This window comes from Gymnoscopelus braueri, assembly GCF_963280865.1.
Source record: "Gymnoscopelus braueri genome assembly, chromosome: 9".
Lineage (NCBI taxonomy): Eukaryota > Metazoa > Chordata > Actinopteri > Myctophiformes > Myctophidae > Gymnoscopelus > Gymnoscopelus braueri.
The window spans coordinates 8,779,134-8,897,860 of record NC_137610.1 but is presented as its reverse complement, the minus strand read 5'-3'; the positions used below and the strand labels follow the sequence as shown (position 1 = coordinate 8,897,860).

Here is a 118,727-nt window from a genome sequence, read left to right as displayed (position 1 = left end):
ATCTCATAAGTTCATAAGATAATGTTTCTCTACTACAACTGTAATTGTAGAATTATGAATTGGATGTTAACTAAAGAGCTAGCGTTTACCCAACTGACACGAGATAAATGAGGTCAATTTGCCATTGAAAAATAGTGATACACAGATGTTTGTAGCATATCACATACTGTATTTAGTTGATACTTTACAAATGAATACAGGTGTATTTACTCCACCTACATTTCACTCACCATAACATATAATTTGCATAATCAGACAAGTAGTTCTAATCAAATTTTGGCAAAAATGTTTGGGATGGCCTATGCTTTAACTGCGGAAATGATCATCATATTGGCAGGCCAACTTAAAGTGATAGCGTAGACAAAAAGTGACAAAATTGTCAACTAGTTTCTTATAAGCTGTGTATGGGCCAGTAGTGATCGCAAAGTCACTTGACTTCTGCAGCTTACGTATGTGTGCTTAATAAAGGGATGGTGAAGGGACAGTGGGGATTCTTTTAGCTAAAAGGAATGTACTGTTCTGAATGACCAACCAAGCAGATAGAGTTCAGCCACTGCTCACGAGAATATCCTTATCATTGGCTGTTTGCATTTATTCACATAGATTAGTTACACATTTCATGTGCTCTGCCTTGTGTAATCTACAAAAGAAAATGTAAATAATACCTTGAAAATGTTCGATATTCAATACCACCATGGGGTATAAACGCAAAGTAAGTTAAGGGAATAGCATGTTGGATAATCATAACTATAGTCTGATGTAGTCTATATCACGACTGAAAACAGTATTGTATAGTCGTAGTTGAGGTATTATGATGATATACTTTATTAATTCCCTAAAGGAGCATTCAAATTGTGAATGTTCTGAACAAATGTTATACCCAGTGCCACATATTTGGCACTGAATCCATTTGCAGAGGCTCTGCGTACTTGTCATATTTAGCAAGTGAACACCCGTAAGCTACAGTATAACACTGTGACTGTGACAGCTATTTTCAGGTGCGAGAAAGTCGAGTGAGGACACCTGAGTGCAGCAGCTCTGTGTGTGCAGGGTGTTCAAGTGTTTATGGACAAATATTTCTGTATTGTGTGAATAACGAAACAATAAGGTTGTTTCTCAGTCTCTTAAACACACCTCAAAAAAGAAAGAAAGAAAACCCTGCAAAATCCTATTTGCTTGGTAAACAGAAAGCAAACTCCATTTCCCTAAATATTTGTTTTCCGTGCCCGGGCAATCAGGCAACCGTTAAGTGTCAATGGCAAAAAGTAGAATTTTTTACACAACACAATGACTCAAAGACAACAGTACTTTAAATGGAAAAATATCTACTATACGTTCTAAATATGCATAGTTCTATCAGGACAATGCTGTACAAATAGCAGTCAATAAATAATGTGTTTATACTGAATGCCATGTATTGCTATATTGATGTTCAGGGCCTTTTGCCTCATTGTGCATCAATGTATGTTGTTATAGGAGCAGGAAGAGAGGAGAGGGATAGACAGGATCTCAGGTGAGGTTTTTCAATGACTGAATGAGTCATTATGAGTGAAAACGTGACATATTCTGCTTTGAACACATACAGTGGAGGTGGCAGTGTCTGGGTCTTGGAACTCGTGCACACTGGGAATAAAATGATCAGTCTGTATGATAATTCCTGATTGAACATGAACTTGTATATAACCATGTATATAACATGGCTAAGTTCAGTGCTGATACATTTGGTGTGTAATTACTGTGTTTTAGGGTGTATTGTGAGAGAGAGGGAGAGATCGAGAGAGGCAGTTAACACTTAAGGGAGTGAGAAGTATTACATATTAAAGACCTTCATTTGCCTTCAGGAGCTTGATGCACATCAGATGCAGATATTGTGCAGACATCAATGTGGCATTGTTTTCTTATAGTTTTCAGACTTTTTTGTGACGATGATGTAGGATAGGATGTCTTTTTCACTACTACTTTCACTACTACACTAATACAAATTTGGCCTAATAGTGGAGCAATAGGAGCGGACATGCAAAATCAGTAGGGTTCATTCTCCAGTGAGCATGAATGTGCTTAGCAAGTTTCATGGCAATCCACCCATTAGATTTTGAGCTACTGTGTGCATGGGGAACATTTGGCCTAGTGGTGGTGCTAGACCAAAATCATAAAGGCGCACGCACGCCACGGCAAAGTCCATGGGAATCCAGCCAATAGTTTTAGAGATGTCTTGTTTGGAAGTAAAGTGATGCACTGACAGACAGACAAACAACACCTTTCCTTAGAGCCCCCGACTGTTTGCGAGGCTCATAACAGTGAATTTGATGAAATAAAAGGCTTAAAATAAGGCCAGAAATTAAGGCTCACAGCATTTGGCACAACAGATGAAACATGCTCTCTGTCAAATAAAAAATAGATTTGTGGGTCTCAGGATCCACATGGGAACGGCGTGTCTCCAATGTGGATCTCAGACCTCAGTCGCCTGTGACATATGTATGAGTGACATATCTATGACATAATGAATCCAAATTAGGGCAAGGGCCTGATCTGAGTCCTATTGACATACATTATAAAATTACAAAAAGTATAACATATGTGAGATTTGAGATAGTTTGTGAGACTAGCTCAGACCGACCAGACAGCTAGCCTTCTACAGAGCCACGGCGTAAAAAAAAAAAGGTGTATTGTTTTGTGGCATTAGGAAGGACTAGGATTAGTTGCACATTACTTTGGCTTCATCAATGAAAAACTAAAATACACAAAGATTGAAAGACAGCACCTGGTCTACTAGAGGCAGCCTACTACAGTCCATACTGTATGTTGTTCATAGGAAAATAATGTCTTCTGTGATCTTGTCATTTAATTGTGATCTCAATGGGGAAAGAATTAACTTTCAGCCATGAAATTGTACTTTACACACTAACTTTCATGACAGGGACTGCACCAAGAGAAACGTGATGGCGTTGTGAGGACGGTACACTGTTATGGTGGTCTCTCACTCTTTTGCAAGCAACAGGTGCCCGATTACATTTTCTGCTGTGCTGAGTGCATTGCTAGATAGACAGACCTTAAGAACCATGTTTTTTTGCGAGCCATGTGGCTCAAAAGGTAGGTCAGGAGCTGAGCCATGTTCTTTCTGTCTAAGTCACAATAAAACAAATAAAGTAAAAATATATTAAAAACAAATCCAACTATCTCAATGAACAATATAGGAGCAGGAAGAAGCTAATGCTTATAATATCCTACCCCTTCATAACAGTTTTATATTCACACAAAATCTTATGAGGAAAATATATTAAAAAGAAAAACAAATAGAAGAACCAAAGCGTGAGGCAGCTTGGTGTGCATGTACACGCCCTGACGCTAGTATGTAATAGGGACTGTAACTCCCAATCCAACTATTGATGCTGAGTGCCAAGCAGGCATTGGGCAGTCTTTGATGTGACTCAACTAGGGATTGGACCACAACCTCCCAGTCTCAGGATGGACACTCTAACCCAGGGGTCTTCAACAGGGGGTCCAGGACATAGACATATAAAGGTAGACGCCTCCTCTGGCTCTGAGGCGTCTGTATGGCGGGCGCGCTTCCGCTTCCGGGGGGCCAGCTGCAAACTTCCCCGTGCGTCACAGAAGGGGGGCGTTGGGTAGGCCAATCAGAGGCAGGTGGGGGTGGGACAACTAGATTCTGACGAGTCCTGGAAAAGACGTGCTGTGTTTTGGCCAATAGTCAACGCGCTGTGATTGGCCAGTGCCCGTGCCCCCCGGAAATATGGCCGCCACCATACGAAACAGGTCGCTCCAACGAACTGCAGAGGCCAATCTAGGTTTCTATATCTTTGGTCCAGGAGACCAGGACCCCAGAGTTACTACAGGGGGGCCGCCAAATCTTTGTGTGATAAGATAATTGTTTTACATTAACCACTTGAACCCTACCATCTCTTTAGACAAAGATAGCCGATCTACAAGCTTGTAGGTCGGCTATTTTTGGCAAAGAGGTTTTGTGTAGAGGGGGAAAAAAGTTAAAGAACAGAATGAAAGGTCAAGTTTACTAAGTATTGAGGGTTTGAGTGTTTAAATGTTTGAAAATACACGTTAACAAAAAAACATTAATTTACACAACACTGATGACAGTGCTGTCAAACAAGTCTATGAAGCTATATGAAATCTATGAAAAAGTTTAAATCTGCAACACAATTTTATACAATATGTAATGGTGGGGGTCCCTGCTTCATCTCTCTCTCAGCTAGGGGGTCCTTGGGCTGAAAAACTTTGAAGACCCCTGCTATAACCACAAGGCCACTGAGTTGGTCCTGCATCTCTTCGGGGCAGGCTAATGATCATCCCCACCAAGTTTTATGAAAATGTGCCCATTAACCTCAAGTAGCTACTTTTTGCTAACAGACAAACAAACCAAATGAGGTGAAAACGTGCAGAAAGCGTGCACATTTTGTACCAAAAATAGCTTTAGGAAAAAAGCAGTAACACTATTATTTCTAATCACCTCATGTGAGATAGATCCTCCAAACTCTTCTCCTTCGGTTTGGGTCTGTTACAATACAGCTGTCACTGCATGCATTCATGTTGCATGATTGATAGCTGTCTATATTTTTAATAACAAGGTTGAGGATAGCAATTTTTTTTTTTTTTACATCTACTGCAACACGTTAGGAAAACCAGGAATGTAGTTATTTTAGCTTCAATCATTTCTTCATTAATGTCTGCATCATCTCACCTCATCTCACCTAATGTATCACTGCCAGGAAACACCATGGGGTCAACAAAATCAGTAAGGCTCATCCTCATGTGGAGCATGAATGTGTACATGGCAGTAGTTTTCAAAAATATATTGTTTGGGAGTGTTGGACAGACCAACTGAATGACCACCCTACTTAGAGTCCCTCTGCTAGCAGCGCCACATCCAGAGTCAAATTGGCTGCACAACGCACAGAGAAATATGTGAAAGCATTCATATGAACTAATTTAGTACGTACAGTAATGTAGCTCAGCTATACAGTACAGCTCCAACTGACTGTAATAGTTCAAAAAGTTCATGTTCATGAAAGAATATTAACAGTGTCCACATTTGTCTGTACAGATCATTTTTGCTGTTCTGGCACAACATAGTCACCTGCTTTGTGCTTGCTTGCTGAGTAAATGGATCACATGAGATAAAGTACATAGGAAATCTCAACCCATAACATAAGGGGTAGCTTAATTTCCCCCGCAATTAAAGTAAATCACTCAACACATTTGGAAGAGTGTCTCTTTCACAGTGAAAAGAAATTACCAAGGTGAATGAAAAATAAATTCTCATGAAAGTGTTTTAGATGCGCTGTAGAGGCGCAGGGTATAGCCACGGTATGAGCTAAGTTCATTTCAATTTGCAAGTTTCCGACAAGCTAATGGATGCAAGGAGTGGGTGTGTGTGTGTGTGTGTGTGTGCTTCTTTCTTTCTTTCTTTCTTTCTTTCTTTCTGCATTATCTCACCTCATCTCACCTAATGTATCACTGCCTGGCATGGGTACTACACTGCCATCAGTTGCAAAACTCTGCAGGGGGTCGTGCGGTCAGCTCAGAGTATCAGTGGATGTGGATCCTCCATCCAGGATATACTGGATCATTGTGTCAGTCAAGCAGTGGTGGAAGAAGTACTCACATAGTTTACTTAAGTAAAAGTAGCAATACCACAATATATAAATACTCTGTTATAAGTAAAAGGCCTGTGTTCAAAATGTTACTTGAGTAAAAGTACAAAAGTATTGGCATCAAAATATACTTAAAGTATCAAAAGTAAATGTACTAAAATGTTTGAAAATAGCAGCTCTACAAACTCACAACGCGTCGCATCATGTGAGCTTGTAGATCAGCTTTTTTCAAATAGCCTACAGTATAGGGCTGATCTTCAAAGTAACTAGCAACTAAAGTTTTCAAATAATTGTTGTGGAGAGAAAGTACAATATTTGCCTCTGAGATGTAGAGGAGTAGAAGTAAAAGTACTGAAAATTGAAAATACCTCAAAACTGTACTCAAGTACAGTACTTGAGTAAATGTACTTAGTTACTTTACACCACTGCAGTCAAGTCCGTAGGATTATAAATGGAAAGTTCCTTTTCACAGTAGTGCAACACCTGAATAAGATGAAGTTGAACCAATGGTTGACTGCTTTAACCATTATGTCTTCCTGTGTTTGGTTACTTATTGCACTTTTAAGTGCTTTGGAAAGCGATAACAGTGTTGCCCTTGAAAGCAATGATTATTTACTGTATCTGCAAGCGGCAGCCTCAGTCCTTATCTGGAGCAAGCTGGAATTCCATAGCATGATCATCTTAAATAAAAAACCCTGGGGCGCCGATAGCACAGTTGTTAAGGTGTGTAGGCTACCGCATAGGCTTTGATGCTTGGCAGTGAGTGCCTGGTTTGATTCCCGAGCCCAGCAGGCCTTTGCTGCATGTCCCTCCCCGACTATCTCTCCCTGTTTCCTGTCTCTCTTCATTGTACACTATTAATAAAGACAGAAATAGACCCCAAAAATATAAATAATAATAATAGATAAAGGCTGTATGCTGAATATAAAATGGCAGGCTCCTGGCTGATACTGCAGATGATATGACACGGTGGCCTAACGGTTATCTAATGAAACGCCTGAGGTAATGTGTACAGAAATAAATCTACATTGAATAATTTATCTATTTTCTGTGCCAACCTGTCCCCTCGCAGGTGTGGAGAAAAAACGGTCACGTACTTGCTCTGTGATGATGCCTTTTTATTTCCGTTCCACTTGGTTGGGAGCCGAGGAAGCGCTTCGTTGAATATTTAGTCATAGTGGGATCTCTCACCACGCTTCAAATTAGTGGATATGAAATATTCAAGGCTCCAGCTCTGGGGGAGTAGCCCAGGAGACGCAGCGGGAGCTGGGGCGAATGTTCGGGGTGATAAAGTTTCCCTTTTAGCTCATATCGTGCAGTGTTCCGCCGTACTTACCTTTCTCTAACGAGGTTGACACTGATGGATGCCCTTCACGCTTGTCAAGCATGTAATTATGGACCAGGCAGATGGAAATTAATTGCTGTTACTTATACCTTATGAGGGGAAAACACACTGTAACGTTGACTTTGAAGCCTCGTGCATTGCCCCCGGCAAAACTTTGCCCCATTTTGTCAGAACAAACAACAATGTGATGGAGGAAATGGTCCAGGTGGGGTATTTGGCTTAAACAATACATCACAAAATATTCTCATACATTGTGGGAACTTTTTATTTTTATTTTTTTGCAGGACAAAACAAATGCTAACTCAAATTGTAATACAGTTTGTCAGGGTTTTCAATCATCATCATGATCATCATCTGTCCACCATAGTCAAGATAAAAGACAAATCAGGCCTTTCACTCTAATTTACACACACACACACACACACACACACACACACACACACACACACACACACACACACACACACACACACACACACACACACACACACACACACACACACACACACACACACACACACACACATACATATATATATACATATATATCTTTTAGTTGGATGATCTTTCCAAGACATGTTCAGATTGGATGCCTAGTGTAGGTACCATCCAGATGCTTCTCAAATTCCCTCTTCGTTCCCCATGTTTCAGAACCATATAGGATGCTTTCAACGCAAGCTCTAAAGGCCAGACCGCACCAATGCAACTAGTCACAACTCCTTGCAATAAAGCAGTTTTAAGGCCAGTCCACACCAATGCAACTCCTTTCAACTGCCATTCGGGATAATGTTTGCAAGGAGCTGCAAGGAGTTGCATTGGTGTGGACTGGCCTAGGGGAAAGGAAATCTTATTGGTAGCTTTGGAAACCCCTGACTGACTGATTTTATGCGGCTTGTTGCAGGCTGTCTAGGCTTTCATAAAATCTTGGTTTAGGGTTCTAAATGCGCTCAGATTTAATTGAGAGAAAAGGGTGGTCTCAGACTGTAGGTTTTCTTCAGAGATTTGGCGGTCTTTGTATTGTTTTACACTGAATGTGTATGTGTTGAATAACTCCCAACTGTCTTATAGTTTTATTTATATGAACTTATTACTGCAGATGGCTCAAAAATTGGTGGGTGATGACTTGGATCTGGTCCTTGAGTCCCTCACACTGTATGTGATGTACAGTATGTATGTATGTATGTATGTATGTATGTATGTATGTATGTATGTATGTATGTATGTATGTATGTGAATGTGTGGTACTACCAAAATCAGTAAGGCTCATCCTCTGTGGAGCATGAATGTGTACATGGCAGTAGTTTTCAAAAATATATTGTTTGGGAGTGTTGGACAGACCAAATGAATGACCACCCTACTTAGAGTCCCTCTGCTAGCAGCGCCACATCCAGAGTCAAATTGGCTGCACAACGCACAGACAAATATGTGAAAGCATTCATATGAACTAATTTAATACGTACAGTAATGTACAGTAGCTCAGCTATACAGTACAGCTCCAACTGACTGTAATAGTTCAAAAAGTGCATTTTCATGAAAGAATATTAACAGTGTCCACATTTGTCTGTACAGATCATTTTTGCTGTTCTGGCACAACATAGTCACCTGCTTTGTGCTTGCTTGCTGAGTAAATGGATCACATGAGATAAAGTACATAGGAAATCTCAACCCATAACATAAGGGGTAGCTTAATTTCCCCCGCAATTAAAGTAAATCACTCAACACATTTGGAAGAGTGTCTCTTTCACAGTGAAAATAAATTACTGAGGCAAATGAAAAACAAATTCTCATGAAAGTGTTTTAGATGCGCTGTAGAGGCACAGGGTATAGCCACGGTATGAGCTAAGTTCATTTCAATTTGCAAGTTTCCGACAAGCTAATGGATGCAAGGAGTGTGTGTGTGTGCGTGCGCGTGTGTGTGTGTGTGTGTGTGTGTGTGTGTGTGTGTGTTTCTTTCTTTCTTTCTTTCTTTCTTTGTTGGGGGGCCCAACATGAGGGGGAGGGGGAGAGCTCAATACTTGCAGCATGACCCCAGCATGACTCAGATTGGAATTCTTATAAAGTGTAAAGAAGATCAGTTCAAGTATTGACGTTTTTCACCGCCAGCTATCATCTGCTCACATTCAGTAACCAACCTCAAGGTCCAGTACTATTCATTCGTGTTCATATTTCCAGCTTTGTTTGGCAATTAAATAGATAAGATTTCTGTGTGCTCCGTATGGTTTGGTGGAGAAAAGGTAGAGGAAATGAAAATCTTCAGCGATTTAAAAGCTTGTCGAGATTGGATGTTGTGGTAGCAAATTGAATCTTTGTGGAACAGAGGGGTAACCAACAGCCCCATCAGACTTGCCAGCCTCCTCTGCCTATTGCTTTCCTGTTTACTTCTCTTTGTCTACCTCTCTGCTGTATCATTCTTTCTCTCTCAATCGTCTTTGTCTTGTCCTCTCTCCATCACTGTGTGTCCCTCTCTTTTGTCTTGCTGTCTCTGTTTTTTTTTATCGTCTTATTTCATAAGACAGTGTCATGCAAAAGGTATTGCATCTACAAGCTCACAATCTACACGCAAAACTTATTACCCATAACTATTTCACCTGGGCCAAGAAAATAGCACGCCCAAAATATAGGGATGCCAGGTTGAAAGTGGTTAAGTCTGTCAGTGGGTTTTATAAATAGTTAAGTAACAAGAGCTTGTGACTACATTGGATCCATTGGAATACAGGTTACTTTTTATGTCTTCCGAAAAATAATGCTTTTGGACATACAAGGTTTCCGCCCGACAGAGGCTTTCTCACTCCATATTTTCTCTCTGTCACTCGCTCTCTCTCACCCCTATTTCTTTTCTTCTTTCTTCTTCGTCTTCCATTGCAAATGTGACGGGGCCACACTATCCATCATCTGTCAAATTTGAGAATATTGTCATGGCAACGACTCAAAAGTACAAATAAATAAGGACACATTTCCTGCACATTTTGTGCTTATTTTGCATACAGGGAATGTGCTTCAGAAAAAGAAAGAAATCCCATAAAGTGACAAGGGGCCCAGTCAGTCACCCATGTATGCCTTTTGAATACAACGTGGCACCGCCTCATCAATTTTTGATTGATTTATTCATCTATTCATGAATATAGCTTAGCTTGTCTCCAAAGTACACATGAATATCTAAAGTACACACAAATCCCCTGATGTATAATTGCCTCCCTTGTTGAATCAATAGTCAGCTTGCCTGTTACTCATCATCGCAGCCTCCTAATGCTTTTGGATTATCTGCAGTGTATAGGATAGCTGGAAGAAATGTATTGCTTTGTGCAGTACTTTTGCCCCTTAATGAAGTTGCTCCTGTTGGGAATAACACTTTCAAATTAGCATCAATAGTCAAGATCCTTGAGGCAAAATACATAATGACTTTAATCAGGCACACGGTATGGAGCATACTGAGGTGTTGATGGGTCGATTGAATCACTGAGTCCAAGCCGTCTCGGAGAATTGAGATCTATAGGCTGAATTGATCCAGTGCTGTAACCATACTCTCTGACTGCATCGCTTAGGGCAAAACTTAAAGTGTAGTTGAAGCTTGTCTTACATCATTCCTTAATTGTGCAACCAAAGAACAAAGTATCCACTCCAGTGTAGCAAGCCTACGTATCAGGGCTGTACGTATATATCTTGCATAAAATCAAAGCTGTCACATTGGAATTAGGTTTGAAATTATTCCACCCAGTCTTTAATAGATTTTGATTTATAATTGTGTCGTTGAGTAGTTTAATGGTGGATGGTTTGATGGATGGTGTGTCAACCACATGGGTTGCAGTGTCCCTGGTTTGAGACCTGTGGTGCATCTTCTTCCTTCTGTCTAGTCTGCCCACAGTTACCTGTGTCTCTACTATCCTATCTAAATAAAGCAAAATGAAAAACTGCCCCCCCTCCACCAATAATTGAGAAACCATGCTGCTGCATCTTCTCACCGGGTTTAAACCAAGGGGCTAGCATCTGGCTTGTAAAATTAGGCGATATATATACTGTAAGTGTGACAGTTCATACGAATGGCCTGTAGTCTCGCTGTTTCACCGCTGTTTCACCGCTGTTTCACCGCTGTTTCACCGCTGTTTCACCGCTGTTTCACCACTGTTTCACCGCTACTGGATGCAGAAGCAATTAGGCACTATTCAAGTGGATGGGTTTTTGGCCGAACTTTAGACTTGATTTTATTACTTGAATAAACATTGTCATAAATACTATACGCTTCCAGTCGCTAGTTTAAAGTCTTCTTTCAATCACCATGATATGCGTTTTGGTAAATTATGGTCCCATTTATTTTAAAATTTATGATAAAGTAGGGTATGTTTCTAGGGTTTCTGCTGGTTCTACCGAGTGAAGACCCGCCCTCGCTGCGGTTTCAGCCAATAGCATTAATGTCCGTTAGCATTTCGGACCGGATATCAACCGGATATAGAAAGATGGCGGATTCGAAATCGCTGCAAAATAGGCTTCATTTACTGTCTGTAGAAACCAATCTACAGTCTCAATACGGTCTATAGTTTGAACACAGAACTGTTTAGGCCTTCAGAAACCTCGAGGCATCTCCTTTTTTAAGACAGGAATCTGATTGAATAGTCAGACATTGAAATAAATTGATACGTTAAAGTTTAATGTTTAATGCTTTTTATTTTGTATTCTATAAAACATTTGACTAATTTTAATGTGTGAAATCCTTCACACATTCACTTCCCTGTGTAGCTTAAAGGTGCAAATGTTTCAGTCAAGTTTACTTGATCCTCAGTGCAACCAGGCCTATCTTAACGCTTTGCACAATAATGTAAGAAGAATATGATCTTGCGAGGGGTTTTGAATAGTTTGTTGGAGTCTGGTGTCAGGCATTTTTAAGCCCATTTGTGAAGCAACCACTACACGAAAAAGTAAAGGCATGGTGAGTCACTTTAGATTTGTGTGACTATACGCAGTATGCACCCAATACAAGGACTAAGGACAAGGTAACGGCATAGTGAGTCACATTTGATACGTTCTTTCTTTGCATTTACACTTCTGACTTTGAGTTCATTCACATGATTTGCAAGCTGCTGACACACACAGTTTCGTCAGGAACAGTCTTGGTTGGTCAGGTCACATCGGTTATTTTGATTGTAGCATTGATTAAATGGTGTCATGTATGTTACCCATGTAGGCCGGATTCAAAAGGCTAAACTAACATGCCCTGTCTGCCTTATGTGACATGTGTTGAACTTGACAATGAAATAACTACTTGAACTAGTGATAGGATGGTATGATGAAATCCCAAAATCGTATTTTCCACATGTTTTAAGCAGTGCATCCAACACTGTTCCCAAACAAGATATCTTGAAAACTAATGACTCGATTGCCATGGAATTTGCTGTGCACCTTCATGCTCCCAGGAGGTGATTTTGGTGACCCCATGAACTCTCCTCTAATACCACCCTCAGGCCAATATTTCCACTTGCACACAAGATATCTCAAAATGTAACGGGCAGATTTCCATGAGTGCCTTTTGCTGAGTGCGTTCATCATGCTCCCGAGAGGATGAACCCAAACCATTTGAGTTTGATTGATTGATTGATTGAATACTTTATATAGAAGTTTGCAGAAGAAAGCACATGAAAGTACAGTTCAAATACAAGGTCAAATTTAAATTGGATTAAAAAAGAAAACAAGAAAGCCAATGGCGTGTTTCAATTGGGGTCCTTTTGTACTCAATTCTCCATGACGTTTTCTTTAGTGCCACACTCTGGCCAAAATTGATTTATTTTTGTCATTTTTAGTCACACTATAGTGAGAGCTCAGGGCACTAAGAATGTCAGTGTCATTCGGTTCAAACCGCTTTGGTACATAGTCCATGAGCCAGAGCCCCAAAATTGAGCAAAAATTATCGAAAGAGTGGGCAAAACCAAACCTATATTAAATTGTTCATAGGGTCAATACGAGTAAATAAATATATGATAACCTCTCCACAGGAGCAGCTTTTTCATGGTTATCACACATTTTGTTATTTTCCCCATACGTACATGACAGGTGAAAAAATGACAAAATTTAAAAAAGAGTTATCATAATGAAACTTCCTGAGTTGATTACTTACATGAAGACAATGATTTATCGTATTACAAGTTTTCTGAAATTGTATATTTAAATATGCAAATTAGGCATTTAGTCCATGAGCCAGAGCCCCAAAATTGAGCAGATATTGAATATTCCCTCGTTAAAAACCTTTGAATCCAACATCTTAACAAAATGAAATAAGTATGTTGACTCTGGCTTTGTCCAATGTTGATTCTGGAAAGTTATGCAAATTTGTTTTCCTATGCCTAATTTGCATATTTAAATATACAATTTCAGAAAACTTGTAATACGATAAATCATTGTCTTCATGTAAGTAATCAACTCAGGAAGTTTCATTATGATAACTCTTTTTTAAATTTTGTCATTTTTTCACCTGTCATGTAGTATGGGGAAAATAACAAAATGTGTGATAACCATGAAAAAGCTGCTCCTGTGGAAAGGTTATCATATATTTATTTACTCGTATTGACCCTATGAACAATTTAATATAGGTTTGGTTTTGCCCACTCTTTCGATAATTTTTGCTCAATTTTGGGGCTCTGGCTCATGGACTAACAGTTGGGTGTAAGGAGCAGCATGGCCCCGAAGGTGAGCTAGCATAGCTCGGTCTTGCATTATACAGCAGTGTTGAAGTTTGATCATCAGTTTTAATGTAACACCTGTGCACCAGCATTTGTTTGCGAGCAAGGTTAAGTCATTGCAACACAACCAGTGGTGGAAAAAGTACTCAATTTTTTTACTTAAGTAAAAGTATCAATTCTGCAATATAGAAATACTCTGTTACAAGTAAAAGTCCGGAATTCAAAATGTGCTTGAGTAAAAGTACAAAAGTATTAGCATCAAAATGTACTTAAAGTACGAAAAGTAAAAGTACTCCTTATGCACAATGTCCCATCTCAAGTTCTCAAATGTATAAAAATCTTATGAAAATAGCAGATCTACAAACTCACAATGCGTTGCATCAACGCATTGAGCTTGTAGATCTGCTATTTTCAAATTGCCAAAATGTATATAGGGCTGAAGTGGTTAATGTATGTTTTGTAATATTAATCAAAATCTACAGTAACTAGTAACTAAAGTTTTCAAATAATTGTAGTTGTAGAGTAAAAGTACAATATTTGGATCCGAGATGTAGTGGGGTAGAAGTAAAAGTACTGAAAATCTGAATTACTCCAGTAAAGAAAAAATACCAAAAAATTGTACTTGAGTAAATGTACGTAGTTACTTTCTACCACTGAACACAACCGAGTTACTGTACACCATGTTGTGAGCCACGGCATGTCTCTGAATGATTTAAAGAGTTCCGTTGTTTAGCTGCTCATATGAGGACGCCGATAAACATGACAACACTCTGAGAGAGCACTCTGGCACACCATGAAAAGCTTCACTACAAGTGTTGGTGTTACATGGCTATTAATATATTCATTCATATATATATGAATCACAGATTCATTAGACGATATAGATATCGTCTGATGAATATTATAATATATTACATGACAACATGGTTGCACGAATGGATGTGTTTATTATTTACATGAAGACATTGAAAGGAAATTGAAAATAAGATGAGCTGACTCTTGGCCCTTCAAGAAATGGGTTAGGTGGCCTATAGTCAAAACGGACCATTTTCAAACATTAAGGATGAGCTTTTGGTCTTCAATTAGGCTACTATAGTTGCCTAGTTCCTACTATACTGCTGTTGGAAGATTAATATTAGCCTGTGTTGTCCAATTGAGACATATAAACAGATAATGTAATTACCTTTTAGGCCTATTGCCTATAATAGGCCAGTGGTTCTCAAACGTTTTCATGTCAAGGACCCCCAAATTGACATATGGCCGCGGACCCCCATCCCCCAGAAGAGACGATTTGTGTACAAAAAAAAAAAAAGTTAAAAATGTTCCAAATACTTTCAAGATTGAGCTTGTACATCTGCTATGTTTAAATAGCCACAGTAACAAATTATGCTGGGGACCCCCAGGAAGCCCCCCAAGGACCTCTGGGGGTCCCCGGACTCCACTTTGAGAACCAATGGTATTTAGGCTACCATAGCATTTAAATAGTGTGTTTTGGGAGTTACAAAACCCTTCAAGAGTATTGGGGGGAGAGATGATCCCAGAAGAGGTGGTGGGCACACAGGCGTGGAGAAAGAGACAGAGAGAGGGTGGCAGAGATGGGAAGAGAGAGAGAGAGAGAGAGAGAGAGAGAGAGAGGGGGGGGGGGGAGAGAGAGAGGGAGAGAGGGGGGAGAGAGAGAGAGAGAGAGAGAGAGAGAGAGAGAGAGAGAGTGAGAGGGGGGAGAGAGAGAGAGAGGGAGAGAGGGAGAGAGAGAGAGAGAGAGAGAGAGAGAGAAAGAGAGTGAGTGGGAGGAGGAGGATCGGACTATAGCTAGACAGGCAGATAGATAGATAGAGGAAAGGATAGAGAGGACAGGAGGATGCAAGGTGTTTTAGGCTCATTCTAATCCGATCCGACTCAGACTCCGTCATGATGATGAGCAGGTGAAATAAATGCGGCAAAAGACGACCAGAGGTCCTTCTGTTTATGCACGATTTGCACAGGTATGTAGGCGTTATTTATTTCACTGCACTTCTCTCGTTGATTCATTGTCATTCTCTCGTTGCCTGTTAATTGATTTCGATCAAACTACTTGTTCCCGAGTTTGTGTAGTTTGGTCACTCTCTCTCTCTCTCTCTCTCTCTCTCTCTCTCTCTCTCTCTCTCTCGGCGCATCATCTCTAGTGTGCTCAATGCGAGGAATGGGACGTGAGAGTGGTGAGTGAGTTAGTAAGAACTCAATTGATTTACAGCTACCTGTCAATAAGTGAGAGAAAATCCACTTTAAAACGGCTGTTTTCAATACACCTAATTTCTTCACTCATCAGCATTTTAAAACAGTCAAGATAATAGATCAATGATACGCAGGCTAGTCTTTCCCTAAAGCTGCATAAAAGTGAGCACTTATGTTGAGTGCATGTCTGACAAACCACTTGATCACTCACCATCCATCCGTGCCATTTGGTTTGTTGAAAACACCTTGGCTGCTGCTACATGCTGGCGCTGTGCAGATATTGTCTCCGCCAGGCCGAAGGCGTGGCAGAGACTTTGTTTTGCACCCTGTCCGTCCGTCTTTGTATCTGTCTGTCTGTCTGTCTGTCTGTCTGTCTGTCTGTCTGTCTGTGAACAGCTAATCTCCGGCACCGTTGGCCCGATGGCAGCTAAACTGTGTACACACACTCCCTGGATGCCAGAGCAGAACCTCTGCCCCACATTTTTCAGATCATCCTGTTATAGCGCCACCAGTAGGCCGATATTTGCACAAAAAAAAATGTATATTACTCCTACAGATTTTAGTTTATCACGCAAATCGGTACACAGTATCTCTCTATAGCCATGTGATCAAGACGGATCTGTCAGATTTTTCATATTCCATCCTGATTGGCTAAGATTGGCTTCCAAAGTTTGCAGGAGTCAGAGGAGTGGTCAGTTTTTAACAAAATACCTCAAATTATGAACGCAGCATGCGGTTTCCGTGAGATTTTGCACGCAAATTCCCACTAGGCCGAGGAAGAAATGCCACAGATTTTTTTCAAATCAGCTTCATGGTGGTAATATAACAGCTTGATTCGTGTTTTTACCTATAACTGCACTGATCTACATGAATCTTTGCACGCACACTCCCCAGAGGCCAAGGAAAAACCTATGCCCTGCATTTTTCACATCTGCCTTTTATAGCGCCACCAGGAGGCCGATTTTGGTAAAATATCTTTCTTTATATTACTCCTTCAGATTTTGTCCGAAAATCACGCAAATCGTTACACAGTATGTCTATAGTCATATGATCAAGGAAATGACATCCTTTTCACATTGGCCTATTATAGTGCCACCAGGGGACCTGACCTGGCGGAGACCCCTCCTCCGAGGAGCACTTTTTCTAGTTAGACTTTTTAAGCATTAAAGTTCAGAAAGTCACATTTTATCAGATCTGTGTCCTGGTTTAGCTGGGTGACAGCTCATCATAGCTTTCATCAGGGGGTCTAAAATCCACCGACCAACTGCTGCAGCTCAGCTAACCTGTCCTGCACTCCCGTCCCCATCCTCTTTCTCCTCTCTCTCCCTGACTGTCTTTCATTTCGCCTTTCCCTCATCTGTCTTTCTCCTCCAGAGTCCAGACAGTCCCTCTCTCTCCCCGTCTATCTTGTCTCTCTGCATCTTCCCCCCTTCCTCTCTCTTAAAGCCTGCATGCTCCGTCGTGGGACGGCGCCGAAAATCGTCAATCTACAAGCCCCTACAAGTGCCGATCTACGAGCTTGTAGATCTGCGATTTTCAGCGCTCGACACCGTCCCACGACAAAGTATTGTCCCAGGCAGCACGCACGGCACGGCGCACTTTTCATCTCCGCTGGATTGAGAGTGATTTACCATCGCTCGTCCCGTCAGCCTGGGTGTGTTTGTGTGGGGTTTGACCTATAATGGGACCTAATGGCATCATATGTTAACAGGCCACAGGGATGCTGTCAAACGGGTACAGATTTGAGATGCGCTCACCGGGCCTGTCTGCTTATAATGTCCCTGCTTGTTATTAATGTTAGCTCCTGGTGTGACCCCCCCCCCCATCACAACCATCCACCGGCTGAGAATTAATAGACCTGTTAAAATTAAAAAGTACTTTCATTGCATGCTCGATTTACAGTCAGTGATGACGATCGCTCCCTCTTTTTTTCTGTGTATAGGCCTAGTCTAGGACAACCTGAGAGAAACTGTTTTATTTTATTTTTTGGCCAGCCCCAAGGTTCATCAACATTGGCCTTGATTGAATATACAATCTTTTTTATTGCCCCCCTTTTTTATTGCCCCCCCCTGTGTGTGTGTGTGTGTGTGTGTGTGTGTGTGTGTGTGTGCGTGTGCGCACGCACATGTGTGCATGCATGCATGTGTTTGTTTGGCTGGAAGCTATATCAGTGGGAATAGAGTTACTGGTTTATCAACGCATCTGTTGCAATTTGTTCATCAAGACACTGTTACTGTTACCAGGGCCGCACCAAGGGTAGTGCGAACTGTGCGGCCGCACAGGGCCCCGCGCTTGGGGGAGCCCCACAAAAAAAAAAAAAAAAAAAAATGTAATGAACAGAATCACATTTATTAAGAGTTATAAAAAGAAATAACCGCAAATAACCACCAAAAACTCGGAAATATCCGCCCAAAACCGCCAAAAAATCGCATACCAGTGATTAAAATATACGCACAGTATAAAAGTCTATATATCAATGTGTGGCTTAAGTGATCAGAATAGTTAGAGCAGTTATATGTGTAAATAGCAGGATATAAACATGAGCCACTATAAAAATGTCAAAACATCATAGGCCGTAGCTATAAATCAAAGGTCCTCTATTCTAGATTTATGTATTAGTTCCCCCTTTTTACTCTTCTAAACTCCTACATTTATGCAGTTTTCTACAGACACATTTATTATACTTCTAGACTTTAATTCTAATTTTCCTTACACTATCCACAGGATATCACAATATTTCCCTTATGTTAATTAAGCTGGGCCTCAATGTACAACATTTGCTGGGATGTTAGAGGAGTTGGTTGGTGGTGGTTTAGTGCAGTTCAGAGGCGGTTCTAGGGGGTGGCCTCGGGTGGCACAGTACCAGCCCAGGTGCCTCCCCATTACATCACTTTGTACATTCACAATCTGCTCCAAGAGCTCTGGAATGCACCCGGGCCGCGGGATGCTCTTTCTTGGTCGTTCGGACTTGAATGCTCGAAGCTTCACCGAATCACAAATTCAAAGCACTGACTAACCGGTTTTCTAAGCGTCTTAGCATTAAGTGACAAGACAAGAGTCTTGTATTGTTGTCACAAGACTAGTGGTGGGAAAAAACGTTCATTTCAGTGAACAAGCGATTTTGTTCACGTTCATGGCAATGATTCGTTCACGTTTTCATTCAGTAGTGCTTCCGGTCCCGGCGGAGCGCATAGGCTACTATATGCATGCAATGTGTGCATCTGATCCCACTTTTCCCACATTCACGATCTAATTGCACCATCTTTTTTGTAATATAATAATGTGTAGAAGTAATAAATAACTACAATATATAATGTAAAGTTATTTTTATTATTTCCACAAGTGCATGAACGAAATCGTGAACGTAGCGTGAACGGGTTCGAGGATATTAGCGAATGGTTTTCTTTTTTTCTCTCTCTCAATTATTCATTATCACGGGGACGCAGGGGTTAACCGGTAGAGTTGGCAGTTAATTCTGTTTCTAGCCTAACATCTCATGATGACATATCTTGAAATGTCAACATCTCTCTTTTTTTTTTAAACGCCCACTCATACAGTACAAGACAGCTGTGTGTGCACTGCAGTGTGTTGCGGTGCAAGCCCCTTCATTCAGTGTGCTTGCCTTTCTCTTTTCTCTCTCTCACCCACTCTCTCTAGGCCGTGCTTAGACGAGCCCTCCATTGTCGCCTCCAGTATCATCCCGTTCTCCATACATCTGGCCAGCTCGTCGGTACTTTGTGCTCCTGCATCTTTCTTGAGTATGTCCACGTATGTTAATGTGGGACGTCTTCGTGACGGGTGCCCGTGTGTTGGTTCTCACATCACCAATTTGCTGGCTGGCAGTTCTTGATGTCTTTGGCAGTGTCCTGCTAGTCTCATTCTCCTGGCTGCTATTTTCTCGCTCACCCTTGGTATTCCCTCATACAGATTCTTGTTGGAAACATGGTCAGTCTTGCTGATGTTAAGAACTACACGCAACATTCTGATGTAGCACCCGTCTAGAGACTTCTGCAGGGTTGGTTTCAGGGTCCAGCATGCGCTGCCATATAGGAGAACAGACTCTAGATAAAAGAAGCTGAGTTTGATTTGTCGGGGGAGGTTGGAGTTCCATACACTGGCTATGCGGTTCAGGGCCCTAAATGCAAGTGCCTTCCCCACTTTCAGATCTTGCTCATTTGAGTTGACCCATGAGCCCTGGTATTTCCTTGACTTCCTTCAGAGCAGTAAATCCTGTTGTTGTTATAGGTGGATGTTCCAATAGTATGTCTAGTTGATTACCTCGGTTTTATTGGCATTTAGCCGAAGGCCAACCGTGGCACACTCTGATTCAACTCTGTTCAGGAGCTCCTGTGCTTGTTCCATGTGGTCGGAGAGGAGGCTGATGTCGTCCGCGTAGAAATCGCAGTTATTTAAGACCTCTGGGCACTTTTGCCCTCTCTCAGTGTGGCTTTCGCCCTGGCAAACTCACTGGCTGTGAAGGGACTATCATCAATGTTGAGGTTCTGGAGGAATGCTGGAGAATCTTCCTCAGCTCCATCTGCTGTTGTGCCCAGCAGCCTTCGGAAGTGGTTGAACCAGGTCGTCACCCTCTCCTCTGGGTTGTGTCCTTCAACCTGTCCCTCCTTAGTCAGAATCAGAATCAGAAAGAAAGACAAAAGTCATTGCGTTGTACATGGGATTAAGGTGTACGAGGCTATCCCCAATCCCCATAAATAAAAAAACTAAAGAAAGAAAATATGATTGTGAAGATATATTTTATGTTCCTATATATTTCAAATGCATTTCATGTAATATCCAATAATTACATATAGGATCAGAATCCCCCTCAGCAAGACAGTAAAATGGAAATGGTCAAGGAAACACATTTGTAATCGAACTGAGAACAACAACAGTTGAAGGGCTAATCAAAACAGAAATATGCAATTGAAAATATGACCATTTGTGTATGAGCAGGCTTATCAGTCCATTTAAAACAGACGGGGAGAGAAATCAAACATCTACCTGCAAGTAGCATGGTTTCTGTTTGTTTGTCAACTTCAACAGCAGATTGCCTCTCCTTGATAAAAAAAAAAAAAAAGTGTGGAAATCATGGAAGGTGGGTGGACAGCCTACTTTTAAAAGGAGAAAGCAATGGAGCGTTTGCAACATGGCCATCTGCTTGTATAACTGTAGTTTTTTATCAAGACTCTTGGCTCAGAGAGAATGGTCTCTCTCTCGCTCTCTCTCCCTCTCCCACACTCACAATTTGGCATATTGAGAGAGCAGGAACACAGCAGAACATGCTAGTTATCACCTATCCCTGCCAAGCTGTTTGAAGTATGACAATGAATACAACATGTTAAAACAGATGCTGTATAAATAAACCACAGGGATCATTTCTTTATCTAAATAAATGGTTCCATACAGAAAATAAAAAGGGCTATATTTTGACCCTAAAGAGTTTCACATGGAATCTTTCTGTTAAGTGAATTTCCTCTTAGTTTATTATTTCGAATGATGTACAAATTCCGCTGTTAATACTAGAAGTGATTATTCACTCCACCCCGAGGATGTAATGACTGCTAGCTGTAGATTGGTCCCCAACTCTGGTCCTGGAAAGCCAGACTACTTCAAATTCTCTATTCTACTAGTTAATTGCTAAATCACTTCGTGTTCAGACAGAATGAAAAACAGAAGTTGTCTGGCATGACTGTGAGGGACTTGGAAGTTATCCAAAAAGGAAATTCACAGGTTTTACCTTTACAGGATCAAATATCTCAGACTGTGAGTGATACTTGTAGCCTATATGCGATCAAAATGTAACCTATTTGAAAATAACACCTTTTAAAATATGATTTCTGTTGTTTCCTTTTCTTAAGGCTGTCACTGTTGACCGTGAATTCATGCCAGCCTTCAGAGCCAGGATAATAGAGCATTCTATAAACAAGAAAGACAACGTCAGACTGGTAAGATTGTAAGAATGCGAAATTATGTTTTATTTTAAGCGTGCTTCGTGGATCCAAAAGTTGGCTGTGAAATGTTCTGACAGCATTGCCATATACAGCTACTGATAAACAAGGGCAATCATGAATCCTTGTTTTCCCCTTGTCTATCAAAACACTTCACAAGCACCCAACAGATGATTGCGGCCAAAATGACACAAACTAACTACCATGACTGTCTTTGTTTATTATGCCATGTGAAGAGCTAGATAGTTGTATATTTGATTGCTACTTTTTGCATGAATACAGCTCGTTGTAACGACAATTCAGCTGAAATGGGAGGGGTGTGCAGATTTTAAAGCACGATAATCTAAGGAGGTCGGGGAAGGGAGCTCAAAGTCTGAGGATTTTGACATGTTTTAGAAAGGAAGGGGAAAAAAACAACATGGCTGGTTGGCCTGTGCAGATGTTGGTCGGTGGTAATACTGTATGTCTCAAAGCACCAATGTATGTCTCAAAGAATCCTTCATACAGTACAGTGCATAGTTTCATGCCTTGTTGTGAAAAATATCACAAATTTCTGACCTTTAACCCATTCAAACCGGGAACACATCTGTGTAACCACTTTAAGCATTTTATACTTTGGCTAATTCCAAAATAGCAGATATACAAGCTCATAGCGCGGCACCGAGTGCCGCGCTATGAGCTTATAGATCTGCTATTTTTGAAAAATCTTGAAAATGTGTGCAAATCTTAGAATATATATATTTTTTAAAGCAAACATTTTTAACTCAAAGCTTTGCTTCTGGGGGGTCCTGTAACATATTTTGAGATGGGGGTCCGCGGCCAAATACATAACATTTTTGGGGGTCCTTGACATGAACAAGATTGAGAACCACTGATATAGAAACATTTTTGGAATCGGCTTCAAGTCTCAATGGGTTAATTGAGAAACGATGCGATGCGAGAGTGCGGACTAGTCATCACCAACTTGGGACTCCTGGATTGCTGCCCTCCACTGCCCCCTGTCTAGCATCAGGGTCTTGAGCTCCTTACTGTAGGACCGGCGACCCTCGGACCTCGGAGCTGCAGTGGCTCCCAGAGGTCTGATGCGAAGGCCCATGTTCAGTGGATACGAGTACGACTTGGCATCGATCTGACCAACCACTGCCCCACTGCCTTGTGGGTAAGTCTGGAAAGACAAAGGCTGAGGATCACACCCTGAAAGAAAGGGCGGCGAGAGGACCGGCGACCCTTGCCTGTATTTAGCTTGGAGTGGAAACTATGAATTGCTACACCCAAAACACAAACTCTATAATTGAGAAACATTATTATTTAACATTGTGTGCTGACATAATAGCCAAGAAAACCTCAGGTTCCACAGTTAAATTAGATCATCACTGGCTTAGAGCTATGTTAAAGGCTGACTTTTAATTGATTGCGACATGTAGCATCTTTAGTATGCTATGCTTAATTTAGCTGTGACTCATCGTCGAAATTCAACATCGAGCAACAATCAGCCCCAATAATCAACTTTGTGCTGTCCTTTCCAATGCGTGGATAAGGAGATAACTCTTAGGGGTTTATCTCCCCACAAATCTTAAAAAGTATTTCTGCTATAGGCTGCTGTTGTATAACAGAATAGAGGGGAATTGATGAAATATACCAAAATAAAGCAGCTCAATGTAATATTGCACCAGTGGTTTTGCCAATGGCTTTTACATACATTTGCAGATGTTGCTGTTATCTGTGTCTGAAAAGTGTTGTATTCTCAATGTGCCTCTAACTGATAGCTACTCAAAGAGGCTTTCGTATTTATGTACTGTAGCAGCAACGGTTGTAAATTGATTATGTCAAAGATCTACAATGGCGAAAAAGCTTCCCTTACCTGTGAGTGTATTAAGTGTTTGCATTTAATAGAAAAAAAACACCAGTCTTCCCAGAACAGTAGCGCTATCAAGACAGCAGTATCACAAAGGTACTCTTTTTTTGTGTGAAATCAAGTTTCACTTAAGCTTGTGAAATGTATTATTCAGGAGAACTAAAGCTTTCTAAATGACAGCGACTTTGGACTCTTAAAACATTTATAGAAGTCAGTCTGTCTGCTGGAGGGAGACGGAGATATGGGTAACAATTAAAGATTCATCTTAACAGCTGTTAAGCCTTAACAGCCAGTGCATATCACAGTCCAACTCATGTTCTACTCAACCTGGAAAACACACATAACTGTACTTTCTTGAATAATTTTTCTCTTAACATTTTAGAGCAGTTTTGTTCATTTTATTTACCAATGATAGAACACAGACAAGATGATTAATAAAAACGGTGTAAGCAGTCATACAAATGGAGGGGCAAGAAAACAATTAGTGCTACGAAGTAACCAGGCTAGCACATTAACATCAACCTATAGCATCCATTGAAATAACATAATTACAATAGCATAATGTGGACAAGCAAACAGCTTCAGTGATGTGCAAGCTCACACCTCATACCTCATTAATAGTTCACACATTAAAATGAACAAGTGTTTGTTTATATACTTATATCAAAACACAAAGGGAACTCTGTCTAACAGTCAACCATCTCATGCAGTCATGCATGTCTTTTGCATTAGTTCTGTAAGAGCAATGTAAAGCACAACGTGCTGCTTTATTGTGAACGACTTGTAATTTCATCATATCCTTCATTGAAGCACTGGACCAAATTACAAAACAATAATCGAGCTGTGACGGAACTAAAGCATTTAAGACCTGTTTGATGACATCTGGTGGCATACCTTTTGAAATTCTTCATCTTGTAATTGATTCATCCTCACACTAATATCAATATTATGATGAGACCATCATAGTGTCATTAAATTAAGTGATAACCAGAACTTAGTGATAACCAGAAGTCTCTTACTGATCAACAGTGAGTTGAATATGTTCAACTCACTGTTGATATGTTCAGGTCACTGGTCAACACTGAACAGCATATATCGATCTAAAGTAACCAACATACATCTGGCTTGCTGTGTGTGTGTGTGTGTGTGTGTGTGTGTGTGTGTGTGTGTGTGTGGTGTGGTGTGTGGTGTGTGGTGTGTGTGTGTGTGTGTGTGTGTGTGTGCGTGCGTGCGTGCGTGCGTGCGTGCGTGCGTGCGTGCGTGCGTGCGTGCGTGCGTGCGTGCGTGCGTGCGTGCGTGCGTGCGTGCATTTCACAGCTGGGGAGCAAGGAGGAGGGATAACATTCTAGCTCACTTGGAGCACTTGCTAGTGGCTAGGGTGTCATACGGGACATGACAGGAGGGGCAGACAGACGTCCTGTGATTATGTGGGAAACGGTGTAGGCCTGGATCATATCCTGCAGTTGGGCCGTGCCATGCCCTTGTCCGCTTCATAGGTCATCACCAGTGTTTTGATCCGGGGGCAGAAAGCCAGTGAAGGGAGCGCAGGGGAGATGTAAAAAAATATAGTGGGATTGAAGACCATGGTATGCTGCGGCATTCTGGGTTTGAGAGTGCAAGCAAGCAGACCAACAAGGAGGGAATTGCAGTCGTCCAAGACTGGAGATAACCGGGGCTTTGATAAGGAGCTGGGCTGAGCTTACTTGGTGAGGAAGGGTCTAATCCTCATGGATGTTGTAATGTGCAGGAGGACTGTGTGATCGATACAATGTTTGCCGCGAAGGACCGCTGACTTTATAGGTTTGAGCAGGAGTCACGGGTTGTTGTTGTCAATGCAAATGGAAAGACCCCGCATGGGGCGAGATTTCACAGAAAAGAAGAGAAAGGTCTGTTTTGTCAATGTTGAGCTTGGGATGTATTCCCAACACCTCCCACTCTTGAGATGTCAGCCAGGCATGCAGCGATGCACTATTCAACTGTGTGTCCGAGGGAGGGAAGGAGAAAGAAAGTTAAGTGTTATCTGTGTAGCAGTGAGTAGGAGAACGTGTAGGTAGAGACAACAGCTCACCTCCAAATGAAAAAAAGAAAGTATTTTTCTAGCCAGCTTCTTTTGTTGAAGTATCGAATGTGAAAACAATGTTTTCACATTCGCTCCTCATCCACACAGGACAATAACTGCAGACAGCTTTTTGCTTCTTCTTTGTTTGCACAAAGATTTGAACACAGAAGCAAAGTAATCAAAATACAGCAATAAACAGATGAAAAAAATGTAAGAAAGAAAGCTAATAGCAGTAATTAAAGTGGAAATAAACCTCCATAGTAGATATAAAATCTCTCCTGAAAACAATACATACAAATAAATACAATAAATATTAATAATAATAAACATGAAAAACAAAAAAAAATGCCTCGTTTGAGCTCCTTCCCAGCCAATAATTTGTGCATCATGCTGAGTTGTTTCAGCTGGGGACGACCGTAATTAGCTGATGGCCCCTGTCAGAAATAATAACAGCTGCCTTTGTCTTGTTGGGTTTTTTTTTTGACTGAGAGGGGGCCCCATCATAGCCAGTCTGTCCCTGTTAATTAGTCAGTCTCACATGAAGAATTTTGTTATTCTGAAGTCCAGACACTCAGTGACACTTCTCAAAATGATTACTGGGATACTGGGCACATCAAGGGTTGGCACCACTATATCGATGATGTGATGATGCTGTGGTCTGCGACTGGGGAAGAACTGCAACATTTCTTTCACCATTGAAGTCATGGGACCCCAACTTGAGATTCTAACGACTCTATAAGCCACGTTTTCTTTACAGTGGTTTTCAAACTTTTTGTGCAGCAAGGCACTACAAAGGGCAATTACAAATCTTAAGGCACAATAAAAAAAGTCAAAAGCCCTATTTCTTACTTTTACACATTTTCAGAAATAGCTAAAATAGCCAATCTACAAGCTCACAAAGTGTCACGTTGTGAGCTTGTAGATCAGCTATTTTCACAATTTGTTTTTTATTTGTGTCTATAATGACATGCGCAAAATGGGGACACTCGGTTGAAAGTGGCTAAGATGCATTTAAGGGTATAGAATTTGTATTGGTAAATGTGTTCGGCTGTTGGCACAAAGTACTGCTGTAGTAAACACATTGGGTGCCAAAACCGTATATATACTTCTTTTCAAATACACCTGTTGAGTGCCAAAACCGTATATATACTGTTTTTGAAAAAAATATGAAAAATTAAATTAAAAAAATGTGAACATTTTAATTAATTTTTTTGTACATTTTTTTTAACATTTTTTTTTACAATGTATTTTTGACTATTTTCAACTGGCTGCAACTATGGAACGGATTACCGAATGTTTTAAAAAAAAATCCCCCGATTGTACGAGACCTCTATGTGTGTAATGAGGGGATCACCGTGAGGACGGTGATCACTGAAAATATTTTGTGACTACTTGAAAAAGGTTCAAAAATGGTTAAAAATCCAGGCACTCAACGTATAATATTTTAATAAACCTCTGGCACCCAAAAAAAGATATTTATAAAATTTTGTATAGTTTACACAACTATACAATGTGACACCTATAATAATGTGTGGTTGTCATTGTCATTTGGGAACAACTGTGCTAAGGAAACAGAACGTAATACTCTGCTCCTTGCATCCTCAAACCACCCTAGAACCATCAAGGACAATTTCCCATTTAACCCGTTTCATCCCCTGAGACACTTGTGTTCAAGTAGAAGTTATTATATTTCCAAAGCCCAAGAGATGACATCCAGGTTTGTATCCCTACTGAGTACACCAAGTAAGTAATTAGGTGACAGTAAAAGTCTTAACACATATGGAGCCTTTTTTTCGCACTAATTTAAACAATTGCAAATATTATGCAGCGATAAAGCAACGCAATTCTTTTTCAAAATTAGGTTGATTTTTCACCGCGAATAAAAGCATCAGCCAGTATCAATGAGGCATCACCAAATTAATATTTTGATGTGAAATATTCACACATGATTTTTTTGAGAGTTAATGAAGTAAGTAGCCATTTTCGAGCCATGTGGCCCATAGGTCAGGAGCCTGTCTCATGTTTCTGTAGCATGATGTACAAGTGCATCCCCCGGCCATGATGTACAGTACAAGTTACCCCATGGACATGACACTAGTTGACTAGTATGTCGCACAGACTTACCCCCAATCCAACCCTTGATACCGTTATCAAGGGTGACAATCTTTCTGGTGGTGAGTTTATTGCTTATCACATGAAAGACCATTTTTGTGATTGTACTATATCAATTCTTACCTTAGAATGATGATAAATGTGTCCAATCAGCAAGGAAAAGGGAAAACGGTTACAATGACATTGAAAAGACAGAATTAGCCAGGTGTCAAGAAAAACCAAGTATCACTGATAACAATTCCAGATCTCAGTGTATGAGGGTTCACCATATTTCACCAGTTTGAGATTGAGATTGACAAACTATTCCAAACGACAAAAAACATTTGGAATGGAAGCGACATACTGCAGGAAATGTAAAGACATAGGATGATTGTACAGTATGTACTTGTCTGGATGTGATGTGGTCAAGGGAGGTTGATAGCAGTCATGGAACAAGGTTCAGGTTAAACATCCCCCACTGGACTGAGGTGGAAAGTAGAAAATGAGGCGATTATTTTGAGACTTGAGACGAGAAGAGGGAGATGGAGATATTGAAATTGAGTAAGAGGGTTGAAGATGTATGCAAGAACCTTCTCCATGCACTCCAACATAGAACCAATCACTTGATAATAGTAAAAGAAAAAGTTAACTGCTGTACCTCTGACCTCTCCGGCATCTCCGCATTGATGAACTTTTTTTTTTAAAAGTTCATTGGTGTTTGATCTGCTTCAAAAAACTTTTGATGACTTAACCCATTTAGACAGGGAAAGAATCTGTGTCATTTTTAGATTTCTTTGGCTATTAAAAAATAGCTAGATCAGCAAAAAAAATGTAAGAATCGTGATTTTTTTTTAGCAAATCTTTGAATATATATATTTTTTAAAGCGAACATTTTTAACTCAAATCTTTTGCTTCTGGAGATTCTACAAATGTCTTCTAATTCCGAACAGTTTTTTGAAAAAACTTATGCTGCTATAATATCAGTGGTTCCCAAACTTTTCTCATGTAAAAGGACCCCCAAAATTATATGAATTTGGCGGCGGACCCCCATCTCAAAATATTTTGTTCGCTTTAAAGCAATGCAATACAATACAGATTTGCAAAAGAAAATCCCCCAAAATAGCAGATCACTAGTGCCGCGCTATGAGCTTGTATATCTGCTATTTTTGAATAGCCAAAGAAATCTTAAAATGACAGAGATGCGTTCCCGGTCTGAATGGGTTAAAGAGATCGCTAGAGAGAAAGAGAACGAAAGAAAGAAAGGCTCACAGGCATCCCTTGAGATGTAATTATCAACCATGCTGGTAAGAGACCATTGAGTGGAAGTGAAAGAGAGGGAGAGACACGCTGGAGAGAAAGACAGAAACCAAGATTAGGGAGAGAGAAAGGTACAAACATCATGGTCTGAAGAGGGTGAGAGAGAGAGATGAAGAGAAGCAATTGTAGAAACTTAAGGTGGGTGGCAAAAAAAGGAGAAAGAAATGTAGTATTCTGCACACACTCACATAGCATACACAAAGCTTGTTTCCTTTCTCTCTACCTCTCTCAAAGATAGTCTGCATGTCTGAGATTCATGACCTGGTGAATCTCTCCAGAATGTGGAATAAATGTATGTTCTAATAAGCTTTTATTCATTTGATGTATGTTATGTTTACCGCCGGTATCATTGAAGTCACAATGTGACAATACATTTAGCTAATTTTGTTTGACCATTTGAATATAAACATGTTTTGGTTATCATCTACATCAGTAGTTCTCAACCTTTTCAGGTCGTGACCCTCTTAAATAATCATCATTTGAACTGGGATACCCCCCACCCGGGAATGTAGGAGTTGATCCATTCAATTTTGACTCGGTTCCGCAGGTAAATATTGTGAAAATAGCCGATCTACAAGCTCACAACGCCTCGCAACGTGAGGCGTTGTGGGCTTGTAGATCGGCTATTTTCAAACATTTTGTCTCTTTCTTATATTATTTGACAATTTGGCCAATGTTTGACCAGTTGTTAACTTGTTGTAGTATAGTTTGTTGGTTATTTTTGATACAGTAATGGTCTTTTTTCTTTTCTTTTTTTTGTATTAACTCTTTCACTGCCAAGAGTATTTTCATAAAGTACTCCCCCAGTGCCAGCAATTTGCGTTTTTTTTCTCGTTTTTTTCTTTTGTAATTTTTCATTCAAATAAATTATCTGATTGGGTTTTTAAACCCAAAATACAGTTCTACCAGTAGAGAGCAACAAATCGACACATTGATGACCTCTCTGGCTCACTCGCCCCCTCCCAAACAGGCTCACTTCACATCCGGTCATAACCGGATGTTGACATTTTTGACAATCGTTGATCGGGCTAAATTACGATGTGATACACGACTACGATGACTGATCGTCACCCAGACCAAAGAGAGTAGACGTGGACTCGTTTTTTATACCGTGTGAAAAACCGTGACTTTCCCTATTCTGGCCAAAAATGACCGCGGGAAAAAAATGAGAACCGGAAACGGAATCTGCGTCATGAAACCGGAACCCAATGAGTCTGAAGGAGTCAGGAAGCGAAAGTGATCATGAAAAATAAACAGAATAGCGCGACCACAGTCAAAAGTAAAAACTCGGGATTTCTCGTGCTGGCAGGGAGGGTACTCGGGAAAAACTCGGGATATCTCGGGGCGTGGCACTGAGAGAGTTAAAAAGGTCTTAAAAGTCATCTGGGGGATCCCCCCAAAACCATATGGGGACCCCCCTGGGGGTCCCGACCCACAGGTTGAGAACCACTACAGTATATGACATGTTGGATATGTATCAAAGGCTTATTTCATGGTGAATTCAATGATATGGTTGGTTATTTAAGTCAATCTCCCTTGACAGAGAATTGAAATAATAAGCAAATTCTGCCAGATGGCCTCCCTGGCAAATGACAAACTCTTCCCCTTTTGGGACGCATGTTAGAAAAGTCCTTTCCAAATTTCTCACTCTCTTGAGAATTTAGCTTATTAGACACACACAGAGTCTTTCTCACACAAGCTACTACAGTAATTTGCTCCTTGACATATGCCTGATTTAAACTTGGTTGCACATTGTGTCGCGCTCTGAAAATAGCTGATCTACAAGCTCACAACGCATTGCGCCGCAACATTTTGTGATCTTCGACAGTAGATCTGCTACTTTTGGTGATCAGCATCTGTGCACAACTAAGTATTATTCATTTATTCATTTATTTTACTGTTTACTGACAGGCAGAAAAGTACATTAAAGGAATTTCCTTTGAAATTCTGCACTGCTTAAATGGGCCGCAAACTGTATATAATCTTACTAAACAATCACCTTTAAGCTGTAACTTACTTGCATATTATCCCAATACTCTTAAATAGCATCTTAAATCTGGTATTTTGATAAGTAGTCACTTATGATTAAATGCCACTGTTGCATTAGTGGAAGCGGACCTTTCGTTCAAAGCAATCTTTTCCCCCTCCCACGCTCAAGGTTAACCTTTACAGATGATACGCAATAATGATATTATGAAGATATCAAGTGTACAGTGGCTGGCTGGATGGACCGAGCGGCCGTGTCTAATGATTCTAACAACCGCTTCCACCTTTACCTCAAGTAATTATGACAAAGTCGCAGGGTGCATATGAGAGATAGAGACTGAGACAGAGAGTACACAAAGAAACAGGGAGGGAGAGAAGGAGAGAGTATGAGAGACAGTACTTCAGTCACAGTACGTCCATTTATATGATAAAGCAGGAGACAATTATCTTCTTTCCATAAAAATTGATGCCATTGTGTGAGGACACATGCACTGACACATGCCTTATACCAAAGTGCTCACTAAAAGCCTTCAGCAGTGCAGTTGTATTGCTTCATATTTCATTTTGTGAGAATTAGGAGGGAACAATTGTCTCTTCCTGGAAAGAGAAGGCATTGTGTGGGAAAGGCACAGAAATGTTATGAATTAATTGAAAATTGTTTGAATTGCCCACTCAAGGTTTTTAATACTTAATTAAGTGAGAATTAGGAGGTAATTATACATTATCTTCCGGCAAGAGGAGGCACAGGATTTCTACTATGTCACCGCAAATTGGGCCTTGGACATTTTCTTTTGTGCTAAAAGCCTTGAGATGTAGCCTAGTCATATGTTTGTTTTTTATTTAATCAAATAGGACGTATGTATGTATGATTTTTTTTGTTTTGTTTTTTAACATTGTTTTTAATGCAGTAACAACTACAGTAGCACTTTCTGGAAGGAGGCACAGAGTTTCTAACTAATCATCCTAAACTGCTTCTCGAGGCTGTTGTGTTTTTCTTCGAGCATTGATAAGTCGTGTTTGTTTTTGTTTTGAATCATTTGAATTCCAATTTCTGTTTATTTGGTCTTCAATTAATTTCACTGCCTGCCCCTCAGGCACTGTTGAGATGAGTAGTCATATAGTTGATGTATTGAATTCAGAACTTAGAACTAGAAAAATGTGCTCCTCTGAGCACAGGTCTCCGCCAGGGCAGGTAGTAGAAGTCAATCTTGGCCAATCAGGATGAAATATGTAAAATCGGACAGGTCAGTGATAACAACGCTCTTATCATTAACACAAAAAACACAAAAAAGACAGAGGAGATTGTTTTTGGTGCCCCACTAGAGATACACAGATCCCCCATTACAATTCACAGTGAACAGATCAACCAGGTATGTTCGTATACATACCTACAGTAGGAGTAGTAATTGACCACCTTCTGTCATGGAAAGACCAGATTGAATCAGTGGGTAAGAAGACAAAGCAAAGAGTCTATTTCCTTCGCCGCCTGAGATCTTTTGGTGCTAGTAGACAGATTCTTCAGAGGCTCTATACATCTACGTATAATGACAGTATGATAAGGTTGGCAAGGAATATCACTTCAAACACAAGCCATGCTTTGTATGGAGAATATAGGTTGCTGCCTTCAGGAAGGAGATACAGTGTTCCTACATACAATAAGGTCAAACTGAAGAGGTCCTTTGTCCATCAGACGACATTGAGGCTTAATCAGGAGTTGTAGGCTTGGGGTAGGCTGAGAGGTGGACATTGCTCTTGTCTTTGTATGTCTTTATGTATGTATTTTGTTTTGTTTTCTTTTGTCATGTCAAATGTGTGTACTGTTTATTGTTGCATACATGGCTGCTGGGTCGCAAGACAAATTTCAGTGTGAACTGACAATAAAGTATTATCGTATCGTATCGTATCGTATTGTATCGTATCGTATCGTATCGTATCGTATCGTATCGTATCGTATCGTATCGTATCGTATCGTATCGTATCGTATCGTATCGTATCGTATCGTATAAGTACCGATTTGCGTGATGTTTGGACAAAATATGTAGGAGTAATAGCACAAAATGTGTTTTCCAAAAATCGGCCTCCTGGTGGCGTTATAACAGGTCAATGTGAAGTTTCACGGCAATCGGACGCTGCGTTCATGATTTGAGGCATTTTGTTCAAAACGGGCCACTCCTGCAAACTTTGGAAGCCAATCTTAGCCAATCAGGATGGAATATGAAAAATCAGACAGATCCGTCTTGATCACATTACTATAGAGATAATGTGTACCGTTTTGCGTGATGTTTGGACAAAATATGTATGGAGTAATATTAAAAAAACTGTTTTGCACAAATCGGCCTCCTGGTGGCGCTTTAAGGCTAATGTCAAAAATTGGCCTCTAGGGAGAGTGTGTGCACATTTTCATGCCGATCTTTCCAACGGTGCTGGAGATTAGCTGTACACAGACGAACGGACACACAGACGGATGGACAGGGGCTAAACATAGTCCATGAAGCTTCCATGAAGCTTAGGTTTGAAGTCATATTCTAGCATTGTTGGAAGGCAAATGTGCCTTAAAGGAGAATACCGGACAAATTAAGTGTTGTCTTTGATGTCTCGTTACTCACCTACCGACGTGAAAAGTGGCGTTCTTTTTTTCCATAGATTCCCCTGTCGTCATTTTTTAAACCCCCTCCGTTGTCATAATGGGAGCGCGTGGGTTAGGGAGATTCGTCTATTATAACCGATCCAAAGTTGCTTGTTTCCAGAACCTGGCAACACAAGTTGCCAGGTTCTGGAAAGAAACAAGCATCCAGTGTTAAATCGTTCGCCATTAACGGTGGCCTCGCAGGAATTTTCAGCGCATGTTTGACTATCATGAGACTCCACAATGACTAGCAGTAGAGAAAAAAACAACTTTGGATCGGTTATAATAGACGAATCTCCCTAACCCACGCGCTCCCATTATGACAACGGAGGGGGTTTAAAAAATGACGACAGGGGAATCTATGGAAAAAAAGAACGCCACTTTTTACGTCGGTAGGTGAGTAACGAGACATCAAAGACAACACTTAATTTGTCCGGTATTCTCCTTTAAAGGGACACTGTTTAGGTTTTTGAAGCACCACTGTGCACCACTGTGCACAAAAGTGCGCACGGCTGTTGGGGGAGAGGTGGATTAGCGTGCTAGTCTAGGAGCTTGAACTAACAGGTATGCCTCATTGTACAAGTGATAATCTAAATCTACCATCGTAATGTCCAACCGGTCTTCATGACACTGCAGAGTCAGAGCACAAATTTCTCGATTAATAAAAAAAATTAATCGATAGAATAGTCAATAGTTACAGCCATAGGCAACAACAAAGGCGTGTCATGAACCCGTTCCTTTTGGTGAGACATCTATCAGACAGACACCCCAACCGCCATGCATAAGTAAAACCATGAACACAAGTGATTTTGTACAGGTAGATTCTGCCTCTCCTGCTGCTCCATGCACCCCATGTGTTAAATCAAGCTTAATCATTCATATAACTTGGGGGAAAACATGACTATGTCGATAAAACTACAACATAACTTAATTCATGATCGTAATCAGCACACAACACCATGGGCCATGGGCCAGTACAGAATCTGTGCTTGCTATTCAACATTTAATTCAATAAACTCATCTCATCAAAAATCCTCTGTCTCCATGTTTTAGACAAATGCTCCTTTACCAATTTCATACTGCGGTGCACAAACTGCAGTGTAAAATATCTGTCCACCTCGATCACTGAAGTCAAGACATAATATAATATATCAAATAACAATATTCCTCTATTACCATTGTTCTTTGCTCACGTTAGTACAGCCATTCAGTCCCATTTATTTCCGTGAGTAAATTGTGCCTTGCACATGTGGTGTGGTGTGACGGCAGATTAGAGTCATTTTGACAGCATGCTTTATTACTTGCAAATGCTTTCTGGTGTTATGAATGGGCTGTCCCTTCTGTAACAGATTGAACGCTGCTATGGGGCCCATGTTACTTTGCATGTATCAGTTGCAGTGGTGAGCAAGAGAACCACGACATTTGACAGTTGAACAAGGCTTGACCACCGCCTGTAGGCTGGCCTTGGACTTGACTTTTTTTCATTGTGGATCTATCATGAGGTAGAAAGAAAACTGCTGTCCAGTAAGCTATCTACCTGTGACCTAAGACTTTTCAGTACAGTCGAACAGAGGTGCTAATGACTATGCTTGTACTTGTTGTGTGATAGGTGATAGGCGGATGAAACTTAACTTGTCTCACATTCAGCCAGTTGTCTCAAGTTTGTGTGAGTGCAATTTCATTACAATGATTTCTGGATGGATGAGAGGCAGTGAAAAATAAAACGGTTAAATAAAGGGGAAATGTAAAAAAAACATGGCTATGAGACTAATATCGACCAAAGGAACAAAATGAGAATTGATTTGGCTAGAAGAAGGGAGATAGTTTACACTTCATGCACTGGATACTTTGGATGACTGTCTTTGGAACCTCGTGGGTAAAGCCAGCCTCTCATTACTCTTCCAGACATGTCTGTGGTTATAATAGATTATAAATGAAACCCTGGCCCACAGACTGAAACACTGGCCCACAGACTGAAACCCTGGCCCACATGACTTCAAAGTGATGTCACGATATTTACAACCATAAGGTTGAAATCGAATATTATCTTAACGTGATGAAATTATTTGGGAAAATTATTTGACTTTATGTTTAGGTACATTGAAAATAAGAAGTGTTGTTGAAGAACTCTTCAAATTCCACAAAATGACAGTACTTACATTAAATTCGAATTCAAGATCCCTATGATGGTGTATAAGTCGTCCTCCAGCACCACTTGTTTGGCACCGTTTCATCTCTATAAACAATGATTATACGTTAGGATGGAGGGTATGGTACAGCTTATTAAAACTCTGGGAAGTCTCTCAACAACAGCACACACAAACATGCAGTTTTTTACTGTCTGAGAGAGCAGCAGCAGGAGTCCTGTGTGTGTGTGTGTTTGTGCGTGTGTGCGTGTGCGTGTGCGTGTGTGTGTGTGTGTGTGTGTGTGTGTGTGTGTGTGTGTGTGTGTGTGTGTGTGTGTGTGTGTGTGGCGCCCACACGCACCTGCATTCATGTTTCTATGGAATTATTCAGTTCAGAAGCAAAACAAGATATTACACAAGTTCATGTTGACACTGTGTTTTACCTGAATAGGAGCAGGATTAATGGCACTCTAGAGAGATTCTCCATTTCATCTTTGGAGATCAAAGACATGCCAAAAAAGGGCATGTCTTTCATCCCAAAACACGTTTTGTCTCTCTAGCAGAATAAGGACAAGGTCCTTGCGCTTGGAACTGTCTCCCTCTTTGTAACAATTAATGGTGGTTAATATCTCTTTGTACTCAGTACTGATTTAGCCTACTCATCTCCAGTAAAAAAGGCTTTACATACATACAGTATACAGAGTCCCCGCAGATATCTATCAATAGTGGTTATATTATAGTAGGTGCCAATTAAAAAATATTTTCATATTTTTATAACTCACCCAAATTACCCTTTGAAATTGCCCTTTGAAACAGTATTTAGGCTATGATTTACGCAAAAAATCTCCACTGAAACAAATGCAATTCAATGTAACAGTTAGTTCCAGTGGTGTGATGGGGGCGGCCATAGCTGAGTGGTTAGTGAGCCCGCCTAGGGAACCAGAGGCCCTGGTTGCCCCAGGTTCGATTCCAGGCTATCCCAGCATATGTGCCGATGATATGAAATTTGTCCCTGAGCAAGACTCTTAACCCCAATTGCTCACAGGTTCTCATTGGAAACAAGACCGCAAGGACTTTCATGAACGACCTGTTAAAAGGAATTATCCTTATCCTTATCCTTATGGACTGGACATGGACAAGTAAAATAATACAATACAATAATTTATTATAAGAGCCAATTAAAAGACAAAAATCAGGTTGCATTAAAATAGATACTGTCTTGTCAGTCAGACTACAATATTACTTGCTTGCTACTGTGAAACTTGTCAGTGAAATCACAGGAGTGCATTAGCGAGTGCAATTGCAATACTAGTCTGACAAAACAGAAATGTATTTTTTAATGCAGTGAGATATTTGTCCTACCTGTATCATTCAAACCAATATCAGTTTAAATGATATCAGTTTCTGTTGTTGCTACCAGTATATCAGTGCGCTCACACCAATAAGCAATAAAGCAACCTGCAGTTTATTTCTATTGGTACAGTAGCTGGGCTACATGAAACCTCACAAACACTGTTAGCAAACTGCTTGGTCTAGTTCTCACCTAAAACATGTTTTACTGTACTACATACAGTATATTGCTGAAATATAGATTGCTTTCAGACGAGCTGCAAATGCTCTTCAGCATCCTACAGTACTTCCGCAAAGCTAATCCCACAAATGCTCTGGTGCAACTGGACTTGTCGGTTGAAGGACTTTCTTGTCCTGAATTTACCCTTTCAGGTAGCAGTTACTCCCAGCCTGTGTACAACCTAACAAGCTCTTATGTTTAGGTTAATTAGAGATAGTTAACCACATGAACCCTAACATCCCTATTCTGGGCAGGTCATTATTGGCAAAATAGGCGAACATTTGGCGTAAATTGCCGATCTACAAGCTCACAACGCACGTCGCGTTGGCAAAATAGCTCTGCTATTTTCGGCATAGAGAATTAGTGTAGAGGGATAAAGGAATATAGAACTCTGGAGGACTCAGGTCAACAAAGTATATAGGATTTAAGTGGTTACGGCGGGTCTGCCAATCCTAACAAAGGAGTTTTCTTCTTCTACTTCTTCTTTTAACCAGCCTCAAGTGCTGCCTCAGGGCAAAACAGTCAGGTACATGTAGGCGGAGTGAGGTTATTATTATTTTATTTTTCATTTACACTTCTCATAAATTTTTGATGGAAGCAGGCAGCGATCCCACGCAAAAGACTGTGGGATTGACGGCGGAGCAGAGCAGATGAGGAGAGCACCAACATGTTGACATAATGTCAACTTTATGCAAATGAGAAGCACTTGGGTTGCAACCACGTAGCAACCATTTCATCATTGACAAAAGACTCCACTTGTGATTGAAAGTAAGGAGACTACGCTTGTCATGGATATTATTCGCACATGATAAACGTCAGTCGAAGGTAATAGCATGAGGGTGTGTTTCATTTAGGCGTTTCTGTGTGCAAATATTAAGTTAACTGTACAGGAATTGTCCAAGCTACTGTAGTATGAAGATCCAAAATGATTACCTTCAGTGGCCGCGGGTTACCCATCTGTCAAAAAGTTCCATTCTTCCATTTTTGTGTAGAGTAGACTGCCCAGTCCTTTTCAAAATAACAACTTCATCAAAGCATCTCGGCATCTACAGTATATCAATGATAGATTCTATCATCTATCTAATGCATGACTTTAAATATTGTAAACTCAACATGAGTATGTTCCTATGCTCCTATAGATGCTCCTATTGTTAGGAAATGTTAACCACTTCAGCCCTAACCTCGCGTCACCAGACTTTCCACATCGGAGGAAAGCCTCAGGCTTTAAGCCTGGTATTCGTTCTAAAACTAGCCGTGTGATCCGATTTAGAAAGAAGGGGGGAAAAAATCGTGGTTCCGGTGGTGGGTTCCGGTTTGCGTCGCATTGTTTTTCTTCCCCCACATAATGCGAATCAATTCGTTTAGTCTCTCTAATCGCTCTACAAGTTAGAATAAAAGATGGACATGCCAAACGATTATTATACCAAAAGAAGCTAAATGATTATACCAAACTAAACAAGTTTTAAACTTGGGGAATCATTTTGGAGACACTGGTTCCGGCCACCTGATGACGTAATGATGACGTAAAGTTATTTCCGCTCCGACCGGATCAGAAACCCCCAAATCGTATTGATCCCAGGCTACTTCAGCCCTGTTATTAAATTAGTTTTTATAAAAAAAGAAAATACACCATAATAGCTGATCTACAAGGTCACAACGCATCACAATGTGTGATACGTTTTGAGCTTGTAGATCAGCTTTTCTCGCCTATGATAACTATTCCTAAAATAAGGACGGCAGGGTAAAAGTGGTTAAATGCATTTATGCATTATCATTATTGTGATGAGGACATGCTGAAATAGGACACCTTCCAACCCCACTCCCTGTTTGACTGATTGATGAGCATGCTGGGGAACATCATTTTGAACCAACAGTGATTTCTGGAGGATTTATTATCTCCCTATTACGGGGGTCTTCAACGTTTTTCAGACCCAGACACCTTAGCTGAGAGACAGATGAAGCGGGGACCCCCCACTACATGTTGTATAAAATTATGTTGCAGATTAAACTTATTCATAGATTTCATACATAGCTTCATATACTATCAGTGCTGTGTGAATGAATGTTTTTGGGCGGTGAAACCGCCCCTATATGTGAGGTTTGGATATTTGCACACCAAATCCTGCGCTGTGATTGGCCACAAATGTACCCCGCCTAACCCTGCACCGTGATTGGCCAATCACAGTCTATTCAGGACTGTGATTGGCTAGGGAAACATGACACATGTGCATAGCCCTATAAATAGGACCATAACTTAAAAAAAAACATAAATTTGTTTTTTTAAAGTTATGGTTTCTTCCATCACTTCTTCCATCACTGTGATGACCACACCGCCCACTTCACACTGGGTGTGATTTTTTGTTTATTTCAGACATTTAACCACTGAAACCCTCAATACTTAGTAAACCTGACCGTTGGCTCTGTACTTGATCTGCTCTTTTTTCCCCTCTTTGCCGAAAATAGCCGATCTACAAGCACACAACGCCTCACAGCGCGAGGCGTTGTGTGCTTGTAGATCGGCTATTTTCGGCTAATGTTCCCCTCAGAATAGGGATGCTGGGGTTGAAGTGGTTAAAAGAAAATCCAAATCACACAAAGATTTGGCGGCCCCCCCTGTAGTAACTCTGAGGGCCCCCCTAGGGGTCCCGGACCCCCCCGTTGAAGACCCCTGTCCTAATATGTTCTGCTGGTTTTCACCACCAAACACATTTGGTAGACGGCCAGAGGTGGGACAAAGTCCCTATGTTGCAAGTCCAAGTCGAGTCTCAAGTCTTTGCTCTCAAGTCCCGAGTCAAGTCCAAGTCAACACAGCCAAGTCCCAAGTCAAGTCCAAGTTCTCAGCTTTTTGTTTCGAGTCCCACACAAGTCCTTAGCATTTTGGTTCGAGTCCCACACAAGTCCTAACCTTTTGTTTCAAGTCCCAAACAAGTCCTAACCTTTTGTTTCGAGTCCCACACAAGTCCTAACCTTTTGTTTCAAGTCCCAAACAAGTCAAAATGTTAATTCAAGATATGTAAAGATTTACATAAATCATGAGCATTTTTCACAATTTGCATTTGTTTTAAAACAAGGTTTCTTCCAGGCCAACAGAACGCAGATACTGTACTTTTAATTTCCTCCTTGAGAACAGGGTTTAAAAGGGCCCTTTTTAATGAATATAATGTAATTTTGTACAATCTGTATGGTAGAGTATGTTACTACAATATAACTTATACAATCAGGGTGGTTGTATTTTGTCTCCCTGTTCTTCTATTGAGACATTTAGATAATGTCAAAGGCCATGTCTCACCTAGACACAGGATCTGACACAAATTCAGTGTATCCTCTGATCAAGCAGGCAGGCTCTATTATCACAATGGTGAAATTTCAGCAATTGCACTGGAAACCGCGTTCAAATCCGGGGTAGAAGAGGAAATGTATATAGCGCTGAAGTGGTCAATGTATGTTTTGTATTAATAACCAAAATCTACAAAGTAACTGGTACCTAAAGTTTTCAAATAATTGTAGTGGAGTAAAAGTAGGCTAATATCTGCCTCTGATATGTATGTAGTTGAGTAGAAGTAGGTAGCTGATATATTGCACTTTTACCTTAGCGCTAGGTATACTCTTGGTTGCTTGTTTTTGCAGAAAATGCACTTAGGACTTCTGGTGATTAGTAGTTTCGTTCCCTACCTATGTTGAATGCACTTACTGTAAGTCGCTTTGGATAAAAGCGTCTGCTAAATGACTGTAATGTAGAAGTAAAGTACTGAAAATTGCAAATACTTCAGTAAAGTAAAAAATAAGTCAAAATTGTACTTAAGTAAAGTACTTGAGTAAATGTACTTAGTTACTTTCCACCACTGGTTATACTGTAGTTTGCTCTTAGCACGCCGTAATGTTAATGTGAAGTATAGGTCTTGCCTTGCATACTGCTTTTCTCGTCTTGTCTTCCACCTTGTAATCTTTAAAACCGAAAGCTATAACTGCTGGAGTTGACATTTTATTCCACCTGGCGCAGCGACGGCAGGAGTGAAGCCGGTGTGTTGTTTGTTTGGTAACGTGCAACATGTGGGCCAGTGTTGCCAAGTATCGGGAGAGAAACAAGCGAACCGACTTCCAAAAACAAGCCAAAAACAAGCCAAAGTTTGTCCAAAAGTTAGGGTAAATAAGCAGCTTTGGCAACACTATACTAGGTGTCACTGACGGCCGGGATTTCTGACTAATAACATTATAGTTGATGCACACTTTTTAAACATTTTTGGCTTGCTTAAGTGACTTGAAAGTGACTTGAAAAGACTTGAATTTTCAAGTCAAGAGGGCTCAAGTCAAGTCAAGTCTCAAGTCTTTAGCGTTCAAGTCAAGTCAAGTCTCAAGTCTTTGGCATTCAAGTCCCAAGCAAGTCCAAGTCTATTTTTGATTTGGTCAAGCAAGTCTAAAGTCATCAAAATCGGGACTTCAAGTCAAGTCGAGTCTCGAGTCCAAGTCCCCACCTCTGTAGACGGCTGAAAAATGATGCTTTGTGTCGACAGGTTTACAGCTCTTACTTGCTGACTCCTGGCTCTTTAGCAAAACCTTGCACTCAATCATTCATTCATTCATTCATCCGTCAGGATTTTATTTCCAACCTAACTATAAATAAGAAAGCAAATGATCAGAGTAAGATAAAAAAAAAATACATCATTTTAGATCTTCTTTATCTGCTGGCCCACAATCAAATGATGCCTGACTGGATGGTAGAGAAACCTGGAGAAACCTGCCCTCATTTGAAACAAAAGCACAATGTTACATTTTGGGTCACATCGTACATGTTCATTTTTGTATAAGTGTTAATGTATATTGTTGTCTTGGACCCCAGGAAGTCTAGCTGACTTTCAGGCGGCAGCTAATGGGAATCCAATCCATATAAACAAATAAATAAACACGTGAACCCTCTTTTTCTGACTCTGAATGTTATTATTTTAAATGTGTGTAATGTATACTGCAGTGATTTGATTTTACTGGTGTATTTCCTTTTAAATTAATTTGTTATAATTTGCACAAATAATCCAGATTCCACACAATCTGTATATTGTTTTCAGTGGCACTCGAGCTCATACAAGCCCGTTGAGCCAGGGCTCAGGTGTGAAAGATTTCATATGAATAAAGATTTGTCATCATTCTTTTGGTTTCTTCCCAAGCAGTATTGTCTCAGACTCGGGAACGTCTTGGGCATCTCAGTGCCACAGTGGCACAGAGTTCTCGCTAAATCTTTCTGTTCCCCATGTCTCCCAAAACTGTCGACTTTGCGAGTGTGTCCTTTCAAGTGTTTCTTCTGTTGCTGCTGAACCCAATGGACGGAGATGCATGCCTAATCACTTATGCATTTTCGCATCACAGCCAATTTCATTTGGGCCGTGTGATATTGGCCCGTCCTGAGGGCTTATAGCATACATTTTACATCATTAACCCACACGCACACACTTTGTCTCACGTCTGGAATGACAAATAGCCAGTGTCTCACCTTGGGGCCATTGTTGACTTGTCACAGGAGGGCCATTCGTTATTGAAAATGTGACTCAAACTGGCTTGACAGATACCAATATCCCCGCTGGTCCTTTCCTTCTCTTGACAGAAATGTATTATTGGCAAGTCTCCAGTGATATGATATCCCTCTGCCCCGCTCTGCCCTACAGCCACCGGAATGCAATAATGGGGGAATTGATTGTCTCTGGACCGTTGTTGAGCGAGTGTTGACGATACGTGTTTGTGGAGACCCCCCCCCCCCCCCCCGCCGCCTCCTCTTCACTAAAAGCCCCAAAACGTCTCTCTGCGGACACTCTTATGCCCAATGAATGATTAATGAGACGGAGTGCATTCACAACTGGATCTACAAAACACTACACTGCTCCGTTCTGTCTTGGTTACGATCAGTCCACCCACTCCTTGTGGGTGTCTGGATGGGTCAACAAATGCTCACTGAGACATGATGTTCCAGTCTAAGTAAGACTAATGTGTAAAAGACATAATTATGTAATGCGATGGCTCCCAGGCCCTCAAGCACTACAGAAAAGTAGACCGGTGCGCACCTAAGCGTCCAAACAAGCGAGGATTACTATCACATCGTGTTATGTTACATATTTACATAAATTACGTGCAGTGGTGGAAAAAGTACTCTCATTCTTTACTTAAGTAAAAGTATCCACATTGCAATGTAGAAATACAAGTAAATGTCCGGAATTCAAAATGCACTTGAGTACAAAAGTATTGGTATCAAAATGTACTTTAAGTACCAACAGTAGAAAGTACTCATTATGCAGAAAGTCCCATTTCACAAGTTTTCAAATGGATAAAATGGATACAAATCTTTTGTAAATAGCCGATCTACAAGCTCACAATGCGACGCATTGTGAGCTTGTAGATCGGCTATTTTAAAATGGCCGAAATGTATATAGGGCTGAAGTGGGTAATGTCTGTTTTGTAAAATCTACAGTAACTAACTAACATTAAGTAACTAGTACGGTAACTAAAGTTTTCAAATAATTGTAGTGGAGTAAAAGTACCATATTTGCCTCTGAGATATAGTGGAGTAGAAGTGAAAGTACAGCAAATTGGAAATACTCAAGTATAGTAAAAATACCTCAACATTGTACTTAAGTACAGTACTTGAATACATGTACTTAATTACTTTACACCACTGATTACATGTAAAAAGGTGCATAGTCTGTGCTGTTTACACATCCCATGGCCTATTGTTGTGAAGAACACTTGCAATATTCAAGAGTCCTTACCTCTTCCTGTGAACAGGAGTCTTATCAAAGTCCTGAGGCTCTGACTCTTTACTCTGTTCTCAAGGTCTTTGTGTTGGCAGTGCAGTGCACACTGATCATTAGTCCGTGTGTGAGAGTTCAGTCAGGACAGAGAACACATAGATGATACAGACACAATTATACAGTCGGGAGATAATTGTATTTAGTTTTCGAAGAGGAATGTTCTCACGATTTCATTTGTCCTTGGTTCAGTATGTTCATTCATTTTACACCCTGTATTAACCCTTTAAGACCGGGAACGCATCTGTGTATTCTTTTTTATGCCTTTGGCTATTCAAAAAATAGCAGATCTACAAGCTCATAGCGCGGCACCGAGTGCCGCGCTATGAGCTTGTAGATCTGCTATTTTTGAAAAATCTTGAAAATGTGTGAAAATCTTTGAATATATATACTGTATATGTTTTAAAGCGAACGTTTTTAACTCCGATCTGTGCTTCTGGGGGGTCCCTGGAACAACCTATTTTGAGATGGGGGTCCCCGGCCAAATAGCCTACATATCATTTTGGGTGTCCTTGACATTGAGCACCACTGATATTGCAACAACATTTTTTTTAAATCTGTTCTACAAGCTCATAGCGCGGCACTCTGTGCCACGCTATGAGCTTGTAGATCTGCTACTTTTGATAGGCAAATAAATCTAAAGTGACACAGATGCGTTCCCGGATTGGATGTGTTATGCGGGTCACACCGAGCAGGAACATTGATGTCTGGTTTTCTCATCAGCATCTTCCAGCACCAGTACATGTACAGACACAATGTTCAGCCAGGCGTTGCTAAGCTGGTGTAAAACAGTGACAGCCTTAGGTTGTGCAGTGGGTGAACACGTTCCAATCTCTTAAGCCTGATTTATTTCAGACCTATTTGCATTCCAGACACTGAAAATAGCTGATCTACCTGTAACAAAGCCCAAAACGCGTCACAGCAGGTGATGAGTTGTGAGCTTGTAGAGTATATAAATCAGGCATTACGTTTTACACCACCGTTCTAAATCACGTCAAGTCTTAATGTCATGTTGATTGTTGGAGGATTAAAATTAACTGGCTGAAAAGTGTTTGGGAAACATCCATGCTAAGGTATCTCACAGTCACAATTCAGCTTATAGTTAAAGGAGGAGTTCACCCAAAAAATGACTTATTTTCTATCAATTGCACACCCTATGAAACCTTGAATCCATGGATTCTTTTTAGTTTTTGTCGCATTCCTAAGCTAATAATTTGATTCCCGTCTCCTACCGGCTAATGTATCCGGTAGGAGACACAAAGTAGATTATTTGTGTCTCCTACCGGAAATACACACGGTCATCAAATTATTGTCTTAGGAATGCCACAAAAACAAAAATAAATCCATGAAATCAAGGCTTCATGGGGTGTGTAATTGATAGAAAATAAGTAATTTTTTGGGTGAACTCCTCCTTTAAGTTTAGTTTAATAAAAATCAAAGTGTAGATTTCAGACCTGAATGATGTATGACCTGAAATTTTGTGTGACACACCGGACAGAGATTCCGTGAATTATAGTAGATATAGATGAATGAATGGCCCTGGGTAGGCAACCCGGCCTGGCGGAGACCTGTGCTCCGAGGAGCACACTTTTCTAATAAAGTGATCACATTTGTTTAAGGCATTGGTTCTCAAAGTGGGGTCCGGGGACCCCCAGGGGTACTTGAGGGGGTTCCAGGGGGTCCCCAGCTAAATGATGGATAGGAACCAAATGGACCCTTATGTGTCTGTAACTCTGACACAAATGTGCAAATGGTACAAATGGTACAAATGGTACAAATGGAACCAAATAGTAGAAATGGAACCAAATGGAACCAAATGGACCCTAACGGGTCCATTTGGTTCCATTTGTACACTCTCAGAGTTAAATTAACATTGAATTTTACAATGTAAATTGGGGTCCCAGGGACAGAAATGCCATTAAATGGGGGTCCGTAGTCTAATGCATGTCAAACTGGGGGTCCTTGAAATTATTATTTTGTACGTCTAGAGCCGTAAAAGTCTTCTATTATGGGGGTCCCTGGCTTATCTTTTCAAATGGGGGTCCGCGGGCTAATAAGTGTGAATTTGGGGGTCCTTGACATGGAAAAGTTTGAGAACCACTGGTTTAAGGGATGGGGTCAGGGCATTCCACATTTTGGTGGCAGAGTAGTAGAATGACACTAAAGAACAGGGAAAACTGTTGCACCCTTCTTTGTCCTTTGGTACCGGTTGGATGCAGGTGCGGTCGTCTCAAAAATATAGAGAGGAAAACTGGCAAGACGAGACTCGCTCACTGCAAAAAACATTTAAGGAAAACTCCTTAGAGAGACTTTAAGATATATTTTCTTTATATATAAATGCTCATTAAGTGCTCTGTGCTCAAAGTGAATTAAAAAGCAAACATTTCGGTCCTGGGACCTTCGTCAGTGCTAAGTGGTTGAATCACAGACAAACATTGCTTTTATAGGGATCTAGATCCGCTCAGCTCAGGTGCTGAGGATCAGTAGTAGAATGAGATTTTTTCCCATGTTTGTTCTATATTTGGGTGGTACCAGATCGTTGTCTCTCCGTCTAGTGTTGTGGCTGTCGGTGTCACTCACTTTGCAGAAGTAGTTACTGTAGTCAGGTATCATGAGGGTACTGAGGGCACTGCCCCTTTGACTATCTTAAAAAACAATCCCATTTTTAATTGCTTAACCCTGCCTTCTACCCTGAGCCATCCCAGATTTGCAAATTTGTGTTGGAAGTAGGTTGGCTTTTTAGGCCGAGAAGTAGTCGAATCAGTTTGCTTTGGGAGGTCTGAAGCTTAGTTTTGAGTGACATTGGGATGTTGGAGAAAAAAAAAAATTTGGGATGCCGGATCTTCCTAAATATCCACCATCTTTGGTAGAGCTTTCGCCCTACTCTTCCCCTCCCGCCCAACACTCCCTGCTGACGGGCGCCGCCCCAGCCCGTAGGAGTATACGTGATAATATCACCCTCCCCGCAGGCACTTTACCACCAGCACCCATAATATCATTTTTGGAATAAACTCATGTTCAGTAGTGTTTTACACACAATCAACAGGCAATGGATTTGAGAAGTAGCCTATATTGTGAGAGAAATGTACATGCTGCACCACTGGCATCTGGCAACAGAGACATCTCATTTCCTAGAAAAATGAAAATAGTTTTTCACATGCCGTGACTGTTTTGTATAGCACTCTGCACCTACTATAAGAGGAGACCTTGAACAATGAAAGGGCTCCTATTCTCTGAAAGAGCTCCCGTTGAAAAAGTAGTACAACTGGCTCCAGGTAAAGATGTCTCACGATAGAATCATTGTTAATGATAAAGAACTATGTCCTCTAAATGCCACATTAAAGGTAACCTGTACAAAATGATTACACAAACATTCAAATATCTGCGCCTGTAATATTGTATTGCAGGACGCAGCTCTATCAGTATATGCAGTTATACCACAAATCTTTATTTATTAACTTTTATAGCTATATACTTATTACGAAGAAAAAATATCCCACAATGAGAAAGAAATTCAAATGATGTCTGTGTGGGTGATATTAATAAAAAGAAATCTCACCTAAAAATAAAAAAAGATAATTAAGTAAGTAAAGACATGGTGGAATTGGATCATAGAACACCATTATAACTGACAGTTAAGGCAAGTAATAATAAATCATATTTTGTTTCATGTTTTAGATGTATTTTTCTTCATTTCAGTTAGATCAGTGTTGTAGAGAGACAGGAAACCAAGGGCAGATACGGGAGTCAGATTGAAACTCGGGGACTCACAAGGACCGCGTGCAGGTCAATGCACTAATTTGCTGAACCACCAGGCATCAAAGGGTTAGTTGAGGTTTATAAGAAGGCTGAATTAGAATCCGACCGATATATGTGTTTGGCCGATAAATCTGCCTTTATTTAACGTTTTTGACTAATTCGTTTTCGGCATGCATCCGATGTGTCCCCATTTTTAAACACTTTATACCTGCCTTCCCTGTTTTGACCATGTCATTATAGGGGCATTTTTCTAAAGTAAAAACAAAATGTTGCAAATTTTTTAATAGGGCTATAAAGGTTGTTCAATAAAATAATATGGTTATTTAAATTCGTAAAAACATCGGCAATTGGACGTCTAGGACTCTCAAACATCTGGTATTCTTCGGGCTCTATAGTCTGACTGATTTATCATGAAGCGAGTACCTTTTCTCTGCCATCTAAAAAGACACTTGTCTCAGTCGTTTGGTGGTTGGGATAATGGATGCAGGTTTTAATAGGATGCTGTTAGGATTTATTACCAATGCCAGAGCAAGTCAACGGAGCCGAAAACTGTTTCTTTGAGCGATTATATTCATATCCTTCTTTATAGCCAGACATCTTGTAAAACTGTTAGGACGTCAGATGAAAGACGTTAAGATAAAAACATTATTGATCCCAGTGGGGAAATCCAGGTGTCATAGCAGCAGTGAAACAAATACACTGGAGGGGTACAGGAAAGAGTAAGAGAGAAGAGCTCAACCAAGATAAATAAGAATATAATAAATAAATAATAACTAGACTTCTCGAAGCGTAGTTCTCCGCCAGGCTGGGTTGCCTCTAGCCCAGGTCCAGAGCGTTAGTGAGTTCTCTCTAACGGCTCTGCTCATAGACAAGGAATTCCAATGCCCTGCGAGGGCTCCAACTGTTGTAAAAACAAACAAAACCACTTCGCTGCTCACCGAACACAGTCTTTGTGTTGTTGAAAGTCTATTCTCGGAGGTGGGAAGCCTCTCAGCACCCCACCTTCTCTGTAAAATACACTTATTGGGCAGAAAATAAAATATGTCCGCGAGATGGAAATGATTTTATTTACTCCACTGCGCCCTCTACAGATCTGGTCAATATAAATTACTATTGATTGCGTTAGAGAGAACTCACTAACGCTCTGGACCAGGGCTAGGTTGCCTACCCAGGGCATGCAAACTTTGAAAGTCAGTCATTCCATCTGAATGGAATAAAGTATGACAAATCTGACTGATACACATAGAGATAATTTTTATGGATTTGCGTGAGTTTTTACAACATGTATAGGGGTAGGTCAGAGCAGGAAGTGTGTTTTGAAGAAAATGACCTATATGGGGAGTTGCGTCATGATGTAAATAATCTAGTGCAAAATGTTGTTTTGACTGTCTGTACGACCTACAGTTCAAGAGTTATAGGCCAAAATGTGAAGTGGCACGATCGGACATACACGCGGACGGACAGATAGGAGCGGGCCAGCCTGGCGGAGACAATAATAAATTGTTAATATATTCTGACACTAGACAAATGCACTGGTTCTCTGAATGAATGAGTTAAGATGTATAGTACAGTCTATCAATAAATATAAGTTTAAGTGTACAGTCTGTTAACAGTGAATATAAGAATGAACTAGAAAAAGTGCTCCTCGGAGCACAGGTCTCCGCCAGGTCAGGTACGTTATTCTGGCCTCTTGGTGGCGCTATAATAGGCCAATGTGAAAAGGGTGCCAACCGTGCCATTTATTCTTGCATTGACACTGCATTCATGATTTGAGGCATTTTGTTCCAAAAATGTGTTTTGCTAAATTAGACCTGCTGGTGGCGCTATAACAGGCCAATGTGAGAAGGGTGGCATTTCTTCCTCGGCCTAGTGGGAATGTGCGCGTGAAATTTCACGGAAATCTCAAGCTATGTGTATACTTTGAGGCTTTTTGTTCAAAACGGACCAATCCTGCAAACTTTGGAAGCCAACCTTAGGCAATGAGGATGGAATATGGGAAATCGGACAGATCCGTGTTGATCACATGACTATAGTGATACTGTGTACCGATTTGCATGACGTTTGGATAAAATTTGTAGGAGTAATATAAAAAAATGGGTTTTGCACAAATCGGCCTCCTGGTGGCGCTATAACAGGCCCATGTGAAAGATTTGGGGCAGAGGTTCTGAATTGGCATCCAGGGAGTGTGTGTGCACAGTTTCGGAGCGACCGGGCCAACGGTGCCGGAGATTAGCTGGTGACAGACGGACACACACACGGACGGACAGACGGACAAGGGGTAAAACATACTCTCTCGCCATGCCTTCGGCCTGGCGGAGACAATAATACAGTATGTACAGTGTTAACAGGCCTTCAAGAGTATATATGCATGATGAATATACATACAGTTAAACTGTGAATGTACAGTCTATCAACAATGACTATGTGAGTGAGTGAATGTACAGTAAGTATGTAAGTCATCCTCCTTAACAGGCATCTGTCAATGTTCTGTATTGTACATCCTAGTAGTCCATGGAAGTGTGCCCGAGTCGAAGCCTGAGTTAGTATTCCAAAAGAGAACTACAGACTGGTGGAATATCTGCAGCAGCCTGTTGCACACTTTGAAGGACCTGAGCTTTCTCAGGAAGAGCAGAGACTGTTTGAAACTGGGGAAATCTGTTCAACCACCCTCATCAAATCATTTAAATCCCTGCTCACAGGTGTGAATGTATGAATGTGATGTGCCAGATCCAGAATTGCATTTTATATGAGTCAGCAAGCCTTGATTTGAAATACATTCATATTTTTTGCATTTAGTGCCTCAAGCTGAGGACAAATTACATAACTTTCAAGCCTGATAAAGCAATGATTTGACCATCATAACATGATTATCAAGGAAATACTGAGTCCGTCGTGCTGGTTTGGGGTGGTTGCGCTGAATGGTTGGAGTGATTATACCCCAAGATTTTTGCCGTAAAAATTCAATGGGACAGCTGTCAAAAGTTAATGGAAATTGGGTGAGTGAGAGTGGATGCAAAAAGGGGGAAAATACATGAAGTGGGCAAATGCCTACGGGGCATGCATACTGTCTCCATCCAGGGTTCTCACCAAATTTGACACTTTTGTCTTGTATTTTCAAATCGTAGCACGTACAAGAAATGAGCAAATAGTTTTGCCTCTATATACAGTATATTTTTCCTGTTGATTCATAGTAACACAGAAGATTGTGTTCTTATTCAGATTTGGACGGAGTACATACATTCCCTCTGTTTCCCTCAATTTCAGATCTTGTAGTGTCCCTGGCATATCTTTTTCCAGAGTGTCTTACAATGAGTGTAGCTGTAAAGCAAGCTCAGATTCCTTGGCTGCCAACATCACAGTCATTAGTAAGCAGCCATAGGGCCAACGTCTCTGTGCCCAGACAATAGATACTCTTGTGTCACAGGAATGATCAAGTAGGACAGAGAGGTACTAGGTGGAGAAATAAGGTAATAAGGAGAGCCAAGGACTGTTCACTGATAGCCAGCGGTGCAGCTCAATGTGTTTCAATGCGTCCCTGCTGTGATTTCATCACTTTCACTGCCTTCAAGCTGTCGTCCAGAAAGGACTTGTACTGTAACTGTAGTGAGCGATTTACAATGATAAAGATAGGCTTTTGTCACTTGCGTAAGGACATTTTAGTTGTGGATGGACAGGACAAGGCTCTTGATGAACACATCGACTAGTGTGGGGATCAAACCTGTAACCGCTGTCCCTGAAACCATGTCATCAGATGAAAAATACATGGCAGTGTCTCAGACTTGAGGGCTGTCCTTGAGACAAGGTTTTTATCAGGCAGCAGTGAAACTCACCATTCTGACAGCAAATCCTGTCACTGCGTAGGAGGTGGCATTAACGCGGCGTGCCGACCAAGGGGCCAGCTTGAGATTTTCACATTGACTCCAATACGGAAGAGACAGTTCATATGAATGGCCTGTAGTTTCGCTGTTTTACCCCTGCTGGTGTCAGAAAGAATATTCTCTCAATGTAAGCGGATGGGTTTTTGACGAACTTTAGACTTTTTTATTTCTTACCTTAATAAACATTGTCATAAATACTATATGCTTCCAGTCGCTAGTTTAAAGTCTCCTTTCAATCATCATGATATGCGTTTTGCTAAATTATGGTCCCATTTATTTTAAAATTGACGATAAAGTAGGCTATGCTCTAGGAGGGGCGGCATGATTTGATTGACAAGCTGCACAACCAATAGCATTCATTCCCCGCCCCCGCTCTTGATTGACAAGCTACCCAACCAATAGCATTCTTTAGGGATTGCTTTCCGGTTCCTGTTCCCGAACGCTTCTTTGGCATAATATTAAAGATGGCGGATTTTTAATTCCTGAACAATCTGCTTCATTTTTGGTCTGTAGAAACCAGAGGTGTGGCTTTGTCCATCTTTTATACAGTTTATGGTGCCGACAAGTTTTAGCAGCGCAGGTGCATGAATATTCGGCAGAAGTCTCAGTGGTCCACAAACATGCATCTTTAATAGGGTCTATCCCTCTTGTCCGTCAGCAGGAAGAGGATAACTGCATGGGGCTCGGAGTGTGAGCAACAAGCCAGCCCCTCTCCAGCTTGATGAATAAGTAAACATACTGGTCAGAGGAAACCCCCTGCTGGTTAACAGCGAGCTGCCTTTCTTCTGGGATGGAGTGCTGTTTACTCTCTTTGGCTGGTGGTGGTTTCTTACGCACTCCGCTCTTCGCCCTGTCTTCTCTCTCTGATCTCTTTCCTGCTGAATCTGAATGCATGCATGTAAAAAGTATAACCACACTCATCCATGAATAGTTTCAAGTGTTTCTGTTTGTCTTATTTCTTTAATGTAAAGCACTTTCAAACTGCATGTTTTGTATAAAAGGTGCTATACAAAGAAACTTTATTATTATTATTATTTCCTTTTCAAGTCAGCATTGTTATATTCAGTTTATTCATAAGCATACGTAAACATCCATCACCTAATTTATCAGCTTTATCATCCATAGCATTTATACAGCCCTATTCACCGCACCCGCATCTGTGTGCGCACACACGCGCACACACACACACACACACACACACACACACACACACACACACACACACACACACACACACACACACACACACACACACACACACACACAGACACACACACACACACAAAACATAACAATGCCATATGGGCTCATGTTTACTTCCTGGACGTCATCAGGCAAGTGAACAATACTGTTTACCAAATGGCTCTGTTGTACAACACACCAGCTTATTAAAATGGCATCTCATTAAAGGCAGTGAACAGATGTATGTCTGAGAGATTAATTGCATTTTATGAAAGAGTTTCCCCCTCATTATCACCCCGCGAATATGAATATGAATTTTGTGCATCATGCAGTGTATTCATTTTACAGGAAGCTTAGAAATGGTCAGGAAATAAGACAAGGGCAGAGATGGGCTGCCTGTTGGTCAGGTGAAAGCTGAATCCCACACTTCAGACTGGGGTTGAAAACAGGCTAGTGGATGGCCATGGAAAGTAATTAAATGACTTGTCCCTAGTTCTGTTGTCCCTAGGATGTCTTTGTCCTTTTCAAGTGGCACCTGAATACAGTTTTCAGAATCATTCAAACAGGTAAACATATTATTGGATTAAAATTCAAGGATGTGACCTGTTACCGAGTGACTTAATTTGAGTGCAATTACGTACATTGTAGGCAGCTGACCCAGAATGAGTAGAATGTGGGCCACATAAGCATAAATTCCTGTAGAACATGGGACAGTACAACAATTCCAGTTCCCAAACCACAGTGCCAGAAGAATATAGCAAATATCCATAGGCATTCTACCTGGAAATAGTGCCCTACACGTTTGTTTACAAACATTCTGATGTTGTCATTGTTAATTAAAATATAAGGTTTGACAAAAGCGAAAACTAAAATGAACAATGCAAATCTTACTACTATAACTAAAAAGAATAAATGTGAAATCATCTTCATTTTAGTTTTCCCACTATCGTATCTTTATCCTACCTTTATCAAGGCTTTCCTCATAATATGTAAACATAAACTAAGACTAAAACTACTTAAGCACTCGTAATTAAGCTAACTAAAAACAAAACTGAAATCAAACAACAAACTGAAAAACTTGAATATCTCTGGACTCTGGTGTGTAGTTGAGATCACGGTGAAGGCAGAGTTTGAAGATGGGAGTGATCCAAGCCAGGGAAACGGAAGAAGGTGGTAAACAGATAGCTACCATTCGTTTCCATTAGTATTGCTACAACAAGTTTCCAGGGAGTGGCATTGACCAGTGCCTCATAAAAAGATGTTTTGGTGCCAGACTCCATTTCACATTAAGGAGACAGACAAAGATATTTGCAGTACATTTCACCATAATGGACCCTTTTCACAGACATTTTGACAGATAAATACAGGTTATATTGAAGGTTATAATGTTAATAGCACGTGTTTCATGTAGGTGCTACTGTGTGCCGGCATGAAATTAAGTGTACAGCTGTCCATGCTGGCACACAGTAATACATAATTAAGTGTACAGACGCTGTCCATGCTGGCACACAGTAATACATCATTGAAACACTTCAGTTGGGTTCACCTGTTGCACTGGACCTTATTGAACCAGCTCTATTAGTACACAATAGTCTACATAGTTCCACAATTACATTGCATTTCCCAAGCAATTACACTTGTCCATGGCCTATCCTGAGCCCTCTTCTTCTTAGCAGCTTGATACATTAATGAGGAACCAATGACCTATGCAGCCTCTCTAAAGACCATACAGGTTTTGGTCTGGTATGTTTAGCCCATTGACTACGACTCACACTATACTTAACAGTACTTTCTAAAGCATACCATGGTTTAAGACTACAGGAGCGGAGAGAGGAGAGCGGCCTGGCTCCACAGTAATCTATTTAGTGAAAGAAAATAAAAAAGGTGGCTGGCAGGTGCTCTTTGGTAGGGGAGAAACTAATCTCTCAAGAACAGATTCAGAGCTGCGCTACTACTCAAATGCAAAAGTGAAAAACACTGGGGGAGCTGTTTTTCCTTTTTCTTTTGACCTGGGATCCCAGATTGGGGAGAAACTAGATCTCCGCCAGGCAGGCTTGCCTCCCAGGGCTGTGCCAGTCATGGTTGTGCAGCCATCAGACCACGAGAAGAAAAGGCTGCGGGGGAAGATAGAGTTTGTACGACAGACGTTGCAACAGGTGGCGGCCCCTATGGGCAGAAGTTAAAGGGATACTTCACTTTCGGGCCGGGGACACATTTAAAAAAAATATTAAAAATAAATGAAAAAAGTTATGGAAAATTCATGGCCCCCTCACGACACGCAGTGTCCTACTAATGTGTGAGGGGGCCATGAATTTTCCATAACTTTTTTCATTTATTTTTAATATTTTTTTTAAATGTGTCCCCGGCCCGAAAGTGAAGTATCCCTTTAATTTTGTATAATTTTTTGGGGAAAATTAAAACAAAATAAATAAAATGAATGAAAAAAGTAATTGAAAAAAACATGGCCTCCTCACGCATCAGAAGGACAATATCAGTCACCAGAACCAAGGTTTTTGATTAATCTATCATATTGGTTAATATGGAGGGGGTAGTAAGTAAGGGGGCGTGTCTGATAAAATGAATATCAAATATCTTAATACTGAATCAAGCAACTTAAAAACTGTCTGGGGTGCTCACAAAACCCCAAATAGACGTTAAAATGACCCCAAACATGTTTGGAAGTGAAATATCCCTTTAACTAAGAATGTGCTGCTCAATAGTTCATCATGTGTGCAGCAGCCGCCCTTCAGGGAACTGTCAAACTGTTTGACGTTTACTATCAATGTTTAGATCAGTTGTTCAGGTTTAGATCAGTTACAAACTCCTATTATTATCTTCAATTCACCACTTTATTTGAAGAGCAACAAACTGAAATTACGAGTAGCTAATTCTTAATCAATGATGTTTATGACGCTCGATGCTTGTGCTCTGTGCTGTGGTGGGTTGGCTTTGTTTCAGTATTTCATTTAGTTAGAACTACTAAGAAGAAATCATAATCATGCTTAATACTTTTAAGTCATCATTCATGATGATGTACTTACCGATAATGCTTTAATTATTGTGTTGTTTAAGGAATGAATGAAGCACTCTGTACTCAATGCAAATTCCTGATTATTCATGGGGTATTAATGAATGAATTAATGTTTTTTTATGCATGAATTCATGCAAGAATTAATTCAGTTTAAAAAAACCTTAGCGTTAACATATTTTAATACTGTAATTCAGTAGCATTAGCCCTTCAAGTGCCATTTTTCAACTGACTCAACTCCAAAATGGGTGCATAATAGAAAAATAATACAATAACTAAACAGACCCAATTGCGATGTGTTATTCACAGACCTACCTTAATTTCCATATAAATGGTGTGACCAACGTGCGGTTTGTGTAAAGTCGAGATTTGCTCTCGGCGAAAGCAAACACAAAGCTCATGAATTCTCAGCAATCTTTTCTCTTGTCAAGGAAATGATGTTCATGAATTGTATAGGCCTTTGTTCATTTCCGCAACTGTAATATTTGCTTTGTCAGACCACTATTTCAAATCAGAGAATGTGTGTGTGTGTGTGTGTGTGTGTGTGTGTGTGTGTGTGTGTGTGTGTGTGTGTGTGTGTGTGTGTGTGTGTGTGTGAGCGTGTGTGTGTGTGTGTGTGTGTGTGTGTGTGTGTGTGTGTGTGTGTGTGTGAGCGTGCGTGAGTGAGTGAGAGTGAGAAAGAGGCAGGGGGGGGGGCTGTTAAGACGTGGATCTATATGTATGAAGTCTTTCTGTGCGTGTGCAAAACAGATTCTGAGCAAAGATCTACACAAAGATTGGCATATGAAAAGGAAACTGAGTGAGAAGGTGTGTATATCTCCATAAACTCTGTGGTGTACGCAGATTCCAATTGTGGTTTTGGTGACACATACAGTAGCTGAGGAGAGATCGTGCTGTAACTATTATAAATTATGTATTTTTGGCTGTTCTTACACTCTGTGTAAGATTCTGAATCCAATAACATTTCATGGCAACATTAACATTTGTGCTTTGTGGCTTCGGCACAAATAAACATAAATGTAATGAAAAGGGGCACATTTGCGTTAATGCAAAATGTATATAGGCGGGCAGGTGTGCATGCGGGCATGCATGCAGGTGGGTGTATGCAATCCTGCATGTGCTTGTGTATGTGCACGTGAGCATTTGTGTTTCCATCATTATTATATTTTCTCGCAGTTATCATTCCATGCTCCAGCCTCCACCCTTGTGTCTCGCTGCCGTTTCTCTCTCAGGACTTACAATAGAGCTGAAATAGAAAAACACACTACCAGGGCCTACAGTACTTGTGCAGAGGACAGTTATTTTCTTTTTTTTTCGTTTCTGAGATGGCACTCAAGCGATGCACAACACGGCAGAAATGACTTGACCTCAGCAATGTACAGTACATTGTTTATTGAGTTGCTCCGTCCTAGGGATACATAGGTTGACACTGCAAAGGCTGCTTTCATTTTAACATCAAAGGTACAAGATGGTATCCTGGGACTCACACTGGTGCCTGTCATGAGACATTTTACATAAGCTGTCAAAGTAGGCCAGAGTATACAAAAAAGGAATAATGTTTTAGCTTTAAAAGATACCATCTGTGTTTCTGTGTTGTTGTTGTTTACATTGGGCTAAACATAATCCATCATTCACGCACTGCATTATTCTTCCATGTTGTCAGACTAGCATAATACGTATTTGCTATTACATATAAGTTTCACAATAGCGAGCACACAGCAGAAGCAACAGTATCCTTCAAGAGTATTTAGACAGTGCCAGTGGTGTAAAGTAACTAAGTACATTTACTCAAGTACTGTACTTAAGTACACTTTTGAGGAATCTTTACTTTACTGGAGTATTTCCCATTTTCAGTACTTTTACTTCTACTCCACTACATCTCAGAGGCAAATATTGTACTTTTACTCCACTGCAATTATTTGAAAACTTTAGTTACTAGTTACTTTGCAGATTATTACATTATAAAACATACATTAACCACTTTAGCCCTATTTTATACCTAGGCTATTTGAAAATAGACAATCTAGAAGCTCACAACGCGTCGCATCCGTTGTGAGCTTGTTGATCTGCTATTTTCAAACATTTTCGTACTTTTACTTTTGGTACTTTAAGTACATTTTGATACCAATACTTTTGTACTTTTACATTACATCTACGTTGCAGTATTGATACTTTTACTTAAGTAAAACATTTGAGTACTTTTTCCACCACTGGACAGTGCCATGCTTGTAGCTCAGCCAGTCAATCCCAGTAGTGGGAATGCTACATTGACACAATCACAACATCAGAGGGAATGGGTCCAGCTCTGAGTACTCACTGTTGTGAGTAGTGGGAATGCTACATTGACACAATCACAACATCAGAGGGAATGGGTCCAGCTCATGACATGTGTCGCATCATGTCATGTCATTCAATGTCTTACCCTATATTTCATATTATATATCTCTGTACTGTCAAATGAAGCGAAATAGAAGCAAGTGTTTAAGCTGTATCATGGTTAAGACGGCCTCTCTTTGGACCCAGGTATACCCTGCCCCCCAAATTATATTATGTCTTCTTTATCAGCTTCTGTCTCAATAAAGTTACCAGAGATGGCTGGACTGCACACACTGAAGTTTAAAGAAAGAATGATTGACAATAACTATTGTTTGTCTGTGGTTAGAGAAATAATCTAATGATCTGTTATCAGTACTGGCTTTGCTTTATCCAATCATTATTTTCTACACCTGCAGCAAACTCTATCCATCAGTTTCTACTATGAACAAAGTCGAAACTTGTGAATGTGTTGCATTGTGTTATGATGCTGCAGCTGCATTGAGGTGCACTGTGTGAATATAGGGTTAGATAACATCCTTATCCTTTGCAGAATACATTGATTGTGCTGGCCTACTGCTGTTGGTCAAGTTATTCCAGATTAATCACTTGTCTGGAAGATTTATCACTTACTATCCGCCGTTTTTACTTCTTGTTATTATATCTCACTGTGGCTGTTTGAGCGCAGACCTTTGTAACCTCTGTGTCTGTGTGTAATGTGTAGCATACGATATTGTATGTATTATGCTACCATTGTTTTTAACCATGAAGAATTTTGCCAGAGTTAATTTTACCCCTTGGGGACAATAAACGTCTACCATACCATACCTTATTCCAAGCTATATTAAAACAGTAAGAACTATTTGAAACTATCATAGTTAGTAACTATATCTTACTAACTGTAAGTCTGTGTTCTATGTATGCTTTTCCCACAGTGAACGATGGTACCATGAGGCTGATGTGGAGGTCTGTGGATAAGATGAGGTGTTTGCGAAAACGTTCCATGTTCCCCTTCCTTGGGTTCCTCATCACCTTTTTCCTCTTTCTTAACCTATACATGGACAATGGGTATGTGCTGGTAAGTTTCTAGAAATTCCCTGGGAATAATTCTTCCTTGTGTGTCAAAATATTAGGTTTTTACTGGCTCTTCCCACTGAGACAAAATTGTAATAATTATTTTTCAAGAATTGTCACAACAAAATACAGAACAAGTCACCATCTTGAAGGCAGATAGGAAAGTACATTCAGGATAGCAACAATTGATCTAATACAATACATAAGGGATTTTCAACAGGTGGTCCGTGGACCACTGGTGGTCCGTGAAGGTATTGCATGTGGTCCCTGACCATGCATTTAGTAATGTAGGTATAATGTGTATATTGTTTATTTATTTAAGATTTTCTTCCACGGAACAGTTCACTAAATGACCACGTGACCTACAGTATGATGCACGTCGTCAATGTTTTTGTCAGTAACTGGGAAGTCGGAGGTCAAGAAATTCCACAGAAAAAGGAATTAGAATCTCAAGAAGGGGGAAAAATTAGGAATTAGGAAATAAATTATATAAAACTGCATTCCCTTCTGTTTTCTACCTTGTTGTACTTTATTGTGTTGTTTTTTTATGTTTTATTTTTTATTATTATGTTGCCTTGTAGGCTATAGTACTTTGGTTGGCTTCTATCATTTTAAATGTGCTTTATAAATAGAGTTGAAATGTGCCTATACAATCGCATGTGCCTGCTCACTCATACATAAGATGCATATCAGTATATTAATAAACATGAGTTTAATGGAAGGATGGATAAAGTGAGAGAATGGAACCTTTTTTAGAGCTCTGTCTGGACCACTAGCATATTTCTGTTAAATAATGCCTTGACTTGAAATAATTTGTTTAAACAAATTAAATCAAGCCCTTATCATTATTTAATTTCAAGCTTTTTCTCCCACACCACGCCTATTAATTCAAATATTTTCTTACATTTGATGGACTTGTGAAATATTATTTAAACATATTTTAATACATTTTACAAATGTATTTATACAGTATATGTATTAGCATTTTCCCATGGACCACCTGCAGACCTAATTATGCCATGGACCACTAGTAGTCTCGTTGACTATTGATTGAGAAACAGTGGAATGCATAGACATGGGATCCATATACAGTAGCAAGTGTTACCAAAGCAATCTTAGCCCATATCCCCACCCAACACAACAGTGGTCCCCAGGTTGATTCATAGTCAGGGTGGTGGTCCCTGGTTCAGTTGAAAACCCTTGCAATACATGAAAGAAATGTGCATTGGATTTAAATTTAAAATACATTTTCTTCTTGCTCTCCTTTTTTCATCACTTGCTTGTTTTTTATAATGAATTTGAATGAGTCTATCTCTAACTACCTTCCTGATCCAGGTCGCATCATGCATGTAAAATCCCCAGTGTATCCATTTGTACGGCCTGAATCAACACTGAGGATTTTATTGTGTGGAATATACTGTAGGTATTTACAGATTGCACAGTGTTACAAATTATGTTTGTCTTATAGGAGGCGAACAAAAGACAACTGGAGGACACGCTCATGCACTCTACCAACTCTGAAAGATATGTCCACACTTTCAAAGACCTCTCCAACTTCTCTGGGACCATAAATGTGACATATCGTTACCTTGCTGGAACCCCCTTGCCACGCAAGAGTATGTTTTCCCACTACAGTTGTAGAATTGTATTACTTGGATGAAATCTCTACATAAGTACCTATATCTACAAAAAGTTGATTAAGAAAATAAAGATTTGTCCAGAATTTAACATGAATTTGTGAACATTTTAGGCACTTAGTTGATGCTTCAGAACAATGCTCATTGGATATAACTGTGAAATAAATATTGAGTATTGCTAAATGCAAGCGTCAAAGACAGTCAGTAGATAATAGGAAATAACAGACAATTTCACAGTTAAGCTATTCTGTTTTACAGAGTATCTCACCATTGGCCTGTCATCGGTCAAAAGGAAACGTGGGAACTACCTCCTGGAGACCATCAAATCCATCTTCGACCAGTCCAGTTATGAGGAACTGAAAGAGATCGTGGTTGTGGTCCATCTGGCAGACTTTGACATGGTCTGGTGTGAGAACCTGGTGCAGGAAATCACCAGGAAGTTTGCCCACCACATCATAGCCGGACGTCTCCTGGTAATCCACGCTCCGGAAGAGTACTACCCATCTCTGGATGGGCTGAAAAGGAACTACAATGACCCAGAGGATAGGGTCCGTTTCCGTTCCAAGCAGAACGTGGACTACGCTTTCCTCCTCAACTTCTGTACAAACCTCTCTCACTTCTATGTGATGTTAGAGGATGATGTGCGCTGCTCCAGGAACTTCCTGACGGCACTGAAGAAGGTCATCACTTCCAGAGAAGGTTCCTACTGGGTGACGTTAGAGTTCTCCAAGCTTGGCTACATAGGGAAGCTGTACCACTCCAAAGACCTGCCACGTCTGGCCCATTTCCTGCTCATGTTCTACCAGGAGATGCCATGTGACTGGCTCCTCATTCACTTCAGGGGTCTGCTGGCCCAGAAGGATGTGATCCGCTTTAAGCCCTCGCTGTTCCAACACATGGGTTACTACTCCTCTTACAAAGGAGCAGAGAACAAGCTGAAGGACGACGACTTTGAGGAAGACTCCATAGACATTCCCGACAACCCTCCTGCTACTTTTTACACCAACATCAATGTATTTGAAAACTATGAAGCGATGAAAGCCTATAGCAGTGTTGTTGATGAATACTTCTGGGGGAAGCCCCCGTGCACAGGCGACTTCTTTGTCGTAGTCTTTAACAAATCAGCCAAAATCAGTACGATTAAAATCACCACAGGTACAGACGACAGGCAAAATGATATTCTTCATCACGGCGCTCTGGAAGTAGGGCAGAAGTCAGTGGAAACCAAGCAAGGAAGGCAGTGTACTTCCTACATCACATTAGGGGAGTTTCATGGTGGCAACATAGAAGTTCATGATGTGGACCACAAGATTAGTTTTGACATTGAGTGTGTGCGAATTGTTGTTACCGCCAGTCAGGAAGAATGGCTTATTGTAAGAACTATCAGTTTGTGGACTACCCAGCCCAAAAATATGTAAAATGTAATAAGACACATTGTTTTAAATAATTGGCTGTTTATATGTATTTATTACTGTGAAAGCTTTCAAGTTCATTTTGGACAACCTCTGGAGGTATCTACGTATTTGTGGAATTTGAAACAGTCCATATTTTCTTGGATTGTTCAGAAATCTTCTGTGAATTGTGATTTTTCCCTATGGATTAAAATGACTGTGATCAGTATGAAGCCTTTTTACCTCTATATCCCCTTTCCTAACAAAAATGTGTATATAAATTTGTTTTTACATAGCTGGTGTTGGTGTCAATTATTTCATTTCTTCTAATGGCTCATTGTCATACTGTAGTTAAATTAAATGTGATATGTTTTGCTTTTAGTAGTCAAAACATCATGTGGAGAACATAATGCCTGTCACTCATCTCTGGGGAACTGTAAATGGAGTGAGCAAAAAGCCCCAAACATAACATTATTATAATAGCAAATCAAATCAAGAGAATGAGAGCTGGTTCAGAATGAAGCACAGAGCATTTTTAGCACCTTCCTCTTGCCTGAAGCTGCATCTGACTGATCAAGCTTTACATTTGTGACTACTCTGCCCTCTTCTGGTGATGTCAAAGAATGAATTCATCCAACTTTATCAATATCATAGGTGCTGTACCATCACTGTCACTGAACTGACTGTCATACTTTAGCCCAGTGGTTCTCAACCTTTTCAGGACGTGACCACCAAAATAATCATATTTGAACTGGGGACCCCCCACCCTGACAAGCACTTGGAATATAGGAGTTGAGGCAATGAGGCATTACATTTTGTTTGACTCGGTTCCACAGATAAATATTATGAAAATAGCAGATCTACAAGCTCACAACGCCTTGCGTTGCGAGGCGATGTGAGCTCGTAGATCGGCTATTTTCATAATTTTTTGCCTATTCCTTATATTATTTGACAATTTGGCTTATGTTTGACCAGTTTTTATAGTATAGTATAGTTTGTTGATTACTTTTGATGCAGTCTTTTTCTTGTCTGTCTTTTTTTAGGTATTAAAAAGATCTTAAAAGTCCTTGAATTGTCACTTCACTGTCATCTGGGGACCCCCCAAAATCGTGTGGGGACCCCCCTGAGGGTGAGAACCACTGCTCCACCCAGTGGTCAAAATATTTTACTGGACTGAATGATAAAAGGCATAGAGATACATGCAAATAAGATTAAGGGGGGAAATTAGAACAATATGTGACAGCCTGTTTGACTGTTTGATTGAATGACCTATTATGATTTCCTAAGTACTTTGATTAAAACAGTACATGTTATTTATAAAAGTAAACCATGTCCAAAAGACTGGCTTTAATCAGTGGTGGAAGAAGTACTGACATAATACGTGACATAATACAAGTAAAGTCAGGTGTTAAAAAAATTTACTTGAGTAAAAGTACAAAAGTATTGGCATCAAAATATACCTAAAGTACCAAAAGTAAAAGTACTCATTATGCAGTCCCATTTCACAAGTTCGTGAATACAAATCTTTTGAAAATAGCAGATCTACAAGCTCACAACACGTCGCATAGCGACGTGTTGTGAGCTTGTAGATCAACAATTTTCAAATGGCTGAAAATGTAGGGGCTGAAGTGGTTAATGTATGTTTTGTAATAATAATAACTACATTTCCAAATAATTGTAGTGGAGTAAAAGTAGGCCTACAATACTTGCCTCTGAGATGTAGTGGAGTAGAAGTAAAAGTATTGAAAATTGGAAATACTCCAGTAAAGTAAAAAAAAAATACCTCAACATTGTACTTAAGTACTGTACTTGAGTAAATGTACTTAGTTACTTTACACCACAGGCTTGAACTATTCGTGACGTCATCAAACCGCGTCCGACTGTCAAAACAAACAACACGGTTACTGTAGCTAACAACTCTATGAGCTAACTGTAACTCTATGAGCTCTAAACTGTCTATATTACACCATAAGCCTTTATGATGACTGACTGTAGTTCAAGGTAAGACAATACTAATATAATAATAGTGTGTTGCTCTGTTACTGTGATGGTACCCTCTTTTTGGACGGTATTTTGGTTTAAAATGTTGCTTTTCGTCAATAACGAAACGGCTAGCTAACTGTAAATGTTGGGCTATAAGTTGATCATATTATATACGATGTTTTATTTGAAAATAACGTTTACTTTTGAAGAAGTTGTTCAAAATGTGTTGAAGAGTGACGACAGTAATGTTTGCTTCAATTACAACCGAAACTATTTAGTATGGCACTTTAGTTTGTCCATATAGGGAAACTATAAAGTCCCAGTGTTGATTGGAAAACTGTCTGTATTACCTCATTGGTTCTCAAAGTGGGGTCCGGGGACCCCCAGGGGTCCTTGAGGGAGTTCCAGGGGGTCCCCAGCTAAATGATGGCTAGTTAACCAAATGGACCCTTATGGGTCTGTAACTCAGAGGTCCATTTGGTTCCATTTGTACACTCTCTGAGTTAAATTAACATTGATTTTACAATATAAATTGGGGTCCCAGAGATAGAAATGCTATTAAATGGGGGTCTGTAGCCTAATGCATGTCAAACTGGGGGTCCTTGAAATCAAAATGGTTGAAAATCACTGCTAGAGCCGTAAAAATCTTCTCTTGTGGGGGTCCTTGGCACATATTTTCAAATGGGGGTCCGCAGGCTAATAAGAGTCAATTTGGGGGTCCTTGACATGAAAAAGTTTGAGAACCACTGACCTATCTGATTTAAGTAACTGTTGGTGCTATATTTGAAGTAAAACTGTAAGATACAGTCACAGCAATTGGAAACCTTGATTAAATTAGTGGTAGTAATCTAGCCTGTGTATCTCCATATCATATCTTGTAGACCAGGCCCATTGCAAGTTGCTGTACTCTGCCCCTCAGGGTTGAGGACAGAGTACAGCAACTTGCAATGGGCCTGGTCTACATTCTCTACAAGATACACCACAACATTAAGACAGTCATGTACCTGTCAAAATACTTCAAAAAACGTAAATGACACCAGAGTTAGCTCCACTGATCACGTCCAGCCCAGATTTGGCAAAAACAAGGGGTTGAATTTGTTCTCCTGCTATGCAACAAAAATGTGGAATGCCCTACCAAAAGTAGTGAAGGAGTGTAAAACCCTACTCACTTTCAAAACTGCTAAAAAAAATACCTTCAGGAGGCTGCAATTCCAAACTGGCCCGTGTCAAAGTCATAACCTAGCCCCCCCCTCTTTCTTTTAAAATGTTCATATGATGTTCTGCATAGTAGTGTATATCTGTCTGTCATTTAATGTCTCTATGAATTGAGTTCGTGAGGACCCCATTTGAAACAAACCAATGCGTTTTTTCTGGGCTTTCAGGCTCCCCAACTCTGGTGCAGTCTCTTAACACACTTGCTGTGAGAGGAATTCAACTTAGTACTTTAATTAATATTAAAAAAAATACTGACAAGTTAATGTATCCCCCATTAGACTCCCCGACACTGAATGAAGTTCAGTTACTCTCCAGTTCCGTTGTGCAAGAAGTGCTGCTGCTGCTGGGATGGGCCAGCAGATCTCAGGTCAGGCGGGCCGTCTGCCTGAGAAGCTGGTGAAACATGCCGGGCTGGTGCGTGACAGCGGTTACCTCACCTATGAAGAGTTCCTGGCCAGAGTGTCTGAACTTAATGACGTGTAAGTTAAGTTCAACTCCGTCATGTAACATATAGGGCAACTATGAAAGCAGTAGGCTATAGGGCATTGAAGGACATCGTTTAAGGGATCATTTAAGGGTATGTATATTTACAGTGAGGTAAAAAAGACCCAGCCAGTAGTAGGGCATATACGGTATCTGTTCAAAAGGACATGGCTATTTATAACCTAATGGGACATAATGTCTGTCACAGGACATGTACCTCTGTGACAGACAGTGGAGATATCACACTGAAACTGTTTCTCCACTTTGTCAAAACCAGATGTTTTGTCAATTTGTGATATTAACTGTATTGAAACTCAGGTCAAATACATTAGTTGAACATATTATATTATATAGTTAGTTACTATAACCGCATGTATAAATAAGCGTATCTAGATAGGCAGGCAGTGATCACAGCGAGAAGTTTCTCTTAGAAGTGTCTTTTTCTCAAAAGCCTATATGCAGGCAGATGTGTTGTGCAAAATACCAGAGACACAATCGAATGATCAGAAGTTATAAGTTGATGGATTCAAGGCAAGCAAAGTCAGACATTGAGTTCTCACCCTACTTTGGGAAAAGGAGGAATTCCAACCAAAAAGTGGAGGCTTTGGGTTGAGTTACACTAAGCTTTGGCAGCAGTGAGGAATGCGACTGTCAAAAGTAACTTTTTAATTTGAAGTGAGACCAAATGCATGTTTTTAAAGATGTGCATATTATGAAAGGTCTGTATGCAGGAAATGGGCTGAGGAGGCCTGTCATAAGCCTTATGGTCTCAAAGATGTCTCATCCTATTGAGTTGTGATGTGAATTTAATCATAACATTTAATTGTCCCCAAAATGTATAAAAGACCCCAAAATCAAAGGGAGCATGAAAGGCAATGAATGATGTTTAACCATGTACAGTAGGCAGAGATCTACTAAACTGCATACACTTATGGACACAACATTTTCGAAGATAGGGGCAATCTCTGCTAATGGCAAGAAGTCAATATTAGACTGTTGGAGTCCTTTAACCTCTGTGGAAACTCAGTCATACAGTATGTACATTTGCTTTAGCTTTGACAGCTTGAGCAATTGATGGACTCTGTGGTCAGGCCTGTGGAATAATAAAATGTTCTCATTTAAATATATTTCAACGGATGTCATCCATTTAAAAATGCCTCATCATGACACGATGATATTGAGTTATTTCAGAAAGGTTCATGTTATCATATCATTAACAGAGTATGGGGGAATTAGTTCACTAGTGTTATATCCTCTCCCATCTCTTACTATCGCTCTATTGCTAACCCTTACCGTGTGCTATTCAGTCTGAATTCAGGAAATAAGGCTCAAGCTCAAAACGTGTCGCGTTTTGAGCTTGCGGATCTGCTACTTTTGATGCTTTTGTGTGACGCTGTAGTACGATCAAGTAGGGCGTTAATTTACGAATAAACACAAAACGTTAGAATACGGAGATACCGTAAAAGGTTTCTGCCCGACAGCAACGATATCTAAAATGACACAGATGCTTTCCCTGATTGAAAGGTATAACAACGTATAGGCTTTCCAGCTCTAAAAGGGTTAAGTCATATCTACCCATCTCAGTCATGTGGGTTACTGGTTACAATATTTTGAAGATGATTTCTCCTCTGCTGTGTTTCCCTCAGTACGGCCAAGTTGGCTGCTGGACAGCCCAAGCACCTGCTGTTTGAGGTGCAGCCAGGCTCCGATGCCTCTGCCCTGTGGAAGGTGGCTGTAAGGGTCGTCTGCACCAAGGTGAGATGGTGGATTGGCTATAGGCCTCGCTCCTGTGGCGTGTGTGTGTGTGTGTGTGTGTGTGCGTGTGCGTGTGTGTGTGTCAGAGAGGGAGAGATCATGTGTATGTCTTTGTGTGTTGTGTGTCTGCTCTGTTTGTTTGTTTGTGTGAATGAATGAATGTATTGTTGTCTTCGTGTGTGTGTACTTTTGTCAGCAAGTGAACATAATTTATAGAATAATAATGGCTGGAGGTTTCATGGGCATAAAGAAGCCAGACAACATTCATGCCGTGCCAGACAGTACTACCCTGGTACCCTAGACTGGCGACATGTGAAAGCATAGTGAAGCACAAGTTTAAATACTACTCACTTAATATTTATTGTGAAGAGTCACAAGTGCAGAAACGCAAGGCAACATTTTCAATATATGCAAATATGCTGCAAATGCATAATGGGTCCAGTTTTAAGTTGAATACTGAAGTTGTGTGTGTGTGTGTGTGTGTGTGTGTGTGTGTGTGTGTGTGTGTGTGTGTGTGTGTGTGTGTGTGTGTGTGTGTGTGTGTGTGTGTGTGTGTGTGTGTGTGTGTGTGTGTGTGTGTGTGTGTGTGTGTGTGTCGGGGGGGGGGGCTAAGTATATGTGGGTGTGTAAGTGCATGAGAGATAAAAAAAATTATGAGAGAAAAAATTACCAAATGTGCATTTTGTACATGCTTGGATCTGTGTCTGTGAGTGAGAGACGGGGAAAGAGAACTAGAGATTGTGTTTCTTGTTGTATTGATGTGTGTGTGTGCGTGTGTGTGTCAGATCAACAAGGAGAATGGGAATGTTGAGGCATCTCGCATCATGAACCTGTACCAGTTCATTCAGCTATATCACGACATCACCAGTCAAGCTGCTGTCGTGCTGTCAGCAGAACACTTCACAGAGGGACCCTCAGGACAGCTTCCATCTGCAGACTCCTGTCAGGCCAGCATGTGGATGGGCAGGTTAGAATGTCCTATACACAATGGGCCTGTCCATTGCACTGACGTCAGGCATGTCCAGTCCATATTGGTCATATCTGTGTGCCCGCCACAGACACTGCCACAACTTGAACTTGAACTGTTAATAGGTGTTGTTTCGGCTACTGTCTAATGCGTCCAAAACTTGCCCTCATACTTGGATTTTTATTTATTTACCACACAGACACCCCTCTGTAGTGCTGGGCAGCGGAAACCCATGCTCCATTGCTCCATGGTGATTGTGTTTTGTCCCTGCAGGGTGAAGCAGTTGACTGATGAAGAGGAGTGTTGTATCTGTATGGATGGCAAGTCTGACCTCATCCTGCCCTGTGCACACAGCTTCTGTCAGAAGTGCATTGACAAGTGGTATGATTAACAAACACTTCTTATTAAATGTAATTTGTGCAAGATTCTATTATCGCAGTGGCTGAACATTGTGTGTGTGTGTGTGTGTGTGTGTGTGTGTGTGTGTGTGTGTGTGTGTGTGTGTGTGTGTGTGTGTGTGTGTGTGTGTGTGTGTGTGTGTGTGTGTGTGTGTGTGTGTGTCTCTCTCTTAGTCTTACAATCTGTAAGACATATGAATGAGGAACATCTGCTTACAAACATTTCCAGAGACACACTCACAATGTCACCTTTAGGACAATTCTTGCTAAATATCTTACAATCCAGAATACAGCCACTAAACACAGTTACGTACATGTAATGGATCATTTAAAATTAGTAAGTATGTAAGTGTTTTACTTCATTTAGAACATTTTGGGGGGCGTCTTTATGAACATCTCACTTCAGATCATAAAACAACCAAAATAAAGATTATGGCACGACTCTGACTTGGCCATTTACGCCGTTACAGCCATTCTGTTCATTTGTGTTTAGGGTCATCATGATGCAGGACCCATCTTTTACTACATTTCAGATCAGACAGTCGGCTACCATGATACACTCCTTTAGAATTGCCAGAAACAATGTGTTTGTGAGTTGTCTTTAATTAGCTTTTATGTTAACCCCGCCCCTCTTCCTCATTGGTTGCTGTTCTAAGTTGGACAAAAATTCTCTCTCCATCCTCTGCCATTGAAAAAACTAAAAATCTGTTACCTCGAATTGATATTTAATGTATTCAATTCTGATTTCAAATTTGGTCTCAGCAAAAAAAAAGGAACTTCTGGGGTGCAGCATAGTGACTGGGCATAATGTGTTTCACAAACTCAGCATAAACAACCGCTGCTACAGTATGTGGAAGGAGCTTGCTGGTTGGTCAGTCAGGGAGTCACAGGGACCAATCAGAAGGCTGCCAATAGATCAATTCTAACGTTACTGTACACAATTACACATCCCCATATATATCTCCCATGACTGAAGTGAAGTTTAGACCCCGACCCACGATTTGTACACCACTGATTTAAAGGTAGGGTAAGTGATTTTCTTTCGTTAAAATAAGTGTTAAATACATATTCTGATAGTACTCATTGCTATAGAGTGTTTGTTCAGGAACAGGAGTCTCCATGTCTCTCCAGCTCTTAACTCTCTCAGTGCCAATGAAATAAAATAAAAATTGCGAACTGTGCCAGCATTTTTTATTTATTTTTTCAAAGTAAAAAAAAAGTGCTTAGGAAGCGAGATACAGCCTTTTTCAGTTATAAGTTAAACAAAGAGTGGATGGTTCTGAATTATTATTATTTTTTTTTAAACAATGTACAAAAAAACACAACAAAATTGTTTGTTTTTTTTGTTTTTTTTTACTCGGGATTTCTCGTTCTGGCACTGAGGGTATTCAGAAAAAACTCGGGATAACTCGGGGCTTGGCACTGAGAGAGTTAATTAAACAGAAAATGCATTTTCAGGTCGGGATACCAATTTTATCCAATTAGGATAGATAACTCAGTCAAGATATAGATTAAACAAGTGAAATTAGAAGTGATGACACAAATAAATGAGCAGACAGAATTGGAACTGGATCACTATAAAAAAAAATGCAGATAAATGGGTACTCTCTCCTGATTGGCTGAAATGTTGTCAACTACCTGGACATTTATTTTCTGTTTATTAAAGAGCTGGACTGTCATAGCAATGATTACTATCAGAATATAAAGCTTTAACATTTTAATAAAACGTTTTGTTTTAAGCTTAACATATCACTTACCCTACCTTTTTAAATTGATATGACAGTACATTTCAAGAACACTAAATTGCAGGAATATCTGTGATTCCAAAGGGGCCCCAAGCGTTTTCATCACAACTCCAAAGTATGCACATTTAACTTACTAGAATCTACTGATCTCTCTTGTTCACATAGGAGCGGCCAGAGCCGAAACTGTCCCATATGCCGCTTGCAGGTGACGGCTGCCAACGAGTCGTGGGTGATGTCCGACGCTCCGACAGACGACGACATGGCTGGCTACATCCTGAACCTGGCCGACGAGGCTGGGCACCCACACAGGCCTTAACATATTGACTTTAAACACGCCAACTACACACACAAAGACACTTTCAGCAGGGCTGGGGTCACCTGCCTTTCAGTTCTGTTTATTAGAAATAGGTTTGATTTTAGTTTAGTAAAGCAGTAGAAACGGATGGGAGGGATGATGACATGCTAAAAGCTGTTAATAAAAGCTTTTTATTTTATTTCATTGACAACAAATAACTCCTCTATGTTAGGTCCCGTCCACCAAATTAATGTAACTATCAGGTTAACTACAGTAGGAGTTTAACTAACCAAGTAGGCACGTGGCATTTAAAGGATCATACCGATGGTATGGCATGTTAACCTATTGACTACAACTCGCAGTATATTTAACAGATTTAGCCTTCTTTTTTTTTATTATTCTAAAGGCCGTGTGTGTGTGTGTGTGTGTGTGTGTGTGTGTGTGTGTGTGTGTGTGTGTGTGTGTGTGTGTGTGTGTGTGTGTGTGTGTGTGTGTGTGTGTGTGTGTGTGTGTGTGTGTGTGTGTGTGTGTGTGTGTGTGTGTGTGTGGCAGGGCGTTGCTTTTTTTTAAAGGGCCATATTAAAATATTCCAGCTGATTCAGTCATGGATATTTGGATTTCATTTGTAAATCACTCTTCTCCATGGACTTTATACAGCTAGACTTGTAAAACCAACCAGCTCTTTCAAATGCATTAAAACGCAGTAAGAATTTGAATAAAATAACGCAGACTTTTCACTCTGTTGGATTTCGTACAGTACTGTACCTCTCAAACAAGCTTCAAGTCTCTGCAAGTTGATTTTCATACCTTACTTAATGAATGAATGAATGAAGTCAAACTAATGTATGCTTTGGGAAATGGTCGGCCGTAGTGTAAAGTATACCATGAGTTGTACTCAATTAGCTAACTGGTATGGTCCTTTGTGCTGACTAAGAAAGCAGCACCTGAAACATTAGGTCCCCTATACCAATGTGCTTAAGCAAATATGCATTCTCTTGGTTCAATCATTTCTTGAGTTTGAAATGACTATTCTCCAAGTGCATGTTTGTCAATATGTGGATTTAAAATTAAATCCACTTCCTGAATTTAAAGCGAACCGACCCCAACCCTGAAAGCGAGCAACGAGAAATCAAAAACTAAACGGGCAATTACATTTCTTTCAGAATCACTAAATATCATCAAACAAAAGTCTAGCAAAGCTTAAGAACCTAGACTGGTTTCTGATCCTTACATTGTTGTGCTTTTTGTTGGTCAGTCGTAGCAGTTTCATTCATGGCCTTTTACCACTTACTTACACCCTATACTTAGTTCACCAGATGCCCAAGGGCTCTGTACTAGACCCCCTCCTGTTTTCGCTCGAACTTAAATAGCTGATCTACAATGCACCTGGATGTGTTGTGAGTTTGTCAATCTGCTATTTTTGCCAAATGTTAGAGGGCGCTAAGCCGTTGAATCCCAAAATGCACTTTGCCCACCCTCCCATCAGAAGTTATAGAGTGTAAGTGCTGTTCTTGATGGGAATGGTTTGCATGACCAGAGGGCCAATACACGGCTATGGGTTATTTTTGGACTGCTTAACCCAGTTAGGTGAAAATGATACGTATTATTTGATATCATTGATATATATACATTTAACATCAGAATGATCAGGAACACATACCGTACATACTTTACGTAGATGTCACCAAAGGGGAAAACCACTGTTTTAACATAAGTGTTCTACGACTCCCTAAGATAACCTAATAATACTTAATAATATATAGAGTAACTTAATTCTATATAGTAATAATACTATATTTGCATTAACTTGGGGTTCATTTAGCCTTTAACCACAATGGGACAAGCAGAGCTGGGGTGAAGTGGATCAAACATTAAATAGAGTATTTATGCAGGTTCAGTGTTGACTCTTGCATTGATAATACACAGATAAGGAGTATATAGAAAGTATATATAGTATAGAAATGAACCAGGGTCAGCAGTCATAGTCATTCATTTATCCACAAAGGTGAGTGGGCAATTCTCCCTTTTGTATATATTTTCTTTATTGTGACTGTGTGAGAGGGAGACAGTATAAGGAAGGCACAGAACATTACAGAGACACATACCAAGATGCTTTTGAAAGGACTAGGATAGGTTTGAGTCATGCAATACGTTTTTATAAAACGTATTAAAGTAAATGTTGGGCATTGGTGATTGCTTTGAAGGGGTACACATGCTGTTGGTTGTCAGCCATGTTTAGTTTCTCTTTTGGTTTCCCAACAAAACAAATATCTTCTCTTTTTTTACTTTTATGTGTATATTATCGAAGCTGATTATCTGATTACTGTAATAAGTACTTTAGTGTCTACTCCACCTATAATGTGACTACTTTAGTTTTTCACACTGCTTGGTTTTGCCTGACTATTCTTGACATTTAGCAATGGGCAGCTTCACAATTTCAAAGGAAATAGGCTATGTAGGCTTTGAAATCATATAATTAAATAACAATTTAATACGTTGCAATTATATCCAAATGTGAAAGTCCTAAGGGTATTGACAAAGTTAATTGTGTTAGCATTAGCAAATACAATTTACTTTTTAAATGAAAACTTAATATAAGTCCTAAGGGTATTGACATAAAGTTAATTGTATTAGCAAATACAATTTTATTTTTAAATGAAAACGTAATATAATATTTAAATTATGTTTCTTCTCAGCTATCATGCAGTAAGTTTTGCTCAAGATATGTAGTTCTAAGTTTCTGCTGGATAAATTTGTATGAATAACTGACTTGTGGTGACAAATATTACACTGTATTAGTACTAAAGTTTGAGTAGCTAAAATGTTCTATTTGACTAAATATCTGTTTATCAACAAAAATCTATTTTATATAATAATCCATAAAGATGTGAAAGAATAAAGTCTGACAATAAAATGTTTTTGTTGTCCAAGTGGCTTTATAAAGGGGCAGGTTGCATTACGTTTTATGACGGCTAACGTGTGGAAAGGAGTCAATTTAGTGGAACCATGGGAAGATGTGGCCAGTGGTGTAAAGTAACTAAGTACATGTACTCAAGTACTGTACTTAAGTACAATTTTGAGGTATCTTTTTACTTTACTAGAGTATTTCCAATTGTCTATACTTTTACTTCTACTCCACTACATCTCAGTGGCAAACAAATGACTTTTTACTCAACTACAATTATTTGAAAACTTTAGTTAGGGCACGGCTGTACCGCACTTTTATTTTACCTCTGGGGCGGAATCTGCCAATGCTTTGTTTTGATTGATTGATTGATGTACTTTATTTAGTAAGACATGAGAACAACAGTACATGGAAGTACAAATTCACAATACAAGGTCTACTAAACTGGAAGACTCATTAAGCACTGAGCTTGTTTAAGATGAGATACCCATGCACACAAATCATGATAACATATAAGAGAATAAGAGACAGACAGATATACACACTACTATACAGAATGTCATACAATCAGCTTACAGGTTACTGGTATGAAGAGTGAAAAATATGTACAAGAGAAGGAAAAAAAAAGGGGAGCGGGGTAGGTTAAGACTTAGACAGGGGCCATTTTCGAATTGCAGCCTCCTGAAGGTGTATCTTTAGGGCAGTTTTGAAAGTGAGTAGGGTTTTACACTCCTTTACTCCTTTTGGTAGGGCATTCCACATTTTTGATGAATAGCATGATAACGAGTTCATTCCCTTTGTTGAGCCAAATCTGGGTTGAACATGATTCGTGGAGCTGCCTCTGGTGTTATGATCGTGGACTTCATTAACGTTTTGGAAGTATTTTGACAAATACAGGGGGATCCCAATGTTGTGGTGTATCTTGAAGAGATAGGCTGTAATCTTTTCAGAGCAGTTGACGCCAAACTTAAAGATGCATGGGGTGGAAGTTTCAACACTAAAGAGTTTATTGCAGATGTGGGGCCTCACTGTTAAACACACTCACACAGGAATTAGACTACACTTTTCGATAGCTTAATTTGGGAACCACTCTTGTGTTGTCTTACTTCAGCCTTGTCTCCAGATAAAACATCGCTGTATGTCTCTGCAAAGCGCAAAAAAGCCTTGAAAAACATTGATTTATTTATTCTAGTAGCCTACATATGACTAACCCTAAACACATACAGTACGTTTCCTTCTGGTGATTAGGTTTCGTACTTACTGTCTAACTCGTGATTAGAAGCACATTTTTAAACTAGGCCTACTACAGTGTAATAGGGGTTTAGAGCCTCTTGGTGGCGGCCTCTACTCTCGCTGTCCAATTAAATGGTGAAATGATTGCTACTGAATGTATTATTTTCAGTTTGCATAGGATGCCTGGAGTAGAAATAGATACTGACAACTTGGTGGAGGTATGAAAGCTGCCATTCTTATTGTGTTACTCCTAATAAACAATCTTCCCTTTTTGCACTTTACAGCAGCGGTTTTGTTGAAGTGAAATAAAACATTGTAACTTTTGTTGACATTCCCACTTTGATAATGTGACACCCTTATCCTTAGCAAGTTGTGGTGAATAAGACAGTGAGTAGACTTAAAGGTAGGGATATTGTTTTGTTAAAATAAGTGTTAAATAGTGCGTGTTTGTTCATTAACAGGAGTCTCTCCAGCTCCTCAGTAAACAGAAAATGCATTTTCGCGTCAGGATACCAATTTTATCCATTCAGGAGCGAGAAGGAAGGCATTTATCTTACCACTGTACCACCGTGGTTGATTCTCAACAATTTTGTAGTTAGAAAGCGCCTCACACCCTCTCTATTATACAGTCTACTCTATGCTCACACCACATTAAATATAACAAGCAATGTTTATTTTCACATATACCATACATTAAATGTTTGGTGCTCTGTCTAAATCCATATCAATTCAAACCATAATGCCCTACCTGGATTTTAAAAGAGAAATAATTGCACAAGCATATTTCAAATCCCTTTAATATACGTAAAAAATACATTTCCCCATTTCAACGTGAGCATGCAAAAGATAAGTGAAAAAAACTAGTTTTCTACTGTACCACTAGTTGGCCAACTCTCACTTCACTGTAACTCACAGCCACTGGCTGTGACACTGGCACTGCTATCACTCAACATGATGTGAAACTGAATCTGGCTTTGGGATCAGGGGCCTGTTCCTCAAAAGGTGAATTAACAAAGCCTGGCCTTAAGCCAAATCAAGGCTTGACAAAGTCGGGTCCGAAAAGCCTCGTTTGTTCCGTTCCTCAGACGCCAAGCCAGGCTGAAAAGGAGCAACTTTGTCGAGCTAGACCTTGTCAAGCCAGGCTGTGTCCAGCCAGGATAATGAAGCCAGGCTGAATGGGCGGCGATTCGCCGACGACGTATTTCTATAAAAGACCATGAACTCGAGCGCAGATTCCTTGAACTTGACCAATCATGGCAGCGGGGAACAAAACTCGCGCAGCGTTTTTCTCTGTGGCCGAACAGCAGCAGCTCATGCAAGCATATGAGGAAGTGAAACATGTTATCAACAGAAAAGGAAACACGGCCGTTATTAATAAATCCAGGGAGAAAGCGTGGCAAAGTATTGCAAACACACACAGAGTGTGTGTGTGTGTGTGTGTGTGTGTGTGTGTGTGTGTGTGTGTGTGTGTGCGTGTGTGTGCGAGCGCGCGCGCGCGTGTGTGTCGGTGTGTGTGTGTGTGTGTGTGTGTGTGTGTGTGTGTGTGTGTGTGTGTGTGTGTGTGTGTGTGTGTGTGTGTGTGTTTGCGACGGACGGGCAACAGGACGGACGGGACGGGACGGGACGGGACGGGACGGGACGGGACGGGACGGGACGGGACGGGGACGGGACGGGACGGGACGGGGACGGGACGGGGACGGGACGGGGACGGGACGGGGACGGGACGGGGACGGGACGGGGGGACGGGACGGGGGGACGGCGGTGTACTGCGACGGGGTCCGCAACGGGACGCACGGGACGGACGGGACGGACGGGGGGGGAGGGGTTGACCGACGGGATGAGCGGGGGACGGGACGAGACACGCAATAACCCCACATTTGCAAGACCACTTTGGTAGAGGTTTGGGTTGTGTAGTTACCTTGCCATCATGATGTAACTCCAAAGGTGGACAAGAAATAAAAAACAAAACAATTTCTCCATTGACTAGAAATTGATAATTTAAAATATGCTCCTTATTGACTTACACAGAGGCTCCTTTAAACCCGTAACTAATAATTTATATATATATTTAAATATATATATATATTATATATATATTATATATTTATATATATGTATATATATATATATTTATATATATATATATATGTGTGTGTATATGTATGTGTTAGACATTTTTTATAATATTTTTTAAAAAATGGTAATATATTATCAAACATCTAACAACAATATGAACTATAGTGTTAACAGAGTGACAATGACATATCACATGAGTCATTGTGAAACAATTATGATTCATGGTCACACACTATTTCAGTAATATAATTACATTGATTATATCTTATTGTATTGATTTCATTTTATTTGAATGCAGGGTCATTAAAATGAGTCCATATACAAACACATGTTTTGAATTAACTGTGGAAAAACTTGAAGAACAAGGCACTGGCTTAAGTAAGCTTGGCTGTTAGCCTGCTCCTGACCAGGCTAACTTCACAGCTAAATTGCCATGGTAACTAAGCTAGGCTTGCTTCAATTCTCTTTTGAGGAATCGGATAAGGCTAAACTTAGCCAGGGTGAACTGGCTAAACTAATCTTCAAGATAATTCACCTTTTGAGGAACCGAGTCAGCTCTAATCCTGGCTAAATTAAGCCAGGATAGGTGGTAAAGCCAGGCTTTAGCTCTAATTCACCTTTTGAGGAACAGGCCCCAGGTAGTGTAGATATCTATATCCAATAGAGTGCTAGAGGCATGATGTCTCTGTATAGGCCAACCCAGACGTTACACAGTAAAATCCTCCACTGCATGCGTTCCCACCACAGATTTCCAATGGAATTATGGATTTTGGATAAATTAAGAAAATAAGCTCTTCAGCAAACTGATTAATATTAACACAGTTTGTTCAACAGGATCATTTTCACAGATTTCTATACCACACAGGACAGTAATACAACTTTAAAAAGGCACATGCTGTACAGAATTCAAGGTTGAGATATTAACAGATGTACAGTAATTTGAACAAATCAAAATCGTATTACATACTGTAGGTTTATGTTAACCAGAGATGTAATTTTCTACATTAATGGAAAATTGGAAATCTGGCGAAGGAACCCCTTGCAAACTCATTTCCGGGCTTAAGGACTACAAACTGTAGTATTCTATAGTTTTAGAGTACTGAATGATGAATTACTCAGTGGAGTCAGTGACCCCATTAGTTAAGCTGGCCCTCCCAGAAAGACCATCCTGTATGTAAGGTGCATTTCATTCAATTCTCGAGAAAAGGCAGTTACATTGAAGTTGAACCAATGACAATGAGTGAAGCCTTGAGCAATGTTCAAGTGTCATCAAGTGCACTGGTAACACAGACTGTGTTTAAAGCTGCAATCCGCAAGTTTGTGTGTTACCCAAAAATTTGAACCCAGGTTTCCAATGGGAGACACCATTTCTACCACTGTTCTGAGATGGCATCACTCCATGGGGATGATATTTGCGCGAAGAGCTTCAGGCAGTACTGCATTTCAACCAGCAGGTGTTCCACCTGTCACCAGGGAGCCACCCCCTCCAACCATTGCTCAGCCTTTTCATCACTTTTTCAGGCCCAGTGACAGGCTACTGTTAAATGAGTCATCTTGCAGATTGAGAACCAAACTGTCAGCACTAAGATAAACCTTGTTCTGCGATTGTGCTACCGTCTTAGCTATGTTCTGGTTATATTGTATTAACTCTGTAGTACCATACAGATATTGTGTTTTATTCTGATTCCGATTCATTAAAATAAGGTCCGGACTGCAGCTTTAACAGCAACAAACTTACAATTCAAGTACATTTCCAGTTGGGAGTGAAACATTTACCCCTGGCACAATGGTCAACAGCGAAAGACATACTACACAGTACTATAGATTGCTGGTCAGCTCTCAGGTGTGTGTATACCATTGAGTATGCAGTAACGTCTGTTGCACAATAACAACAGTGCCTGTCAATCGACAGTCAATCTAGAGTAAATAAAAGTTTTTTCTTACATTAACAAAATAAACAAAACAAAATGTATCTGGGCTACAGTTGTGGATATCATGTAAAACAAAAAATGGAAGAAAAAAGCATTCTGAACTGCTATACTTCTCATTTTAGATGAGAAGTATAGCATTTCAGAATGGTAGAAAGGCAGGTATTCCCTTTCATTGTTTGCATATATTGTGCAAACAATGCAGATAAGCCTTCTTGAGTCAGAAAGCCACAATGATACTCATTGTCAAATTAGTTTTTTTTTACATGCAAACATGTACCGGTAACTGACAATGAAAAAAGGAGCACGTTTTCCACTACTTTTTTACAAACTAATCTTTGGGTCCATTGACAGTAGGCCCAACTATCTGGCCCAAGCTACAGGTCAACAGTTTCACATTAGTTGTTTCCATTGGGGTCCTATGTATTCAATTCATCAACAGAACATAAAAAATAACACCAAAATTCAATATCATCACAAATATAAAACACTATATGTACAGAGTAGAAAATAAGGGGGGGGTCAGGGCATTCCACACTTGGACGGCAGTGCTGTAGAAGGAGAATTTACCCATGTTTGTTTTAAAGGTGGGTGTTACCACATCGTTGTCATCGCTCCCTCTGGTATTGTGGCTGTGGGTGTCGCTCACTTTTTTTTAAGGTAATTATTCAGATATGCAGGTATTGAGGGCATTAGGGGCAAAGTCGCATTGACTATTTTGAATGCAAATCCCATTTTCAATGGCTTAACCCCGTCTTCTACCCTGAGCCACCCTAGGCTAGCAAAATGGGTTGGCAAAAGGTGGATCATGGGCCCCAGGCAGAGAAGTAGTCGAATTAGTTTGTTTTGGGAGGTTTCAACCAATGCATTTCAACCAATATATACTTTGGGCCCATTTCATGAAAATGTATCCTTATCACCAAGACCCACAATGTCTGAGGCCATTTGATAAGGTCTTCCATATCATATAAAAGAAGGATAAATGCTTGCACTACACACCTCATCAGGGAAGGACATCTGCTGGTGTAAAAAAAACAAAAAACATCTCTAAGCTGTGGCTTATGTATAACTCATGTGAGACACACCGATGCCAAGAACGTATTAAGACAGCTCCCCCCCCGTCACTGTGCTGGCTCTGGGCCAGCCTCCACCTTCACAGCGTCCACCAGGAAAGCGAGCTCATGGCACAGCGTCTCATGGCGATACGCCAGGCGGATCTGAGCCACGTTGGTCCGACGGATATCATTGCCCTCTGGCCCATCTTGAAGGTAGTTGGGGCCAAGGAAATGTTTCTTTTCCTAGATGGAGAAGAGAAGAGAGACATATACTATAGATCAGTTGTTCTTGCTATTATAGGGACTTGGATTTGTGCAGGCTGTGAATTGAGGACCCAACATATATTTAACTGTGCTCCAGTTAAAGGATCTACACCATGAATTTAAAAAAAATATTTGATATTTAATATCATATGGTGTATGTCCCTCAAACCTTTTTCAAAAGGTTTGAGCCTAAATCATCACTCAGATATACTCATCCCAAGTCAATTGTCTCTAGCTTATACAGCACTTTCAGCTGCAATACCAAAACGTCCTCTTGGGCAGGGGGGGGCTACTGAGCAATTCTGTTCAGTTAATAAATTCAGTTAATAAAAAAAAAAATAAAAAAAAAAAAAAATGGAAAAAAGAAGCATCTAAGAAAAATACAAAATCGAAAAAAAAACACTTTGAACATTTTTGAACAATTCCACCAAGTGTTTGAGGTGCCTGTTTCACCCACTTCCGGGGGGCGGAGCCAAAATACGAGCCCGAAGTATTTGTTCGTAGACCCCCACTTAGGGGGGGTAGAAAAAGTTTCGGAGCGATTCGGGCACTTTTCATTTAACATTGGGTTTGCCATCAAAAATGTTTGTGACATCATAAACATTGCCATTCTGAGATCGCCTGTTCAGACACGCCCATTCTGGAAATCCATGAAATGAGAAGGAATGACTGAATTTTAAAAAAAAACATTTTTTTGGGTACAAGAGACACTGGGGACCCCAAAAAATACAAAAAACCAAGAAAAAAGTGATTTTCATGGTGTAGACCCTTTAAAGTTGCACAGGAGAGAAAAATAGATAATCAAGACGTGACCAGGACATCACCAGAAGGTGCGTCTACATGAGATGTCCATGATGACCCCCCAGATGTTTTGAACCCTTTAGCAAGGGCCTTGCAACAGCCTTTCAGCATGCTTATGGTGCATACCATACGTTTTATGGTAGAGCAAGTGTAATCATGGAGCTATTAATATAAGTATGATGGTCTCTTATTTTGAGGTTTGACGCTCTGTACCATTATTGATTGTACACAGAGACTAGGACAATTCCAGGTAGAAACCATGCCAGCTTAATATCTTCCCACATTTTAGTACGATTAAAATATCCATATCCAGGGACCATGAAAAAGCAGAAAAGAAAAATAAAGGACACATCTGAGCGCTAAACAGGTCAGGAACCCGACCGATATCTCTGAGTTTAGAACATTTGTGTATAAATCTATGGAAGTATAGTACCTGATGTGAAAGGCCACTTTGGAGAACGCTGTTCCTTGCGATCTCGCACTGATCACAGGTGCTCAGCTTCCACAGCTGGGCAGCGATGGCATACTCCTCCATCAGAGCCTCCTGCAAGAGTTGAAACCAACATATAATATGTGAGTGCTATCTAGAGCAGGAATCATTGAGAGATTTGTCTACATGTGGAGAGACAACGTAATTCAATGTCATTTTAATCTGTCATGGATCTGTCAATCTATATGGAAGCCATCTCAGCCATGATACTGACCATGACTAACCATGATCTGACATGATACTGACCATGACTAACCATGATACTGACACGATGCTGACCATGATACTGACATCATCAATATCATGTCAGTATCCTGTGCAAGTTCTCTCTCCTGATTGGATAGCATTGGTATCCCCACCTCAAAATGCATTGCCTGTTTACTAAAGAGCTGGAGAGACAGGGAGACTCCTGTTACCGAACAGAATATAGAGCTATTTGACACTTTTTTTCTTTTTCTTTTTACAAAGAAAAACATCACTTACCCTACCTTTAAAAGAAATATACTGTGTAGATATAGAATACTTTATTGGCAACAGTTAAAAGCACAGTTTCACCAATTAAAAGCGCCAAAATGGATTAATCACAACAAAGCCAAAGCTTGTTTCCATTGTATGTTATTGTACATCACAACAGTCACATGATCAATGTCCATGCATGGCTTATGGTATAAAACAAGTAAAGTGTTTAAATCTTTCCTTCAATCAAGGTCCATTGACTGAAGGAAAATAAAAGGAGGAAATATTCTGACCTTGGTGTAGTGGAACTGCATGGGGTCATCTGTAGACAGGGACACGCACAGGCCTTTGTGGAGGAACTCTCTCAGTGGGTTCTTGGAATACTCCAGAAACAGACTGTTGTTACTCAGTGGAGACATGGCAATGGGGACCTGGGCCAGGTAGTACAAATACTGCAACACTGGACTCTGAGGAGTGAAAGAAGTGTAGACAACAGTGATGTGAACACTAGCAATAAAGAAATACTTCATAGCCAGGGGCGTGCTGGGACCAAAATTCAGCTCTGGGATTTTCCGAACCGGCCCACCGTTTTGTCAACGTCCCAGCCCAACAGTAACGTAACTAATAATTGGGCCGCGCGACCCGGAAATTACCGTAATAATCCTAAAACGGGAGCTATTTTTTTTTCTTTTTGGGTGGCCCACCGGCCGTCTGGCGGCCCGTAAATGGCGCGGCCGTTCTGGAATGTTCCCGAATTTCCCAGTGGCCAGCACGTCCCTGTTCATAGCTAAATGTAGAGTTATATATTTGGAGTTTGGAGTTGCACTGAACTTTATTCTATTTGTGGAAGTCTGAATATGTAGTTATATAGTAGATGAAATAGTGGACAATTCTTTATTTGATCTGCTTTGTGGAATATCCCAATCAACTCTCTTGATGTGGAGTTCAGTTAAATTACAGCAAATGTCATGTAAGTAAGACTACTAATCATAAAGTTAATAATAATACTACATCAGACTTATAGAGCGCTTTTCTTAGTACCCAAAGTCGCTTTACAAAACAGCTTAAAAAACAATTTTATTAGGAGCAAAAAACAAGGCTAAAAACAATAAGCTAAGACTAAGAAGAAGAAAGAGAGATTTGGTTTCTGTTAGGCAGGGAAAGCAAGTCCGAAAAGGTCGGTTTTGAGGGAGGCTTTGAACACGGCAAGAGTGGGCTTTGATGTGAGGTGGGTGTGGGTTCCAAAGGGTGGGGTATAATAACAACAAGCAAAGCAAGCAGATTTATTTTTCTCAGATACTTACCTTCTTGAGGTTAAGGCCGTGGGAGATGTTGTCTGCAGTGAGGAAGGCAGAGACCAGATGAGTGATGGAACCTGCCTCGCCGCAGTGAGGCCGGAACTGGAACGTGTTGAGCCCTCGTTCCCTGTGTGAGAGGGAAAGGGAAATAAATCTTTAGAAATAATTTGAGTGGTTTGATTCCTAAAATGCTATCTATGACAAGTTTATTTGTACAAAGACACGAACCACAGACAATAAAGAGCTAAATGAGTCATAGAGTTATACAATAAGTTATTCGTGTACTTAAAGATGTCCATTTTGGGGAAATTACTACTTGGTCGACTGTACATTTATCCCATTTAGACCGGGAAAGCATCCGTGTCATTTTAAGATTTCTTTGGCCATTCAAAAATAGCAGATATACAAGCTCATTGTTCGATGAGCTCATTGCTTGTCGAGCTTGTAGATCTGCTATTTTTGAAAAATCGTGAAAATTTCTCAAACCTTTTCATGTCAAGAACCCCCAAAATGATATGCATTTGGCCGCGGACCCCCCCATCTCAAAATATGTAGTTCCAGGGACCCCCAGAAGCAAAGATTTGAGTTACAAATGTTCGCTTTAAAAAAAAATATATATATATTCAAAGATTTCACGATTTTTCAAAAATAGCAGATCTACAAGCTCATAGCGCAGCACTCGGTGCCGCGCTATGAGCTTGTATATCTGCTATTTTTGAATAGCCAAAGTATAAAAAGGTTCAAATTATTGTGATGCTATATTAATACATTTTGCTGGGGACCCCTGGAACCCCCCCCAAAGACCCCTGGGGGTGAGAACCAATGGTGTATAGCCTCTACATTTGATACACTTAAATACTCTGATTCTGAGCTTTAAAAGGCTGTTGGACTGATGCAGATACGTACTTGCGCAGGTTGTTGAGGACCATGATGTTGGCGTACATGTGGTAGATGTAGTAGCTGTAGGGCGGGTTGTCATCTGTGGTCCACTGCTCAGGCTTGGGGCTCTTGTAAGAGAACATGTGGTCGCTGTGTTTGGACTCATCGTCCACGCTGTCAAAGCCTGTGACCTGTAGTATACAACCATTGTATGACGATAAGGTGTACTGTTGGCTCACAATTTAACTGCATATACCCATAAAATGGGCATTATATTGAAGACATAGGAATTCGATTTGGGATCTATGCAACTGTGACATTGTCACTTTAATTTAGTTTTAGTGTTTTGTTTCATATGGTCGGTATGTATGCACGTTTTGTAAATAAAAACATAAAAACTTCAAACTTCAATGCTTGCTTGTGTAAAAAGAAAACGTATTCAGAGATAAATTCAAGTGGAACTGATAAATGTTAGTGTTACATATGGGTTTAAGAAATTGTTAGTTATTAATTTAACCTACTTAATTAAGTACATTGCTAAATATATTACATAATTGTAATATGTTATACATATTTTATTTACTCACATATTTCAAGAATACATAAATCTCCTTGTTCTTCTGTGGATTGACTGTGGCCTCAAACAGAGGGAGGAAAATGTTTTCCAGCATCTTGGCAAAGTTCGGTACCAGTTTCCTTGACTTGAAAATGTCACTGCAAGACAGAACTTCAATTAGCTCATCTCTTACCAGACAACTTGACTTTTCTTGAAATGTTGAAATGTTCATATTGTTTAATATGATGCATACTGTATTTTCAGTATTGCAATGTACTTATGAGATAAATGTATGAAACACTATGCAACTAAAGTTATTTTCTTTCTCATTAAGAGAGACCTATTTTATAATGATGACAAATATACAGTATGTGCAATCAATCCCCTTGTGAATTGTAACAGTTACCGTTTCTGCCTTAGCTGTGAGTGTCATGAGCTGGGTGTTCATTGATAAGAAAAACTGCTTCGAAAGACTCAAGATTCATGGGGTTCGTTTGTTGTAAAATATCCCAGTCATTTGATTATACAGTCTGTCAGAGAGGGTATGATCTATATAGACATTGTTATACACCTCAAGATATAAATTATTATTAGTCAAAGTCAGAAGACAAAATCCTTTCCTTTATTGCTCTTGGCAGATGAAAGTGATTATGAGGATTTCAGAATCCAAAATATGTATGTCACCTCATATAGAAAACATACCATTTCAAACCCTTCCCCTCTACACCAAATCTCTTCACCAAAAATAGCCAATATACAAGCTGTAGATTGGCAATTTTTGCTGAATGTTCGCCCCAGAATAGGGTTCATGTAGTTATAGTACTATAGCATAATGTTTCTTTCTCCATCTTGTAGCACTTACTAGATCCTGGGTACTTGGATCATCCAGCGCATGTTGGGTGAGTGCATTTTATGCTTGATGAACCAGCTGGCCAGGTTTTGCCACTCGTCTGTTGAGCGTCCGTAGATGGACAGGCGGGGCTCAGTGTGCTGGTACTTGCTTCCCTCCAGCTCCTGAGACACTTCCTGTTGGACACCCACAACAGGAAGTCAGTTGTTGATATTCCATGACAAAGCAAAAAGAAAGGCAAAAGAGACATTCATTTTCTCTCCTGCTAGTCAAGTGTGTGTGTGTGTGTGTGTGTGTGTGTGTGTGTGTGTGTGTGTGTGTGTGTGTGTGTGTGTGTGTGTGTGTGTGTGTGTGTGTGTGTGTGTATACATATGTATACATACACACACACACACACACACACACACACACACACACACACACACACACACACACACACACAATACATTTGCACGATAGCAAAGCAAATCAAGTTCTATTTTAAGTGATGTTTTTTCCCTACCTTAATGATGCGTGCAAAGTATTCCCCATCGATGTAGTTATCTGTTTTCAAGTAGATCTCTCTGAGTTCACTGGCTCCCACAGGATTGTATTTGGAGTTAAACTTGTCGAAGCGATGAAATGTTTGTCTTCCCTGCATGAGAGTAATTCGTGAGAGAGGTCGGATGTCATTTTTTGCTCACAGTCACATTACCATTTCGATATGTTTGTATTCATTACATCCCCATGACACAGCCAGGGGATTTCACGTTCAGTCCAAACAAGTTGCATAACATCTTCTGAAATGCACGAACACACATAATTGCATCCTTTCGTCAACAACCACATTTTGGTGCAACATGTGCTTTAGGGTTTTTAGAGCTACAATTCTACTGCTGGCATGAACATAAAACACACTCATTAGGCAATTATTAAATGAATATACACACACAAATGAATATTCAATATGTATGAAAAATACTACAGATGACAGCTCTTGGCATTAAAAACAGGTCACGTTGGGAGTACAAAATATTGGGAACACCTGTTCTGCCTCAAATACACAGTGAAACCAGCTGAAAGCTATCATCTCTGATTGATATCATCCATTAAATCAACTTGAATCAGGAGGGATGACATATAAAACTGAGAAGAGACTGGTTGAAGTAGGACTATTCTTTGGAGTTTTGATGTAACGATTTCCAGCTTCCAAATATGTTGTACATTTTGTGGCTTCTAAGAAATGTTATGCAACATAAACCTGAGCATAAAACTTATCCATATATGGGATACAGAATGTTATAGGCATGAAGTTACTGTTGGATATAGTCAACAGATGTTGGCATCAGGAAGGGCTATTTCTAGAAACATTATTAAGTATTTATCTGAAAGAGCTTATGAAAGGTTTATATATCAACTTATATAATGTATAATGCTATATAAAGATCTCTAATATTTTGGTGAAAATCTCTTACATGAAGTTCATAGTTCAATATATAATAACAACAGACAATTACATCTCCTAAAATGCTATTGCGTGTAGAGACCTCAAGATACAGTAGCTGACAAATTCAATAATAATATTTACTTTCTTTAGTCAGAATGGATGTCACATTGTTTCAGTATGCGGGTATTCCATTTAGGAGCTAACCTCTTCATACAGAACATACAGACGTGGTAGAGAGGTGTTAATGGATTGGCATTACATTAGATGTTGGGGGAATGTCAGGTTAATGTTGTGCGGCTGTTACTTACGGCGTGTACGTCCAGCGAGTCCACTGTGAGGTCGTAGGGGTCCATCGTGAGGTTGTCAAACACCTGCTTGAGCGTGAGCTTCTGACCTCCCTTCTCCAGAACGACACGGTCCGCCTCCGTCTGATACGTGGTCTGAATGAAGCTCAGCAAGTGTTTCTGGTTCATGCAGGCTGCTGCATGGATGTGAGTGTCCACCTGGGTATAATGGGAGACACAGGTGATGTCCTGTAGTCCTGTATATAGCTATTTCAGCTATGTCTATATGTCAGTACTAAGCTGTACAACTACACGTACATCCATCAGTATTTACTGTTACTGTGTTAGCTTTTCATATCTTTGCACCAATGTCACAAAGATGATATATTTCACTTATACGGTACTGTACTAAAGTGATTTCAGTTTTTTTTGTATAATGTATGTCTATAAAATCTCTGTCAATTACCAAGAGACATAAACATTATCTTTATCTCCACCCCTCCAGCTGCATGGCCCCATTATGACTGAAATGGATTGAACAGATCAGTGGTCTTCGGGTGACCGGCGTTACCCCGACATTACCGTGCCCCCCCCCCCCCCCGATAGAAGTCTTCATGTTCAAACAAAGACCTCTGTACTTGGATTAATCTCTTCAAACAATTTCCAGAAGAAGCATGTCCGAATAATTTAACTCACTGTAAAACTGCACATAAAATGCCAATATTGACTTGACCACATGCAGTACCAACCTTTCTGACATTGTAGAAGTCTCTGTGTGGAACTCTTTTCAGCTCTTTTAGTTCTGCCATTTCATTCATCATCTCATGCAGGTAGAACTTGGAACCTAAGAACTTCAATCGTCTATGACAGTAGGTTTTCCTGTAAGACAAGATGCATTTTGTAGGAGAGCCTTAGCAACTACTGTATGGAAAATGGATGTATGGAAATCCTCCGTGACGTAAATATCCTTATTTGGACAAGTAACGTGATGATGTTTCTAAACAAACGTGATAACGTGATTACGTTCTGGTACCTCATTGGAAGGCTCTGGCCAACGCTGTTAGAATCATCATCACGTTATCACGTTCGTTTAGTAAAAATCATCACGTTAGCACGCTGGAAGGGGTTCCCCAGAGGTTCCCTACTTCCGTATATATGACTGTCCTATATATATGTCACAGGGTGAATGGAGAACCAGGTAGATTGAAGACAGAGCGCTCGTTTTTAGGCACGGGGCTTCGGGGCGAGGCGGGGCTTTTCGAGATAGGGTTTATTAGCGAGGCTCGCGAGGAGGAGGAGGAGAAGGAGGACGCGGCACTGCGAGGCGGGGGTTTATTACGTGAGGCGAGGAGGAGCTCCTCCTCGCGAAATAAACCGTCCTCCTCCTCCGAGGAGGAGAAGGAGAACGCGGAGAGGCGGGGCTTTGATGTGCCGACGCGGACCTGTTTTGTTGTTCCCCCCCACATAGCAACCAGGAAGCTACGCTAGGGGAACGCTGAACACGCGTGCACACGCACACGCTTGTCCACGACGGAGGCGCGCCAACAAGTGGAGCTTGAGGCCGAGGAAGCGCGCCCTCGCGCCTCCAGGCGCGAGTGCCCGCGCTGACCGGCCGATGCTCCACTTGTCGACTCAGCGCCGTTTGAGTTGTAAACCGATAGGGACAGAATAGTTCTTTTCATGGATCACTGTGTGTGTGTGTGTGTGTGTGTGTGTGTGTGTGTGTGTGTGTGTGTGTGTGTGTGTGTGTGTGTGTGTGTGTGTGTGTGTGTGTGTGTGTGTGTGTGTGTGTGTGTGTCAGGGAGAAAGTAAAACAAAAGCCAGAACACAATAAAAGTATCTTAACAGTCCTGCTTTCAATAAACCAAAAAAAGCATGAGCGCGTGTGTGTGCGCTTGTGTGTGTGTGTGTGTGTGTGTGTGTGTGTGTGTGTGTGTGTGTGTGTGTGTGTGTGTGTGTGTGTGTGTGTGTGTGTGTGTGACTGTGTGTGTGTGGTCGCAGCCATATGTTTGTGCACAAGCCTGGCTTGTGGCTCCCTCTAGTGTTGCTTCTACAGAATTGCTGGGTGGGTGGTAAAAACGAACGCGCCTTCTTCAATCTACCTGGTTCTCCATTCACCCTGTAACATATATATGATGACAGTCTAAAAGAAGATGTGTTCTCACGTTGGGCCATCCGCGATCATGGCGAGAATGTGGCTCATGTCGATGGCGAAGGTCTCCATGTCGGGGTAAGGGAGGCCGTGGGGGACCTGCTCCGCCAGGGCCTCTGCATTGTCGTAGACATACACAATGCCATCTTTCATCTTCAGCTCATAGTCCAGGTCCTCTAGCATGCCCTCCATGGTGTAGGGGTCCTCCCCTTTCTGAGGGCAAGGCCAGTTGTCTGCAGACAAAAAGACAGTGACCTTTAGGCTAGGAGCATTGGTTCTCAAAGTGGGGTCCGGGGCAAAATGTGCTAATATAGCGGGATAATCATTTTAACCACTTTAACCATATGTTATACTTTGGCTATTCAAAAATAGCAGATATCAAGCTCTGTGCCGCGCTATGAGCTTGTATATCTGCTATTTTTGAAAAATCGTGAAAATGTGTGCAAATCTTTGAATTTATATATATTTCATAAAGCGAACATGTTTAGGGGTCCGCAGCCAAATATGTATCATTTTGGGGGTCCTTCACATGAAAAAGTTTGAGAACCACTGGGCTATAGAGGAGGAGTACCCCAGTTTTTGACACAAGGCCAAGACAGATGCATCATCAACTATTACCCCAACCCCACCCTCCAGCACCCCCGCCTCACCTGGCAAGATCTCATCCTCTTCCTTCCACTTCTCATTCAAGCAATTGCGGAGGAACTTGGCGGTGGTCCTGGGGAAGCGGTGGTAGGCCAGTCTGGAATACTTCTCTCGGATGAACAGCGCTTTCTGCAGACTCTGGGCCGCCTGCTCATAGGCCTCCACTGTGGTCTGCAGAGGAGTCAATTAGCACCATGTATTTGGGGGCGGAAGAGTAACAAAGGGCCCTTGACCAGTTTCAACACTTAACCCATAAAGACCGGGAAAGTATCTGTTGTTTTCGATTTTAACCACTTTAACCATTATCTTATACTTTGGCTATTCAAAAATAGCAGATATACCAGCTCACAGAGGGCCGTGCTATGAGCTTGTAGATCTGCTTTCTTTTTTTTTATCATCCAGGGACCCCCCAGAAGCAAAGATTTGAGTTAAAAAAAGAAGGAAAAAAAAGTATATATTCAAAGAATTGCAAAAAAAAACAAGATTCTTAAAAAATAGCAGATCCACATAGCACGGCACTCGGTGCCACGCTATGAGCTTGTATTTCTGCTATTTTTGAATAGCCAAAGTATAAAATAATGGTTAAAGTGGTTACACAGATGCGTTACCGGTTTTAATGGGTTAAAGCCAGTCTGATTAAAGCCCTCTTCAACCAATGGAAATCAGATGTCAGCCATTATGTCAGCCAAGTAGTGGGCTTGGTCAGTTCCCATCAAATCCAAAGTAACCACCTGTACCCAGCTACAGTGGGAATGGATGATCATACTGTATGAACCTTTTAGCCAAATACCGCTTCAAGAGGAGCTTGAAATGTTTAACTTTTCTATAAAATGCATTTTGTTGGAAATTATCCATGCAATCAATGTATACAGATAGTAGCACTATGGGTTGGAACCAGAAAACATTTAAAAGCAGATAAACACAAACCCACTAGAGGGGGCATTTAGGAGCTTAGAATTGAAATTAAAAAGGTTCTTCTCAAGAATATTGTATTTGGTTTTAAATGGATGACTTTTATGAAAAATATTCCTTATGCTAGGCCTACTCCTATAATGTGTTGGTGGCAATTATTTATAATTCTTACTGTACTGATTCTCACATTCTCAGCGCTCTGACATTTATTAATCAATCACTTTGAATGGAATGAGTTTATACAAGTAAACTTGACGTACCCCAGCGCAGTAATCGCCACTGATGGTAACTCTCTGGAACTCGGGAACGTTGACTGGGACAGAGGGTTCTGGAGATGCAGGGGTGAGCAGAGGAGAGACCCCAGGCAGAGTCCAGTCTGGAGACACTGGGATGTGGAGGAACATCGACTGAGAACGCTTCTGCCTGAAACTGTTCTTCCTGGAGGCACATACAACACATCGCTGATTGCTGTACGTTTATTAAGACATTGAAGAGGCATTTCCCAACACACACACACACACACACACACACACACACACACACACACACACTTCTGACACATATTCCAAAACTGTTTTGCATAACGTGTAATGTTTCCGTCAATTTTGAAAGTTTGAAAGTATTATGTTATATATCGTTCCTGTTACGAACATTCGGGGCATACTCGCCTATCCCCATAAATGGAGACAAAGGCTGATGTTATAGAATAGCTAGGAAAGGAGATTCCTAAAACACACCTAGCTCTGACATCAGAACACTCCTTCTAGAAACCCCATATACGGGTATAACCGGAACCATCCAGGACTGACATCATAGTCCCCGGTTTGGGCATGATAGACATAGCCAGCTCCATATGTGGGAAGGCCTGACACCACCTGACATCACCGCCGTGATGTCAGGAGCCACCCTCAGTGTTATAAAACAAGCCGGATGTCAGGGTTGATCGAATCTCATCATCGGCCTTAGACCCAGTCTTAACCCTTCCAGAGTGAACAACATCGACCCAATCAGGAATATAGCTCATCAGGCGATCCAGTGTAATCAGCGACGCTCGAGGAACATATTGCCCTACACAGAGTACCAGGACAACTGGCTGGCCGTACAAACCAGCTAGGCCTCTCAGTGGCTCTTGAGCCCGGTTCTAAACAATCAGCCGATTATAAGTGTTTCAATGGTCCTTCCACCGGAGAGCCGGATTCAAGACTTACTGTAGGGGACTGTAGGGGCAACATGCCAAAAGTCACAAGGAAAAGGAGACACCAGGGGCGGCGAGAGGACTCCGATCCTGCCGTTCGGACCTCAATGAGAGATCAGGCAGCATGCGACCCGATGGAGGGGGTACTGGCACCCACCACGGCAGTAGATGCCTACATGGAGGAGCTGGTGGTGGGCCTCCGACGTGAAGGAACACAGAGAGCGCTCCAGCAGCGGATTCAACAGCAGTCCCGAGCAAGCCGAGAACTGTCCGGAGGAATGAGGAATGGGACAGACGCAAGCAGTCCAGTGCCAACCAATGGTTCCTCACAGGGACTCCGGACTGGTCCCGACACACAGGGACCCATCAACCCCCCACCGGAGCCGCAGGCCGGTTCGGCACGCAGGGTAAGACCTTTCCTCCGCAACCGATCAGGGTTCGGCACGCCGGAGACGCAGCTCATCAGCGACCGATCAGGGTTCGGCACGCAGGGTAAGACCTTTCCTCCGCAACCGATCAGGGTTCGGCACGCCGGAGACGCAGCTCATCAGCGACCGATCAGGGTTCGGCACGCAGGGTAAGACCTTTCCTCCGCAACCGATCAGGGTTCGGCACGCCGGAGACGCAGCTCATCAGCGACCGATCAGGGTTCGGCACGCAGGGTAAGACCTTTCCTCCGCAACCGATCAGGGTTCGGCACGCCGGAGACGCAGCTCATCAGCGACCGATCAGGGTTCGGCACGCAGGGTAAGACCTTTCCTCCGCAACCGATCAGGGTTCGGCACGCCGGAGACGCAGCTCATCAGCGACCGACCAGGGTTCGGCACACAGGGTAAGACCATCGAGGCCTGAACGGCGGTCCCATCGGGTGACCCGTTCAAGGCAGAGTTCCAGTTCCTCCGCGACCGATCAGGGTTCGGCACGCCGGAGACGCCGCTCAAGGCCTGAACGACGGTCCCATAGGGCGACCCGTTCAAGGCAGAGCTCATCAGCGACCGATCAGAGTTCGGCACGCAAGAGACGACACTCGAGGCCTGAACGGCAGCTCCGTAGGGCGACCCGTTCCAGGCAAAGTTCTTCTTCAACCAATCGGGGTTCGGCAAGGAGGCACCGGTCGAGAACCAGGAGCAGAGCCCACCAGGAGCAGAGCCCACAGCGCAACCGGCACAGGACGCCACGCGTCCCTAGCCCCCGACGGGCCGTTCGGCAACCGGAGGTACGCAGTCCACGCAACACTGCTCGGACACATAGGATCCGAAGTCCACAGAGAGCTACCCAGCCGTATAAGAGACCTGTAAACATAATGATGAATACTACAAACCCAAAACCTGCACAGGCTCAGAGGTGGAACGAAAGCAGGAATAACAGAGCATATTGTCCATACTGTACACAGGAGAAGCACACGCTGAACTACTGTGCTGGGTTCAAGCAGTTAACAAAGGATCAGAAACAGCGCTGGATCATCGAAGCAGGGAGGTGCTGGAAATGTGGAAGACCTCACCAGGCCAGGGATTGCGACCTACTCAAGAAATGCTCACAATGCAACCAAACCCATTTGGACATTCTCCATGACGTACAATCTCGAGAATGGACGAAGGAAGGACAGGGGCCTGGAGAGGATGAGCACCCGCAGGTCTAGAGACAACCGCAGGTCGAGAGACAACCAACCGCAGGTCGAGAGCCGTGACAATCAACCAACGACCAACGACGGATCACAACCTGTCACCAAGATCATGCATACCACCGATGGGTTCCTGTACGGGGCGGCAAAATATCCTCCTCATGGGGCGGCGGGACAAAATATCCTCCTCATGGGGCGGCGGGACGCATCTCTACCGCAAGTACTGTATGATGAGTCAGAAATGATGAGCAGAAGAAGATGGAGATACAGCCAAACCCTCGCCGACCAGTTCTGGAAACATTTCTTGAGGTGTTACCTATAAAACCTCCAAGTCCGGCAGAAATGGCAGATCGAGATGGCAGATCGAGATGGCAGACCGAAAGGAGGAAAGGAGGTGTGGGAAAAAGGAGAAAGAAAGAAAGGGGGGGGAGGAATAAGAGAAGGAAGCCGATGCTAGGGAACATCCTGGAATGTTTACGTATTTCCACCGGAAATCCGTGGGGCGGCGTATGCCAGGAATGTTCTTGAAAATATTTTACGTGTTTCCACGGGAAACCCGTGGGGCGGCTGTTACGAACATTCGGGGCATACTCGCCTATCCCCATAAATGGAGACAAAGGCTGATGTTATAGAATAGCTAGGAAAGGAGATTCCTAAAACACACCTAGCTCTGACATCAGAACACTCCTTCTAGAAACCCCATATACGGGTATAACCGGAACCATCCAGGACTGACATCATAGTCCCCGGTTTGGGCATGATAGACATAGCCAGCTCCATATGTGGGAAGGCCTGACACCACCTGACATCACCGCCGTGATGTCAGGAGCCACCCTCAGTGTTATAAAACAAGCCGGATGTCAGGGTTGATCGAATCTCATCATCGGCCTTAGACCCAGTCTTAACCCTTCCAGAGTGAACAACATCGACCCAATCAGGAATATAGCTCATCAGGCGATCCAGTGTAATCAGCGACGCTCGAGGAACATATTGCCCTACACAGAGTACCAGGACAACTGGCTGGCCGTACAAACCAGCTAGGCCTCTCAGTGGCTCTTGAGCCCGGTTCTAAACAATCAGCCGATTATAAGTGTTTCAGTTCCTGTCTGGTGGAAACCTTGTATGTCCAAAACCGTTCCTTTTTTTATTATTTTAAAACATTTTTAAAGCAAATTCTTTTTTGACAATAGCTGATCTACAAGCTTACAACACTTGTAGATAGGCTATTTTCACTACTTTTTTTTTAGCCCCACAGTGACGATATGTAGAACAATTTTAGTATTCCCAAAAATGTTGTTGGGGTGGAGCGCTCATTTTGGGAACAGTATGTGCACAAATGCATAACTTTTTTAATCACTTGATGCCTTCAGGCTCGCGACAAGCCGCTAGGCAAGCGAGTGCCTGCGCAAAGCAAGTGAGTCATCCATGGTGGATGAAGTGGTTAACTTACATAAGTTGCCACTTAAATAAGTCTTATCTGACTTATATACCGGAAGTGGTGACTCTAATCCTAAAACCGTCAATTAAATATAATTACATTTGTAATCTAGTATTTTACTACTCTACTCACATTCCTTAATCCCATCTCTCAGCGTACACAACATAGAAAACCTCTCTTGGTCTAACAGTACCTCACAGTTTAAAAAGGCCCAGCAGTGCTGGGTCTACCAGTGTCTACTTCCTTAGGAAGCTGAAGAGAGAGACAATGGTAGCAGATACTGTAAGCAGAAGCAGCTAGAATTCAAGTTTGCTTTGTGTTAAACTGTATAAAATAAACTAAATCCATAATCTTTGTATGAAACGTAGCTTGCAAATAAAATGTATTCCTATTGTTCCTGCTACATTGTTAACCACTTAAACCGTATGTACTTAGTTGACAGAGGTTTGTATACTTGGTCCCGTTTATCCCTCTACACCAAATCTCTTTGACGAAAATAGCCGTTCTAGGTTCTACAGCTTGTAGATCTGCTATTTTAACAGAATGATCATTCCATAATAGGGACGCTATAGGGTTCAGTCATTCCAATTTCAAATATTTCTAGCTGCTGCAAGATTATAGCATTTTGATGTCTCCACTCTTACTTCTTGAGCGACTCCTCCGACTCCTCTCTCAGAAGCTCATGCTCTCGGTCCTGGTGGAGGCCGATGGGGCAGTCCTCTGGCACGTTGAACATGGCCAGGACGTCCTTGGTGTTCTCCTCCTTGAGGGCCGAGGCGTACACCTTCTCCGCCAGCAGGCGCACATTCTCATCCACCTCGCTCAGCGAGATCTTGGGGAACAACCGCGGCATCTCTGAGGTGGATAGAGAGAGAACGATTATCACCGAATGCTCTACATGAGATAATGTACAGCTATGTACTGTATGTGTCAGTGTCGTGTTTACTGTCTGTGTGACAGTGTGACCACATTGTAAGCAAAGATCTACAAGTCTAAATGAAATGTACATAATGTATTTTGTGTCTGTTTATGGATAGTGAACAGAAGTGACAGTATTATGAATACCCCTGATTATTTGGTCCGACTGGTGCACACATTTCTTGTGCACGTTGCCAAGGAAATAAATCCCTGAGTATTTTGCATACAGTATATTGCAAACATTATTTCTCTCAAATGTCACTTTTGTGAAGTGTCTCGGATGGCCTGCACGCTGTTAGACCATGTCTTGTTTTTCCTAGTGTGCATTTAAATCACAAAGTGGTCTGCAACAGTGGTCTTTTTTTACCAGCTGTGACAATGTGGCTGGTATTGATTTCATTTTCACCTCGTCAGACTGTGTGTGGCGTTTATATGCCGGATTTTGTCACCTCTATAATAGTGTCATCACAACCTTGCCAGATGCAGTCCAAGAGTATGGTCTGAACAAGGGCGACAGAAGTAGGGGACAGATACTGGCTAGAGGATACCGTATTCACTCGTGGATACCATTCGCTATAGGGCCTACCCTACCACTGACGCCCCTGGTTTCTGAGGGAATTATTTTTGGGAGCACAGGCTATATCCATATCTGCTGATTCTCGACCGGATCAGATGACTACAAAACAACTTGATCCCAGCCTAGCGTTTATCTACAGGAGGCTTGGGACTTGACCTAGGATCCTTTGCATTCAGAGGCCTAGCTAGCACTAGACCACTCGACCCCAATAATTTTACAATGTGTTCATTAGCATTGCTACAACATGTTAAAAGCTTCCAGTGGACATTTCTCGATAACCGTAGAGATGATTTTCCACCACTGGACCACCAGCACCTTATCAAGACAATTTCCCTAAAATCGTTCATCCCCAGTGCTCACTATTGGCAATTTAGACATTTTTATTTTAATATTTTCATTTAAATTAATTGTTGAAAAGAGATCCCATATTTGTGACGATCATCATCATTGTTGGAGCCTAATAACATGATCCAGTGTTCGTAAAGTGTGATACATTTATGGATTTCAATGCTTACATTACAACATCTGTGTTTCAGTTCAGCAGCTTGGAATGTGACACAAATAACATGCATACAAAACAAAATACACCATCCCATAAATTCATCCTCTTGGCTTTTGAGGGCAATCCTTGACAGGGGTCTTGAACTCACAATCTCCACATCTCCAGTTCCATATGCTAAACACACTGAGCCACAGAGCCTGAAGTCAAAGTGTACTTGATCTCCAGGACCTTTTCAACACACAAAACTTAATGACTTTATGCTGACTGTTGGCACCAATCCTTTTGCTTTATTAGCCAAAAAGTAGTTTTTATATTTATACTTCACATCATAGAAATAGAAAAGTATATAGCAGGCATGTCCATTCATAGTAGAAAATACAAAGTAATCCCAAATGACTATGATTTTGCCTAGGAGACACCTGTTGATTGTGATGGTGTCGTGGCTCAGTGGTTAAAGGCTAACATGTAAAAAAAAAGAACTCAAAAACACTAGGGGACAGGACACCTGTTTAGGTGCAATGGTGAAGTGCACTAGATTGGTGCACCGACATCACCAAGGTGCACCACTGCTCAGATAGCTGGCAGGTTCGAGCCCAATGGCATCAAGATACTGGAGGGGCATTGGAACTGGGTCTCTCATAAGTTTATCCTAGCCTAGCATTTATTTACAGCCTGGATCAAGGAACAATCCGCTTGAGAATCGGACTGTATACCAGTGTATACTATACTGGGTATATCATATGAAAAACCTTATAAGCAACCCTATATTATGCTGTCATCAGCAGGCCTGAAAGTGGTGCCAAACAGGCTATAACATATTGCCGTGATTGAGGCCAAACATTATCTTAGTGGTCAGTCAACACAAATGCCAACAGTAAACATGACAGCCAAGAATATTAGGTAACAGTCTGGGTCGGGGTGAACATCACCTCAGGCTCAGCTTCAATTGCAGTAAACATGGGCTGCTCGTCTTTCTGGTTGCGTGTGCTGCCATCTTCTTAGTTACAGTAGCTTCCAGTAAACACAACTACTGACTGACCCAATAATAACAGGGGGAAGTAGGAACTCTGATTTGTGAGATCAAAAGGGCATGTTTCTAGGGACCACACAGTACTCAAGGAAGGGGACTACCAGTACATAAACAAATCAAGAAATTGTAATACGAAATATCAGATCGTCAACCTCTATCATTTGTCTGTTTATTTATTTAAATATGCAATGTATTTTTGTATATTTAAATATTTATGTTGATGTCTTAGTTTAGGCTCTTCATAAGCTTATATTCTGTTGTACAACGATGTATATATATCAAGGTTTACAATGAGTAAAACAGAACCCATGTTCTGTTTGATATTAAAAAAAAGAACTGGGGTAAATGTTAAGTCACCTCGTGACAGAAGTGAGGACCAGTACAAAATGAAATCAGACTGATGAAGAGTGAAATGATGTTTGTACTGCATTATGGTATCGATCATACTGAATTAAAATGAAAGTTGCATTTAAATGATGCATGAATCAAGAACAATTTAGCCCTGTAAAGCCAACCATGTTTACAGAGAAACCAAAGGCTTGAGATATATAAACATGAGATATATTATGATATGAGTATTCATATATTTTAGGTCAGTATTGGAGCATGATACAGTAAGCTATAAAATCAATTAAATGAATTAGGACTAGTATACATGAAAATCCTGGGTGGTGTTTAATTATTACAGAAAGAATGTGTTGTCTGCCACTTTCATACCATACTGTACATTTTGTTTCCCAGAACCCTGCAGTGGGTAAGAGGTTACGTGTGTTTATTTAAAGTTTAAGAATTTTGGGCTGTACACATACTGTGCCCATTACTGAGGTCCTATTTATAGCACATATTCTACACACCAATATTTTCATGTCCTGTCTGGCAATAGAGGTCTTTTAATATTTGAAAACACAATTTTTAAACTGTCCACAGTCCAGCTTACATTGTTATAGTTTATGGATTATACAGTATATAAACTCTACATTTGTGACTCATATTCTATATCATAGTTTAGTAATATAGTATAGTATAAGTTTCCAGCTTACATTTTATATACTAGAATTTCCCTATAGTTATATTAACTTAAACGTAAATATAATTGAAATATATTTATAGGCTGCATTGACTGCATGACTATACAATAAACGTATACTGTAGCTTTACAACTATATTTACTATACTGTACTGTGTGTGTACTATATTTGCACTACCATTATAGGTTGAATACTATATTATACTAAGTGTAGTGTACACGCTTAAAGACTGTACACTAAATTCTCATAATCTGTTGTTATATTTACACTGTTAAGTATAATACACATAGCCTCTGCACTACAGTGTAGTATTAATATTGAGTACTCGTCATAGCTTGTTCACTACGCTGACACTATATTTAACTTTCTGTCTAAGCCGTTGGGATGTTACCACCTCTGTTCCAACATACCATGATCAGAGATATGTGGTTATATGACCATGGATAATAATATTATAATATAATAACAATATCGTCAGTGTTGCATCTGAATGTTGTTCACTTGGCCAGTGGTATATTTCACGTTAATGTCACAATGTGAATCAACACAGCGTTGGGACATTCAGCAGCACCGTATCAAGTCACAAACTGTCCTGTTGTTGACTTTCACTCTCCCACCAAATATTTACATGCAACTCTATCCATCCCAGAGCTTTCAACAATCCCAGGCGCCTTTGCAGTTGATGCCTTGAACCCCTGGCCCCACAAGGGTACTTCTTTTTCTATGCCTGCCAGTCAACTCACTTGCCTTTGGCAGTCAACTCACTTGCCTTTGACGAGCCCGCATTCCTGACAAGCCTTTTTTGCACGTCCCTGCAGGAGCAACTGTGCTGTCTCATAGGCGATACCCTTCAACCCACCATATCCCATTAATAGAAACCTGACCTACAGACAGCCTACAGACAGCCTCTTAGTCAGGGTATATTAGGAAGCGTTTTACTAGATCGTTGTGATGTTTGTTTAAGTGTTTGTCAGGTCAGACTGAACTCTTCCACAATCTTCAAATGCTACAGAGAGTCTGTAACTGCACCTCACAATAGTTGCGACAGGAAGCTGTCATCTGTTTGTCATTTCCGTTAATGAAAATATATTTTGAAATTATCTTTAAGAGATATTTTTTTATTTCCATTTCTGCTAAGCAGCAAGGTAGATATGCTGCCTTTGACTAAATCATATTCAGTATGACTTATTTACGTGACTGTAAAGGTGAACCCGGAAGTGGAGGACAGGCGGGACATCCGCTTTTATGACTGTTAGGAGGAAGCATTTGAGTGAGCCAACAGTCTGTCTCAACTCTCGAGAGAACCTCAACTTCAACAACCCAGAAAATTATTACATGGCACAAAAATAATGACCACTCTGGAACTAATAGGTAAACAAGCCCCATTGTTACCACAAGCCATAGGCCTATTCAATACAAACATCTGTCTCTTACCTTCTAGTGCGACTCGGGCCATGTGTGTCTTGAGTTCTATCTCCCAAGTGGAGGTGAACTTCTCAGTCTGTTGTTGCATACCTTGTTTTTGGGCTCTCTGAACAACAGCTCTGATGCACAGAACCTTGGTGACTGCCTGGCTCTTTGCTGTGCCTCCAACACCTTCTGGTTGTGATTCAAGCTTTTAGCTGTGTGTCTGCTGGCACCTCTTCTAAATATTCTTCTCAAGTCTGTCTATCAGCCTTGACTTTATCTTTGTGTCTATGGTGTCTCTCTATGAGTTGTAGCACTATGTCTGCCTCTCTCTGACTTAGCAGGGCTTTTTATCTGTTCGGTGACGCTGTGAATCTCTATGTATGATTCAGCTGCTGGCTGTTGCTGTCTTGGGTGTCCCTCTACTCCTCTATTTTGGGGTGTTGTGGGCGTCAGGGTCACCTGCTAATATAAGCAAGTATGTCACAACTGGTTCCCAGCACATGGACAAGGCAGTGGTTGTTCGCGAGCTCAGTTTGGGCAACAAGGAGGGAATGAGACACCCTCGCTCTCTAGAGACATGCCTCTCGTAACTGCCTGGCACTCCTCAGTGCCAGGTGTTTGGAATACTGGAGGAAGACTAGGAACTGCTTAGTCTATTCTTGCAGTATTTGTGAGTTGTTCTGAAGAAGACAATACAAAGGTCAGCTGCACCTCTTGGATTAATGAAGGGTTTGAGTGCAGCAGACAGTTAGGTCAACCAAACTTTCCTTTGTTGATAGCTACGTGCCATAGAAGGGAGTCAGGAGGAAAGGTAAGTGGGGCAGGAAGGAAGCTCATGATCAGGATTTGATCCTTGGCCAACAGGGACAACATGTGCTCTGCAAGGCAAGCTCACAAGCATTGCGAGGTGTTGTGCCTGCGTTGTGAGCTTGTAGATCTGCTTATTTTGCTACTGTATTAAAAATTATGATAATTTAAGAAAATATATTTTATTAACATTGATTATTTTTTGTAATCAATTAAATTGATTAATTTGGTTGTTGCACACCTACAAACACATAATGACGTGACCTGGGTAGAACTAAGTGACATCTTTGAGAGGCTTGCCGTGTCTGTCCTAGCAGAGGGCCCAGAGGGCAGTGGCCCTCTGGGCCCTCTGCCCTTCAAGAACAAAAGAACCAAGGACTAATTTGTGCCCACTGCAATTAAAATGGATTACTTCTCTGCACTTCACAGAGCAACAGACCAGATGACTGGTCTTGTCAAGTGCTATGTTTCTGTATAGAGATTGCCAATGCAATCACAAGCCCTGTCAGCAAAACAACATTCCTTGCTGGTGTTAAAGAATACAGTGAACCGAATGGTAAAGAACCGGTTGTGAATGTTACTGTGTACAGAGGGAGGGACATGAATAAACACAGGCAAATCAATAACTCTTGCAGCACCACCACTTTATGTAACGTATAAGCACGCAAGCTCAAGTCACTCTAAACGAGGGCATCTGCCACAGTGCCCAGTGAGTGAAACAGCATAATTTTGTCATGCAATTCACTAGCGATACCGATATAAATGTAAAACAAAAGCTTCTTGGAAGTCGCGTTCCATTTTACCTGTTCGGTGTTGTGTTTTGACTGATCTGTCTTGTAGCCCGCTTTCCCTTCGTGTTCACACACTGGCAGAAACCTGACGCTACGGTCGGCTACAGTGACAAACTGGTTTCCTGGCTGTACAATACCTGCCTATTCCGAGGCACTGCCCCTCCAGTCCTGCTTGCTGCCCTGGCCAACACCCCTTCCCTTCACAGGCCTACCCTTCTCCAGTTTCATTTCATCATCTTTTATTTTGTCTGAGCATGTTTTGATTTTTATTCAGCCACGAGGCTTATCGCAGGGGCTTGTTTGAGGGAGGGCAGGATGTTTCTTGTTGACTTTGCACACTCCCAGCCAGTGCATTGAGTGCAACAAGTGTTTGAACCTGGCACACCTTCCAGTTACAAGGAGTAACAGCAGCTCTACCCTGCTGTGTTACTCCAACTGGAAGCCAGTTAATAAACTCCCTTCAAAACTAAATCATACTTGCAAATGTTGTCAAACGCTGTCTTCTGATGACAATAACATGAGACCAAAACAGTATCAACCATACAGACATGCGAGTGGGGGAAAACAAACAAAAGCAACAGCCATTGAGAGTTGTTTTGTGCTTTCGTTGAGGCATTTAACGGAGATACAGGAAAAGAGCTGTTAGAATGGCATATTATACACAGGACATGAACCAATGATTTCACAGGTTTATGTGGTAAGCACACTTACCCCTGATGTATACGGTGTCGCGCACCCAAAATAGCAGATCTACAAGCTCACAATGCATCAAAGAGCAACGCTTTGTGAGCTTGTAGTGCGTGAAACCTTCATGCAACTAACCACCCTTTACCGGGTGAGTGACCACAACACTGTGTTGCAGTGCACACTTGAGAATGCACCACACTATATCCTATAGCATTAGTATAGTATACAGGGTTGGTCATTTTGATCAACTAGAGTGACATTTTCATGACATGGACTGCATATTTTGCACAAGCACCTGCTAGGGCTCAGTGGTGGAAAAAGTACTCTTTTACTTGTCGCATTGTACTCTGTTACAAGTAAAAGTCCAGAATTCAACATTTACTTGAGTAAAAGTACAAAAATATTGGTATGAAAATGTACTTAAAGTACCAAAAGTAAAAGTACTAAAATATTAGAAAATAGCAGATCTACAAGCACGACGCGTTGTGAGCTTGTAGATCGGCTATTTTCAAATAGCCTATGTATAAAATAGGGCTAAAGTGGTTAATGTATGTTTTATAATATACTAATTTATACCTGCAAAGTAACTAACTAAAGTTAGTAACTAGATGTAGTGGAGTAGAAGTAAAAGTATTGACAAAATAATAAGACTATGTAACTCTTTTCATTGGGCTATACATGGGGCAATGCAATGTATTTTTGATATGTATGCTAGAAATGCTTCTGTCAAAAACCAATAAACAAACGTTTAAAAAAAAAGAAGTAAAAGTATTGAAAATTGGAAATACTCCAGTAAAGTAAAAATTCCTCAGAAGCGTACTTAAGTACTGTACTTGAGTAAATGTACTTAGTTACTTTCCATCACTGCCTGCTAGTGCTTCATTGCTTAATTTAGACAGAGAGTGCAGAGACAGGAAGGTGAAGGCCGAGATGGGTTAAGACATGCACCACAGGTCTGCAGTGAGAATTGAGCAAGGGCTGTTGCAACTGTGAACTGTAATTTTTTTTTTTACAAAATATATAGAATATAGCGATCAGTGGTGGGCAACAGGCCATAAGATCACAGACGTTCTTAAATAAGATCATACACGATCAAATTTAATTTATGATAATCATTATGTCTGCAGCTCCCAAATGTACAGTACTACAGAAGTGCATTGGGATAAGGTTATTTCCGGCCCTTCTTTGAGATCCCATTGATTATGACCCTACATGCACAGATAGCATACACCTGATGCACACCAAGCACACATGGGTAGTGCAATATTTGTCATAATGATGAATAAAGTTAGCCTAAGATGTGCAAATTAGTTTTGATGTATTGCTGTTGCTATGGGAGATAAAGCAGATAATGGTATTTATTCAGGGTGGGGTTTTGTTTCGTCTAGATGTGGGTTTTATCGTGGTGGGAGAGCATGAAACAGAGCGTGAAACCATCTATCGAAGCAAAGTATGAGAGTTAGCAAACTTCAACAGTACAATACGTAGCAAATATGTAGCCTAGTATGGAGGAATACAGTAGAAAAGAGCAGAGAATAGTACAATATTGTTGTATAGTAGTACTGTACAGTACAGTAGAATATAGTGTCTTAATGCTCTGTCTTAGAGTTTAATGTGTTTGTGTAAAGCACTTTGAGTTGCCTTGTTGTTGAATACAAATACACTTGGCTTGAATATTAGTATATTACAGTATAGTAGGCTAAATTACAGTACAGTGTAGAGTAAAGTATAGTACAGTACAATATAGTATAGTATGCGTGATCATGTGCAGAATGTTTTACTGGAATGTGCCTTTAAAGGATGTAGGCGTGTTCTATGTGCTCCAGAACAAGAATAAACAGGTCCTAATCTGATCCTACCTCATTATGTAGGTTTCGTATCATTTTACAGTACAGAAAGGGAAAAAAATAATCCCCTTTTTGGGTGTAAGCACAGTTTATAACTTAATTTTCACTTTGACTTAGGAGCTCAACTGGTCCCCTATCAGCACCCAAGCTTGTTCTAACAGATTAAATATGGGATCGGAATTCATCAATAAGGGGTGTTTTTATGTAACCACTGATGTTTATGTAACCAAAGAATCCCGGCAATGAATCCCGGCACTATACGGTTTCAACCAGAGAAGATGTCTAAATCAACAAATCAACAGGAAGCAATTCATTATAATGTAGTTATACTGTGTTACAAGCACATGGGTGTTAAACCCCTGGAGTCCCTATGTTGGGCATGTTATTATGGGGAATAGGCTATCTTATTGAGTGAATATAACATTTGGATAAAAGTAGATTTTTTTTTAGCTTATAGACCCCTTAACAGACGACGTCACCAGTATGCGCGCGCAGGCCGGCACCAAATGAAACCCATTCTGTCATGTCTCGCTAGGACGCGCCTCACTAGCCAACACACAAGAGGAGGTTGAATGAACTGAAGCCAGTGCACCCCAAAACAATTTATTGAGAATTGATTGCATGAAACAATCACCTGTGCGTCCAGTCTCAAAATAAACAAATAATTGGTCTATACAGCTTGAACTGTTGAGCTTGGCTTAGGGCTACATTGAGCTTGTAGATTGGCTATATTTGCCATGTAACACCGTCGTAAGGCAAAGTATAAAATAGGGCATAAGTGGTAAAAAATGTCTACAGACCATCTTTGAATTATGCTAGTGCACAACTTTGATTTGTCTGTAAACCTGTGATGAGACAATAAAGTTTAACCCTTTCAGACCGAAAACACATCTGTGTCATTTTAAGATTTCTTTGGGCTATTCAAAAGTAGCAGATCTACAAGCGCTATGAACTTGTAGATCTGCAATTTTTTGAAAAATCGTGAAAATGTGATATCTTTGAATATCTTTTTTTCTGTAGCGCACATTTCTAACTCTGTTACAACTTCTGGGGGGTCCCTGGAACAAAATATGTTGAGATGGGGGTCCGCGGCCAAAATTCATATAATTTTGGGGGTCCTTGACATGAAAAAGTTTGAGAACCACTGATTATAGCGATTCTTTTTTTTTTTTTTACTAGGATTTAGAGGACATTTTGTAGAATCCCCCCAGAAGCAAAGATTTGAGTTAAAGATGTTTGCTTTAAAAATATATATACATTCAAAGATTTGCAAAATAAAAATACGATTTTAGCCAAAGATATCTAAAAAAGACACGGATTCTTTCCCGGTCTTAATGGGTTAAGTTGGTGGTCATTGTGCTCCTGTATCTATTTCAGAAACACATCCAAAGGAGTGCTTTATGTCAGGGTGTCAGGTCAGAATGCAAAGCATGCCGAGACATTAACATTGCTTTAATGTGGGGACAGCAGGGTAAAGCTACAAGTGCACAGTGTTACAGTTTGCCTAATTTACACTACATCATGTTGTACAGCTTTACTTGAAGCGGGTCATTGGTATTGTTGCTGCACCCTAGTGATGTTTCTCACACTATTCTTGTTGTGTGTTTTGTTTCATTTGTGTATTCATGTGTGCCCAGGTGTAGGTGAAACTCACCTTTCCCCAAGCAAGGGGTAGACTGCTGCTTATGGAGGGGCACATCTCTTCTTCTCATATTTTCTATGTGCCTGTAAAACATACCATTCTTAACATTAGCCAGCAAGAGACAAAATATTCTGCATCATTTCCATAGTCTTTAGTTCATTTTAACCACATTAACCCAGGCGAAAGAATTATACAAACTACAGTATATACAAAAATCATGTTAGGCATTGTGCTAACTGGCACCCCATGCATATCTGTTAAGAGCAGCTTAAGACAAGTGGTTAACAAGGCTTTATTTAGAATCTGTGGTAAACTGTAGAGAGACAGGAAGCTAGGGGTAGACAGTGGAAAAAACATGCAACATAGTTCTCCAGACAAATTTTAACTGAGAATGCTGTGTTATTAATTTAACAGTTACTGTACCAGAGTACCAGAACAAAGAGTATTTTACACATTTTGAATGGCACAGTGTTTGTTTTGAACAGGAAAGAGAACCCTAAGTTGCAACTGTTTGATAAGTAACCGTTTTTTTATTTCCTGCATTTCCTGTTGAAATAGCACCACTCACCCTGTGGAAATGTGTCAGCATTCTGTATTCACAACACAGGTTAGACTTGCAAGACAAGTTCAAATAAGGATTGTGTATACTGAAAACTAAGCAGACAATTCTACAAATGTATTATGTGCAGAGCTTTTCTTCTATATATCCTGTCTTATAATGTTCTGTACAATCTCCATCCAGTCCATGCCTTTTGTTTGTAAAGTATTATTAACCATTATTATCCTTACAGTTCTATTTTCCTTGTATCATGCGTCGTATCACGTGTCGGTTGGCTATGTACTGTATTGTACCCCCGGAAATGTGCCGTTATATATGACCAAACATCAATGTCACTGCAAGTGCAGGTTTTTTACTTTTACTCATACTGTACAGACAGACACACTCACACACACACACACGCACACGCACACGCACACGCACACGCACACACACACACAATTTTGTTTTGTTGGCAACTGTTCCCAGGCTGTTTTTCTGTTTACATTTCATTGTTTTGACAGAGAAATTCCTGTTCCATTTCAGAGGAAACAAGAGTGAGAGCAGATCATCATACTGAGTAACAACAAATAGACTAGACTTCTTCCTCACTAGATGAGGCAATATATACATTCTAGCGGGGAAAAGAGAAAACATATAAGCACAACTAAATGCATTCCAATCAGAATTAATGGATCTGTGCGTCAAAGGGAGAAAGAAAGACGTGAACGCCAGGTAACTGGTACATTAGGTCTGTACAGCGATGTTAACAGTGCAGAAAAGACCTTGGTATGGTAAGTTGTACATTAAGCCTGATCATGGGAATTGTACTTACTGTATGGCCAGGCACAGTGGAAAGTAACACCTCCTGGATTGTAGACACTCTTGTCAGTTGGCACTTGAGTTGACAGAAGATAAGTCTATAGGGGCAGCGCTGGAAGAGTCTGCTAGTATGCAGAGAGAGAGACACACACACACACACAGCTGGTTAACTCTTTCACCACCAGCTAAAGAAAGGCATGCCTATCATGTGAAGAATGTGCAGTAGCGAATGAAATTGCTTGAAAACTGGCTTCTTGTCATTGGTTGCTTTGGTTTGCTGTTGCTTGAATAAGCATGGGACAATATGCCATTTTACTGCCGGTTTCTCTTCCCTTTCAACCCGGTTCTAAGGGGAACTATTTTTACACTACAGACTTCCTTATTTAGTCATAGCTCTCATGCATGCCACCCAGAGTCAATACAGTATATGTAATCCTATTGCATAAGCGGGCTGTACAGACCAGGCCCAAACTTCAGAAGGGTCAGTCACATAATGAAATGTAATAAGTGCCTGTTAGTTTACTTTAGACCAGTGGTTCTCAAACTTTTTCATGTCAAGGACCCCCGTATTGACACTTATTATACCCCGCTGGATTACCCCCATTTGAAAAGGTATACCAGGGACCCCCATAAGAGAACATTTTTACGGCTCTAGCAGTGATTCTCAACCATTTTAATTTCAAGGACCCCCAGTTTAACATGCATTAGGCTACGGACCCCCATTTAATGGCATTTCTATCCCTGGGACCCCAATTTTTATTGTAAAATCTATGTTAATTTAACTCTGAGAGGGTACAAATGGAACCAAATGGACCCTATTTGTACACTCTCAGAGTTACAGACACATAAGGGTCCATTTGGAACTCCCTCAAAGACCCCTGGCCTGGGGGTCCCCGGACCCCACTTTGAGAACCAATGCTTTAGACAATCTCACAAACATTATGTGAAAAAAAAAAGGTGGTATACTATTATTTTCTTGATCAACTTGCCCAACACTATGTGAACTACCTAATATACACACACATCTGCCACTGCTGGGCAATTTGAAACCACCTGGTCTCGGTGTGGGTGCATGAAGGTAATGCTGTATTCATTACTTAGCCTAAACGTATAAGGTCGTTTTAAAACACAATTTAAATAACATGGGATTATTGTATTATAGAAAACATAACACACAGCAGAATCCCAAATGATGTACAGCAAATGTATTCACCGGAAATAGCAGATCTACAAGTGTGGTATATTTTTATGAACATTACATACAAATCTAAACCAAATATTAGAATATTAAGATCACTTCACTGAGATCATCACTTTCCAGGTTGAATATCTGTTTGGACACAGAGCTGACCTAATCAACTATGTGCATTCCTTTACCTTATCCTAAATCTAAGACCAATATTGTCTGAAAGGACTGGGTCCTGGAGCTATTGATAAAGAAGCTTCTAGACTTAAATTAGATTATAATTAACAGTACTCTTTGTTATAACCTGGAGACAGTCTGATCAAGAGTTCAAGAGTATATACAGTATAGGGCTGAAGTGGTTAATGTGTGTTTTGTAATAATAATCCAAATGTGCAAAGTAACTAGTAAGTAGTAACTAAAGTTGTCAAATAATTGTAGTGGAGTAAAGTACAATATTTGCCTCTGAGATGTAGTGGAGAGTAGAAGTGAAAGTATTGAAGATTGGGAATACTCCAGTAAAGTAAAAAAAATACCTCAAAGTTGTACTTAAGTACAGTACTTGAGTAAATGTACTTAGTTACTTTCCACCACTGATACCCAGCAGCAATGCTCTTTGAACAGTACAACAAATAAGTACAAACATTTTGATATTGCATCACAAACCAAGGTACTTACATTTAGTTGCATGTACACTACAGCTAGTCTAAGAAAAAAGAACAAACTCTTCTGACAATAGACAGTCCACAGTCTTTGGGTCCTGTCCAACCGCTTATGCAAATTGTTGCATAACTTAGCTAAGTTATGCAACAATTTGCATAAGGACCCAAAGGGGTAGCATATGAAGTCACCTGACTCAAAATGCTGCTTATACACAGTGGTGGAAAGTACATGTACTCAAGTACTGTACATTATGATGCCAATACTTTGGTACTTTTACTCAAGTAAATCTAGTATTCTGTTACTGTAACAGAGTGTTTCTACACTGCAGTATTGATACTTTTACTTAAGTCATTAGTAAAAAATGTTGGTACTTTTTCCACCACTACTTATATACAATCATTAAATAGAACACATTTGCCTGTCTGAAAAGATCAAATATGAGGGCCATTTATACTGACCTTTTGTACAGTCACATATGGGGTAAGTTTTACATAAAGCTGTGAGCAATTTCAGTTAAGCTGAGTCAACTATATAAGATTGTACATATCGTTGCTGTCCAGCAGAAACCTTGCGTACGTATCTATGCAAAACACTACCGACTACCAGCCCCCTTCAGCTCATCTGAGAACTTGGCGACGCCCCCTTGGCCTGGGAACTTGAGAGGCCACGCCCCACCCACAGCACTGTCACTTCTCAGGAAATAGAAAAAAGAGCAGTGTTCTTTCCAATGGATCCATTGCCATAATAACTCTATGATAGTTGTAGTTATTATTTAATCACAAGCCGTTGTTGGATAAATATGTATAAAACGCACAGACAGACTTAATTAAACCGGCCTAGCTCCCTATTTTGGGCATGTTTTGGCAAACATAATACACAAAATAGCAAAGATAGCAGATCTACAAGCTCACGACCCATGAGTCACAACACATCACATTGCAACGCCTAAATTAGTCTTTTTAAATGTATGTTTTACTTTATCTCCATTTGTTGTATGAAGTATGAAGTGCATACAAGCAATTGTCCATATTCTCTGGGTCACTGTAGGCAGACCCATAGAGAGAGAGGGAGTTATTCAAAGTCAGACAATGTTGTGACTCTAGACTAGAGTGACACATTCTTGGTATAGGGTTCATTGTTTGGGCCAGGAAAGTACTTGCAGAAATACAGAGTGATACATATAGGTTGGACAAGTGTAGCTGGTGCTGTGTGCACATCGTACTGTAGAATAAATGAATGAAGAGATATTGCTTGACAAATCTGTGAAGTTCTTTTAATGAAAGAGAGAGCGACCACTTCAATTTTGTCATCCTTTTTCATCAGTACAGTCAGACCAGGAAAAAACTACACAAGCCTATTGTTAACGTCTCTAACTATAAAGATTGCATTGCACTAGACTAAGTAGAGTGTATACCCTCGACCAATGCTATGTCATAATTGTCATGCCATTTCCACATGTTGGGTCAGTGGCCAGAAATGAGCTCTTCAGCATTCTCCAATAACGTCAGGTTTGATCGGGTGTTGCCTGATAGCTCTGGCTGCTGATAGCAGAAAACGTGTAAAGCTTCATGGTGTTTCATGAATCTGTTGAAAGTTATAATGTGTTTTTGTGAGAAGCCATAATCGCCACCACAACCACAACTTCCTTTGAACAACTGACATGCTAAATTTAGGATTGCATTTAATCTGCTTTTGTTTGTTGTTGACCCCATACCATGGTTATTTGAACTCTAACCATTTAAGAGTGTTCTCGTGGCCTTAGCTCTAGCTCCACCCTCAGGCCAAAATGTACACTTGCACACATACAGTATAGTGGCTAAACATTGTGGAAACAATTTGGAGATTAAAAATGCCCCACTTTGTCACTACATTTTCTTTCACATGTTGTCTGATTTCTGTCCTCTCTCTCTCTCTGGTTCATCCACCCTAGATTTCATCATAATAATCACGTCTATTGGGGTTGTAACATACATGAATCCATTTAGAAGTTACATGATTTTATGACAATTCATGCCACCACCACATCCGTTGTCCAACTGTGCCAAAAGATAATCAGTTCTTCCTTTCCCTGTGGCAAACTTTTCCATTGAGTGTCATGGTGTTGTTTGTTGAGTGAATCCTTTTGCAAGTTACATATACAGTACCACACACACACACACACACACACACACACACACACACACACACACACACACACACACACACACACACACACACACACACACACACACACACACACACACACACACACACACACACACACACACACACACACACGCTTGATCTCCACTATAATTCCAGGCAGATCATATTGATTCTAGTTTCCAATTACAGATTGAGCACATGCATTAGGAAATGATAACCATGATAGGCTAACGCTGACATTGAACAAGGAAATAAGGATTTGACTAAGCCTTACCTTCTTCATGCAGCGTCTCTGGACATCTCTATATATTTTCTCTCTCTTAGCCTCTTAGGCACCACTCAGCATGACTTTTGTTTAACTGGGACAACCTGACCAGATTCCACTGGCCTCTCCACTCCTAGCAGAAAATGCTCACATGTTCACACATGTTCAGATGTCAAAATGGCCTGCGATTGGTCCAAAGCCATTGCACACTCAGCCGTCCGGACCCACTTAACCTGTTCCTGCAACAGGTTATTCAACTTCCTTTCTTCAATCAAGTTCATACTACTGAGACTTCATATGCCCAGGATTGTTACAAACTTGACAGATGATCTCTCTATCTGTCAAAACAGATAGGGAGATGAAATAGACACTGTGCACCATGTTAATGGAAGTAAAATTACAGGTATTATTATCTTCACCAGAATGTTCTTGGCTTTGATCTTAACAGTGGTAGGGGCACCCAGACAACTGGAATAGGCTAATATGAAACTGATTCACTACATTCTGTCGCTATGGTGGGGTTTTTGTTACCCAGATAACTGGAGTTGCAGCTTGAATTTAAAGCAATGTTGGTAGATCTTGGGCATGATATATGTCCAAATACTGTCAATCATCTCTATCTATTGTGATGCATTAACTGAAGCAGATCTGTCTGTGATTTTAAAAGAATGGTGTTTTGAAAATGCGTCCTCATTTGATGGCCAGCTGTGGGTCACTGTGCTCTGTGAATGTTAAAAATAGATTATCTGTGTCGTACAAGTCGTAAAAAAAAAAAAGTTTCTTCATTTACGCCAGCGTCTTTGATTTAAGATACTAAGCACACCCAAAGGTCAAACTTCCAAATAATCTTATTTGAGAAGTCAGCATGGTAATTAAGTGATAAAACAGATCATCTTTCAACTGGAGACTTACAGGTTGGATTGTGGCAGACCAAAATTGTGTGTTCTGTGTTCAAGTGTCCTTGAGCAAAACACTGGATCTGTAGCATGCGTGTGCGTGCGTGCGTGCGTGCGTGCGTGCTCGTTCGTGAGAGGTCCTGCACACTGACCTCATGGATGAGCGGCACACGTGTTTCTGTGTGTTTGCCTCAGAGAGTTATATGAAACAAATTCCTGTGAAATAGTCAGAGCTACAATCTCATGATGTGCAATGAAATAGACATTGTGCACCGTGTTAATGGAAGTAAAATGACAGCTATTATTATCTTCACCAGAATGTTCTTGGCCATGACCTTAAGCAGAGTATGTTCCGTTCCTTTCCTTTCATCCCAGTGTGTTTGTCCTTGCCAAATAAGAACCAATTTGCAACACAATGCAACCGATTATTATTATAATGACAAACATTTGACCTCTTTGCATTCTCCACAGAGGACTCATTATTGACTCACTATCAATGTTGCTTTTAAAACATCACATAAAACTAAACATTATCCCATCCTCTTTGGCATTTACACAAAAATGTGTAAATGCATCAAATTTATATATATATATATATATATATATATATATATATATATATATATATATATAGCCAATACTGTATCCTGCCTGTCCACTATATAACATGAAACAGTGATGAGATGCTGCATTTTGTGTTTAATTAACTTAACAGACATTGTGATAATGTTTATAATTAGGTAATTTTAAGAGCATCAAACTCAAAAACTGTTGGAAATTAAGCACACACATCCTGAGCTCTGTGGGATGGAAGTTGAAAAAACATTGTATTTGGTGTTTTCATGAATTCTATATCAGTTGGTGTGATTTGCTCAGTGAAATGAATAATGTAAAGAAGATGTTAAAACTAGGACTACTAAGCTTTCACACACCAAAATGTGTTCACTCAGCAACATGTTGATGAATTGAATACATAGGACCACAATGGAAACAATTCCCCAGGACTTTTTTTGTGTTTAGCCTTAAAGTCTGACTGTACCTCATGTTGTTTACATTTCTGACTAATAAAGTATTCAATCAAAGAAAGAAAGTTTTTGTCAAGCAGTTTTATTGAATTGTTTGTTAAAATATTGGGGGGAAAAACACCGCTCATCTGCCTTGGGTGAGGTGCTGGAGTCAAAATGAAACCAAATAAAGGGAGCCTCCGCACACTCAAAACTGTGCAAAATCAGATTTTTTAATTTTCCATATAGATAGCAAGCTTTCGGTCATAGAACTTCACACATTGCATTGGTAACTGTTATTCCATACATGTGATTTAGCCTACTCAGAAGGTAGGTGGCAGCACAACGCTTGTATTGGCTCTCGAGACCTTGGCAAGCTGCTGCTGCATAGCTAAACGAAGCAGTCCTTCCATTCCATGGCATTCAACCAAAATTCCTCCGCCAGCAGCCAAACAATAAGTGACCCCTTCTTCACTACAGCTGACTTTTCAGTTGCTGTGTATGACTTTCATCAGCCAAGCAGATGTCCAGATTAAAAAACATGACTTCAAAAGTGTCACCTGCGTTGTATCAGAGCAGCAATCTTTGCCATTGCATTACATGTGTTACACATTCTCCACTGGGTATAATTAACTAATTATAATGATGACAAGGCAATTACTATGACAAATAACTAAAAAACAAAGGTTTGGTTCTGATAACACTTCCTGTTGATCACATCATGATGCATAATTCTCAGAGTATACTGGAAAAACAAATAGCCACACATTTAACCTGCATTAAATACTAAAATATTAAATTCAGAAAAAGATCACTGCATTTCATTTGTATTTTGGCGGTATAAAAATATAGTTTACATGAGTTATGTGCTTAAATAGGCACTACTAGGCAATACCTAACTTCATACATTCCCATATATACAGTACAAACTTGTAATTAGATTGTTTTTGAGTACTTGTGATACAAATGGTATAAATTGCACTTCAGCCACTGTCCAACGCAGTCAGCTCAAGTTTGCGGGGAGCCTGCAAAGGGAACATCAGAGGTCCAGACACTTTTTCAACGTTCAAAAAATAGTCAATAAAATGGCATGTGGTGTCCTTTCCCCCCGATTGCTCTCACAATTTCCCTAAGCTTGGCCCTCGCTCCGTCCTCAGTCCATGGGTATGAGTGATTTGGGAGAAAAATCTTCAGGGATTATCTTCTTTTCCACACTGGGCAAGTGTATGAGGTCTTGCTGCTCCGTTTAAAGCTGAAGAAGAGACAGAAATTCTTGTCAAGTCCCAGAGGTCTGAAGTGAAATCATCCACATATCACACACTCACTGGAACTTGGAACGGAACCAGACCACAAAAACACACGTGCATTCACACACACATGCGTGCACACATATTCCAGTATACAAATCTCCATCATGATCTCCATGCATTCATCCAAAGTGACCTTAACACAGGTTTTTCCCCCCGGATATACGTTATGTGTAGCTGCCATTTCTCTATGCATGCCGTTAAAGCAATGTTCTAGAATAGAAACTCTGAGGGGACTTAACTCCATCAGCTGCAACAACCAAAAAATGTGCCTCTCCATGCATTCATTGCCTCAGGCCAGGGAAGGTAGAGCGGCGTGTTCTCCGCGCTCATCTCCATGGCTACAGCAGGGCTCTTGTCTCTCAACCTGGAGGGCAGACCTGGCATGCAGCTCTGGTACGGGGGTAACGGAGCTGCGCCGACGCCGGCCATAGCCATTGGGTTTGATTTTCTGTTCGGGAGCGTTGGGCTGTTTGAGCTTGTCACTGAGCTGGTGCAGTCGATGATAGAGGTCATGGACAGCACACGTAGCCAGGATGCAGCCAGACCTTTTGGATCTGTTCAGCCCAAAGCTGGGGGGGAGAGAGAAAGATATTTATAGCATGCTGAGGTGATGGGGGGGGGGGGCGTAGACAAATTAATGAGCTTACTTGGCACAAAGAAGAATGTGATTCATGTATTTGCAAAAGATCAGTGTAAGTTAATCATGTAACATTTCTAAATTGGAGCCTGTAAGCAATCATTGTTACGTCAACTAACAACATGAATTACACGGTGTCCTTAGAAAAAGATGTAATTATTTTATAATCATTTGGCTGGTATCTCATCCTGGAATTCGGCTCATAAAATGCAGTTGAGATGAAAAGCATGAGGGATTAATGACATCATCTTTGACACTTTCAGTCATCTAGTGCGGTGCTTCTCAACTTTTTTTTAATTTCAAGGACCCCTGCAATGCATTAGGCCACGGAACCCCATTTGATGCCATTTTTTTCTGTGGAACCCCAATCTACACAGTAAAATCCTCAGTGTTAATTTAAGTCTGAGAGTTACAGACTCATAAGGGTCCAACTTGGACCCCATGGTGGTCCCCAGACCCGACGTTGAGAAACAGCGATCTCGTGCATTGAAGCAAACTGCAGCCAAAGTGAATGAAATTAAAGCAGCGTTTTCCTCCTTACCTGGACTGAAAATCAAAAGCTTCTGTATTCCCTTCTTGCTGGGTTCCAGTAGGGATCTCAGGTCCCCCATCGCTGGCCGTCCCCATGCCATTACTGCGGAGGTCCCTTCTCATGCGGTTCTGCAGCCACACTCTAAACCTGACACATGGAGAAGATGCTGTATTCGGATAATATGGTGTAGTGTAAAGGATGTCCTTCTACACTCATGAAATTCTTATTGTTTATAGTGTAAACATTTCTGTGCATCATTTCAAAATAAGGTCTCTTAATTCAAGAGAATTGTGGTTCAAATTCAAATTCCATTGTAATCTGCTTTGTTTTAATTAACTTTTAACACCAAATACCAGACATGACATTTGACATGTTATACTGTCAGCTCTCAGCCAGCTCACCTCTTTTTCAAGCTGGAGTTGAGGTCCACTGTTGCACCTCTCAACAGCGGCAGCACAGTGGTGAAAACACACCAACAGATGACTGTCTGCTGGGCTAGCCTCATAGTGGCCGGGAGCTGCCAAGTGGAATCATGCAGCACATGCGTTTTTTCAATTACAACACAGTTCAAACCTTTATTGTCCCCATAAGGCAAATTTGGTTTTGCACACTTGGACAGACAGAAACTAAAACAATGAAATCGTAAAATAAAAAGTACAAATGTTTATGTTAATGTTTATGAGAAACCATATTCAATCACCACACACAGCACATACTGTATCTTATCAAGTTATATCCCAAGGCACATTATGTGAGATCTGACTAGATAGCTGCCAATACTTTTGTATTCAAACTTATTAGGGCTAGTTATTTCCTTAAATAAACTGTGGTGATGTATAAAAGGGCCACCCCATAATAATAATAATAATAATAAAGAAGAAAATGTATGCACTCACTAATGTAAGGTACATTTGATAAAAGTAAGCTTATAATGAATAAGTACTTAAACTAAAATAAATTTTCATAGTCATTGTAAAATAAGGTTCATTATCAAGTAGGTTTATGAATGAGCATGCCAATTGTTACCATAACAACAAAAACAACATCTTACCAATCCAATGTACTCTAACTACCAGATACAAAAGTCCAATTACCAAAAAAAAAGCATTACTCACCTTATACACTAGCTGTCAATGTGTTATAGTGTGCATCCAAGTGTGTTCTGTAGCTGTTGGTGTTGTTAAAGTTGCCTTGTTCAAGCCCCTGGAGGTTTTTTTTTACCATGAGATGTGATGTGAACTTTACACAGCTAATGTGAGGTTTTTATACACAGAGGGAGGGAACTGCACCTGAATGCCACACGCTGTGGGAGGGACTATGGGACAGTTCATGTCTAACCCCATCCCCTCCACATGGGGTCCAGTAAACCCTTGAGCCACACAGCGGAGAGAAGACATAATCACTGAGGGATGCAATCAGGGTTTTATAGCTAAGTGATATTCTTATAATAATAATCATTTACATATTTAAAGCCTCACTATGTAACTTTGTTTTAACAAATAAAATGTAATGTTGTCCAATCTGTATGGTAGAGTATGTTAATACAATATAACTTATGCAATTGGGGTGGTTGTATTTTGTCTCCCTGCTCTTCTATTGAGACATTAAGATCGTGTCAAAGGTCATGTCTCGCCTAGACACAGGATCTCCCAGTGGTGGAAAAAGTACTCAAATTCTGTACTTAAGTAAAAGTACCAATACTGCAATATAAA

At 40.7% G+C, this 118,727-nt stretch overlaps 4 protein-coding genes across 9 annotated transcripts; 2 read left to right on the top strand and 2 right to left on the bottom strand.

Annotated features, from left to right (window-relative positions):
* Window positions 1-15,805: 15,805 nt before the first annotated feature.
* Window positions 15,806-62,503, top strand: LOC308092161 (alpha-1,3-mannosyl-glycoprotein 4-beta-N-acetylglucosaminyltransferase C-like; the record flags this gene model as incomplete). The annotated part of the gene is made up of 5 exons (XM_080438014.1): window positions 15,806-15,832; window positions 21,707-21,793; window positions 59,310-59,452; window positions 60,917-61,064; window positions 61,344-62,503. Exons 3-5 carry the CDS (start codon window positions 59,324-59,326, stop codon window positions 62,501-62,503), a joined length of 1,437 nt encoding a protein of 478 aa, XP_080294140.1. The 5' UTR covers window positions 15,806-15,832; window positions 21,707-21,793; window positions 59,310-59,323.
* A 1,855-nt stretch (window positions 62,504-64,358) lies between these two features.
* Window positions 64,359-74,219, top strand: rnf141 (ring finger protein 141). Its single transcript, XM_080438741.1, has 6 exons — window positions 64,359-64,477; window positions 65,953-66,153; window positions 67,804-67,912; window positions 68,698-68,879; window positions 69,153-69,260; window positions 71,188-74,219. Exons 2-6 carry the CDS (start codon window positions 66,023-66,025, stop codon window positions 71,336-71,338), a joined length of 681 nt encoding a protein of 226 aa, XP_080294867.1. The 5' UTR covers window positions 64,359-64,477; window positions 65,953-66,022; the 3' UTR covers window positions 71,339-74,219.
* Window positions 74,220-79,731: 5,512 nt separating this feature from the next.
* Window positions 79,732-112,764, bottom strand: ampd3b (adenosine monophosphate deaminase 3b). 5 transcript variants are annotated; one of them, XM_080436830.1, is made up of 17 exons: window positions 112,646-112,764; window positions 108,394-108,505; window positions 107,033-107,103; window positions 96,426-96,636; window positions 91,788-91,965; window positions 90,621-90,786; window positions 89,984-90,203; window positions 88,568-88,697; window positions 87,843-88,037; window positions 86,611-86,742; window positions 86,121-86,284; window positions 85,290-85,416; window positions 84,730-84,893; window positions 83,830-83,950; window positions 82,819-82,992; window positions 82,013-82,123; window positions 79,732-80,757 (listed from the first exon to the last, which is right to left on the bottom strand). In XM_080436830.1, the coding sequence occupies exons 3-17, from the start codon at window positions 107,088-107,090 to the stop codon at window positions 80,581-80,583; spliced, it is 2,328 nt and encodes a 775-aa protein (XP_080292956.1). In that variant the 5' UTR covers window positions 107,091-107,103; window positions 108,394-108,505; window positions 112,646-112,764; the 3' UTR covers window positions 79,732-80,580. The 5 variants fall into 5 exon arrangements, with proteins under 5 accessions (XP_080292956.1, XP_080292957.1, XP_080292955.1 ...); XM_080436831.1 differs by having other exon boundaries at window positions 108,394-108,502; window positions 112,646-112,741; XM_080436829.1 differs by lacking the exon at window positions 112,646-112,764 and having other exon boundaries at window positions 108,394-108,663.
* A 1,898-nt stretch (window positions 112,765-114,662) lies between these two features.
* admb (adrenomedullin b) lies at window positions 114,663-118,240 on the bottom strand. 2 transcript variants are annotated; one of them, XR_013933743.1, is made up of 5 exons: window positions 118,131-118,240; window positions 117,417-117,532; window positions 117,025-117,162; window positions 116,086-116,415; window positions 114,663-115,788 (listed from the first exon to the last, which is right to left on the bottom strand). XR_013933743.1 is itself a non-coding variant. In XM_080437537.1 (4 exons), the coding sequence occupies exons 2-4, from the start codon at window positions 117,518-117,520 to the stop codon at window positions 116,136-116,138; spliced, it is 522 nt and encodes a 173-aa protein (XP_080293663.1). In that variant the 5' UTR covers window positions 117,521-117,532; window positions 118,131-118,240; the 3' UTR covers window positions 114,663-116,135. The 2 variants fall into 2 exon arrangements, 1 of the variants encoding a protein (XP_080293663.1); XM_080437537.1 differs by having other exon boundaries at window positions 114,663-116,415.
* Window positions 118,241-118,727: the final 487 nt, after the last annotated feature.

Coding starts and splice junctions, on each gene's coding strand:
- rnf141 (XM_080438741.1), top strand. CDS start 66,023: ATGGGCCAGCAGATCTCAGGTCAGGCGGGCCGTCTGCCTGAGAAGCTG. Junction 67,913..68,697: donor TAAGGGTCGTCTGCACCAAG/GTGAGATGGTGG, acceptor TGTGTGTGTCAG/ATCAACAAGGAGAATGGGAA. Junction 68,880..69,152: donor GCCAGCATGTGGATGGGCAG/GTTAGAATGTCC, acceptor TTGTCCCTGCAG/GGTGAAGCAGTTGACTGATG.
- ampd3b (XM_080436828.1), bottom strand. CDS start 101,349: ATGCAACAACAGACTGAGAAGTTCACCTCCACTTGGGAGATAGAACTC. Junction 83,951..84,729: donor GTCCTCAACAACCTGCGCAA/GTACGTATCTGC, acceptor CCTCTCACACAG/GGAACGAGGGCTCAACACGT. Junction 80,758..82,012: donor AAAGTGGCCTTTCACATCAG/GTACTATACTTC, acceptor TTCTCCATCTAG/GAAAAGAAACATTTCCTTGG.
- admb (XM_080437537.1), bottom strand. CDS start 117,520: ATGAGGCTAGCCCAGCAGACAGTCATCTGTTGGTGTGTTTTCACCACT. Junction 117,163..117,416: donor AACTCCAGCTTGAAAAAGAG/GTGAGCTGGCTG, acceptor TCCATGTGTCAG/GTTTAGAGTGTGGCTGCAGA. Junction 116,416..117,024: donor GCTTTTGATTTTCAGTCCAG/GTAAGGAGGAAA, acceptor TCTCCCCCCCAG/CTTTGGGCTGAACAGATCCA.